At 40.4% G+C, this 102,880-nt stretch overlaps 2 protein-coding genes across 4 annotated transcripts; both read left to right on the forward strand.

The window, feature by feature from the left end:
* The first annotated feature begins 3,139 nt into the window (after positions 1-3,139).
* On the forward strand, positions 3,140-31,372 carry MCOLN3 (mucolipin 3). Of its 2 annotated transcripts, none has more exons than XM_012661063.1 (13): positions 3,140-3,203; positions 5,350-5,579; positions 8,662-8,829; positions 14,935-15,088; positions 16,538-16,622; positions 16,702-16,798; positions 21,306-21,405; positions 23,981-24,093; positions 24,176-24,325; positions 27,450-27,551; positions 27,658-27,780; positions 28,614-28,820; positions 30,583-30,945. In XM_012661063.1, exons 2-13 carry the CDS (start codon positions 5,352-5,354, stop codon positions 30,715-30,717), a joined length of 1,662 nt encoding a protein of 553 aa, XP_012516517.1. In that variant the 5' UTR covers positions 3,140-3,203; positions 5,350-5,351; the 3' UTR covers positions 30,718-30,945. The 2 variants fall into 2 exon arrangements, with proteins under 2 accessions (XP_012516517.1, XP_012516516.1); XM_012661062.1 differs by having other exon boundaries at positions 3,191-3,392; positions 30,583-31,372.
* A 9,848-nt stretch (positions 31,373-41,220) lies between these two features.
* MCOLN2 (mucolipin 2) lies at positions 41,221-90,959 on the forward strand. 2 transcript variants are annotated; one of them, XM_012661073.1, is made up of 14 exons: positions 41,384-41,527; positions 53,915-54,074; positions 59,436-59,609; positions 61,396-61,549; positions 68,162-68,246; positions 68,351-68,447; positions 71,964-72,063; positions 77,610-77,722; positions 78,902-79,051; positions 80,500-80,601; positions 80,701-80,823; positions 86,131-86,337; positions 87,421-87,542; positions 90,389-90,959. In XM_012661073.1, exons 1-14 carry the CDS (start codon positions 41,397-41,399, stop codon positions 90,423-90,425), a joined length of 1,755 nt encoding a protein of 584 aa, XP_012516527.1. In that variant the 5' UTR covers positions 41,384-41,396; the 3' UTR covers positions 90,426-90,959. The 2 variants fall into 2 exon arrangements, with proteins under 2 accessions (XP_012516528.1, XP_012516527.1); XM_012661074.1 differs by lacking the exons at positions 86,131-86,337; positions 87,421-87,542; positions 90,389-90,959 and adding an exon at positions 80,979-81,112 and having other exon boundaries at positions 41,221-41,527.
* The last annotated feature ends 11,921 nt before the right edge of the window (positions 90,960-102,880 follow it).

Here is a 102,880-nt window from a genome sequence, read left to right on the forward strand (position 1 = left end):
TCTTGCTCAGGCTGGTTTCGAACTCCTGAGCTCAAACAATCCGCCCGCCTCGGCCTCCCAAAGAACTAGGATTATAGGCGTGAGCCACCGCACCCGGCCCAAAACTTATTTCTTAAAATACTATTCCTAGGAGCAGCACAATGCTTTCTATGTATATATATGTGTTAATGGTTATTTTCTTTGCAAGAATGACTCACTAGCAAGTCTGGAAGCACGCACTTATAACATGGCAAAAGTTAAAAGCATGACTGACAGATTAGATCTTAACTGCTTCTCTTTTATGCATTCCTCTCCTGCTTTCTAGAAATGTTTACCTAAACCTTTGACTCTGAATGTCAGCATTTTCTTTCTTTTGACTTAATGTCAGTGTATTCCTTTGAGCCAGTAACTTCACTATACTGATAATGTTCTTCTTTACATTATTTTGATGCTTTTGTCAGAAACAATTGACCATGTATATGTGTGTCTATTTCTGGATTCTATTTGTTCCATTGTCTGTATATATATTCTATATGTCTCTTTTCACCAGGACCAAACTGTCTTGTTTATATAGCTTTATAATAAGCCTTGAAATCAGGTAGGATAAATCCTCCAATTTTGTTCTTCTTTTAAAAAACTGCTTTGGTTATTCTAGATTTTTTGAATTTCCATATGAATTTTAGAATCAGCTTGTCAACATCTACAAAACAGTCTGCTGAAATTTTCAGTGAGATTGGGTTGAATCTATACATGAACTTGGTGAAAATTCACATTTTAACAGTATTGAGCCTTGCAATTTATGAATGAGGTTGATCTGTTCATTAATTTAGGTCTTCCAAGTTAAAAAAAAGGCATCAGCATTTATAAGCATATGAAATATGCCCAACACAGTAATGGGTGCTTTATATACATATTAATTTAATTAAAATACACCATTCCTTATATTGAACAGATTATACATAAAAGGAAATGGGGTGGTGGAGAAGGTGAGTAACTCCCTAGTGGCCAGTAAGTAGCATAGGAAAGGAATTTGCGCTCTCATCTGTCTGACTCTAAAACCTAGCTTTTCCTATTCACCGGTTAAGTGAGGGCGATCATTTATGACTGCAAACCTCTCGGAAGTTCAGATTGTTCCTGAAAAATCAAGCATTTCAAACTCTTACCATCATGATAACTTCAATGTTAGAGTATGGAGACAGTGTTAAGTTGTGTGGAGGCATATGGGCACTGAAGATTAAATTACATTTTCCAAATTGCACTTGAGAATTGAGTGTGCCAATTATATCCTTTGAGTTTCTATCTCGTTCAAACAAAGCACTTGGGATTCAGGTTAATGAACAACATAAAATTCTTGTACCTATTGCAAAAAATTTATTTCCATTTACAAATTATCCATGCAGACTGGTTTGAGATTTGAAAAAAAGGTTTTGTAAAAGGTCTGACAGCTGTTGATACAATTTCAGGAATACCTGTTAGGGAAATTCAGTGACCTTTACAAACTTACCCATGGCCAAAAAATAAAAATAGGAAAAAAAATTCAAAAAGTGATTATAATTAAAATTAACCAAAGTTCCTGATCCATTCCTGATAAACAGTAAGCTCAGGTTTAATATTTAAAAATAATTTATGAAGAAAAGGGTTATGTTTCAAAGTCTACCTCAGGTATTTTCTATTAGCATTTCTTCCAAGAGCTTTCCAGGGCTCTTTCTGTCCCTGCACCCAGTCTAGAGAAGAGTCTAGACAACTGTGCACTCATTTCATAGCACTTGTCTGAAACTAGAAGGCCCGGGGAAGGGTACAAGGTTCAGGCTTGAAACGTCTTAAACTTCATGATTTCACCTTGTATGCAAAACTCAGACTGGAAGGCTGCTGAGAGCACTCCCCCACGCTAGGATGCTAGGCGCCATACATCCATCGCCACGTTCAAGCCCCACAACCAACTGAGAGGAATCGGCCAGGAGGGGGTGGCCCCTGGCCGATCTGAAGCCGGGAGCCCACGCACGAGGGGTAGTCCCTGAGCTAAGGGAGAAAACCCCAGCAGGGCTGTGCGGGTTGTTTATGGTGAAAGTGAGGGGCGCCATGGGGTGGGGGTGACAGAAGGGAAACAGCACCGGGATCCTTCAGACTGCCTCCTCCGCTCCACCTGTCCTGAAAGGCCGCCCCACTAGGGGCGTGGAAGGGAACCTGAGCAACGGGGAGGAGGCTCACGAGTTAAAGCGGCCGGGGGAGGGAGGATGCCACTGGCAACTCCGGGTCGTCGGCGTCACGTCGGACTCTGGGTGGAGAGGAGCTTCAAGAGGCTGCTAAAGCTGCGCGCTACCTGCCCCGTTCCCCCACGGCTGAGGAGGCTTGACACCTCCCCGCCGTCCCAGCTGTCGCACGCAGCTCCCGCCGGTCGCCCAGTGTCCCTGCCGGCGCCCCCTCCGCGCGCCGCGGGCCGCAGGTGAGCTGAGCCGGGCGCCTCCCGGAGGCATCAGGTGTCGTGGGAACGGCGCCCGCAATGCTCAGGGAGGGACCGTGATGCCGAGAGCCGTAGGGGACACAAAGCGGGAGGGTCGGGCCCCTGGCCGTCGGTACCATGGAGGGCACACGGGCGGGAGCGGGGTGCGAGCTACAGCTGTTTGGCACAGCCCCGGCACCGCCGCCGGCCGAAGGTCAGTGGAGGCGCGCCGGCAGGGGTTGGGCACCGGCCCCGCGGGTTTGGTCGGCGCGTCCCTGCGGGTCGGTTCTTGTCCAAAGCTGCAGCAGGTGGGGGCTCTGCTCCTCGGCTCCCCCCAGGCCACCGCCCGCCGGGAAGCCTGGGGCAAGGACTCCGAGAACGGGAAGCCACCGCGTCCCACAGCCTCGGGCCCTGGAAGGCCTACGGCGGCGCGGGCTGTCTGGATGCCGGCCAGGGCCCGGGGACGGTCTCGAGGTTGCTCGGCCGGCCTTTCTCAACTCGGACTGTCCCTTTATTGGAGGTGTGGGGGCAGGGGCGCGGATGGACGTGGGGGCGGAAGCCGGGTCCCTGCGCAGGTCCAGCGGGCCCCGGCTGTCTGGAGAGCTCCTGGGCACGCGCGGCCGCTCTGCGCCGTCGCGCCCTTTCCCATGCGGAATACCAGGCCGTCTGAAAGCTTGTTTAAAAAAAGAAGTGAAGGAAAAAGGAAAGAGAGACAGAAGTTTTGTGTCTGGTGAAGTGGGAAAGCGCTTCTGAGGAAACGAACTTGCACACTTTGTCGCCAACTGTGAGGTTTTTACTATTTACGCGTATTCCCGGGCTTTCTCTGATTTTCTGCAGCTTGATCCAATTAAGCCTCTGACCGCTGTGCCTAAATAACCTCTGCATGCCAATTTGTCCCTTCTAAGAGCGTGCCTGGTACCTCGGGTGGACTCTCCGGACGGCCCCTTGCCCTCCTGCCTCCGGCGCCGCTCGGGTAGGTGTGCGGGGCGGTGCAGGCAGCTCGACAGCCGCGGGGCCCACCGTGGGCAGTTTTTAAAGTGCACCTTCTGAAGGGCTTTTGAGATGGGATAAAGCTAACGTTTGCAAGTTCAGCGGTCTGTCCTTGTGAATGTAATGTCTCGCTTCTGGGACAACTCGGTGTGATGTGCTGAATAAATTAACGGCGGTCGGCTCATTTTCTCTTGGTTCCTGTGGTTTACTGTTACACGGTGTGTGGCTAGTTTGTTTAGTTTTCCCAGTAGCAAAGTAGAAAGGGCTTAATGTCAAAGCTGTAATTCACCAACATGCTTTATTATTAACAGCTTCATTATGATGTGGATATTCATATGTGAGCTTCGCTGAACATGAAATCAGCTTCCTTTTAATTCCCATAGGTAAAGTCTCCTTAAATGCTGGTTAAGATATCCTACCTTATTGAAGAAGAAAATAAAACTTTTTGATTGAAGAGTCTAAGGAATTGATAACTTTTTTTCTTTCCTTTATGTCTTTACCTAAGAATTATTGTTATTTATACTTCGACAGGCGTCTTAACACATGCATGTATGAGCCACACTTTAATGAGTTTGGTCATAATTATTTCATTTTGAAGGTAGGGCGTATGCTATGTAGTATATACGTTTTATGCTTTATTCATTCAATGGTTTCTTATTAATCTTTTCATTAATTAAGAGTTTAAAAACTTTCCCCATGGCTAGTCTTTATAGTCAATATCTATTGTTTGGAGATGCTGGGCTTGCTTAGAATGTTTGAATTGAAATCAAAAGTGGGATTCTAGACTTGAAAAGCAGTGTGGTACCTAAACAGTGACTTGTCAGATATTGTATGAATGCAGGTTAAATCCACCCCTCCTTCATCACTGAGGGCAAGTTATTTTAAAAATATCAAACAAAGCCAGCCTTTCTATTCTGTATGGAAGGACTCTACTCTCCTGGTGGTTTGAGATATTTTATTTTGAACAGGTTTCCGTAGTGTCAGTCTTAGTCTGAGGGAAAATTCAAGATAGGTCCCAGTCTCTAGAGTGACTGCTCTATCACTTCAGAAAGGCTGGCTATGAAGACAACAAAACTAGACTGACCCTTTCAAAGGGACAGGGAAAAAAAAAATCCAGACAAAGTGATGCTGCTGATTGGGAATCAGACTTAAATTGAGCACCTACTTTCCCCTTTGTTCCTGAGGCTCATACAGCCCCTTATGAACCTTGTTGGCTACTTAGGAAACTGCTCTGTCTGCTGTGGGTGTTAGGTAAGTGAGCCTGCTTAGTGCTAGGGCTTTGTTTGCATTTTTATTTAATGATTGCTAAAATCATAGAAGGGTGGGTATTGTTATTCCTATTTTTGCAGGAAAGGAAATTGAGGCTCAGAGAGGCTAAGTGACGCGCCTCAGGTCACAAAGTGTCAAGTCATAGAACCAAGATTAGAAACCAAACTGGATCTTGGTTCTCTACACTACACCTTGCTACCTTTAACTCAGTGGTTTTACATTTTTTTTATTTTTTGATAATCTGATGAAAGTTTTCATTTCTCCACAGAAAAGTGCCCATATCCACATATATGAAATTTTGCATATAATTTCAGGGTCCACTTGCTCTCTAACGTCCTTCCCCAGGCTCTCAGGTCTCCAATCCCTGCTCTAATTATATCTATTACTGAATAAGGCAGAAAGTATATATGCACATATCTTTTACTGATAGAAGCAGCCCTTGAATTTGGTAACTTTCAACTAGTTGAAAATTCACTTAGGAATTGAAACAAATAGAAAAATGACATCTTACATTCTAACTGATTCTGCAAACATCAAAAGTGCAGTTTAGAGCAATGGTGCTTACTTGAAACCAGATCTTTTTAGTTTGGGCTTCTACCTGCAATAGCAAAGAATATGGACTTGCGCCTTTAGTCACTAAATAGAAATGTTGGGTTTGTTTTCCTCCCTAGAGATGGAAAATTCCGAGGTGGTTGTAAATAGCTGCAGCTCTCACGAAGAGGAAAATCGCTGCACTTTCAGCCAGCATACATCTCCAAATGAGGAGCTTCTATTAGAAGACCAGATGAGGCGAAAACTCAAATTTTTTTTTATGAATCCCTGTGAGAAGTTCTGGGCTCGAGGTAGAAAACCATGGAAACTTGCCATACAAATTCTTAAAATTGCAATGGTGACTATCCAGGTATGCATCTCAGATCATGAGTTTGGTGAAAGCCTCTTTTAATAACAAAGAGAACTATGGACAGTGGTTTTTATAACTTTAACTGTATGCATAATGGAGAAGAATAAAAAATAAGGAAACACACTATCTTAAACCCTTCTCTCTTTACTATTTATGAGAAAATGGCTTTTGTTCCTTTTTTTCTTCTTGTCTTTCATTAAATTATAATTTTAGTTACATAATCTAATTAGTTTTTAGGAAAAGAAGATTTTAATATTTGGCTTCCAGTCAAGAGGTTTAGCCTAAAGGTTTCTTAATCAACCATGGAAACCAGTGTTGCCTGACATGAAGACTTTCTTTTTCTTCCTACTTAGTTTCCTGGGAATTTCTCTCTCTTCAGAAACTTCAAGGGTTTCTGTTACAGGCAAGTTCTTAGGTTCTCACAGCCTTGTGATCATGAGAATTGTGGAGTGAAAGAATGTGGTGTTAACACAAAGGGAGTGGCATTAGCTAGTAAAATATCAGACTGAGCTTTAGTTCAAAGAGAAATTCTGAATCTCATTTCCTTGGCTTCTTTTAACATTGTTTGAGAAATCATATTTCGTCATTCTTATATGTACTGGTTGTGATTTATTCTTATGAAAATATGTTTTCCTGCTGGTGAGAGTAATTGTCTCTTGTTAAAAGCAAAGAGGCAAAAATAAAATATTTTAATGAGAAAAAATAGATAGATTAGGTTTATTTTTATTATTGCTTTATCTTCTTAACTTGGTAAAAAATACATAAGTAAATAAATAAATTGTATTAACGGAGAGATTTTTTAAAAACCTGTCATTACTATCTTAACTGCTTATTGAGAACAACTGCTTATGATTGTTACACTAAGGCAATTTCTACAATCATTTGAGGTTGGTAGAATTCTTGCTTAAGTTTCTAATACTAGATGTTGTATCGAGGGAAACAAACATTTGAGTGACTACTCTATTCCAGTACCTTATTTCATTTAATTCTAATAACATTCCTATTGAATAAATGCTTGCATCTCTGATTTTACAGAAGAGAAAACTGATGTTTATAGAGGTCTTTAAAAGTCATATGGCTAGTCAGTGTCAAAATTGAGACATTAGAGGCAGGCACCCTCTCTAATATATCACCCTGAAAATGGATGTTCAATTCTCAATATGGTATTTGGCAAGTTGAATTTAAAGTTCTTAACTTCCTTGTGATAATACAGTGTGTCACAATCGTGAAAAGTTTATGTGTCTTATTTCTCATAAGGGGGAAATACCTGTATCAGTTGAACATGAGTATTTTCTACTTAGAATAATAAAAGATACTACTTGAGTATTGCTGGGTACCAGGCTAAACATTTAACAGACATCATCATGTTCAATTTTCAAAACAAATTAGAGGTAGGTAGTGGTATCCTCATTTTACAGATGAGAACACGGAGGCTTAGTAGGGTAATATAACCTGTCATAGTCAGGAAACTAGAAGAGTAGAATTGAGATTCATACTCAGGTCTATTTCCTCTAAGACTTACGTTCTTAATTACTCCTTAATTTTTAGGGAGCTCATCTAACCTTACTGTATTTACTAGGGTGGACAAGAGGAAGACTGGCCAATGGTTAAGATATTAAGCCTGTTAGTAATAATCATGTAAAAGGTGTTTAGGTAAATTTTTAAAAGGAACAGAGGATTTCTTTATTGCGATGTTTCCTTAATCTATATCTCAGCAATCAAACAAATACCACACAAAGGCAACTTTGTAATTGAGAAAATGAGGGTGACTTGGTGACAGATTACCTCTTTTTAGGGAAAAGAAGGTGGGCTTTCTGTTAAGTTGGAGATTTGGTGTCTGCAGCAGCAAAAGAAAGATGTCTACAGTGATAGGCACCCTACTAAAAATTTCCCTTTTCCCACTACCTGGCTCAGTCTCTGAATTATAGCAGTCCCCTCTCAGCCATTGTCACTCCTGTCTGCCACTAAGCCTTTGATGACAGAGACCAATTGTCTTCTAATTGTATATCCTCCCCCTAGCTCAGTGCTGACACATGGAAGGTATTCATGTATTTGAATGATTGGTAAGAATATCTTTGGGAATTCTTTGGAGGCTTTTTGGTCACCACCTTCAATAGATACAAAAATCCCTGGAATATCAAGCTATCATCTTATTGGGATTTAAATGAGAACATTTAGCTTAAAGAGGCTCTTCAGAAATGGGGGTGATGATATGTGTGGAGTGCAGATCATATATCACAAGCAGAGAGGAGAGGGGGAAAAATTAGTCTATTCTCTGTATTTTTCCTGATCAGACCCTGGATTACTTTGTGTAGCCATGATAGGGTGGATAGAGACTGGATTTAGCCTGTCAGATATGGGTTCCAATTTTGACTATATGCACATTGCTAAGTGATATGACTTGAAAAAGTCATTTATCTTCTCTGAGCGTTTATGTATGCATCTATAAAACTGTTGTATTAGGAACTATAATGCAGGATTAGTACGAGGAAAGTTCCTGGAATAGTATATGGCCCGTACGTAGACTATATCCCACCTCCCATATAAAATACACCCTGCCTCAATCTGATATCTAAGTCAGAGTATAGTTAGAGTGTAATTTCTACTTACAACGTGTATGTGTGGGGGTGGGGTGCATTGGAAGGGAAGAGAAGATGAAAGAGAGACTTGGAGTAAAGTAAGCTTTGGGGTTTGATTGAAAGGTCTTCTGTTAACATGATGGCAGTGCAGTGAAACAACTTTTTTGTGTGTGAACAATTGAGTTTCACGCAAAACTCTGAGGTCAATCTTGCATGAATATTAAGGATGCATTATTGTTACTATAATTTAGAGGTACACTGAAAGGATATTTTCTATTTTTGGTCTTATTGTCACAGTTTTGGTAATTATACCTAGGAATATAATTTTGTCATAGAACTTGGACTTCCTTACAGTATGTTATCGACCTGCTGCAAAACCTTCTTAATATCTTAGAGAATTCATTTTAAACTCTTCTACTTGCTGTTCAAGGCCCTGCACCCTCTGCCTCCACCTTTTCTGCTCACATTTTCCACCTTCTTACCTTTTCTTTTTTTCTTTTAAGCTGGTCTTTTTTGGGCTAAGTAACCAGATGGTGGTAGCTTTCAAGGAAGAGAACACTATAGCATTCAAACATCTCTTCCTGAAAGGATACATGGACCGAATGGATGACACGTATGCAGTGTACACACAGAAGGATGTGTACGACCAGGTCATTTTCGCAGTGAACCAGGTAAATCAAGTGCATGCATTCATTGCTTGGGAGAAAAAATAGACCGGAAAAATGGTAGCAATATATATAATAACCAATAATCAAGTGTAGAAGGGTGAACATTTCTGCTTGGAAATGACTTATGTATAAAATCGTTTTTAAATTGCTTTTTAAAAATATTGTCAATGAACATTTACAAAACTAGAAATTGAAAAAGCTTTTGTTTAGTAACAGAGAAACAGAAACTTTAAAAATTTAATTAAAAGAATCAGAGCTAGGGCTTGGCATGGGAGCCTCAAATATTTAAGATTACTAACCATGACCCTGGTTGTAAGTAGTCGTTAAGTCTTCAGAGCTTAATACTTTTACAGGCCCTTAACAAATAATGAAAATATTAACTTTTCAGAGTTTATATAGCAACCAAGACCTTAAAATTCACTTAAAAAATAAGCAAGGCCTTTATGTCATACATGACAATGATTTTATTGTGACATTGACTAACCACTAAACAAAAAGTAAGCTTGTTTTTCATACAGATGAAACTATTTCATTCTGAGTTTCTAATCAATTAGTTTTGCTATAAACAGTACCTTCTAAAGATCCCAAATTTAGTTTTTTGTAGATATCATTGAAAGTGTTCTTGAAGTCAACATTCCCAACCTGGGTTAATTTGCAGACCATATTTCAAAATTATTACAACTCTTCTTCAGAAAGTTATTATAGTATAATTGTGGCTCTTCATTTTCTAGAGATAATCCAGGCACAGTGAGACAGTAAACTGCTAGAATAAAATACATATTTATGGCACCAAGGCTTTCTGTTAGTATTAGGATTGGGAAGCCAGAAATCTATAGTAATAGAAATAAGTTGCATAAATTATTAAGCAGAGTTATATCCTACAATGGCGGTGGAGGGGGGAATAGCATAATATTGGAGATAATTCAGTTTTGAGAATTTTTTTAAGTGTGTTAAGTTTCTCAAACTAGTCTTAACCAAATTAGTAGTTTGGTGGGTTTTTTGTTTTGTTTTTTTTTTGTGGTAGGGGGATTAGAGGCAAGAGGTAAACAATCCATTAAATTCTTTATAAAACGTCTTTATCCTTATTAGTAGGCCTAGACTCAGTCTTGAGAATATAATATTTGATATTCAGGCCATTCTGCTTATCAGATTTCCATATTCTTTACAGAAATTCATGTAGATTCCTCATTATAGTTGTCTTGGTCCATTCTTGCTGATATAACAAAATACCCAGGACCGAGTAATTTATAAACAACAGAAATTTCTTTCTCACAGTCTGGAGCCTGGGAAGTCCAAGATCAAGTTGCTGGCAGGTTCGGTGTCTGGTGAGGGCCTGCACCTTCTTGCTGCGTCATCACATGATGGAAGGTGGAAGGGCAAAAGAGGCTAGATAGTTTCCTTCAGCCTTTTATAAGGTCACTAATCCCATTCATGAGGGCTCTGCATTCAAACGATAGCCCTAGCATATAAATAGATAATACTAATTGCCGAGGTGTACTTTGGGCAGGTGATTTCCTACTGTCTTCCAAGTACCATTGGTACTTTTAGTTGAAGATAAAAAGTGTCTTGATCAAAATTTTCATGAATAAGTAGGGATTTGGGGATTAATGAGGTCAGTTATTCTACATGCTTCCAGAGAACTGAATAGATCAAATATGAGCTGATATTAAAGCAAGACGGATCCTTGTTTTCTGTAAGGAAACAAAGTTTCCTTGCTTGATAGTTGAGGTGATAGTTATGGAGGGAAACTGACAAGAAGAACAGTGGCATCTCAGTCCTTACAGGTATATCCATGACTAATCAGTTATCCGGAAGGGTACCATGGTTCATTGTGATCCAATACTATGATTATAACAGCATTGCTTTTTATTATATATGCTTCTATATTTAAATGTCAAAGACATAATTATTTTGTTCTTATATGATACCCTGGCTGTCCTCTTATTTCCTCAACCCTTTTGGGATCAGCTTTACTGGCTCCTTTTCTTCCATCTGCCCCAGAAATTTTAGCAGTCCTCAAAGGTTTGTCCTCCTCCTGCAGAAGTTTCCTCCACTACACAGCCTTGGCCATCACCAGGATGAGGTGACTCCCAGGCAGGTGCTCACACTGTTACAGGCCAGACACTTCACAAGCACCTCAGGATTACCCTGTGCAGAGTAGCTTCATATTCTCTTCCCGCCTACTCTCTCCAGACTGGTTTCTCTTTCTGGTCAGTTGCTTAGGTTAAAAGGCGTCAGGGTCTTCTTGGAATTGTTTATTCTTGCAGCTCAAACATAGTTTATAAATTTCTTATTTCTGATTGGCGTTCCTTCTTTCCCACCCACCTGCCCTACCACCTCTTGGCTGTTTTCTAAAGAATTCATCTAAAATTACAGATCTTATTGCACAATATTCCTCTTTATATAGATAGATTTATATCTACATATCTCTAACAAACAGCGTTCAGCACCACAGCACCTGATGTATTTATTCCATGAAGGCAGAGGGACATGAAAGGCACTCAGATGTTTCTGAACAAGTGAAAGAGCTCGACAGGCTCATTGTATGTGTCAGGATCCGGAGATCACAGAAGGACCACAAACAGGAATCTATAATTAAGGAGCAGTCAGTTTTAATCTGCTTTACTTTTTGTGCCATATTACTCAGCTAAGGACCTTTAATGTGTTTTTATATTGTCACTCAGAGGATAACATGGGGGGCATGGATCTGAGCAAAAGAGTCCTTTTCTCAAGGCAGAGCAGCAAAGGCCAGAAGGGACAGATGTGCCCAGCCTACCTAAAGCCCACAAAGGCCACAGCCACTTGGGTGCTCTGTGCAGTCTCCTCACTGTTAATCCCACCAGTTAGTTCCAACCATAGTCTCACACCACAGTCCTGTCCCAGAGTTCTCTGACTCGGGCTCCAGAGCAGAACACAGCCCTGCCACTCACCCTAGATTATCCAGTTCTTGCCAGATGCTCAGATCTCCACTAAGAGGCCTTATTAAGACAGCAAGGAAGTCTGACTGTAGCATAGCTTATGATGTCAGCAGGTACCTGCAGCCCTGGGCCTCAGATCTTTTGCCTTTCAAGATCTTAAAAGGTTTAAGATACAAGATTCTGTGGTTAGGAAGTTCTTATCCTTAGGAGATTCCTGTGGGGATTGCCCCACACGTGCATAGTGGGCACTCAGAAGGCCTACAGAGCCCCATCACAGCTATGACTCTGATGTATGGCCCCTGCTTGCCTGTCTAGATTTACTTTGCATCTCATGTCTCACGTTCCAGGCACAATGGTTTGCTTGCTACCTTAGATAGAAAACAAAAATCTCAAAAGTGAATATCGCCAGCATTATACTCTTTTCCCCTACATGTAGAACATAATGCTATTTAACAACTTATAAAACTTGCTTCTCTTATCGTAGATTTCTGGCTCATTTTCTCAATCCCAATGCTAACAGAAAACTTGGTGCCATAATCCTGTACTTTATGCTGACAGTTTACCAACTCACTGTGCACAGATTGGCTCTAGTAATGAAGCGCTACTGTTACATTGTAATCATTTTCACCTCATCATTAATTTGACAAATATTTGAGCACCCACCATGTGCCTAAAGTGCTGATGTTAGAGCAGTGGGCTTGATAAATTCCCTGTCTTGTGGAGCTTGCATTCAAATGGAGGAGATGGATCTTAAACAAGTTTAACCAAAATCATTTGAGTTAAGCAGTGATGAGTGCTACGAAGAAAAATAAACCAGCAATAACCAGTGGCTTCAGGGTGGTCGGAAAAGGCCTTTCTGAAGACTTGAAATCTGGACAAGAATATCCAGGGTGAAGGAGTAGCAACAGCACAGGCCCTGAGGCGGGAAAGCATTTGGTCTGACTGAGGAAATACAAGGGAGGCAAAGTGTGATGGGACAGAGATAGGGCCAGAGAAGTTGGCGGCTGGGTCTCTCGGGAAATTACAGCACATGGACGGTAGTTTTGGATTTTATTCTGAGAGAGACAGGAAGCCATGGAAGGGCTTTCAGTAGGGGAGAGACTCTAATGTACATAAGCAAAAGCTAACATGTGTTCACTCAAATATTTATTAAGCATTTATTATGGATCAGGTACTGTTTTTGGTGCAGGGGTACTGCAGTGAACAAATAGACTAAGTCAAGGAGGTCATATTCTAAGAGGAAGAGACAGGCAGTAAATAAGTAGATAAGGGCATCATCTATCTATTGGTTACAAGTACTGTGAAAAATATAATAAAGCAAGAAGAGTGAACAACTGGAGGTGATTGGAGAAGGCCTCTCTGATTAGGTAACATGAGCAGAGAGCAGACAAAAGTGAGGGCAGGCAGTCTGTGGCTATCTCAATGAAGATGCTTCCAGGGAGGAGGAACAGCAAGAACAAGAGTCTTGAGCAGGATTTTTTTTTTTTATAGGCATGAATTTACTCACCCCTTGTAGCAATCCTGTGAGTTCTAGATGGAGACTAGACTATAGTGAGAGTCAGGATTGGAAGCAGGAAGACCAGTTTAGAGGCTTAATTTGCCCAGGAGAGAGATGATGGTGGTTGGACTAGGGCCATAATAATGAAAGTGATGAGAGGCAGTCAGCTTTGTGGTGAGGAAGCTCAGATCTTTCGGTGATTCCTGTGGGCAGATAATTTGAAAGTAATGCATGACTTTCTGATGGATTGGAAGTGTAATATGAGAAAAGGAGACTAAAGGATCTTTCCTAAGTTTTGGCCTGAATAACTGATTGACTTAGAGAGTCATTTATAGAGAAGGGGATTATTGTGAAAGGAGCAGGTTTTTCTGTTTGCACACTCATGTTCAAGATTCCTCTAGACACCGTAGGCACCATGTAGGCAGATTGCTCTCCAGGTGCAGTATTCAGTGAAGAGGTGGGGGCTGGAGATGCAAATTTGGAAGTTGTCAGCGTATAGGTGGTGTTTTAAACATGGGACTAGTTGAAGTCACCTGTGGAGGGAATGTGGCTAAAGAGGTTGTGGTCTGAATCCAAAGGCACTCCGAAATGTAGAGGTTGGCAATGTGAGGATTGAGCAAAGGAGACCAAGAAAAAGCAGTCAGTGTTCCTCAAATCAAGTGCAGAAAGTATTTAGTGAAGGGGAAACATTCAACGGCACCAAATACCATGGAGATGTCAAGTTAGATGAGGACTAAGAACTAAGCATCAGATTTGGCAACATGCTGCTCATTTGTGACCTTGACAAGGCCCAATTAAGAGTCCAGCCCATAGATCTAGATTATAAGTTATTTCCTTCATTTAGCATAGCATGTTTCACATGCATCTTTTAGTAGAATTCTTTTTCTGTGTCTATTGCACAAAATTGTTAATTTCAAGACAGACAGATGCCATATCCTTACCTTTGTATGACCAGTTGTGCCAAACATATGGCTCACAGAGGGTTCTGAAACACATTGTTTCAGAAACATCCACAGAAATCCATTAAGAGTTTAAGTTGACAATTATTCCAAGGTACCATAAGATTCTCATTTGTAAAAGTAGTATATGTTTTATTGAGGACTCACTAGGATAGGGGACTATTGCTATGAAAGTGATTAAATTATATTCTTGCAAAGATAAAATCTATATATATGTGTGTGTATGTATGTGTGTGTGTGTTTGTGTGTGCATGTATTTTTTTTTTAAGAAAAGGTTTTGCTGGTTAGCCTTGAACAATTATATCCCATTTCTTATACTTGTATTACAGTAGTAAGGTAGAACTCTGACCTTATAGGAAATAGTTCAAAGATAAATAACATTTGTATTAACATTGAATTTAAAAATCAGTCCCTGAACATAGTTCTTAAGGGAGGAAAGAATCTCAAAGATTATGTGGCTTCAGACTTTAATTTTTCCAGATAAGGAACTCGAAGCTCAGAAAGTTTGTGACAGAAATGATACTTGAACCCAGAACTCTAATTCGAGTGCTCCCCGCCACCTGCCTTTGTGGTGCACAGCAGCAGGTCACTTAATGCTGCACGTCAATGTGAATGTCTCCACCCTGAGGGGAGGTGGAGACCTGCCAGGTTCAAAGGTGGGGAGGGGGGGACATCTGGCCTCACTTCTGCCCTGGCTGGCGTTCCCAGTTTCTGTTTCTCCTTTTGGCTGAAGTACTTGCAGCTGCGCAACGTCTCAGTTGGGAATCATGCTTACAAGAACAAGGGCACGGAGCAGTCTGCCATGGCAGTCTGTCAGCACTTCTACAAGCGAGGAAACATCTGTCCTGGAAATGATACCTTTGACATTGATCCAGAAATTGAAACTGGTAATGTTCTTCTGTAAACTAGAATTTCAATTTTTAACTTCTTGGTTTATGCTTAAAATCAGTGATTTCATTTCTGAAAACATTGATGTGTTCTGTGCTACGGGCACAGCAAGAACTATTTAGGAGTTATTATGTGTCAGGTACTGTTCTGAGCTCTTCACTGTAATTCAAGAATCCTCAAAAAAAAACCAACAAAGAAGGCATGAGCGTTATCCCCGTTTTATAGTACGGTTCAGAGAATTAAGTGATCTGTCCAAGATGGAGTAGAAGAGGCAGTGCTGAAATTGGGCCCAAGCTATCTGTGCTCTTAGCCACTATATGCCACCACCTTGTGCTTGATACACCAATTAAATAGGTAGATTTTATGCTTACAGAGCATTATGCTTGCAAACACTTGATGTATATAAAACTCCCTTTCCCCAACAGCACTTCACTATTTAACATCTTTGGGGTAGATTGAGGGATAGGAATGAGAATCAGAACTTGGAATAATGCAGCTTATTCTTATTAGCAACTTGTACCTATTAATAAAATATCAGCTTAGGTCATTGAGTTAAAAAGTAAGTATTCAGCCCGGGCGCGGTGGCTCACGCCTGTAATCCTAGCACTCTGGCAGGCCAAGGCGGGCGGATTGTTTGAGCTCAGGAGTTCAAGACCAGCCTGAGCAAGGGCGAGACCCCGTCTCTACTAAAAATAGAAAGAAATTAGATGGACAACTAAAAATATATAGCAAAAATTAGCCGGGCATGGTGGTGCATGCCTGTAGTCCCAGCTACTCGGAAGGCTGAGGCAGGAGGATCACTTGAGCCCAGGAGTTTGAGGTTGCTGTGAGCTAGGCTGATGCCATGGCACTCTACTCAGGGCAGTAGAGTGAGACTCTGTCTCAAAAAAAAAAAAAAAAAGTAAGTATTCAAATAGTTTAATAGACACAAGGATTTTTTTGGACAGGGATAGTAAAGGATAACAGTACCAACTAGTGAAAACTTTCTAAAATACTATTTTTCTTTATTTTTTAAGTGCTTATTGAGGAAAAGTTATCAGCACATATTAAAAAAAATAGATCCTTAAAATTACTTAGAAAATCTTACGTTAGTCACCACAAGTGCTTCAAATCATATGCTTAAGATACAAAAAAGGGAGGTGGAGGGGCTCAAAGTTTATCTAGGCTTAAAAAGACAGGAAGGAAGATAATATTCTATAGAACACTAATGACATAGAGTTCAGATCTTTCTCTGGCCTCCAACCACTCCAGAAACATTGTAGCCACGAATGTCTTAAAAACAAATGAGTCATTGTAAACAAGTGGTATTGGTGTTTGGCTTTTAAAATCTTAATTCAGAAAAATAATAGAATCTGAATATGGTCTTAAATGTATTATCCTTTCAAAATGCAGTTTTATTTATTTATTTTAGGTACTATATCATGTTTTTTTGTTCTTTTCTATGGCAGAATGTTTCTTTGTAGAGCCAGACGAACCTTTTCACATTGGAACACCAGAAGAAAATAAACTCAACTTAACGCTGGACTTTCACAGGTGAGGGACACAGATGGGAGTGTAACTTCTGTTTGTGTGTGTATGTTTCCACTGAACTAAAGTCTCCTCTATTTTCTAGACTCCTAACAGTGGAGCTTCAGTTTAAACTGAAAGCCATTAATCTGCAGACAGTTCGTCATCAAGAGCTCCCTGACTGTTATGACTTTACCCTGACTGTAAGTGTGGGCCAGGCTAAATCTGGTTCCAGTCTGGAGAAAAGTTGTTTTATCTAGTTACATGTTTCATAAGTTTGTATTAAGGCACGATTAAGAATATAAGATGTTTCCATTTAAATGTGCATAGGGGAAACATTCATACATCTAGTTCTATTTTGTTGTAATAACTTATTTACTTGTTAATTATTTCTTCTGTACCCCAGTGTAAGTTCTACCAGAGCAGGGACCTTGTCTTGTTCACTGCTGTCTCCAGTACCAAGAACGGTGCCTGTCACAGAGTAGATGTTCAGTCACAAAAGGAACAGGGGTTTGCAGGTTCTGTATGGTTGGCTCACGGTAGCCTGTGGCTACCTGCTGAAGGGCACTGCCAAGGGTTCTTGCTACTGTGTTTCTTCACCATGGACATTGGCAGCCTGTGGGTTATTGCTCACACTGCTTGTCCTCATGCTGCCTGAATGCTCTCATTCGTCTCTCCCCCTGCAGCCTACCCTATCACTTCTGCATTCCTTATGTTCCAGTTGCAGATGGAGTATTAAGTTCTCTAGGGAGCACAAGATGTGTCTAATGTGAGTTTATCACCTCACGAGATCAGAGTCCGTAACCCAGTGCAGTTTGTTCATATATAGGAAAACATCTGAAACAACTCACCTTCATACCATCCCGAGTTCTCTCACTTTGCACTGTTTGATACAAATAGTAGTCTGTAGCAAAAGCTGTGTCCATGATACTCACTAATTGGCTGTGGTACTCAAGTTTTCAGAGATGGAGGTTAAAAAAATTTTTAGAATATGGTATAATGTAATAAGTATGCATAGTATTTAATGAGAAAAAGCACTAAAACTATAAGAGTATTTTGAATTAGGCTACAAATTTCAATCATAATATCAATCAGCAAATTATAAATTATCAGTATTATTTGATTTTTAAAAATTGAGCTACAACCCACAGTCTCCTCTCTTTTTTCTTTCTGTCTTGAATTTGAGAAATGACACTTTTCATAATTTTTATAATACTGATACCTCCTTTGTGGACCCTTTTTTAATTCCTTATTTAGAAAGACATTGTATCTTCTGACCTCTGAAGTGTTTTGTGGGGTTTTTTGTTTTCTTTTCTTTCTCTCTCTTTCTTTTAAAAATTTTATATGGGCTTACTACCTTTTCCTTTGTTTTAGGATTTTCTAGGTGTTTATTAACTCTGCTAGATTGAAAGTTCCTTGAAGGTAGGAACTATTTTTATTAATCTTTTCATTCCTCAGAAAACATAGTAGGTGACACAAATATTTGTTGAATGCATAAATGAAACACTTGTGAAATCTAGACCCTTTCTATTGGCTCAATTCAGTGGTAAAAGCAACCTGGCCTATTAGCCACATGCAGATTTGTTGTCTTTTCATCATTATCATAGATCATCCCAAGCTATACCTTTGCATTGTGGATTTAGCAGTGCATCTCGTAGAACTGGGGTAGAGCTTATATCCTATGGGGTGATTTAATAATAAAAGCCATGTGTGCAACTTCATTGTCATGCATCTGATATAAAATGTAGGGACTTTAGAGTCAGATAAGCCTAGATTTCAGTTCCACCTCACCAGTAAGTAGCTGTGTAACTGTAGGCAAATTATTTAATTGGTTTGTGCCTCAGTTTCCTCTGTGAAACAAAATTAACACCTACCTAGCTGGCAAGGTTGTTGTTGAGATATAAAATAATATACATAAAGGACTTACCTAAGTATCTGGTATGTACTAGATAATTGATTGATTCAACAGCTTTTTAAAAACCCTTGCTGTGTGTGCCCAGTTGAATTTAGAATGGAAAAGTAGTGTATTAGCATTCATACATAGTAGTTTAATACATTTTTGTATCATGTATTTTGAAGCTCTTTATTAGGTATATGAACACCTAGGATTCTTGTGTTCACTTGATGAACTAACTCTTAGCATTATGCAATGGTGCTCTTTACCTCTACTAATATTCTTTACTTTAACATGTATATTGTTGCATGTTAATATAGCCACTCCAGCTTTCTTTTGATTAATGTTAGCATGGCATATCTTTTCCCATCCTCTTAATATTAACCTATTTGTGTTTTATATTTAAAGTGGGTTTCTTGTAAGGCAGGGTATTGTTGGGTCTTGCTTTATTATTCAATCTCACAATCTCTACCCTTTAATTAGTGTGCTTAGACCATTTATATTGTTTGCAATTATTAATATCATTTCCTTTTTCTTCTGCCTTCTTTTGGATTGAGTATTTTTTATGACTTCATTTTATTTCATTTGTTAGCTTATTAGCTATAACTCTTTGTTGTATTTTGGGGTTTATAGTACACATCTTTAACTTATTATAGTCACCTTCAAGGAATATTATACCACTGTATATACAGTGTAAGAACCTGACAATATACTTCCATTTCTCCCCTGTTGGCCTTTATGTTATTATCATACAATTTATTTCTACATGTTATAAACCCCACAATACACTGTTATTAATTTTGTTTTAAACAATTATCTTTTAAAGCCATTTAAATAATAAGAAAACATCTTTATATTTGCCCATGTAGTCACCATTTCCAGTGTGCTTCATTCTTGTGTGCAACTCCAGGTTTCCATCTGGTATCATTTTCCTTCTGCCTGAAGGGTTTCCTTTAACATTTCTTATAGTGCAGGTCTGCAAGTGATGAATTCTTTCAGTTTTTGTATGTCTAAAAAATATTTAACTTTCGTCTTTTTAAAGATCATTTCACTGTGTATAGAATGCTATCTTGACTGGTTGCTTGGTTTTTGTTTCGTTTTGTTTTTGCCCCAGTACTTTATTTTTTTTTTCTCTTTCTAAACCCTTGAGACCTCTGGAACCCCAGTACTTTAAATGTGTTGCTCTTCTAGCTTATACTGTTTCTGATAGAAAATCTGCTGTCATCTTTATCTTTATTCTTCTGTATGGGATGTGGTTTTCCCCATCTGGGCACTTTGGAAATTTTCTCTTTATCTTTGATTTTAAGCAATTTGGTTGTGAAATGCCTTATTGTTATTTTCTTCTTCTTTCCTGTGTTTGGGGTTCATTGAGTGTCATGGGTCTGTGGGTTGATAGTTGTCATTATATTTGGTATTTAGTCAGCATGATTTCTTCAAATATTTTTTTCTGTTATTTTCCCCCCACTCCCCATCCTTTTTCAGAGATTCCAATTGTATCAGTATTTGGTCACTTGAAGTTGTCCCATAGCTCACTAATGCTGTTTGTTTGTTTTATGTTTTAGTATTTTTTTTTCTGTGTATTTGATTTTGCATAGTTTCTATGTTTTCAAATCCACTATTTTTTTTTGTGCTATCTAATCTTTTCTAATCCCATTCAGTACTTTTCTTCGTCTGAGGGATTCAGCTTCTTCTGAACATCTTACCAAGATGTGACTGACATTGAGCCACAGTTTATTTACTCAATAGGTATTTCATGAGCACCTACTATTTGTAAAACCGTGAGGCCCTTTGTGTGGGAAAAACATGGTTTCTCCTTGACAAGGATTTCTGACTCAATCAAATAACACTGAGCATCTCCTTGCATGAGGCCGGGGTCTGGATCTGCCAGCCGTTTGGACATGGACAGACAAATTAGTAGACTGTCAGGGAAAGAAGTTTATAGTTCATCAAGAGGAGAAATAGAATGACTAAACCCTTTAAGATCATTTGAAATCTTATATCTAAAGTGATATAAAGTCTTATATCCCCTACATGGAGATGCTTCATTAAAATTCATTTAAGTGACAGACTTTTCAAAGAACTTTTTTTCTTCAGGACTTGAGAGAAAGAGAAGAGACAGAAAAAAACATGGACTGCTTTTTTTGCCTTGCCAGCCCTGTCCTGCCATGGGCACAGGGAAGGGAACTAGAACAGAAGACAGTAGAAGGACTATGGAAGGTGTTCTGGCATAGCTTTGTCCTGCTTGGCACCTGGTGTCCTGAAGTGGCTGTCCTCGAAGCAAGGAGTCTCTGTTGACTCCCTGCCACCAAATGCTTTGTAATACACATTATGCTAAAATGACTAAGAAATCTAGGCCCAGAATAAAAATGGGAAAAGTCTTAAGGCAGAAATAATGAGCCTCTGAAGTAGTAAGAATTGTAGGAGCACTAAAAATCTACCCCTAGCTGAGGTCCTGCTGGGAGTTGGGGGAAAGCACAGTTGTACCAGCTTTTGCTCATATCAAGAGGGCACCTGGAGGTACCACAGAATGGGAAGGAGGGCAAGTACTCTTGTTGTGTACGTTCTTCAGGGCTGGAATGCTATCCTAGAAACAAAGGGTTTTAGAGAATACAAGGTCCCTCTGGAAGATCTAGTTCAACTTTCTTATTTCACAGAGAAATAATGAGAACTTCCCAAGGTTGAACAGAGTTAACAGTTTTGAGATGAGAATATGGGTCTCCTGTCCCCTTGAAAGAATTGTTTCCTAATTAGTGCATAGAGGTATCTTGGCTTTAAAAACTATAGGTATGTTTTTGACCCTTTTCCTGTCTTCACAGATAACATTTGACAACAAGGCCCACAGTGGAAGAATTAAAATAAGTTTAGATAATGACATTTCCATCAGAGAATGTAAAGACTGGCATGTATCTGGATCAAGTAAGTGATGAGCTTTACTGGTTTGCAGAATGATTATTAAATAATGTAAAATGGTTATTACATTACTGCCCCCTGGATAGGTAGAACATCAAATAACAGACTGGATCATTTCCAAGTCCCCAACTCTCTGTAAGTAGATGAACTCATGGTATATATCTGATGTTTCAGGTAATACCTAAGTTACTCATAGCTAAAATGGCTTTTCTTACCTTCTTCAGGTGCCCTTACCTGCCCACTCCTCACCAAGAACGTACTTATGGTCCCCCACCAAGACTCTACATGTGTATAGCCAAACCAGTTCTTATCCAGTGCATGCTGTCTAAGTACTTCCACTTTCATTTTCCTCATTTTAATATTTTAAAATATCCTTGAGATAGGCAGAACCCTTATTTTTACAGATGAAGAAACTAAGACTCAGAAGTGATACTTGGTACCCATGGTCATACAGCCAGGGAGACTCAGGTAGGATTTTACCCTAAAGCATCCCACACATCATAATTGCCTTCTATCCAGGTTAAAAAGTAGACTAGGAGCTGGGCACATTGGCACGCACTTGTAGTTTTAGCTATGTGGGAGGCCGAGGCAGGAGGATCGCTTGCGCCCAGGAGTTTGAGGCTGCAGTGCATCATGGTCATGCCTGTGAATAGCCACTGCATTCTGGCCTGGCCAACACAATGACACCCCACCTCTAAATTAAAAAAAAAAAATGTTTAAAGTACATTAGAGGAAGAAAGGGTCTATTCTTAGAAATATGGACAAGAATTCAGGTATAGAGTGAATACTGTCAAGAATTTTGGAGCTGAACTGGAGAAAATTGCCTGGAAAGAATTTATTAATATCTATCTCATTTTCTAGTCCCTCACAAGTAACATAATGGTATGTTGTGCTGGACTTAATGATTAGGTCAGGGGTTCTCAGATTCTTGTGAGCAAAAGAATCTTACTGGATGCCTGTTAAGATGCAGTTTCCCCAACTCCATGCAAGACAGTCAGCAGGTCTGAGGTGGGGCTTAGGAATGCATAGACAGCCCTTATTCAGATTGTCCTTGGATAATCACTGTTTTAGGGTAGCCTACCAATTGATTGCCAAGTTCAGAAGTAATAACAAGATAGTAAGACTAAATAAAAGTGAAATTTCATCATTGTAGAATTCTTTCCACTAATAGGTAACTTCAAATACATGAGGCTCTTGAATTATAAACTTTCATTTCAATTACAAGCTTGGTTATTTGAAACACAAGTCTCTTTTGTGAAAAATTTATAATACTTCCCCACAACTTTAGAATAAAGAAAATGAGAGGATATAAAAGTGCCTGGCACATAGGCTTGTCTCAAATATTTGTTTCCTGGTTTTTAACTTTTTCTAAAGTAGATTTAGAAATTAGTATAGCAATTAGATGCCCCTTGGCAAACATTAATGGGATGCTTCATCACAGAACTAGTCTTAAGTCCTTCATCTTTTCATCAGTATAGAGCAGTCTAACTTGAGAAATAGAGACAAGCTCTGTAGCAGAGCATGTGATGGCTGACATCTCTGCCCACCTCTCTTCATTGGCTCCACTCATGCTGGCCAGGACTTTGCACTTTCGATTCTCCAGAGTCTCTGTAAGGGTGGCTCTTTCTCATCACTAAGGTTTCAGTTAAAACATACTTCTCCCTTTACCATACAATATAAGCGAATTCTCCTCTCTCACATTCCCCCACACTAACCTCCCTTGGATAGAGCAATGGTTCTCAAAATTTTAGCATCATCTAGAAGGCTTGTGAAAACCCAGAGTTTCTGATTCAGTGGGTCTGGGTAAGACCGGAGAATGTGCATTTCTAACAAGTTCCCAAGGAATGCCAAGAACCACTAATATGGACTGATGGGAGCTGGAAACAGACTGCAAAGGTTTGAATCCTGAGTCTGCCACCTACTGGCGCTGTAACCTTGGGCAAATCATGTGACTCCTTTGCTTCAGTTTTCTCACCTGCAAAGTGGAGATAATCATGCCCACCTCATTGGAGTTGCTGTGAGGATCAAATTAGTTAATACATACAAAGTCCTTAGGCTATGTCTGGAAAGAAATGTGCTCAATACTTGTTAGCTATTATGATTTATTTTCTTTGTATCACTTACCACTATCTGAAAGCATTTTGTTCCTGTGCTTGTTTACTTCTTTGCTTGTCTCAATGCAGCAGAGTAGAAGTTCCACAAGGTCAGAGACCTTGTCTATCTATCTTGTTCACTACTGTATCCCAGCATCTAGAAAAATGCCTGGCACATAGTGGGTGCTTAATAAATATTTGATACCTAGATAAGTATATTTTCCTAGAATATGCAGGGAGGCTAATTGTATTAAGAACAAAAGACCATGAGCTGATAATTAAAGATCTTGGATTGATGGTTGTGGTGTTTTTAAAAGGACTCGTAACTTTGTTTAAATACTAATTGGAAGAATGCTTATCAAGGCTTTTTTTCTTTATTGTCTTACTGGAAAGAATGCTTGCATTATCTAAATTATTCTAAAAAGAAATAGATGCTGCCATATTAGTGTCCCACCACATAAGCACTACATAATCTTTTTTGCTTTCAGTTCAGAAGAACACTCATTACATGATGATCTTTGATGGCTTTGTCATTCTGACTTGCTTAGCTTCATTAATCCTCTGCGTTAGATCTGTGATTAGCGGACTTCAGCTTCAGCAGGTAGGGTTATTGCTTTCTAGGAATGCTACTGATATTTTGATTGACAGAGAAATTCACTGTGCCTCCTCCCTTTTCCCTAAAGGAATTTGTCAATTTTTTCCTCCTCCATTATAAGAAGGAAGTTTCTGTTTCTGATCAAATGGAATTTGTCAATGGATGGTACATTATGATTATTATTAGTGACATATTGACAATCATTGGATCAATTCTAAAAATGGAAATCCAAGCAAAGGTAAACTTTTTTCCTAATCATGCTATTGTTAGTATCAGATTTGGATTAATGGTAATGTATTTTTCCAGAATGTGAGAATTTTCAGAGTAAACGATTTCTTCCAAACCTTACAGCAAGTAAACTTGAAATCAATAATAGTAATTTTCATAAATCTAGTCAGGAAGTCTCTTAGGCAGAGTTTTTCATAGTGAGATCCACAAACCACTGCATCAGGATCATTTGGGTGCCTGGTAAAAATGCCCCATGTTAGACCTACTGAATTCAAACTCTTCAGGTGGGGCTTGTGAATTCTTACACATACCAAAATTCATACACACACCAAGGTAACTAAGGTAAGAGTTTTTAAAAACAATCTTACAAGAAACGCCAAAATCTTCAACAAAAAATGAGTGAGGCTGAAGGGGAAAGTGAGGTGAAGGTACTATTGTGTGAGTGCTGTATTTGTTTCCTCTGTCCATTTGAAGTGAGAATGGGAGCATTTTCTTACTTTTCCTATTGATGTGCTACAGAGTTATCCATTTTAAGTTAAGACTAATCTAGCCAAGAAATCAATTCTCCCACCAAAACAAAAACCAAATTTAAAAAACTAATATTGTTTAGAGGAATCTTGCTCAAACTTATGTTTTCCTAGTCTTCATGTAACTGATTCTGAGTCATCTAGGTGTTGGTTATAAGGCTGGGCGGAGACCCTAAAAGCAATGGCTCAGATAAAATAGGAGCTTCTTTCTTTCTTATGTAATAGTCAGGGTGGGTTTTACAAGGTGGTGAGTAGCTCAGCTCCACACAGTCATTCAGGGACCCAAGCTCCTCCCATTTTGTTTCTGTGCCAGCCCTTGAGGGCTCAGCCAGACTGCATGATTGGCACTGGATCATCTCACAAACAGGTTGCAGCTTATGGGAAGCAAAAACATGGTATAGTGGAAGGTCTCCCACAGACTCATAGCAAGACTGGCAGACTTTGTTTCAGTTCACATCCCACTAGAGAGAATTTAGCCAGTCCTACCTGCAAAAGGAGCCAGGGAATACAGCCCAGGCACGTGCCTAGGAAGGAGAGAGAATGGGTCTAGGTCAATACTTAGCAGCTGCCATTATGTGTGGCTGTAGTATATATTATTGGAATATATGTTTAACTTTAGGGACAAAAAAGAAACAAAAAACAAAATCAACAGAAGAAAAGGAGTAAGGGCAGATTTGCAGCAAATCTTTAGTTTTATTAGATTCAACCATCACTAACCTCAGTGGGGTCCAACAATCTTTCTACATTTTTCTAGGCCTCTCTGCCCATGTTATAAATGATCATTTCATGTTTTCTTCTCTTCTGAAACCTCTCACACCCTTGCCATATTATCATTCTAAGCTAATTACCTTACCTCCTATTTCACAAAAACAATAGGAAAAAAAAAGAATTTCCATGAACTCCTACTTCATTTATCCACCTCCCAAAATCAGTGCCTACATACTCTGCTGTTTCTCTGTTACTGTGGATATATTGTTTCAGCCACTCTCCAGTGCCAGCCCCTCCACCTGCCTACCGGATGCCATCCCCACTTGCTTACTCAAAGGCATGGCCCCCACTAGTCTTCCTTCTCTGGGTCATCAATTTCCCCCTCTCTACCAGGTCATTCCCGTTAGCACGTGTTTGCCCCTTTTTGGAAAGATAACATCTCAAACCCATTTCTCCCACTAGCTACTTACTACCCCAATTTCTCTGCTCCCTTTTATTTAGCAAAAGACCATGAAAAAGTAACCTGTTGACTCTGATTCTGTTCCTACCATTCTTTTTATGTTGGTTCCAATTAGGCTGCCCTGCCATTCCATGGAAAGTGTTCTTTCCAATGTCCTCTCAAGCTGACGAGTACAGTCATCAATTATTTACTCTCATCTTGACCTGTCAGCAGCTTTTAACACTGCATAGCACTCCCTCTTTGTTGTCACATTTTTTCACTGGGCTGTCACTTACCAGGTTTTCCTCCTAAGTCACTGTCTGACTTTGCTTTCCTGGTTCTCTCTCATCTCTCCAAGGTGACAATGCTTCAAGACATAGTGCTTGAACATCTCCTCTTTTCTGCCCCTGTCTTGGTAATCTCATCCTGTTGCATGGCTTTAAATAGTACCTATTTTCCAATGATTCCCAAATCTATATCTCCAGCTTGGAATTCTTCTCTGAACTGCAGACTCAAATATCCAACTGTCTATTCTACATCTCCACTTGGATATCTACTTTTCCTTTCAAATTTAACATACTTAACAGAACTTCTAAAAACCCCACCTCCACAGTCCAAACCCTTCCTAATTTTGGTTAATGGCAACTCTCTTCAGTTGCTCAAGACAAAAATCATGGACTCATCATAGACTCCTCTTTTTCACTAACCCCCTCTCTCCCACATCTAATCCAAGAGCAAATCCTGTTGATCTACCTTCTAAAACCACCACATCATCTCCACTATGTTGGTGGTTCAAGCCGCCATCTCTCAGTTATATTATTGTAATAGCCTCCTCAATCCTCCAACAATCTGCTCTCAATCACAGCAGCCAACATTTGATCATGTCACTCCTGGTAAGGAATCTCAAATCTCCCCAACTAGGTCAGAGTAAAAGACAAAGTTGTTAAGTGCCTGGGGTCCTGCAGGACCTGCTGCCTCATCTCTACTGTATACTCCTTCCATTGCTCACTCCAGCCAGACTAACTTGCCAGACACCCTTCCGCCTCAGGGCCTTTCAGCTTGCTGGTCCCTGTGCCTGGAAGGATCCTCCCTTAGATTTTTGCTTGACTTCCTCCCTCACTCCCTTCAGATCTTTGCTCAAAAGTCACCTTTTCAGTGAGACTTTCCCTGATTACCCTATTTAAAATTACAAACTCATACCATTCCTTATTCCTTCCCCTGAATTTTCTCAGCAATTACCATCAGCTAATGTACCAAAGGTTCTATTAACTTATTTCTATTGTATCTCTCCACAACCCCCCATTAGAATGTAAGCTTCACGAAGCAGAGAATTTTGTTTGTTCACTCCTTTATCCTTAGCACCTAGAACAATGCCTGACTCAGCTACCTAATAAATATATTTTGCCCAAATGAATTTTTACTATATTAATCTGATTACATTTTTTCCCATTCTGTCTTAGAGTCTAACAAGTTATGATGTCTGTAGCATACTTCTTGGGACTTCTACTATGCTTGTGTGGCTTGGAGTCATCCGATATCTCGGATTCTTTGAGAAGTACAATGTAAGGAATTCCACGGATCTCCGTGCTGTTGGTATTTCTCTCAAAGTTGTTGCACTGTGTTGGCTGAAGGACAAAGGGATTCTAATGACATCTCTTACTTTCCCAGCTCCTTATTTTGACCCTTCAGGCAGCACTGCCCAATGTCATCAGGTTCTGTTGCTGTGCAGCTATGATCTACTTGGGCTACTGCTTCTGTGGATGGATTGTGCTGGGGCCCTACCATGACAAGGTACTGAGGAATAACTCTTTCCCTGTTACTATTAAGCTCTTAGCATAGTGCCAGTGGCTTGTTATCCTTTTTAAATGAATTCCTTCTATTTTGTTATTTAACCTTAAAATGTCGAAGGTAGCATATGGATTGCCATATTTATGAACTGGTAAGTTGTGACCAACTTGAGAGAATAATTGATTCACTCAACTGCCTCAAATTCTTTTTTGCAATATGTCAGATAATTAAGTCCCTTTTACCACCAGTGAAGTCAAGTTTAATCAGTTTGATTCATCAATATCTATCTATCTGTATATTAATAGAATAGGCTATTTAGGTAAGCCTTCTTAAAATTTGACTTTATTAAAAAAGTAGTATAGAGAGAAACTTGTATTAATGAAAATATTTGAATATTTTGTTACCAGAGTTACTGTAGTCTTGACTATTATGCTGTTATCTTGAATGGAATGAACCTTAAAATGGGATTATGAGCATGCATGGTTGGGACCTGGGTATTTCTGCAGAAGCATTTCGAGGTTGTCTTTCTGTGGAGGTAAAGGGGAGGGGTAGGGCTTGACTCAGAAAAGCAGAGGCTGCAGACCAGCCCCCTCTGCATTTGATTCAGGTTGCTCCAACTAAGAGGAGCACCAAGAGAGAGATGCTTGTCTCAGGAAAAAAACAGTGGGCTTTATACATGTTATATGCATCATAGAGCAAATGTGTGTGGTTACCTCAGGTTATTTGTTTGAAAGGGTAACTGGGGCTATCTGGTCCCATTATGTTTAATATGATATCATGGTCTCCAATGGGAAGAAATGTGGAATAAAATTAACTTTTCTCTTTTCTTTTTCCAGTTCCGTTCTCTGAACATGGTCTCTGAATGCCTTTTCTCTCTAATAAATGGAGATGATATGTTTGCCACATTTGCAAAAATGCAGCAGAAAAGCTACTTGGTCTGGCTGTTTAGCAGAATTTACCTCTACTCATTTATCAGCCTCTTTATATATATGATTTTAAGTCTTTTCATTGCACTGATCACTGATACATATGAAACAATTAAGGTAGGTTTATCAAGAGCCGTATGTGGCAGTTCTTTTAGAACTTGTATAGTAACAGTAAAATTTAGTACCTAAGGGGGCGGGGGAAGTGATAGGATGTTAATTTCTTCAGGATAGAGAAAAGGACCTCAATTTTAGAGACTGAGAAACAGAAATGGAGGAGAAGATAGAACTTTTAGAATGTTGAAAGTCTTATCTCTAACTAATTGTGCTGTTTCAAGCAAGCTGTCTAGCCTTTTATTAGAATTATAACAGCTAGTAGATATTGGGTAAATAGATGGAATTTCAGAGAGCCAAAATTTTGTGGGGAACTTTAAAAATCCAATTTTCATAAAGAAAGATCACCCCCTTCCTTTGGAGTGTGCTGTCCCTGAAACCGTCACTCTTTGCAAGGCCTGTGCGGCACATGCCCAGAGCCTGGCCTCCTGAATAGCAGAGGGTTTGATGGGCCCTGTACTAGCCATGTGTGCTTTATGTAGTCAGTTCAAACCTGATTTGAAAAGCTACTGTTGTTCATATGAGATATTTTAAAAATCAGTTTAAGGCCCTTGAAATATGGAAAGACAGAATAAACAATCTTATATATTTAAATTTCTAATAACCTTATTCTGTTAGGTATATTATTGACATAGACACTTATACGTGGAGGCTTTTCTTTCTGGGTTTGAGGGGGGTAATGAAACATGCCATGTAATTGCCCCCAGGGATAAAAAGAATGTCCTGGTTTGGAGTTGATAATTATGAATACCTTGCTCATGAAGCCAGGGCTGTGACTTCACTCTTACTGAACAAGATTTCAGGGACTAAATATCTTCCTTGCTCTCTTCAGTAGAAGACAGATGTATGCTTAGGGTCACCAAAGCAACTGGGAAAGAAAGAATGTAGTTTTAACTGTCCAAATCCCTCCCAATAGTGCTCTAAAAGTTCACCACCTTCAACTCTGCATGCAGGGAACTGCATGTGTTATTTGAGGGTGACACTGGAAATCTCTAAGAGTAATTTCAATTCTTGATGATACAACCTGAGACTCATATTTTAGCTTGCTAACCTCTTTTCATGGGCTCAGAGCACTTGCCAAATGGGCAAGCTAAGTTATTTCTGATCCTTTTTGGTCAGGGCATGTCCTAGAGATCTTAGACCCCAAACTGAGATATATATATATCCCTTAAACAAATCCATTTGCCTAGAAGAGTAACTCCAAAAGGGTGTACAGGTTGGAAATCCCTTATAGCATTCAGATCTTTGTCCAGACACCTGAGATCGCTCAGGAGCATCTAAGGCTATGCTGAGGTCTCCCAGGAGGGCCTAGGATGTCCACCCCTCGGCACTGAACAATACCCTGTTAATCCACATGAGGTGGACTTCTTGTGGCCTGAACCAGGTTCCATCCAGATGCCTGCTTCACACTGGCCTGGCAGTCATGGGCCTGCAGGGCAGAGTCGTGACAGAGGTTCTCAGACTTGGGATGGGGCTGACTCACTTCTTCCTGGAAGTAGGACTCACACTCAGGCTCAACATGCCCCTTTTGGGCTAAAGTAGACCCAGAAAAGAGCTAAAGAGGGCAACTGCAGAATCCTAGGCCCACTTTACTTCAGCCAAACCTGAGAGTGACTCTGAAGGCTACATCTTCTTGCAAATATTTGGAAGTGACTAAACTATTCCTCTAGAAAAATCCCCTTTGCCTGTCAAATGATCCATTTTGAATTTGTAATAAATTGTTTTCAAGCGGCTTATTAATGAGAGTTTTAAAAATTCTTTTATGTAGCATTACCAACAAGACGGCTTCCCAGAGACTGAACTTCGTACATTTATATCAGAGTGTAAAGATCTGCCTAACTCTGGAAAATACAGATTAGAAGATGACCCTCCAGTATCTTTATTCTGCTGTTGTAAAAAGTAACTATCAGGTTTATCTGAGCTTTAGAGGAAAATATAATGTATAACTGATTGGAAAACTACATAAATATTTTGAGATCAGGTGTAGTATGCTTGAAGATTATTGTTTTGAGCGAATTGACAGCTAAAATTCACTGAGAACTATGTTCATATTTTTAAAAGCAATATTTAATGTCTTTGCAGCTTTATGCTGGGCTTGTTTTAAAAAAACTAACTAATGAAGGAAGCTGTTGGATTATTATTCTTTCTTGTATTTTGCTATAGCTTTAGAATCTCTTTTCTATGCCTCTCTTTAGCTCTGACACTCTCGTTTCCAGCTATTCTGACTCTGTGGATTGTATCATCAGTGGAAAACAATCCCTGGTCTGACACTGACTTCAGATAACTCAGTGACCCTGGCCTGGACTGCTGTCTGTGGTCCATTCCTGAGAGAGTGGGGGTATTTACTATATTGCCAGGAATCATTGTAACATTTTCTTTTAAAAGGCAGAGTAAGAAACAACCATCACCAGCTAACAGTGCAATACAGTTATGCACTGCTTAATGAGAGAGAGATGTTCTGAGAAATGTGTTGTTAGGTGATTTCATAGTTGTGTGAACGCCACAGAGTATAGTTAACACAAACCTAGATGCTATAGCCCACTGCACACCTAGGCTAATGTGGGATAGTCTATTGTTCCTAGGCTACACACCTGTACAGCATGTTACTGTAATGAATACTGTAGGCAGTTGTAACACAGTAGTATTTGTGTATCTAAACATGGAAAAGGTATAGTAAAAATATGGTATTAGAATCTTATAGGACCGCTGTTGTATATGTGGTCCCTCATTGACTGAAACGTCCCTCTGTGGCACATGACTGTATTTGGCTCTGAAGGACAACTGTTATTTGATTCTGCTTTTAGTTTTGAAGAGGATCAGGTTTTTCAATATTCATTTACAAGTTTTCTCTCCTCCTTCAGTGTTAAAGTACAAAGTTGAAAGAGTATCTTATACATGTATGAAAATTAAAGCACATACCAAGAGCATATTTGATCCAACAATGATTATTTTATGAGTACTTGAACAGCATGTGAAACTTACGATGCACTGTGCCTTTCATAGGCACATTCAGTCTCAGCGAAGTGTTCTGGGGTAAGGAGCTGTGGTTTCATGGAACAAGTTTCTACAACTCACATTAAAAATATTCTGGAAAACAAGTATGCTCAAAATTTAAAAATAAGTGAGAAATGTGTGTCTTAAAAAGATACAAAAATAGTCTCTACTCTTTGTAGACTGCTGATTGATAATTGCAGGGATTTTCACAGCATGAATATTCGTTTTATGTCCTGTTTATTCAAATAGAAATAAATTCAATGAATAATGTTCTTCTCAAAGCACACTTTCTTTTTTTTTCCCAAAGGAAACTGACTTTTAAATTTCTGATTCTGTTTTAAGGGCTAAACGAAGATAGCCTTGAGACACTGAAATTTTATTATTTAATCATAGCGACAATCATAATAATGACTCCAGGTGCTGATATGTGATGCTTTACAATAGGTATAAGCTATTTTTGTAGTACCTATGGCCTTTAAAAAATGAAAAATCTAAATGTTTAGGTGAGTATTTTGGGGGGCTTAGTTTTAGTATTTGTATCACTATCATTTATAGAATTTACTAGAATCCAATGTGAATTTTGAAATTATGTTTATCTGATAAATCTTTTTCTTTACTCTTCATGAAATTTTTAGAATAATAATAATACTTCAGTGGAAACATAAAACCACTGACCCAGTGTTAGGCCTGGAGTTTTGCTTTGCTCTGAAGTCATTATGTTTCTTCAGTGGAATTACAGCCAGTGATTTGGTGCCTTCGTGTCTCCTGATTCTCCAAGCTTTCTTATTGTGACAGGAGTCCTTAATAAATTTCAAGGTCTAATTTTTAGTAATGATGCCCGAGAGAATAGTTCTACTGTTTCCTGAAAGAAACAGCAATGACTAACTTTTTTGAACTGTCCCCAAACCAGTACAATGGCTTGATCTGGGTAGGCAGATAAATTATAGGCCAGTCATTTTAGAGTTCTACTTACATGTATGTATGTATTATAAAGAATGTCAAGGTAGTTGTAAGAAGGAACAGAGAATGGAAGTCATCATTTCCTCCCAGGCTTCTAGTCTCCCTAGCCCAGGAGATCAGGGCTGGACTTTTGTTGGTGATACTCCTTTCCCTGGGGGTCAGGTTCTTTGTTCACCATCTCTTTCCACCACAATGATTTTCAAGCTTGTGGGCATAAGAATCACTGGGGAATCTTGTTAAAATCATGGATATCTAAGTAATCCCAGCAGAGATTCTTCTTCTTTTTTTTTTTTTAGAGTACTTTATCAAAGCCTAAGCAGAAATTCTTATTTGTCAAGTCCTAGATGGAGGCCAGGAATCTGCATTTTTAGCAGGCACACAAGGCGATTCTGATGCAAGTGGTTTGTGCTGGCTGCATGGCCTAGAGCTGGACAGGAACAGATAAATCCCTTTGTTGGGGGCTACGAATAAGAAACTGTCTATGGGGCTTAGGATTCACACTGGCCTTCTGTTAGTCAAGAGAGAAACCACATCAGTCAAGAAAGAAACTCCAAGTAAGTGGGTTTATAGAAGTCAGCTTGGATATTTTAGGATTTGTGTTGTGTGTTAAAAATCATTTGTAGATAGACTTTGATTTTACCAATGCCGTATTTTCTTTAAACAATTCAGATGCCCTTTTCTTCTTTCACTCAATAAAGCTTTAAAATATCTAATACATACTGAGTTTTAATCTCTTTTGTCGCAGAACACCATTTTCAAATTAAATTAATACATACAAATAGAGAAGTGTATGGATTAGAAGAAAAAAAGATAAAACTCTCATTATTTGCAGATATGATGGTCTACATAGAAAGTCTAGTAGAATCAACAAATTCTCAAAACTTAGAAGATTCAACAAGGTTGTTGAATGCTAATATCAATTTTAAAACTCTCTAGGCTTTCTCTCCACCACTGATAATCATCTAGAAAATACAATAGAAATAAAATAACATTCACAGTAGAAAGAAAATTATAAATTATCCAGCAATTATCCTAAGGCAGAAAGCACAAGACCTTCCCAGAGAAAATGTCCCTTATAACATATAAAAAACTATATGAATAATTGCAGAGATGATATATTTATGAATGGGGGTAACTTAACACAGTAGTGATTTAATTCTCTTTATAAATTCAATCTAATAGCTACAAAATTTCTAAGTGCTTTTTTTGAAGTTCAAAAAATTAATTCTAAAATTCATGTCAGGAAAAGGTTCCATGAATAGCTGAATCAAATGTGAAAGGAAAGGACAAAAAGGAGAGATTCACCTTACCCAATATTAAGCCACACTACAAAGTCATAGGAGAACAAAAAATGTAAATGATATTAATATGATGTTAACAGAAGAACACACAAAAAGACCAATGAATAGGATATAGAGCCCAGAAATATACTCAAATATGTGTATTTGGAAACTTATTATGTCACCATAAAACAAGGGGGAAAGAACACTTTTAAAACAGGGATTGGCAAAGTATACTCTATGGGCCAAATCTAGCCTGCCACCTGTTTTTGTATGACCATTGAGTTAAGAATGGTTTTTATATTTTTAAATGGTGGGAAAAACAATAAAATCTAAATAACACGTGAGTCAAAGAAGAAACCTCAAGGGGGATTAAAAATTATTTTTAACTAAAAAAATGAAAATTATAACTGATCAAAAATGTGGGATGCAGTAAAAGCAGTGCCTAGTGGGAACTTTATAGCATTGAATGCATATATTAGAAAAAAAGAAAGATCTAAAAATCAATCCTCTAAGATTCCACCTTAGAAAACTAGAAAAAGGAAAGCAAATTAAATCCAAAGTAAGCAGAAAAAAACAAACGAAAATTACAGCAGAAATCAATGAAATTGAAAACAGGAAATCAATAGAAAAAATCAACAATAGAGAAAATCAACATCTTTGAAAAGATCAATAGAATTAATAAGCCACTACCCAAGCTAAGAAAAAGATACAAATCACTAATATTAAAATGAAAGAGGGAACATCACTACAGATCCCATGGGCAGCAAAGGATCATAAAAGAATATTATGAACAACTCTAGCCCACAAATTTGAAAACCTAGATGAAATGGACCAATTCTTTCAAAGATACTGTTGCTAAAACTGCCATGAGAAAAAATAGATAATATGAATAGGCCTGTATCTATTAAAGAAATGGAATCAATAAAAAATAACCTTCCCAAACTACAAAAGTCAGATGAAAGAAATCAAAGAACTAAATAAGTGGAGAGATATTACATGTTCATGGATAAGAAGGCTCAATATTGTCAAGATTTCAGTTCTTCCCAACTCTATCTATAGATTCAACACAATCCCAACTAAAATCCAAATAAGTTATTTTGTGGATATCGACAAAGTTTATATGGAGAGGCAAAAGACCCAGAACAGCCAGTACAATATTGAAGGAGAAGAACAAAGTCAGAAGACTGATACTACCAAATGTCAAGATTTACTATAGAGCTCCAGTAATCAAGATAGTGTGGTACTCTGAAAGAACAGACAAGTAGATCAATGCAACAGAATAGAGAGCCTAGAAATTTACCTACATAAATATAGTCAGCTGATCTTTGATGAAGGAGCAAAGATAATACAATACAGCAGATAGTCTTTTAAACAAATGGTACTGAATAACTGCACATCCACATGAAAAAACATGAATCTAGACACAGGCCTTATACCCTTCACAAATATTAACTCAAAATGTATCATAGATGTAAATGTAAAATGCAAAAGTATAAAACTTCTAGATAATAACATGGGAAAAAATCTATACGACCTTCAGTTTGGCAATGACTTTTTAAATACAATACTGAAGGCATGATCCATGAAAGAAATAATTGACAAGGTAGACTTTATTAAAATTAAGAACTTCTGCTCTGCAAAAGATATCATCAAGAGGAAGAGAAGAGAAGCCACAGACTGGGAGAAAAATATTTACAAAGGACATAGCTGATGAGGTGCTGTTATACAAAGAACTCTTAAAACTCAACAATAAGAAAACAAAAACCCCATTAAAAAATGAGCAAAAGGCCTGAGGAGATACTTCACTAAAGAAGACATACAGATTGACAAGCAAGCATATGAAAAGATGCTCAACATCATATGTCATTAGGGAATTGCAAATTGAAATAACAATGAGATACCAGTATGCACCTCTTATTAATAGAATGGCCAAAACACTGAAAATTCCAAATGCTTGTGAGGATGTACAGCAACAGGAACTCTCACTCATTGCTGGTGGGAATGCAAAATGATACAGCCACTTTGGAAGATAGTTAAGTAGTTTCTTACAAAGCTATGCTCTTACCATACAATCTAGCAACTGTAGTCTTTGATATTTAACCAGAGGAATTGAAAACTTATGTCTACACACAAACCTGCAATAGATGTTTATTTCTAATTACCAAAACTTGGAAGGAACCAAGATATCCTTCAGTAGGTGAATAGATAAATACACTGTGATATATCCATTCAATGGATGATTATTTCATGCTAAAACAAAATGAGCTATCAAGTCATGTAAAGACAAAGAAGCAGCTTAAATGCATACTGCTAAGTGAAAGAAGCCAATTTGAAAAGGCTATATACTGTATAATTCCAACTATATGACATTCTGGAAAAGGAAAACTAAGGAGACAGTAAAAAGATCAGTTGTTGCCAGAAGTTAGTGGGGAGAGATGAATAGATGGAGCCTGGAGGATTATAAGGGCAATGTTTTTGTCAGTTTGGGCTGCTGTTATAGAATACTATCAACTGGGGGGCTTAAACAACAGAAATATATTTCTCACAGTCTGGAAGCTAGAGAGTCCAAGATCAAGGTAACAGCAATCCAGGGTCTGAGAAGGGTGCTCTTCCTGGTTTGCAGACAGCCATCCTCACATGGTGGAGAGAGATGATTTCTCTCCTGTCTTTTCTTACGTGGGCACTAATGGCACTCCTGAGGGCTCCACTCTCAAGACCTAATTATCTCTCAAATGCCCCACCTCCAAATATCATTACATTGGGGATTTAGGCTTCAACATATGAATTCTGGGGGACACAAACATTCCTTACACAGCAAGCAGTGAAACTATTCTGTATGATACTATAACGGTAGATACATGTCATTATACATTTGTCAAAACTCACAGGCTGCACAACTACAAGAGTGAACCCTAGTATAAAGTATGGAGTTTGGGAATGATCTGTCAATGTGGGTTGATCAATTATAACAAATGTACTATTCTAGTGTGGGATGTTAATAGTGGGCGAGGTTATGCATGTGTTGGGGCAGGAAATATATAGGAACTCTGTACTTTCTGCTCAATTTTGCTGTAAGCCTAAAATTGTTCTAAAAATAAAGTCTATTTTTTAAAAATTAAAGAATAAAAATTTCATGATATATGCAACACAATCACTCTTTTGTTTACTTATTGTCTGTGATGGCATATTACAGAGTTAAGTAGTTGCAAAGGAGATGGTACAATCCACAAAACCTAAAATATTTACTCTCTGACTCTTTACAGAAAAAAATTTGCCAATTTCTGATGTATAAGATAGCTTCCTGAAACCTGGCTTACTTTATGTAGAAAAATTGAGTTGCGTTCCTATCTCCCACCATATGCAAAGTTGAAGTACAATGGAATTTGATGTGAAGGATAAAACTGAAATGTTAAAGAAAATGCAGAAGAATATTGGTGACTTAAGGGTGGAGAAAGACTTATTTTTAAAAGATCATAAAAGCATAAACTATAAGGATTAATTTTGATTTTACAATTCAAAATTCAGGACAGCCATCCAGGAAAAACACTGTGAACAAAGTTAAGAGATAGATGAAGACTGGAGGAAGATATTTATAATGTTTAAAACTAGCAAGGAATTAATATCTATAATATAATAGAAATACTACTTGCACATGCAAAAAAATTGGATAGGATGTGAAAGTAGGTAAATAAAAGGCATTATTTTCTCTATTTTATTCTGTCCTCCCTCCACATACTCTTCACAATAAATATTATTTTTGTCTGCCTATCCTAAAAATTGTTGCATTCCTACTATTAGCCTGTCTCACATTTTCTAGACTACTTAAAAAAACTTCCCTTTTAACATTGTAAATTAGTGAAACTTTCATGTGAAGGCAACCTGCTAGGGAAATTCAAGACCTCTGGTTTGTAAATTTTAAATGCCATATTATAATACACTATTGAGCAAAAGATTCTTGTGTTATTTGGTTACTGGTTATTACAAATTTGAGTCAGGGTGCAACATTTTTTATACTATGACATATAAAACATAGATGTTTGAAGGGAACAACTCATAGCACAAAACAATGTCCATTACCACCCAGTGAGAAATGAGCTAGGATCTTTATCATAAACAAGTGACTTTTTGAAAGTCAAAAACTTAATGTCTACCATGAGCTAAATTTACTAATTGAGAATGGTTAGATTAGGTGTCTAGAAATCATAGTTCATATCTCTTAGTATGCATGGTATTCAAACTCTTTAGCCATCTGACTCCAATTATTTTCCACTTTCACTCTCCTCCCTTTTTCTCTACCCCCATTCCCACATACTCTTAGTTTAATATTTCTTAGACCCTCGCTGCTTAAAGAGTGGTGCATGGACCAGCAGCATCATCATCTTCTTGTTACAAGTGTGGAACCTCATGTCCCACTAAATCGGTCTACTTTAATAAAATCCCCTAGTGATTCATGTGCATATTAAAGTTTGAGATCCTTGGATCTCCCTTTTACATTGTTCTATAAGAATTTGTTTACTGCTTATTTTTAATTTATTTATTTTGAGATGGGGGTCTTGCTATATTGCCCAGGCTGGAGTGCAGTGGCTATTATTGTGCACTCATTGCACCCTACATCCTCCAACTCCAGGCCTAAAGCGATCATCCTGCCTCTGCCTCCCGAGTATTTATTTTTAAAATGATACTTTTATATCTACTGATAATATATGCATTACCAATTACAGCTATCCAGATACATGTACCTCTTCTTCACTTTGTGAAACTGTTTATAGACTGTTACAGATAGGAAACTGTTTACAGAAACTCCTCCAAACAGAGAAAGCTACAAAAGGGCAGCAACTGTTTACTAATCCTGTCTCTGTTAACGTAGCCATGTGGTTAGAATAAAGGTTTGAGGGACCTGAATAGAAATCTTGGACCTGTTCCCTACTCTGTGGGTAACCTCAAGTAAGTAACTTAAGCCTCTCTAAACCCATTTCCTCATTACAAAAGGGAAAGGATAATATGCAGAATGCTGAACATTCTATAACATATTATATAATATTAATACAAATCAACCTAAGTATCTAGTAGGCCCTCAGGGTTACTTCTGGCCCTTTTGAAGTACAGAGCCTTTGTACACAGTAGATGTACTTAAAAATGCAAATCTTAACTATGAATTTTCTCTTAACTATTTACCGGTAAGCTATTCAGTAGAATTGTCTTGGCTTTAGAAAACACTTATAATGAGAATTTTACTGATACAAATGTATCCTAGTTTACAATCCCCTTCTAAAGAGGCTGTTGCCCTTAGTGGAGGACTAGCATTTTGGAGCTAATAGGTTTGTCTCTTTATGGCAGTATTTCTTTGAATTTAAAAGGCTTTGATAAATTCTTTAGCATAAAAAGTACATAACATTTCTTAAAATATACCTCTAACACTCTCCAGTCAAGCCACAGTCTCCCTTCTTCACCAGAGTCCACATCCTCCCCACAAGAACAAAACTGTAACATTTCTTCTCCTTTTCTTATAAAAAGGAACCTAACTACACCACTGTTCCACCCACCTGCAAGGACTGTGACTACACAGATGAACTCGTCCAAGTCTGTCTGTACCCAGTGACCTCTGATGAAAGGGGCTCAAAGATAAGGCCCTTTTGCCTAATAACCCGTTGGAAGTGACTTTTAAAAAAGGGTCAGTTATGTATGCTTTTATATACATCGTTTTGTCCGACAGCTTTTACCTGGAGACGCATATTAAAATAATTACCTCGCAGAAAATTCGTTGCCCTAGCTAAACCCAGAGAGCTTTTAAACAGTTGCTGATCCAAAGAGCCTGGAACTGAGGACTTTTGCTGCTGCTACCTGGTGAGACTCCTTTTGGAAGAAGCTGTCGGCCATATCCAAATTGCCAAGTCAACATGGCTCAGTCGAACACGGAAATGTCCCCGCGACTCTCATCTCTAAGATTCATGAACGGCGACAGATTGTCTTGTCCCGTTTCCTACACGCGGCTTTCGTGCACCAACAGGGAAGAGCAGCAGCGGCCAGCAGGGCGCTTGGGTTTACCAAGCCAGCTGCTCCGGTAGACCTTCGGCTCTGCGCCCTCCCTCTGCGCCCGCCGCCGCCACGTGGCTACTCCCTCCCAACACAGGAGCCCCCAGAGCTCCCAACGCGAGCGCAGGGCGATTCGTTTTTCTTTTCCTCGCGCGCTCGTCGCACTTTTAACATCTCCGAAACATGACCCTTGCCACTGACTTTCGTGATCGCTCACTTCAGAATAAAGAAAGGCCGGCATGAATGAACCTGTCAGTTCGACGTGAAGTCCTAGAGGAAAAAGACCTTGTCGTTCTCCTCCCAGTGCACACAGTACCCAACACTTCGCTTGGCGCTGTTTCCCGAACCCCTCAAACAGAAATGACTAAAGAAATGGACAAATGAAAGGATGTAGAAAGAAAGAATGATGTAGAAAGGAAAGAATGCCTGGAAGAGTGAAGGAAAGGCTGGAGAAATCAGGAGAGGAGTGAAGAACAGCAGGAGCCGCGGAGGGCAGGGAGCGCCAGGTCTGGCCGCCCGGGGGCGCTGTGCAGCGTGCGTGGGCCGCCTGGCCGCAGCGCTCCACCGCCGGCTTCCCTTCTTAAGGCGCTTCTCCCCCAGACCGGCCTCCAGGCGGACAGTCCGGAGCCGGAGCCGGCTGGGCGGCAGCGGGGGGCACCTGCGACAAAAGCGCAGCAGCCGCGGCCCGGCGCCCGGGGCCCAGACAGGTGTGGCAGTCCCATCTTCGGCGTCCTTCTCCTGCCGCTCCAGGCTGCGCCGTGCCTCGCGGCGTGGAGACCCTCGACCTGCTGGTGTGGAACCGCGCCTCAGGCTTGTCCTGGAGGCCCCGCTACAGGTCAGTGCTCCCGGGCGCCCCGTGGCTCGCCCCTTCCCTCCCCTCCATTCCACCGTCCCAGCCCAGGGGCCCCACCGCCCCCCGTCCCGGGACTGCTTCCTCCTCGGCCACCCTCGCGCTCCACCTTGGCTCCATCTGCCGCCACTGCGCCCCCGCTGGTCTCCTGGGGCTGGAGAGGCGGGCTCGCTGACACGTGGGCAAAGTCCCCGGGGCCAGCAAGTTGAGCAGCACCCTCCCAGGTGGGAGGCGGGCCGGGGCGGGGCGGGAACGCCTGGCCACGCGCCGCATCCTGCCCGGCGCGCACAGAGCCGCCTTTCAGCCCCGGGCTGGGCCCGCCGCCGACCCGCCGCGCCTGCTCTCGGCCGGGATCTGCGCGCACCGGGCGGCCGGCAGAAGGGTAAGAGAACGGGACCCCACCTTGAAGGGCTCCAGCTTCAGGGGACGCGTTCCGGCGAGGCTGAAATGAGTGTGCGGTGAATGGTTTTTCCTGCTCCGAATCCCGAGAGCCGTGGACAGTTTGAAGGAGGAGGCATGGCTCGGCAGCCTTACCGTTTTCCTCAGGCAAGGAGCCCAGAGAGAGGATCAGGTGTTTTCAGGTTAACTGTCAGGTGAGGCGTCTGGGCTGCATCTTTCGGGATTCCAGACTCTGGAGAAATCCTCATAAAGTCGATGGCTTTACTGTTCTAGACTAGAGTTTTCTTGCTGTCTTAGGATTTCTTGTATTAACTGCTTGCAGTTAAATAAGTCTGGGCTTTGCCTTCCGGAACAAACAGGCCTTTTACTCAGGTGGGAGGGTTATGGTGTGGTTAACCCCAGTTCCTCTGCCTTTATGAAAGGGCGCATAGTGCAGCCGGGTGGCGCTGCCAAGGGGCCCGTCCTGCGTGGTCAAAGCTCCAGCTACCCAGAGCACAGTTGGGCCGAGGTGGGGAGTACGAACAGGCCATGGCTTCCCCCTTCTCTACTCTCAAAGCAAATATAGTGGTGGGCTGTTAAACTGTCTTAAAATAGTATTAAGACCTTGCTTTCCCTGCATGGTGCTCTCAATAGTATACATGAACTTAAAGCTAGCAAGGAGAGCCAGAATTCAAGAGGAGAATTTACCTAATTTTTGGTGGCTGCCCAGATTAAGTATTTAATTGCCTGCAAGTGGGAATATATTTTTTAGACTTGGAAAATTTTTGAATTAGAAAACGTAACTTTCTTGCAAGCTCCCATTGTCAAAGGACACAGACTTGGGGGTGCACACAAATAGTTTTGAAGGTGTTCAGATTTGAAATACATATATATTTACACATATGTCTGGTTGTACAGTACTGGTGGGAAACTGAAGGTTGTGTGTCATTGTCAACTGAGAATGGAAGAAAGGGTTATTAAGAGAGAGATGGGAAAAGTTGTCCGTGGATGTCAGGAGGCAGATTCTGATATTTTATGGGTAAGGAACCAACTTCATAGTTCTCCCCAGAGGTTGAATGTGGACTTCACACTGAGGAACTGCTCACCGCCTCTGTGATGTGCTAACCAAAACAGCACAAGTTTTGGGAAACTCGATAACTTCTTCCTATTGAGTCAGAGTCTCTTGAGATTTAGCTTATCTTCCTGTTCATACCTGAAGAGGAGTCAAATTCTCCTTGACGGGAACTTTCCACAGACACACCCTGGTCCTTTAGCAAACCTCCCATAAACCAGGTTCTGTGGCCAGGACCCTTTAAAAACAGGCACATTTTCCCTGCTTTCCTTGACTACTCCCATATAGAGACCATAAAAATAATGCCAATTTTATTTAATTGCCTGTCCAAAAAAAACCCAAAAAACGGGAAATGCTGATAAAGTGTTTGAGGTAGTCACATTCTTTTCTCCCAAGGAGGAGCATATCAAAAGTTGTTTTTAGGAATAACATAAAAAATATAAAATACCCTAGTGTAGCAAGTAAGAAGAGTAGGGAGATAAATTTTGATCAGAGTAGCAGAGAACACAGAACTGAAAGTCAGAAATGATCATATTCATAAACTGATCGTTTTGGTTAGGTTTCTGTTGGTGAAGTGAAACCCAGAATAAGACAGTTCTTAAAACTTAGTGGAAAAAGAGGTAGCTTCTTGTGGCTACAGTTTTCAAAGTAAAAATAATGGCTAAAGAAAATTCTTTTGGCTTTAAAAGTGGACTCTCTCCTGAAGATGAGCTGTTCTCTTTAGCCAAGGCCTAAGTATTAAGTTCCATGTGTCAGTTCTAAAGAAATAAACCAGTCTTTAGTGAGCTCTTGCATCACATGTTAAGGGGTTCACAGAAAAATTATAGGTATACCTTGTTTTATTGTACTTCACTCTATTTCACTTCACAGATACTGGTTTTTTACAAACTGAAGGTTTGTGGCAACCCTGCATCAAATAAGCCTATCAGCACCATTTTTCCAACAGCATGTACTCACTTTGTGTCTCTGTGTCACACATTGGTTAATTCTTGTGATAGTCTAAACTTCATTATATCTGTTATGGTGATGTGATCAGTGATCTTTGATGTTAGCTATCGTAATTGTTTTTGGGTGCCATGAACCTCGCCCATATAAGATGGTGAACTTAATAAATGTGATGTGTATTCTGACTACTCCACCCATCAGCCATTCCCCTGTCTCTCTTACTCTCCTTGGGCCTCCCTATTCCCTGAGACCAACAATATTGAAATTAGGCTGGTTAATAACCCTACAGTGGCTTCTGATGGTTCAAGTGAAAGGAAGAGTCACACATCTCTCACTTTAAATCAAAAGCTAGAAATTAAGCTTAGTGAGGAGGGCATGTCAAAAGCTGAGACAGGCCAAAAGGTAGGCCTCTTGTGCCAAACAGTTAGCCAAGATGTGAATGCAAAGGAAGGGGGAAAGTTTGAGTGATCTGGGTAGAAGATCAAACCAGCCATAACATTCCTTCCAGCCAAAGCCTAATCCAGAGCAAGGCCCTAACTCTCTGCAATTTTGTGAAAGCTGAAAGAGGTGAGGAAGCTGCAGAAGAAGAGTTTGAAGCTAGCAAAGGTTGGTTCATGAAATTAAAGAAGTCCTCTCTGTAACATAAAAGTGCAAGGTGAAGCAGCAAGTATTGATGTGAAAGCTGTAGCAGGTGATCCAGAAGATCTACCTGAGATAACTGATGAAGGTGGCTACACTAAACAACAGATCTTCAATGTAGACAAAACAGCCTTTTGTTGGAAGAAAATGCTATCTGGAAGTTTCATAGCCAGAGAGGAGAAATCAATGCCTGGCTTCAGAGGACAGGCTGACTCTCTTGTTAGGGATTAATGCAGCTTGTGATTTAAGTTGCAACCAACGCTTATTCATGGCCCAGATAGTTGATTCCTCACTGTTTTCAAAAGGAGTGTGGTTTGTTCAGAACAAGCACTTAAAAAATTTGCAGCCCTAGTTCTGCTTTCCTGGTGGCGTGAGGTAGCCAAATGGTGATCACAGATGATTTTATAGGAACTTGGTGGCATGGTTGTTTTTAGGGAAATTCCTGCAAGTTTAGCATGTTCATCTTTTAGGGGTGGTATGAAAACAGAAAATGGAAAATGAAAAGCCCCTGTGGCCTTCCTTCAGGGTGCTTCTTAGGATCAAAATGACCACATCATTTATGTTCGGAGAGCTGTGCTGAGAAGGTAACCAAAGTTTTCTTCTTGGCCTCCCCCCGCCCCAACTTCCATTAACTGTGGTCTGACTACCCCAGAGCCTCATCTGACTGGACTTTTTTTTTCTTTCTCTAGTCTCTTGTGAGACTAATTGATAATGAGAAAATTACTTCATAGTAGGAATTGGAGTGAGTGAAAAAATTATGTGGAAGTAGTTAATATTGGTCCAAAGTTTCTATCTGCTGAACTGCCCCCTGACATTCATCCTGGGCCCAACTTGGTTGTTATGGCAGAAACATTGACTGATAGTCTCTGTACTTACCTCCTCCACCCCACCCATCACACACAAACTAAGGGCACTGATTATCTGATACATATTAGACTCTTTCTTTTTGAAATAGCTTATTTAACTCATAATGATGAATCAAGGATGCACACATGTTCATCACCCAAAGTGAAGAAAATGTGGAAAACTTGAAGAAAATTAAGGTTACCTATAGTACTGTGTCACAGAGATTAACAAAATGAAGTGAGTGTCTCTGTGTGGGTATGTGTGTTTTGGCAGGTTTATGCACTTCTATAGTTTTAAAAATATCTACATACATATATAAATGCTGACACTTTTTGAAAAGTAGGATCTCAATACATCTATTTTGTACCTTAAAAAAAATTTACCAGTATGTTATGGACATCTTAAAGTCAGGACAAAGTTACAAATAGAGCTGCAATTAACATTTTTGTAACTATCTTTCTGACTGGCTATTATTTTTAAATTTGTAGTATAAACCTGTAGAAGTTTGATTCTTGGATCACAGATACTCTTATAGGTACTGACCAAGTGTTCTTCAAAGTTTACATTTCCTATAATACTTGCTAAATAAAAATTAAGATAGACTTTTACCAATCTGATTATTGGTGAATTTTTGTTGTTAAATGTTCACTGGCTTGTTCAGATCCTTATTATATTGGATTATCTTTTTCTTATTAGTCGTGTGGAGCTCTCTGCAGGTAACAGTTAACTTTTGCCTGTTTAAATATGTTGCAGATATTTCTTCAAATTTTTTAACTTTTCGAAGTCTTAAATTTTTGTGTTAAGATCTGTCAGTTATTTTCGTGTCTTCTGAATTTCGTTGTACTTAAAAGGCATGTTAAATTATTTAAAAAATTCCGTATCTTATACTGCCATCAATTTTATTCTTTTAATATGTCTAAATTTTATTTTTGCATTTGGTTTGAGGGAGGACTCTAACTTTCTTTCTCCCAAACAGATAGCAAATTATGATAATAACAACCCATTGAATAGTTCATTCTTTGGAAAGACTTTGGGAATAATGAATAAAACAAAATAGGGTTTCTTTCAGCAAACGAGGCAACTAAATTACCTAAAACCTTCTAATGTATTTTGGCTAAGCAAGACTTTTCAATATGTTTTTAATTCAGTTTTTCATATCAATATTTTATACTTTCTATTATCATTATATTATTAATATTGTTGTTATTATTTTCTCTTAAGAGGTACTAACCAAGGCAAAGTTCATGTAGTCAGGGTTGTTGTCTCATTTGTTGACTCCACAGTGCTTAAATAGGTCTACATAAACTAAACCATAAGTGGTGGGAATATACTGAAAGCCAGTGGGGTGCCATCAGCTCCCTACTTTGGGGAACTTGCCCCGTTCCCCCAGGATGCCCCACATACCTAAGAGCATCTGACGCTCTTACCAAGGGAGGGCAGCTTAGGTGTGATGGATAATAATCTGTGTATTAAATTTGGGGAAATCTTAATTTCTCTCTTTTCTAGGTTGATGCATTTAGAAGCCCTAACCCTTTCTTCTCACATACTGGTGAATGGTCTTGCGTACCGGCATGTCAAAGGACTCCACTTTGGTACTGCAGTAGGGGAAAAAGACAAGTTCTGTCCTCTTGTCAAGTAGGGTAAGGACCACGCAAGCCAAAGGCAATAGCAGTCTGGGTTGTTAGTGTATTTGCTGACAAAGTATCCTCACTGAAACTGGTGTGTGCATTTTTCTAGGGCAAAGATCAAGAGCCTTTGTCCTGTTCTCACAGGGATTTATGACCCCAATACGGTTAAGAATCACTGGTAGCTTGTTTTGTTTTTTTTCAAAACTTCAGGCTTCCATAGCCTCTTTTAGTCATTGGTTTGATAAGGCTGAAATTGCCCTTAGTCATATGATAGCCTCAAACTGAGCCAGCATCACGCAGTCCTGGTTATCTGGGAAAAGAGTAGGTTTTCCTAATTACTGACAGTAGCTTTGATGTTCTTCCCTCCTGGTTTCTCACATAGTGCCAGTCTCAGGCTCCTTTTCTGTGTCCTGTGTTCTTTTCCGTTCCACTGTCTCTAGCTTCTGTTTAGCCCACTGTATGGGTAACTTTTCATTCTATTCTAGATCTTGTTTTTATGCCTTCAAAAACTATGCTTTTTTTCCTTTTGATATTTTGGTCTTACTGATGCTATTTATTAAGCTTATAAAAACCAAGATCATGCATTTCCTATAGTTTAGTGAAACATAAACAGTTCATAAGAGTCATGATTGCTCTTATTTATTTCATGCAATTTCAATTGCATGATTGCCCTACAGTTGATGGGTTCGTGTAATTTCGAAGATCTTTGTTTTCTGTTCCTTAACTAGGTTTATGGTGCAGTTAGTTTCACTTCCCCTGATTTGTGTTATCACAAGTCTCTGTGCTTTTCTTAACTGTTGGTGAGCTTCATCATTTGCGATGGAAGTTGTAGTATTTGCTGTTTGTTGACCTAATTCTTGCCTATGAAGTCCTGATTGCAGCTTTCAAGTCTCCTGTACCAAACACCCAGCCTAGTGCTCAGCATCAGAAGGTGTTGACTAAGTGTGTGTCACATGAAGGAATGTTTTAGTCCTATGATAGTGTCCTGTCTCTTTTGTTTTTTTGTTTGTTTTCTGTCTTTTCACTTTGCACCATTTTTTTCGCCATTTTATTTTGTTACAGCAATAAGATGCCTAGTGTTTTGTGTGTGTTTGTGTGTGTGTGTGTGTGTGTGTGTGTGTGTGTGTCTGTTTGATACCCTTTCTCTACCAGGGCAAACCTACAAACTGGGAAGAGGGGGGCAAGAAAGAGCACTTAGAAAAGTAAAATTTAGAAAGCTTATACATTTACCATTTTCCTCAAAATATCAGAATTTTTGAACCAAGATATTATCTTTTCCTCACAAATTTAGATGTTACTTTTAAACTTAAGTTAGACTTATTTAAAAAACACCCCATCATGTACATGTATTATTCATATCCTTTTTTTTTATATTTCTATCATTCTGTCATCAGTCAACCACATTTGACTAGTACTATCCTATATTTCCCCAACTGGCTCATATACTCTCGAGGGAAACATTTATCATGCTAATTGTTTTCCATTTTCCTTATCTTTCATATTGCTAAAAGTATTGCAACTGCTCTGTAAATACCCACGTGAAACAATTCTGGAAAGATACAGTAGCATAAATAATGTAACACAATGAGCAATCCTGGTATTTATTATTTGCTACTTTTGACCTTTTTCTTTTCTTTGCCTGAGACTTCTTAATAAAGTTTCTTAGGGCAACGTTAACAACGGTTATCATTTCTTGACCACTTAGTGGCCATGTCACTAGTCAAAAGAACCAGTAGCCAGAAGAGTTATTTGAAGCCTCTTGAAGCACTTGGGCTGTCTCAGGCACTCTTTCTCTTTCCAGGGCTATAGATGCATACTTCAACGATAGCTTTTTAACACGTTTTGTCATGCTTTTATCTATTCATATCTCTCCCTTCCCCTGGACTAAGCTCTTGGAAAGCAGAAAAATGTCTCCAACGGAGCTTGATTCCCAAGGTGTTCTCTAAGTATTTGCCCGAATGCCCTGTGTTTTGCACACTGTTTTGGAGAAAACAACCTCTTCTTCCTTCAGTTTAGTATTTCTCACACTGAGGCTGTGTGTGTGTGTGTGTGTGTGTGTGTGTGTGTGTGTGTAGGTAGATCAGTCGGTCCCATGACCTTATTCTTAGGGGTCTAAGAATTCAATACATACCTTTTCATATGCTCTTTTCATTTTGTTAAGTGAAAAGCTATTGTGAATCATCAGGAGGAATACTTTAGCAATACCGATCTGCTGAAGTGATGGTGGTTAACTCTAAATTCAGCAGTGCTGAAACATGCCCAGAGGGCTTCTTCTGGGCATGTTCTCAGAGGTCTGAGAGTTCATGTTTGGGGGTATTGCTCTCAGGCATGGTTAAGATGCCATCTTCTTGGAAATGCCTACCTAGCACACCCAGTCAGGTGCCCACGTAGCACTTACCACAGTGTGTATGATATGGGCTTTCCCCCCAGCTCTTTGAACCCCTCTGCCCAGAGTTGGAACTCTGCTTCCATAATAATTTTTACACATAACTTACAAGCATTCACTGAGCTATTTGATAAGAGGTATTGACAAGGCTGTCTTTCCTAATGGACGCTGAGGACGTGAAGTCCAGGGAACCTTGTCAGCTTTGTGTCTTAAGCACCCAGCACAAGGCTTGCTCAGGACAGTAAGTGCTCATTAAGTTGGTCAGATAGAATTAAAAGACTCAGGACAAACGCATTTTTAAAGTCTTCACTTTCTTTTGAAATGAGAGTCATTGTAGTAATTGATTTTTCATTTCTAAAAGTTTTTTTTTGTTTTTTCAGAGTTTTTCATATAGATATTTTTACTGTGTTGTTTTTAAAGGTGGTAAATGTGAGGGGGAAAAAACCCCACAAAGTATGCTTTTCCTCTGGTCTCACACCATGACAACAATTAACACAGAAGACCTCTGTGACCAAATGTGTGGGGATTTCTCCCCACCAACAAACAATCAGTTCTGCGGCGGAGACCACCTGAGTGTCCTCTAATTCAGTTCTATTCTGACACTGTCTACCTGGAGATAGTGTCAGATCCCACAGATTAAGGGCTGAGTCCCCAAGACTGTCCCCCTTCGGATACCAGCCACAAGTCCTGGCCTCTGGAACTTTTGCCTGACTGGTTCTCAAGACCCTCTCCTTGGGTTCAATTAATTTACTAGAGAAGCTCATAAAACTCAGGGAGACATGTTTACCAGTTTATTATAAAGGATATTACAAAGGATATAGATGAAGAGATACATAGGGTGAGGTATGGGGGAAGGGGCACAGAGCTTCCATCCCTTCCCTGGACCAGCTGTCTGGAAGCTCTCTGAACCCTGTCCTCGGGCATTTTATGGAAACTTCACTGGATAGGCATGATTGACAACCATGCAGAAATGAGATTGGACAAAAGGGTATGATCTAATAGCCTGCGGAAACCCAGCGAGGCCTGTCTGTTCAGTTCTTTCTGGCCTATCTGTGCAGCATTCCTTCCTCCAGGGTATGGAGCAGGACTCACAATTGAGGGGTCTTACGACGTACAATCAGACAAGGTAGGTGGGAGAATCCTTCATGGCCGGCTCCAAGACAGAAAGGCAGGGAAGAGTCCTGTCCTAGAGAGAAAAAGGAGCAGGTGAAAGAAGGGCAGGAGAAGGTCAGAGAGAGAAATTCCGTGTTCAGAGGCCTTCTCCTGAAGCCTAAAGTGCCCCAGGGTTATAACAAGGGTTTATGGGAGTTATGAGCCAAGAACCATGGATGAAAACCACTATGTGTATGTAGCATAATATCATAGATGGTGAGCATGGTTATTTTCTGATGTGTCTAATTCCAATATACTTAGTCCTTTTCTGTTGTCTGTGTCTAAATAGTCTGTTTCATGTTACTTGGTTTCCTCATGGGTTTAGTTATATTTAACTCCCCGCTGGTCACTGTGATTTACAAGTTATTTGTTAGAGTGTCCCAAATCCTAGGATGAACCTCTGGAGAGGTCTGTGTGTATTCTGGGATTCGAAGGGCAATTCTAGTCTGGGACCCCATACCCATGCAAGCTGACAGTTTGAAGTTCCCTGGCGCGCCCAGGCGTAAGGCTCAAAGGTTTGAGCCTCGTTTGATAATGGCCTGGTTAATGGCCACTATTTCTGAGGATGGGTCTATTTTTTAATTTCCTTTTTCTTTTCTTTGATTTGGAACCACTCTAGCCTTCTCTGTGGTCCTATAAGTTTGGGGACGGGCAGTTTTGATGCTGTTTATTTTCCTGAGAGGGCAGCCCTCTGTGGCACCCATCTAGATGTGAGGAGGGTCTCCTGTCAGCTCTTGGGTAGACCTTTGGCCTTGAGTCCTGGCTCTCTTATCCTGCTTTTCTGAGGTTACAGAACCAAAGCTTAAATGTGTTGTCAAGGACAATTGGCTCTTTCTTCCCTAAGTATCCCCAAAGATTGGCCCAGGAGAGCCTATTCTCTTTTAACTTTTCAATCTTTTAAAGGTACTTCCCGCCCCCATCCCCCTCAAGAAGTATGTATTGTATCCAGGATTTTCCCTTTCCTTTCCCCTCTCCCCCTTTCCTTCTCTCCCTTCTTTTTTTTTTTTTTTTGAGACAGAGTCTCACTCTGTTGCCCTGGCTAGAGTGAGTGCCGTGGCATCATCCTAGCTCACAGCAACCTCAAACTCCTGGGCTCAAGCGATCCTACTGCCTCAGCCTCCCGAGTAGCTGGGACTATAGGCATGCGCCACCATGCCTGGCTAATTTTTTCTATATATTTCTAGTTGTCCAATTAATTTCTTTCTAATTTTTAGTAGAGATGGGGTCTTGCTCTTGCTCAGGCTGGTTTCGAACTCCTGAGCTCAAACAATCCTTCTGCCTCGGCCTCCCAGAGAGCTAGGATTACAGGCGTGAGCCACCGCGCCCGGCCACCTTCCTCCCTCCTTTATTCCTCCCTTTCTCTTTCCTTTCTTTCCTCCTGCTCTCCTTCCTTTCTTGCAGGATAGTTCTTAATAACCTAGCCCACTACTCCTGGAAATAAGAGATCTACAAATCAATTTGGAAATAGTAAATTATTAACAACTGAGTATAAGCTTTAAAATGTTCATTGCCTTTTGGGCTTTGTGTTAGTCCATTTTGTGTTGTTACAAAGGAACACCTGAGACTGGGTAACGTATCAAGAAAAGAGGTTATTTGGCTCACGGTTCTGCAGACTATACAAGCATGGTGCCAGCATCTGCTCCTGGTGAGGGCTTCAGGGAGCTTCCAATCAAGGTGAAAGGTGAAGGGGGGAAGCAGGCATGTCACATGGTGAGAGAGGGAGCATGAGAGAGCCTGCGCTCTTTAAACAACCAGTTCTTCCATGAACTAGTAAAGTTGACAACTCACTAATTACCACAGGGAGGGAACGAAGCCATTGATGAGGAATCCGCCCTCATGACCCAAACACCTCCCACCAGGCCCCATCTCCAACATTGGGGATCAAATTTCAACATGAGATTTGAAGGGGACATGTATCTAAACTATCTCAGACTTCTTTTAAATTTGTTATCAAGGTAGATAACATAGATCACAAGTCAGTCTAAAAATATGTCACTTAGATGTTTTCAGTAAAAAAAACCCTAAAAGTGACCCCCAATTATAAAAAACTTCCCAAGAAATTGAGTAACTTGAATGATTAACCTAACTTAATACAATTTACTCATTAAACTTACTATCAAGACACTCCCTAAAACAAGAAATCTAACTGAAACTGGCTTAATCCCCAAAGGGTATTTATTGGCTCAGATTGAAAGTCTTGAAATAGATAGCTTCAGCAACAACTAGATCCAGGAACTCAAATATTGTCATTAGGCTTAGTGTCTGTATTTGTCTGATCTTCTGTGTTAGCTCCAGTCTCTGGCAAGCTCTCCTGTGATGGCAAGATGCATCTTAGGAACTCCAGACTCAGTCTACTCGGTCTACATATCAAACTTCGTTGATTATGTATCCAACAGTGAAACTTGAGCATAATATTCCCGATGTGTGTATATTTCTTTATCAATGACATGCTACTATATACTACTCTTGTATGTGTTATATAATGTTACATTGTTATATATGTTCTCATAGTTATATTATCTACTTACATATTATTCTATGTTATATTCATTACTAGAAGAATTCAATTTTTTAGTTTTTTTGTTTTTAAGTTCTTTTTTTTTTTTTTTTGAGACAGGGTCTCACTCTGTTGCCCTGGCCAGAGTGCCGTGGCGTCATCCTAGCTCACAGCAACCTCAAACTCCTGGGCTCAAGCGATCCTACTGCCTCAGCCTCCCGAGTAGCTGGGACTACAGGCATGCACCACCATGCCCGGCTAATTTTTTCTATATATTTTTAGCTGTTCAATTAATTTCTTTCTATTTTTAGTAGAGACGGAGTCTCGCTCTTGCTCAGGCTGGTCTTGAACTCCTGAGCTCAAAGGATCCGCCCGCCTCGGCCTCCCAGAGTGCTAGGATTACAGGCATGAGCCACCGCGCCCGGCCCTAAGTTCTTTTTTTAATTTTAAAATATTAAGAGGGTACAAATGTTTTTGTTACATGGATAGCTTTTTTAATTATTAAGTCAGGGCTATTAGTATACCCATCACCCAACTAGTGTTCATAGTACCTGTTAGATGGGCAGTTTTTTAGTTTTTAAGATAAAGAATAAAATAGAAGTACTAATATATGTTATACTCCCAGTGGATTGTTTTGCACACCCCACTTTGGGACTATTCAGTGGAAAGGCTACATTTCTCCATACAATTAAAATAACAGTCCTGGGACCACATCTTATTGATTCTTTTTGGTCTAGCTTAAGTTGTGTGCCCATTCCTGGGTCCAGAGTCCTTGAAATAGTAAAAGCAAAATTTTACTAACATTAGTGACAAATACCTGATTAGGTGTAAATAGAGTTGCTCTTTGAACTTTTTAAAGCTATTTGTATTCTGGAACCTTATAATCACTCATATTTTTTCCAAAAAAGGGGGACATAATCCTTCTCTCAGTCCAGAGTTACAGAACAAAGATTGTCTACTTCCGTAACAATCTAATTTCATTAGTCTATACTAAATTTCTGTAATTTCATACTTAGAGTATCATGAAAGTATCCAATCTGGTTTTTGTTCATATATACACATGCAACTCACACAGCTTACTTAAGCACAACGTACACATACTCGACACAAACATAAGCATACACACTTTCTTGAAATACTTCAGCTACAGATGAATGCTTTATGTTAAGATGCAGGAATGGATGAGTCTTGCAAGTAAATTGTATTTTTATAATCCTCAATAATGGCCATTTTGAACAAGAATGGTGGCTACATGGAAAGACAAGTGATAGAGGGTACAGAATAATCTTCAGGCTTCTAAAGAGAAAAGGAGTTCACTGATTGGAGAGAGAGTTTTGTTAGTATGAATAGCTAAAGCATGTGAACGGAAGGTATTTTTCAGGAGCTTTCTGAGGAACAGGTTGTTCTGGGTATTTAAAAATTGATCTTCTGTGGCAGAAATGCAATGGCGCATCTTGATTCTGAGGTGAAAGAAGAATGTCTGAGGGAAGACCTGAAGTTTTACTTCATGAACCCTTGTGAAAAATACCGAGCCAGACACCAGATTCCATGGAAACTGGGTTTGCAGATTTTGAAGATAGTCATGGTCACTGCACAGGTAATTTATATTACCATCTCATTCAGTTTTTCCCTTATTCCAAGATGAAACTGTTTTCGTGTATTCTGTTTTTGTCTGTTTTGTTGTTGTTGTTTGAGACAGAGTCTCATTGTGTTGCCCAGTTTAGAGTTCCGTGGCATCAGCCTGCCTCACTGCAACCTCAAACTCCTGAGCTCAAGCGATCCTCCTGCTTCAGTCTCCCAAGTAGCTGGAACTATAGGCACAGGCTACCATGCCTGGCTGATTTTTCTGTTTTTAGTAGAGATGGGATCTTGTTCTTACTCAGGCTGGTCTGGAACTCCTGAACTCAAGCAATCTTCCTACCTCGGCCTCCCAGAGTGCTAGGATTACAGGCCTGAGCCACCGAACCTGGGCTGTTTTCATGTATTCTGTAGTTTTGTTCTGAAAAGTCCACACTCAAGTTGATAAAACTATAAAATTATTTTGACTCTAAAGGGCAGATGATAGGTTGAAGTTCAATTCAGAAGATGACCTTGTTTTATAAGATATGAGGTCATCTCTCTATAGGCTTTGTAAACACTAGATAAATGTAGACCTGTATTGAGGGGAGTTTCTGTACCTGAGTGAGGCACATAGGCTGGCCAAGACTGTAAATCCAAAGTGATTTGTATTCTTGTCATGTCTCATCTTTATTCAAATACACTTTACTCAAATATACTTTTGAAATAACACTTTTTTTTTTTTTTTTGTCTTCAGACTTACAGAGTGCTAAATTTTTCTTTTATCAGTAGCAACATGCTCTAAGTACTAACCCCCCAGGCACTATTGGGAGTGTATTAATACAAAACTACCTTTGGACCTTTTGTTTAAGGTGAGCACTCTCACCAGTATCAAAACAGTCATCAGAGTTGTCATCTAGTTTTTGGGCTCGCAGTATAGAACCAGTTTTCAGGAGTCTCCTCTATAGGTAACTACATTTGAAACTTGTGTCCTTTTAAACTGATTGGGATATTTGGCTCTTTTGGCAAATAATCATTCGGTTATCAATGTAGAAGTGTGTAAAGATCTTATTTATGGAACATAAAAATAAATACTTCTTAAAAAATACCTCCATATAGTTCTAGAAATGAGAGGAGATTCCTGCCCAAACTGAATTTGCTTCTTTATTCTTTAAGGAAGGCTTTTGGTTGCATGATGTGCCGTATTGACCAGCTCATTAAGTTTTAGTGAAAGACTTCAAAAGAAACAACAAGGTTGAGATACAGGAACACTGTTAAATGTATATGATTATTATTAATTTTTTTCATTCTTGGTTTTGAAGTTTTAGATTTGGCAACCAATGAAATAGGTTCATTGTTAGCATTACTTGAAGAGGAAATAATGTCCCCTTTTGTCATTTGGTTAATTTTAATTGTTTCCCAATTTCTTCTCTTGCTAAACCAGCTTCCATTCCAACTTTTTGATTTACTAATGTTACTAAAATTCTAACTTATCTGGGCATAAAATGTCATTGCAATCTTTGACTTATCTTCTTATTCTGACACCTACTAAATCTTGTTGATTCTTCCTTCAAAACTACAGCTATTTATGTTTTTTCCATATTTACCATCTCTCTAGCACAGATTCTTATGTCTTTAGTTAGTTAAAAATGCTTATTTTCTAAATATATTTCTGGGAAACTGTAATTTACTTTTCCTGTGGATATATCCTGTCTTCCCTAATAAAATTGGGAGGGATTAAACCATTGTTCCCCTGTAGGATCATTCTAATAAATTTTGCTATTTGGGTGATACTAATTGGAGCCGATTTCTTGAATACCTTCCTTCCACCAAATCCTACTTTCCCCTTCTCTTCTTTTTCTGTCTTTTAGTGTTATATCCTCAAATCTAATGGGATGGGTGACCTTTTATCAAAGTAGATGGGAAAGAAACTTTTAACATTCTTGCTCTGCATTCTGCAGTAATTTATAAACTCAACGGAGGTGTCTACATTCTTTTGCTAGTTCTACTCTTTCCCTCCCATATTCTTTGTACATGATTAGAGTGGTGTCTTGTTTTTACCTGGTACAGAATATTTTCTGCTACAACGATTTCATAATGAGGTTTTGAATTCACAGTCTTTGCCAGACTACCACTTTATGAGTAATTAGTTTTCTGTTTTGTGTCATATTCTCAGAAAATCTTAAGATCTAGTTAGTGAGACTAAGATACAGTTTTGTCGTCAATTCCTTTTAAAAAATAAAGTCATTTGGCCAATACCATCATCCCTTACTCTTGTTCTGCAGGGAGTGTTTCATTCTATCATAGCAAGAAAGGGACTTCCTACCCAGAGTTTGTCTTCTTTAAGAGATGCTTTGAAAATCCCAACAATTCTCTGATGCTGGGCCATACATGTGGACCTTGGCTTTTCTACGAACAATTGAATGGAGGAAATTTCTCGGTCCTGATGCTGGGTAGGGGTGGGTCCAAGCAGAGATTACAACTCCACATCCTCTCATTCCCAAAGTTCAGTTGATGAGCTTTGAGTTTAAATAACGTGACTTTGAATATCAGCAGACTGTATGCCACTTTCTTGGTAAATTTGTCTGTTACCTATTCACATTTTTTTTTGTGTTTCTTTAGCTTCAGTATGAGTGTGGGAGGAATGATTCTAATGTCTCTGCTTCTAGAGTTAAGTTGGCAGCATTTCAGTTTAACACATTAACTGATATATGAGTTGTCTTTAACTCACGCTAGTTTTGAGCCTGGGGCCTTGTGAAGCACATGTAACTCACACGTCTCTACCTTGGGAGCCACGTAAACTGTTTTTCAACTTGCATATAACTCATGCACAGAAAACAATAAAAAATAACAAATTTTTTATTAAATAGGAAGGATTGTTTTGTTTAGAAGTTTTTATTCTATTTTCGTAATATAACACTGTGGCTTCAAGGAAAAAATTTTTTTTCTAGTGTGGCAGTCGATATGTTAAGAGGTAGTGTGGTCAAGTGGTTGAGAGAACAAATAGGTTCTAGAGTTAAACAGACCTGGGTTCAGATCCTCACTCCAACACTTTCCATGTTCCAACTTGGATAAATTACTTGACTTTAGGTTGCATATGTATGAAGTGAGATTACATTTACCAACTGATTCAGTGTTTGACTCTGACATTGTGATGGGCACTATTTCATTTCCTGAACATATAATAGTAGGGAAAAAATTCCCTGTCCTTGTGGAGCCCACTATAGTAGCTCCTTCATAGGGTTTGGGGGAATTAAATGAAAAATAATAATTATAAATTTTTAGCAAAGTGCCTGGTACTCAATAGATAAGAGTTGTTATTCAACACCATGCAGTTTTGATCTTGCCCACATTACATCAAAGCTTAGCACAGAGTAAGCACTCAGCAACCTTTGGTTGAAGAACTTAATTCATGTGTGTATGTACCAGTTTTTTTTTTTAATATGTGTGTCAGTATGTTTAATAAAACCTTGAAACTGTCGTGTGTGTTTGTCCCCTGGTTTATTTTTTTACCTTTTAAAGAGCAATGTGACCCTTTCTGACTTCTCCTACAAGCACAATTGACAGACATCACGTGCTTAGAAGAGCCTGTAACCTTCTGTTGTTTCATTTTCAGCACAGGTTGGATGATGTGAGACTTCTTATCTGATGTTTTCCTTAGAATATCTGGGTTTTACCAGTTGCTCAATCCTTTGACTTGGTATTCGAGGAATGCGACATGGTGAGAGTCAAATGCTAGAGTGGTATCTATGTAGATTCTCAAACTGTAGTTGCCTTTCATAATTCTAAAAAGCTAGGACTTAGATAGTTTTTTATAAGAAGTGTCCCAGAGACAACTTTTTCAGCAGAAGGACATTGTTTGTGTAGCATAATAAGGATGATTTTGGAATTAGGCCTGGCTTTTGTTCTAGTTAGGTGACTTGGGCAATTTAGTGGGGCTAAAGTTTAGTTTCCACATATGTAAAATGGGGATAAGAGTAGTAGCATTTTCATAGGGTGGTTGTGGGTAAACGAGATAATGTGTGTAGTACAGTTACAGTTAGTACAGTGCTTGGCATTTCATTGCTGAAAAATGGTGGCTGTTATTTTTAATTATTTAGTCTTTAAAAAAAATTCAGACAAAATGTTAAAGCTAAAAATATAAACCACTTAAAAAAAACCCCTTATGCCAGTTTGCATATGCAAATTAACAGTTTTATCAGAATTGCTCATAATTGACATTTTGTATGTTATTGTTCCAAGGTATCATATTGAACCTTAGAATGACAACAAATGATGGAACTGTCTAGGTCATGTAGTTAAACTTGCTAATTTCACACATGAAGAAACAGTCCCAAAATGCTTTGGTGACTTAGTCAAATGAGGACTTGGGCAGACTTTCCAGAGTCTCATTGTTCTGTAAGGCAGCCGAGGAGATCACTTGGGGATCTGGGGAAGGGTGTGTGAGGCTTACAGGGTTTTGACTTCACCACTACCACTGCCTGTGTGTATACGTGAGAGAGACGAGAGAGATGAGAATGAGAGTGTGTGCGTGTGAGAAAGTGGGTGTGTGGAGAGAAAGAGAGAGGGAGAATGAGTGTGTATCTGTAGTTTCCTATATTTTTTGTGAACTTTTGGTGCTGACTAGTTTCCCCATTTATTGAGTTTCAAGAAGAAAACTTTCACTCCTGGTGAAGAGAGCCCTTGGGTACCTAACCTTGTGCCAGAATACAGTGTAAGGGAGAATAAGTAGGTGTTTTATCAGGAACAGATGGGTACTTGGTGACAACATGAGCTTGACATCTTATAGGTAAAGCAAGCCCTGTTGTCTTTCAAGTGCTTTGATACTGTAGATCTTGGTGGGAGAAATTCTTAGATGTAAATCTTATATAAGAATTCTTGCAGAGCTGGATTAATTGAATTCTTTAGAGAATTATTACCTGTTAGCTGGAGTATTTATGGAGGCCACTTTTCGAAAACATTTTTGAAAGCCACATGCAAAACATAGTGTGATTTTAAAAAACATATGTATAATTTCTAAATATTAAATCAATAAAACATGCGTTATTGCTACATTTACTAAGTAATCAATTTTGAAAACAATTTGAAATTCAAGTATAAGAAAAATGGATTCAGATTTAACTGACGTGGATTCTTTCTTTCTTAATTAAAGATCAGTAGGGTCTTTAGTCATTGGGAGTGATAATCCCTTTTAGCTTTATACTACTTTGAATTGCTGATGTAGCTTAATGAGGCTATTCATTTGGGACTTGTATTTTGACATGGATGCTATTAATATAAACCAAAAAATTTATCTTTTTCTTCTGCTGTTTATAGGTGAGGGTTGATGATAATAAGAAGTCATTTGCCTTCCCTGGTAAATGGTAAAGTTTATGTATTCCTATTTGATTTTCTTTTCTAGCTTGTTCGTTTTGGTTTAAGTAACCAGCTGGTGGTTGCTTTCAAAGAAGATAACACAGTTGCTTTTAAGCACTTGTTTTTAAAAGGATATTCTGGTATAGATGAAGATGACTACAGCTGCAGTGTATATACTCAAGAGGACGCCTATGAGAGCATCTTTTTTGCTATTAATCAGGCAAGTGTTCTGTTATTGCAAATGACCTATACTTTAAGTACATATTGATACTGGCCTTACCTTAGGAAATAAACAAAAATTATACATATATTAAAATATTCTAATGTAAATTTTGCATAATCTACCAAAAATGTTTATTGCTATTTCCAAAGCTACATTTCCACACAGTAGAGTTTGCCTATTTTGAATTTTTCTTTAAGATTTATATTATTTATTTATCCCTTTATACCCCTACTTTCGGGAGGTTACCCAAGATCAAGATTTGTCATCTTAGGAAATTTGATGAAGATTTGATACCAAATCTAAGATTCTACAGTCTCAATTTTGATGCCTTAGCATTAATAATCCTAGCTGAATCTTAAGAATATGGAATATGATATAGTTATATCTAAATAGGTATGAGAGAACGGATTGGTAGACCTGAAGAAAGAATTTAGGGGAGAGAAACTGTTCTTATTCTTTTTCATTCATTCAATAAATATTCAAGTACCTAGTAGGTAGCAGGTGCTATTCTAGACATTGGGGATATAGCAGTGAATAAAACAGATAAAAACCCTGCCCTTACAGAGCTTAAGTCTAGAGGGGAGAGATAAACAAATAAAAAGAAGTAAAATGTATCAAATGCTGGCTCCCTGAAAACACCACCCAAAAAAACATGTTGGTGAACAAAGCTGAGCTTATTGCTTACAGTGATAAGGGAGATGCTATCTTGATCAGTCTCAGTAGCACCTTGGGTAGGGAGGGAGTTCTTCAATGTGGGGGGAGCTTGAGTAGAATTAGGTAAGGATCAGGATATAATAGTTAAGGATTGGTTGACACCAAGGTGAGGGTGGCGGGGCAGCTTCAAAAAGTCTTGGAGTTGTTATCAGACTAAATCTTCAAATTGGTTGTCTTTAAATGAGTTTTTTGGATGTTCCTGAAATAAACGGTACAGTTATTTGCAACTTTTATGTTCCAGGGCAAAAGCTTCCTGGGATAGTAAAGCCATATTAATGAAAATGTGGGCTAGTAAAGCCCTGTTAGTGCAGATAGCCAAACAGTAAAGTGGTGTTAATGTCAGCTAATGTAAGGTAATGTAAGTTAATGTTAGTTGTGTTGATGCAAGCTTGGGGTGTGCATGGCTTGGGTCCTTAGTGGTATGTCCGAAAGGGGTAACTGCTGAGGAATAAAGCAGGGAAGGAGATGGGGAGTGCCTGGGCGTGGTGATAGATGTTTGCAATTTTATTTTTTATTTTGAATTGACAAATAGTAATGGTATATATTATACATTTATGGGGTACAATGTACAGCTTCGATATATGTTTGCAATTTTCATTGGTAAGAGAAGGCCCCATTGAAGTGGCAATACCGAGTTGAGACCCAAAGGAGCGAACCAAGCAGGTGGATACCTGGGGTTCCAGGCAAAGGGAGCAGCAAAAGCCAGAGGCTGAAGTATGCCTGGCAAGCTTCCAGGAACTTCCTGGAGGCCAGTGTGGTTTTGTGGGGTAGAGCCAAAGGGACAGCAATCGGGATGAGGTCATAGAGATAAGGCAGAACCTTGGCTTTGGCTCTCAGTGAGATGCAGCCCTCTGTAAGCATGTTTACTTTAGTTTTGAGTTCTGTGAGGCAGTGTGTTCCTGCACAATCTGAGAAAATTTCTTTGTGATAACTTCAGTGGGGAAGTTCTATTGAGGGGCACGACGTAAACAATAAAAAGTAGCTATTATAAAAGTGCATTCCATATGCAGTAACTTCTGATCAAACTTCTAAAAGTTCGTATGTGTTTTTATTTAACTATTTTTAATAGTATCATCGTCTAAAGGACATTACCCTGGGGACCCTTGGTTATGGAGAAAATGAAGACAATAGAGTTGGCTTAAAAGTCTGTAAGCAGCATTACAAGAAAGGGACCACGTTCCCTTCTAACGAGACACTGAATATTGACAGCGACATTGAGATAGGTAATGCAATGATAATTTCATTATATGTCTTTTTTTTGTTTGTTTGTTTGTTTGTTTTTTTTTTGAGACAAAGTCTTGCTCTGTTGCCCGGGCTAGAGTGCCGTGGCATCAGCCTGGCTCACAGCAACCTCAAACTCCTGGGTTCAAGCAATCCTTCTGCCTCAGCCTCCCGAGTAGCTGGGACTACAGGCATGCGCCACCATGCCCGGCTAATTTTTTATATATATTTTTAGCTGTCCAGCTAATTTCTTTCTATTTTTAGTAGAGACGGGGTCTTGCTCTTGCTCAGGCTGGTTTTGAACTCCTGAGCTCAAACAATCCACCCACCTCGGCCTTTCAGAGTGCTAGGATTACAGGCGTGAGCTACCGTGCCCAGCCTCATTATATGTCTTTATCATCATCTGTGGCAAGAGTAAAAATGCTTTCATGTGCTGGCAACCCAAATGGAACAACTTTGCTTTTGTGAGAGCTAACTTTTGCTATTAGAGACTGTCACTTTAACATTTGCCTGCAGAGGGCTTTGGCTCAAGAAACCCCTGTGGCTTTGGTGATGGGACAGGGACAGCATTCGTGGATCTTTTTAGTGCAATTCAGAATTGCTGGTTTTGGGATAATGCACAGCTATTTCCTGTTGTTTAGGTTTTGTCCCTCCATGAGGGGACAATTAGGCTTTTTGAAAAAATGGCCTGTATGTATTAAATGAAATGATATATGTAAAAATGCTTTGTACACTTGTTCTTATTATTTGTATATAAATGCTCTTCAAAGGTAAATTGTGATGAGTAACTCTCATTTTCTCTTTTAGGAGATTGCTTGGCAAAAAGTTAATAGCTAATCAAGTAGAATTGTGCCATTTTGTTAAGAATTTAAAGGCACACCATATGTAAATGCAAACTGTTTGACTTAAGACTTTGGGGGTTTTGTTATTCATTCAATAAACCTGGTATATAGCCACCAGGTCAGGGCACTCAGTTTTATGTACTGGAGTTGCAAAGATTAATCACTTGTGGCTCCTCAAGTACCTAACAGTTTGGGAGTAGAGGTCCTAATAGCAGTTTAAATTTGAAATGGTTTTATTAAAATGAGAGATCACATTTGACCATATTTTACCATATTTCCTATAATCTGATCTTAAGGTACCTTGGTGACACAACAGGAGAACACCTCCATACGACAAGGGTTTTAATTCTGTTTCTGCAGACTTGCTGTTCAGAATCTCTTTATGAGCATTATGTGTTGTGTGCTCTGGACGCTGAAAGAAGGCAGCCCGTCAGCCAGCACCATCGGGGCCCTTGTGGTGTCTGGCTCCCAGGCTGCTTTCAGAGACCATTTAGAGGACGGTTGCTTGGTTTTGTAGCCAACAACATTGAAATGCGGTTTGTCTTACTGCCCTGGAGGCTTCTGCTAACCTGAGATCTGTTTGGTGGTCCACCTACAGAGGCTAATCATGGTTTACTCTTAATCTTTTACCTCAACTGTGTTCCTCCCAGTGGGTCATTTCCTATAGCTGTGATAGGAGGACTTGATAGGTGGGGCTGAAAGCTTGTCCCCTCACCCTGTGTTTCAAGGAAGCCATCTGTCACTTGCCCTTTTGAAAATGTGCAACTCAAACTGTATGCACCATATGGCTGTTTCCCAGGGATTCATATGCTGTTTTTTCTCAATTGATTTTTCTTGGAAAAATTGATTAAAGAAATGTGGCCAAAGTCAGTATCAGTAGTAGATAGGACAGGACTGGAAAGCAGGATTTATTCCCTGACCATTGGACAGTAGTGCCCTGGTTCATTTCTTTTCAATCGGAATGTGGACAGAGGTTGATTATTAATTTGACCTTATTTTAAGATAAATTGCTTGAGCAGGTTAATTATATTCTTTGACTTATTACATATGATTTGTCAAAGAGAATCTTTTGATGTATTTATTCAGAATGTGTAAAGATTTTTAAAATACTTGATACTGGATTTTAGCCCCACTTTTCTTGAATACATTGGAGGAAGCCTGTGGATTATATAAATAGGAATTGAGTTTTACTTCATTAGTTTGGCATTATAATTTAAGTAGGTGAACTAGCAGAAGCTGTTCTAGATTAACTACCCGTGAATTTTGCATTATCTTTACTATTAAGAGAATCATCCCTTCATTGTGCTAAATGCAAAGATCTGCCTCTATGCCCAGCTTTCCCTGTAGGTTTATATTTAGTTGCACAACTGATTGTGTAAATCAAGGCCAGCATTTCCTTTAATTCGAGCTAGTGGTCATATCGCTCCTGGTTCTGCCTCTAGAATGGTAGCTTTCCAGGTCAGCCTCATTGGGGTGACTGTTACGAATCCTGTTAAAAAAATTTTTTTAAATAACATTTGGGTGGCTATTATTCTAATATAGCGTTTCATTTTCTGTAATATAGTTTTTGAGTTTCTTATGTTCTTCTCTCAACATGTTCTTAGCATGAGACATTTTGACCATTTCATCTATTTTTCTTGCTATCTTAAGATCATGTCTAATCCATCCACTAAGAGGGTTGTTATTTCATTAGCTGAAGTATTCTGCTCTGTAAGCAAGATTCATTTGAGTGATAAGGCTGTTAATATAGATATCAATTTGTTCTGCTTTAAGTTTGATGTTTTACTCAGGGTTTTTGCCATCCTTTTACAGAAATCTCAGTTTTGCTGCCACCAGGCGCTAGGCAGCCTCAGTAGCAATGACTATAGTGTAATAAGGTCAGCCGGACATCAGAGAGTTCTGCATGTGCATTTAAATAAAATGTAACTCTAACTCTATAATTATGAAGAAAGTAATACAAAATTTGAATAACAAAACAGACTTTTATAAGGAGAATTTTACAAATGGTATAAGATTAATAAAATTCTGTCATACTTCTCAGAATCTGAGATGCCATCAATTTTTTCTAAAGACTCTTCTGCTTTAGACATGTTTAAAAGTGAAAAGAATTCCATCTCAGAGTGAACGAAATGCAGGAGAAAAAGACCTAGGACAGTGTCTGGCACATAGATCTTGAACATGTTACTTCTTTCAGAATATAGCTGTTTCCTCAGATCAGTTTAATTTAATTTTTCTTTTTATTTCACCTTAGAATAAGAATGTTAGCAGGACTTTAAATATCACCAGTTTGGCCTTCATTTTATAGTTGAAGAAACTAATGCTCAGTCAAGGTAGGCAACTACGCCAAGGCCACGTAATGAGTTAGTGATGGTAGGTAGGTCTTTGCTCTCAAAGACCAACAGCATGGACATTACCTGGGAGCTTGTGAGAAATGCAGAATCTCAGGCCCCACCCTAGAGCTACTGAATCCAAATGTGCATCTTAACAAGATCCCAAAGTGATTTGTGCACATTCAATTTTCGAAGCACTGCGTCAGTGCTCTCCAAAGATCCTTCACTTCACATAGACATCTCTCTCTCTCTCTCTCTCTCTCTCTCTCTCTCTCTCTCTCTCTCTCTCTCTCTCTCTCTCTCTCTCTCTCTTTTTTACTGGCTTCATCACAGTTTCCACTGTCCGTCATCACCTCCTGCCTTCAGTGCCTTCTGTACCCAGCTTAGGTATACCCTTTTCCATCAATATCCCTCCCTCACAAAAGCTGCCAGGGCGCTTGCCACTCCTTTCTTACCTGGACCCTCTTAAGGGCCATTGGTCCCCAGCCTCTTCCATCCCTGTGCCCCAGCAGCTGATGCTTACAGGACAGGTGTGCCAGAGTACAACACCCTCATCTTCTTGCCACCATATCTTCAATGCTGCTTGCATAGCTTCTCTCCACTTCTTTCATCCTTGTGTTACAAAGGAGTGCAGAGGTGAGGCCACAGTTAAAAGCCTCACCTGAGCAGCAGGGCCCACACCCACCCCTTTCAGCTTCGGAGAAGTAATGCATGCTCTTTCTCTCTGGTGCCCAAATTTACACGTCTAACCTAAATTTCTCCCCTGAGCTCCACACTCCTCATATCTTCAACTGGCTACTTGACAACTCCATTGTGTTGCCTAATAGTGATTTCAAACCTGCTGTCTCCCAAACAGATCATTTCAAACCTCCCCCATCTCTCTACCTACCCCTGGCCCAACCAGAGTCTAAGCCACTATGTGCTTAGATGGTCTCCCTGCTTCTGGTCTTGCCTCCACATCCCCTGCCCTGCCCCACCCCGCAGCAACCAGAGTGGTAAATCAGGTCATATCACTTTCTGGTTTAAAAACCATTGGTGGCTTCTCATCCCATTTAGAATAAAATCCACAAGCCCCTATAGGAGCTGGCCACCTGCCTGCCTCCTAAGCTTCTCACACCCTTGTCCTCGTTTCTCTACTGTGGCATCATCGTTTCTGTTTGTTGAACAAACCTGGCTCTTTCTTACCTGGAGGCCTTAGTACTTGTGTTTTTTCTTACCAGGAATAGTAGCCCCCCGGACCTATGCATAGCTGATTCTTTTTCCTTTAGGAAAACAGTTTCAGTTCAAACATCTTAGCACCTTGAGAGTCATTCCCTGACCACCTTTCCTAAGGTGAGGCTATTGTACCTAGTTATTCTCAGTCACTGTTCTGTGTCTTAAGAGTACTTTTCACATGGTGAAATTACCTGGTATATATTTTTTTGCTTATTGTTTATCTCCCCCTCTAGAATGTGAGCTCCATGAAGGCAGTGGCCAGGTCTGCTTGTTCATTGCTTTACCGTCATTGCCTAGCACAGTGCCTGGCTTTCAGCAAATGTTGACTGAATAAATGAATGAGTTGGGTAGGGAGCCCGGGTCTTTGATGTTCTTAGAGGTCAGCCTCCTCAGCGTACTGGTGCTGGTGGAGCTCAGGCTCTGGAACTGAGCAAAGGTGGATTTAAATTTTGGATAACCGGCTAGCTGTGTGACCTTGGAGAAGTTTCTTGACTTCTCTGTGCCTTGGTTTGTTCTTCTGTGGAAGGGCAGCAATAGTTTCTGTCTCACAAGTTGCTCTGAGGATTCAACAGGACGATGCATTCATTGAGAGAACATAGAAAGCCCTAGCATAGTGCCCAGTATGGAGTAAGTACAGTATGTTTTTGCTATTTTTATCATCATCAGTCTTTTCTTGCCTGAAAACAAGTTCTTTTGATTAACTGCCCTCATTGTATTAAGGTCTAGTCAGGAAAACCAACATTAGATTGTTTCTTGACACTAATACTTTATTTGCCAAACACACTCTCTAAAATCTACCTTTCTTAAATATTATGCTTGTTGAGTTCTCTCTTCAGCTCTGTGTCCCTGTGTTTTTGGCTCAGGGTGCCTAATTTTCGTTAAACATAAGTGTTCCTGACATATCAGGACATATTTTGAGTGCCAGCTATGTGGTAGGCAATGAGGTACAACATAGCTGTGTTCTTGCTCTCAAAGACCTTATACTCTAGTTGAAGGGATCAACTAGCAAGTTAAGAGTTACAATTGTGAGATAACACTCTTAAAGAATTAGCCATTAAGTCTACCAGGATTCTTGAGCACCTCCTGGGTGCCAGGCACTGCGCTAGGCCCTGCCTTTTCCATTTCAAAGACAGCCCAGAAGGGGCGGTGGCCACCTGGGGGAGGGGCAGCCATGCGTTTACACCTGTTCTGTCTCTAGGTCTCTGTGACTTTGGAAGGTGCTCCTCATCACACCTCCTGGTTTCCTGCCCTGTAAAGCAAGGATGTTAGACTAACAGTAATGAGGCTGATTTACATGTGAGGTTCTTGGAATTGATGGTTCTTCTATAGTTTATGGCTTGTAATTTGTTTTTACTTGAATACAACCTGAACTCCTTGTCTTTCTCTTTATTTTTTATTTTGAAAAAATGTCAGACTTAACAGAAAAGTTACAAAATAACACAAAGATTTTCTCTATACCCTTCATCCAGATTTCCCAAATACTAACATTTTATCGCATTTGCTTTATCATTTTTTCTATGTATAAATATTTCTCCTAAAGTTACAGACATGCTGTTTATTGACCTCTAAATACTTCAGTGTGCCTTTCCCCCAAATAAGAGCATTCTCCTACATAAGCACTGTACAGTGGTCAAGATGATGAATTAACATCGATGCAATGCTGTGATCTGCAAACCCTATTCGTCAATTGTCTTAATGTTCTTTACAGCAAAATAAACCCCCCCCCCCAGGATCCTATCTAGGATCACATCTGGCATTTAGTTGTCATGTCTCTTCAGTCTCTTTTAATCTGTAGCAAGATAAAATTCCTTGGTTTTGTTTGTTTGTTTAACTTTTATGATCTTAACATTTTAAAAGAGTAGAATGAATGTCCCTGCACTGGGCTTTTCTGATTCTTCATGACTAGATTGAGGTTTTGCATTTTTGTCAGGAATACCACCCAAGTGATGATGTGTCCTTCTCAGTACATTGTATTAGGGGGTGTGTGATGTCTGTTTATCCCCTTACTGGTGATGTCAACTTTGATCATTTGGTTAGTGTGGCCTCTGCGAGGTTCCACTGTAAGTTTACTATTATTCTTCCTGTGTAATTAATAAGTATTTTCCAGGGAGATATTAGTACTTTGAAACTTTTTAAGTATCCTGCTTCTCCTTACACTTTTGCCCACGAGTTTTTAACATCTGATTTTTGCCTGGAACAACCATTTCTTGTTCTTTCATTGCCCTAGATTGTGTTCACTTAGACCTTGAGGCTGTCTCCAGGAACCCTCAGGACTGGAAGAACTCATCATTCTTCAGATTGGAATTTTATCGGTAATTACATTTTTAAGTCTCATTTTCCAGGAAATGGGGGTAGGGGAAGGAGAGTAGTATAATAACCTTATGACAATTTATACCTTTTAATATATTTTATTCAGGCTCTTAAAAGTTGAAATCTCCTTTCAACTCAAAGGCATTGACCTACAAACGATTCATTACCGTGAGTTACCAGACTGTTACGTCTTTCAGAATACGGCAAGTGTTTTTATTTTACTAAGCTGCTTTCTCTCGTTTTTCCCTACACCTTTTGTAGATGCAGAATATAAAACACACCAGCCTGTAGATGAATTAGATGCAGTTGTGTTTCAAACAGATCTAACGATATGTTATGGTATTGTTGATCCAGAGACCATCACTTCTGAAGATGAAGCAAACCCTTTTCAACTTTGAAAAACTAGATTTCTGGGTTAAAAGAAGAATTTTAAAAATTGGCTTTGACCTCCTACTCTCCTCATATGTTAAAAAAAAAAGTTCATGACAAGTATTTTAAGTATCGATAGTGTTATTATCAGCTTCAAAGGAAGGTCTTTGTAAATATCATAGCAAATGTTTTCAAACCTTGAGGCAGAAACTGCTCCCTTGATCTGAAGGCCAGTCTGCAAAGGTGCAGTTGTTTTTCCTTTTATGTTGGGAGGAAGCATGTGTAGTAGAAGAGACTGTTCACTTTTGTGGGGAGAGTAAGCTGCCTTCTTACGTTCATGGACGTTCTCTCTCCTTCCATCTGTCTTTTCTGTTCTTCTTTCTGTCCTTTTTGTGCTTCTTTTCTTCCTTCTGTCCCTTCCTTTCCTGTTTAAAGGGCTAAACTGGGATGCTTAGCTGAAAGTTGTATTTGTATACACTGTCTTTTAGCAATTCAAAAGAGTGCTTTACTTAACAACAATCAATAAATGCTTAATGAGTCCCTCCTGTGCACCAAGCATTTTGCTATGCCCTAGAGGTGCAGTGGCTCTCAGGAAGCTTACAGCCTAGTGCAGGAAACAGACAGGAAAACAACTAAATGAGAAAAAAGTAACTACAGGTTGTGATACATGGTAAGGAAGAATGCCTTCAGCTGAGAACAGTATGGTTAATCTCCCTAGAGTGAGTGAGCCAGAGGAGCACTGAGAGCATCTGGAGGGATGTGGAGAGAGTCAGGAGAAGAGCTGGAGGAGTAGGATCTGCAAGGATGAGGTCATTGATGACTTTGTCATGATATGATCAGCAGCATGGGTCAAAAAATATTGGCTCTTCATTTTTGTTTTGTTCTTTGGACTTATTAATATATCTGCTTAAGGTTCCCAAGGCTTGAGAAAGGCTCTCCTGGGGAAAACAGAGACCTAGAGTGCCAGTGTTAGTGGAGGTTTAGTCAAAGCTTATAGATATAGAAATGAGGGTGATGTGGTTTAATTCTTGAACCTATGGTTTGGTTGTAGTGATGTTCTTAGATTACACAGAACTTGGCTTATGTTCAGCGACACGCAGAGGCATATGGGTTTGATCACCTACACATTCAGCTCTCCAGGCTTTTTGCCTGTGAACTTTTTGGATTTCTTAATGTGTTGACCCTAAGGAATACTTGGCATATATCACTTAAGAACTTTAAACGATTGATTTAAACCCCATAATGTGGAAGATTGAGGGCATTTAGACATCTTAAGTTCAGCTTGCAGCCTTGGAGCAATCTTTGTTGTTTCTGAAATCACTATGTAGCTCTTGAAGCAAACATAAAAATAATTTTCAGCCTAGTAAAAACCCAGAATTTCCTACCTAAAGGACTAAATTGAAAGAAATGCTTTTAAATTCCATTCAGCATAATAAATAAGATCATTGTGTACTCTTGTCAAAGACTGGTGAATTCTGGGTTTTGTTCCCAGAAGTGGTTGGCTGTTTTGCTCTAGGATTTCTCTGAACCAGAGATCTGAAATCCTGGATTTGTTGAGATTCATGTATTCCCCCCCACCCCTTAGATTATATTTTTTCATTAATTTAACAAAAAGTTTAAAGAAATCCTGTGATGAGGACATTTTCATCAGTATAATTTTCCTTGTTGCCCTAATTTATATCTTTATCTATTGTGTGTTCCTTAGCCACTAATTGTAGCTGTTGTCATTTTTGACAATTTTGATTTTAGAGCTTCATAGTAGAGGATTGAAAGATTTATATAGTGCCATTCATCCCATTCTCTCCTGGCCTGCAAGATTTCTGCTGAGAAATCTGATGACAGTCTGATGGAGAGTCCGTTATATGTGACTTGATGCTTTTCTATTGCAGCTTTTAAAATTATGTTTTTGATTTTTGACAATTTGATTATAACATACCTCAGAGAAGATATTTTTGGGATGAATCTAACTGGGGATCTTTGTGCTTCCTGGATCTGGATGCCCATATCTCTCCTAAGACTTGGGAAGTTTTCAGTTATTATTTTGTTAAATAGGGTTTCTGTGCCTTTCTCCATCTCTTGTCCCTCTGGAACTCCTATAATGCAAAAATTTTTTCACTTAATGGTGTCCCATAAGTCTCCCAGGCCTTTTGCATTCTTTTTTATTCTTATTTTCTGTCTTTCTTCTGACTGGGTTATTTCAAAAGACCTGTCTTCAAGTTCAGAAATTCTTTCTTCTGCTTGATCTAGTCTATTATTAAAGCTTTTATTTGTATTTTTTATTTTATTCATTGAATTTTTTAACTCTAAGATTTATGTTTGGTTCTTTTTTATGCTGTTTATCTCTTTGTTGAATTTCTCATTCAGATCATAAATTGTTCTCCTGATTTCACTGAATTGTTTGTATTCTCTTGTATCTTGCTGAGTTTTCTTAAGATCGTTATTTTGAATTTTTTTTCAGCTATTTTGTAAATATCCTTTTCTTTGGGGTCTGTTACTTGAGAATTACTGTGTTCCTGTTGGGGGTATCATATTTACTTGTTTTTTCATGTTTCTTCTGTCCTTTCATTGATATCTATGCATCTGGTGAAACAGTTGCTTTTTCCAATTTTATGGAGTAGCTTTCATAGGAAGGGACTTTTTTCTATAGAGGGGTCCTAGGGTGTCAGTTGGGTGTAGTACATTGGCTTTGGTTCTGGGTGGTCTCTATCCAGTTTCTTCAGTTGTAATCCTTATCAGGAATGTCCATGGTTGCCTTCATGGCCTAAGCTGTGGGAGCTTTTTGTGACAATGGTGGCATGGTTTTGCTGGAGGTGGTTGTGGTAGGCTCTTCGAGGGATGGGGGTTACCACCTGACTGACTGTCTGGCTGAGTGTGCATGGAGCCTGAGGGGGACTTTCCTTTAGCAAAGACTACTGCCTTCTGTGGTGGTAAAGGGGACCACTGGGAATCTCCAGCTTAACTGTTTCCTGTAATAATAAGTTCCTGCCTGCTTCTGAGCTGATCCCAGTGAGGGAGACAGTGTGGCAGAGGCAGGGTGCCTTGCTCCCCTCTCTATGGTGCTCTCTTGGGCTTCTGTGCTCTACCAGGATTTCCCCACTCCCCTGATGGTCTCCAGCATACTTCCCCAGTCATTCCAGTCAAAAATAGTTATTTGTTCATTGTTTTGGCCCCTTTTAGGGGTTGGGGGGTGAATATCAGGCAACTCTAGTTGGCCATTTTGCTGACCAGTATAATTTTCTTTGGATCAGCACACGATTTGGATGCCATTGATTTTTTTTTTAAAACCAAGTTGATCAAACAAGTTATGCTTTCTGCTGGGCTGTAACCTCTCTATACATTTGTGTCTCCAGATTACCTTTGACAATAAAGCTCACAGTGGCAAAATCAAAATCTATTTTGACAGTGATGCCAACATCGAAGAATGTAAAGACTTAAACATATTTGGATCTAGTAAGTATGCTATATATTTGCCCATGATGTACTTTAACACTTTATTTTGGGATTTGGGGTGTTTAAATGATTTATTTGGATGCTAATAGGAAGACAATTTCCAGAAAACCACATTTTGAGCATTAATACATTAACTGCCATGAGAGTTGTATTTAACTCACTCTAGTTTTGACCCTGGGGCCAGGTAAAGCATATATAAAATCTTGTTGATGTCCTTATTATTACAATTAATATTGAAAATTTAATTCTAAAAACGTGGATTAAATAAATAAAAGTCAGTAAATTTCGTTTTTCTATTTATGCTTACCTTTAAATTACACTGAAAGGTTTTATTCTGTTTTAGTAATAAAACACTGTGGCCCCAAGGAAAAGTTTCTGGGTTTTTTTGTGTGGCAATCGGTGTGTTAAACTCTGTAAAGCATATCCCAAAGCTTTGTGTTTTTGTTTAATTCACTCCTTCAGGAAAGGTAGCGTGCATCAGTGGTTAGGAGCTCGGGCTCTGGAGCCGGACCACCTGGGTTGGGGTTCTAGTGCTGCTTACTATGCCTGTGATATTGGACAAATGACTTCACCTGTCTGTCTCAGTATCTTTCTCTGTGGAATTAGAGAAATAATAATAGTGCAGGGTAAGCATCCCAAATGTGAAAATCTGAAATCTGGATTGCTTCAAAATTTGAAACTTTCTGAGCACCACCATGATGCTCAAAGGAAATGGTCATTGGAGTGTTTTGGGTTTCAGATTTTTGGATTTGGGATGTTCAGCCAGCAAGTATACTGCAAGTACTCCAAAATCCAAAAAAAATCTGAAATCTGAAACACTTCTGGCCTGAGCATTTCAGGTAAGGGATACTCAACCTGCACGTATCCTTCCAGGATGCTGAGTATTAAATGAGTTAGTATGTAAAGCCAAGCACTGAGAACAAAAGTTGGCACATATTAATTATGAGGCCTTAGTGAGGGAGACTGACATGCTTATAAAATCTCTAATGTGTTGCAGATAAAAGTAGGTAATGCACAGACAAAAAGTATGGGTAAGAAAGCAAAAGTTAAATTTGACTTGGGCAGAGTGAGAAATAAAATCTAGAAATGACTCTTGGAGAAGGTATGCTTTGATCTGAGCCTCGGACAATGGAAAAGAATCAAGGCCTTGAGAGCCAGAGAGCAACCTGTACAAATGCTGGGTCATTTACTCAGTCATTACTTGGAAAATGCCTCTTAATCCACATGTTTAAAATGGGCTACCTACCTAACCTGATCTGTTTGCTCAGCAAGGAGTCGGGATGATGTTAATGACCGATGGTCAGTATTTTTTAATCTGCAAGTTTTGTTCAAGTGATTTTCCCTTTGACTTGATTATTGGAACAAAATAAAATGTAAAATACCTGTGGTTCCTATTTTAGATTTGTTTTAAAGTATCATTGATTTGTGGCCTGCTGCTTTTCAGTTGTATCATATGTCTTGATGATTTCAGTTTTGATTTCAGTAGTTGCACTGACTTAAGCCTCTGATCTGAATATACTGTTTTGATTTTTGTTAAAAAATAGTTACTATTCCCCAGCAGACATCACTTTCCTCACAGATACACGGAGATTAGGTGCCTGTGTTCCAAGTTCAAGTATAACGTACAATTTTCTGTGAAAAGCAGCTAACCTTTGTTGCATATGTGATTTGGAATGGTCGTTATAAAGATCAAAATGACAGAATGAGTTAGTCAAATGTGTTACCAGAACAGTGTTTCCTTCCTCCCCACAAGGCTACTTAGGATATTAGGGGTTTTTTCCTGGCCTGTGCTCAGAAGAGAGGCTCTCTGGGCCCCTCCTGTGGCCAATGAAGAGAAATACAAACCTCATAGACCGCTGGGTAAAAACACTAACATTTACACATGCTTCTCCTGGAGCTGTGCATTAAGAAACCAGCTATCACTAGGAGAACACGAATTTAACATAAAATGATGTGATGTGAAAGCCTTGAAATGCTTATGTTTGGAAACCAGCCTAGGAAATGGATTTCCTCCCCATATGAAGCTCTCTGGTGGATCAAGATTGTCCTGGCTTTGGGGGAAGTGGGACGAAGGCAAGGGCGACCTCTGGTGGGATTCTTCCCCTATTTCCAAAAAGTTCTCAGGCTCGTTCACATCCATGCACTTACCCCCAGGCTCTCCCTCCCTCTTGTTATCTCAATATTGTCGTATTATCTCAAGGTGGCTATGAAGGCGCATGTCCATTTTCACCTATAAACCTCATGTTGCCTTTTGTGACCTCTGATTCCCAACTGCAAATGTGCCACTGATCTTCATGTAACTTGATTTTATAAATACAGCCATTTGCAGATGAGGGGCTTTGGGAGGAATTAGTGGGCAGGATTCCCCATTGATGGGCGATATAAATGGTATTATGGGGAAGGGGGTTCAGTGATTTCAGGAAGCCCTGGTTAGAGTCCCGAGGGCAGGCTAGTGGTGGTATGTGTAGGACCTTTCGGGCCTTTGGAAGGGCTGAGTGGTCTGTGGGACTTCCCTAACCAGGTTGGCAGGGGCATCTTTCTGGACTAGTGTTTTATAAGCTCAGGTTTGGGAAATGTTCCTGTGGGATGACATTGTTTCAATGGTGTGAGAAAGCAGTTAGGATGTTCATAAAAATATATATTTATATTAGCTCACCAAGCTAGTCTTCTCAATAATTCAAACAGAATGCTATACTGGATTCTGTTGGGAGGGATAGTTTACTTTTCTAGGTCTGTTTGTTTTCTCATCTGTAAATAAGGCCCATTGCAAGTGATCTTAGAGATTTTTGTTCTAGTTATATGAGAGAAAGGAAGGTACCAGATGCTGTCCTTGCATTTTGTAAGATTTTCAGTCTCATCTTCCCAAGAACTGCCTCTATTTCTTCTGCCCCATTCTATGGGACCAAGAAAAAAAAAATAAAGGTCCTCTGATAGAGCTAAGTTGTTTTCTTACCTACACATTGGATGATATCCCAAGATAGCTTAAATTTCTTGAGTACGAAAAGGCTAAAGGTAAACGTAAGCGCTAGGTGATGGGCGCTGTTCTAACAAGCACTTTACATAGATTGTGCCACCTGATTCTCATGACAGCCCTGTGAAGCAGGTGCCCTTGCCCTCCCTATTTCGTAGGGGCATCTGAAGCTTAGTAAGGTAAGTCATTTGCTCAGGGGCTTACATTTACTAGCTGGCTGTCTCTGCTTGTCACCCACTGGATGAGCTGCTTTGCCCTCAGACACTCGTGCCAGTATCACCCACACCTGTGCGTTATTAAATCCGAGGACACGCTGGTGTTTCCCTTCAGTGCCCTCTCTGCGGAGGTGTCACTGTGGAGTGCCCCGGCTGTAGTCTCTCCCCTGATGGTTGTCTGTCCCCAGTCCTGTTTCCTTCTCCCCTGGCCTTCTCCATCTCGTTACTGAGCTCATCTCTTTTCTAATTCTCAAACATTGTCCCCCGCCCCCTCCCAACCCACCATCTTGCCTACTCTGCCTGTCTCTCTGTGGGCTCTCTGAGTAGCTGTCCTCTCCTGTGGCCTCAGCTGCCACTGAATCTCCCTCTCTTTTCGTGAATGTCCAGGCTGAACTGAGTTTACCCAAGACAGAAAACCAGGAATCATTCTTGGTTGTCCTTCCTTATTCCCCAGGTCCGACTGGAGACCAGATGACTCTCCTTCGTCTCTTGCAGCCCTGTGCCTTCTCCTTTCCCTCCTCCCCCGCTCAGCTTAGATCTTCATAAGTTCTAACTTAGACTATTCAGTGGTCTCGTGTTCTCAGTTCTTTTCATTTATTTGTGAGTATACTGAAGCATTATGCTAAGCACAGGTGCTGTATTTTGTTCAACGCTACTGTCTTTGTCCTGTCCTTTTTCTGTTGCTTATAACAGAACACCTGAAACCAGCTAATTTATTTTAAAAAATGTATTTCTTACATTTCTGGAGACCGCAAGAAGCCCAGAGTTGAGGAACCACATCTGGTGAGGGCCTCCTTCCTGGTGGGGACTTTCTTCAGAGTCCCGAGGCAGCACAGGACATCACATGGTGAGGGCGCTGAGTGTGCTAGCTCAGCTCTCTCTTCCTCTTCTTCTAAAGCCACCAGCGCCATTCCCATGGTAACCCATTAATCCGTGAATGGATTGATCCCTCTGCGAGGGCAGAGACCTTATAACCCAATCACCTCTTGAAGGCTCCCCCTCTCAATACTGCCACATTGCAGATTAAATTACAGCATGAGTTTTGAGGAGACAAATATTCAAACTAGAGCAACTACTCATGGTTACTGCCTCACAGAGCCAATCTTTTGGTGGGGAAGATGGACATTGAGTGATAAAATTGTAACCACTAAGTGTTCATTCTTATTATCTCCTTAGGGCTGTTCCAAGGGCTTTTCATATATGAACTTGTATAATCCTCACAACAGCCTCATGATGTGGGTGTTTTTTATTCTACCCATTTTTCAGGTGAGGAAACTGAGACACAGGGGTTCAGCAACTTCCCCAAGGCTCTACAGCTTCTGAGGGCAGAGCTGAGATTCAGAGCCAGGTCATCGGGTTCCTTCCCCACTTTACACTATGTCTGCTCCATGCTGTGGTCTTTAAAGATGTAATTATAAATTCAGTGACTGTCGTGCAAAGGGCAGTAAATGGAGCTGCAGATGTGTATAGTCACAGAGAGTGCTGTGAAAGGATGTAAGAGGGGGCTGAGAGATGAGAATTTAGGGAATTCTGTTCTGAGGTAGGGGATTTTTAATCTGAAAGCTGAGGCTGCATCCTAATTATCTGAGCATGTGTGGAGGTTGGGGAGATGTGCCATTCCAGGCAGAGGGACCAGCATGCGCAAAGCCCTGTGGGGAGAGCACGGTAGAGAAGGTGGGGGCCAGGCAGGAGAGAGCCAGAGTGGAATTTGGGATGCTATTGTGAAGTCTGAGAGAAGCTAAGGTTACAGTTTCATCTCTCTCCAGTACATTCTCCCTGCTACTGTGTATTCCAAACCAAAAATCTGATTACGAGGCTCCTCCTTGCTTCCATTCCAAGAAGTTATTTCTCTCCGTGCAAAGAAACCTTCTCGAGTTGGCACTCTGCTGGGAAGGTGCACACTGAGGTTGAGAAGCGGAAATGGGGCTTCTGAGTGATGGTGTTTTAGTTTGTCTATTCCCTCATTGATAGTGAACTTGGTGTCTGTGCTTTTAGGTGAAAGAACTCAGAGTTATGTCAGCAGTTTTGCCTTCTTTGAATGGAGCCCAAATGGGTCACCTTCTGTTGAATTCTATCTATAATAGAATTCAGTAAATATTTATAAATAAATTTAAATGCACTGATTAGCAGCTCATGTTTTTAAATGTATAAATCTTCACATCAGGGAATGTTTTACTTTTTGGACCTCTGAATGTAGTGTGATTTGTTTCTGAAGTTTACCATTTTAACAGCAGATAAAAACGTTTTGTTTTAACAATAGATAAAACATCATTTGAACTTCTTTTCACACTGCCATTTTCTTTGGAAATCTTTCTCAGGTAAGGTGTGTTTAACATTTGAATTCTGTTTTTGTTCCTCAGCTCAGAAAAATACAGAGTATGTCCTGGCGTTTGATGCATTTGTCATTGTGATTTGCTTGGCATCTCTTATCCTGTGCACCAGATCCATTGTTCTTGCTCTGAGATTACGAAAGGTAAGTGTGTGTCCCTGTTTTCTCCCTGCCCTCCGGGCCTGCTTGCTGTCTGACCAAGTAGTGGACCACTGATGTCGTACCATCTGCCCTTTCTGGAGCCCTTTGACTAAATCCGATTCCTTTGAGTGATTGCCTGCCCCCGTGAGGCATAATCAGCCTGGGGTGTAGGAAGTGGGTAAAGGCTCTGAGTATGTCAGGTGGGATCGGATCATTATCCTGTTGACAACTGAGATAGTAAGTACAGGTGCTCGGTGGTGAACTCTCAAGCTTTTGAATGTTTACAGAATAAACGAAGCCCTTTTAGTGCAGGAGTGATCTTAAGAACAAAGTAATAGCATGTGTGGGTTTCATCTTTTGTCTTCACATCAGAGTTCATTTTGATAGGGAAGCATGGTAAATGGGTTATAATGAAGCATAAAATACTTTATTCTATGTTTTAAGTAGTTTAAACACTCTCCTCTGAGTTTCATTTTACCTTTCAACCCTTAGGGCTCTTATGAGTATATAGTCCAGCTCCCCCTAAGTCTTACTCTGGTCTGTGGCGTGTGTAGAAATGCCCTATTGGAGTCAGCAGAGATAGGAAGTCAGCGGAATACTGTCAGTGGAGCAAGGAAATAGTCTACAAGCCATTTTACTTAACCTTGACCCTTGTCAGTTTACCTTGTAAACCTCCCCCTCTCCTCTCTGCTCTCCAGTCCCCTTGATCCAAGGTTAATGTTCTGTCTCTGCCAAAGTGAGAGGGCAACAGGAGCACACACTGTGGAACCGGCCTGTCTGGACGCAGGTCCTGATTTAGCCTCTCTGGGCCTCACTGCCCTCACCTGGGTGGTGGGGCTGATGGTGCCTGGTTCATCGGGTTGTCATCGGAATGAACGCATTGATGATATGGAAAATATTTGGAATGTGCTGTATGTTGGCTATAATGACGGGAGCCCATTGGCGTTAGAGCATACGTATTTGACGTTTGAGTTCATTTAGCAGGCAATGGAATGCTTACTTCTCACTGGGGTAGATTATGGGGAAAGTGTGAGCCATAATCTCCACCCCTGAAGTGGCTCTGTCAGGTTGGAAAGGCAATGCCCTGTCATTTCACAGATGAGGGCGCTGTTTCGCACTTGTCTTCTCCTTCCAGAGGGTAGTGTGGTTTGTAAGAAATGCTTTTTAAAATGTTTGCCATAGAGATTTCTAAATTTCTTCCTGGAGAAGTACAAACGGCGGGTGTGCGATGCTGACCGGTGGGAGTTCATCAACGGCTGGTACGTCCTGGTGATTATCAGCGACCTAATGACAATCATTGGATCCATATTAAAAATGGAAATCAAAGCAAAGGTAATATCTTAGTATCTTTTGTTCTTTATATTCTTCTACATGACCTTGGGCATTTTAAAGTATAAAATCTTATGGAGACTAGCTTGATTCCCGAGTTTTCTCTTTTCTCACACCCGTACAAGTGAGGCCTCCTCTGGCTCCATGACTCGTGAAGGGAAAATAAGGAAGCTGATGTACTTTGGGAGGTGATATTCCTGTGAATGCCTCCAAGAAACTCGGCAACACCTTCAGAATAGTGATTAAAGTTTGAGAAGGTTGGTTATTTGGGCTTCATTTTTTTTTCTTGTTAAGTTGCACAAGGAGCAGCTTACTCATAAACCAGTTGCTTCCCCTGAACACGCACGTCATGAGCCTGTGGTGAGGACCTGTGACTGTCGGGAGCTGGACAGATGGGGGTGAGGGCAGGAACACTGGAGTGCCTGCTAATGCCCACGCGTAGCATAGATGAGCTGATTAATCTCATAACTCGGCCTTGACTCCTCCTTCCCCCAGCTCTTCTCCTCTCCACGCTGTGCCCGTATCAGCAGGTCTCACCGACCTTACCTCCTAACCACAGTGGCTCCCTCTTCTCCATCCAGATCATGCTGTCTCTCTTCAGGCCACCTTCTTCTCTGGCCTGGACGTTCCAGTGGCTTCCTCACTGGTTTTCCCACCTTCTGTCCTATTCCCTCAGATCCAACTACACCGCTGTCAGAATACTTTTTCTGGTAGTGTCTATCTTGCTGTTGCAACCCTTTCTGCCTCCTGGGGCCTGCTTGGGATGGAGTGGAGTGGGCTCTGCTCAGTATGGCCTCCAGGGTCCCGTCATCCAGCTCTGCCTCTGCTCCCACCCTGGTTCTGACACTGGCCCTGGAGGACATCTCGCTGGTTCTCAGCATCGCGCCTGTGCTCAGCCTTTGTCCACTTATCTGCGGTGCTTTCTCCCAGCCTGTCCTGCAGGCCCAGCTCCGCTCTGGCGTCACGCCTGTGGGGATCCCTCTGTGACAAGCTAGGCCTTGTGTGCGTCATTGCACTTAGCATATCATATTAGAATCGTGTTTGTGTGTTTGTCTCCTCAGCTAGACCTGGAATTTCTTGAGAGCAGGAATTGTGTTAGCAAATCATGGTGGAGCTTTCTTTCAAAAGTAGTCGAATTGTATTGTTTGATATTTAACACACACCATTAGTTTATATTCTTTAATGCCTAGGTCAGTGATAATGCAATTTCTATTTCTGGATATTATTTGCAGAAAAAAATCAGTTCAACCAATTGACATACTAAAAGGAAGTGAGAAACACATTTGGAACTGTGTTCTCTATTTTTCTTCATTTTTTTTCCTTTAAAAAACTCTTAATACCACCTATAGTGGGGCAGATAATTCATTCTTTTCCAGTCAATTTAAAGTGAGGTTAATAAGGTGAGTGGAGTGGAATATTTTACTCATTTGTCTTTTTTTTCCATTTCTTAGAATCTCACAAATTATGACCTGTGCAGCATTCTGCTTGGGACATCTACACTGTTTGTTTGGGTTGGAGTCATCAGATACCTGGGTTATTTCCAAGCATACAACGTAAGCATTGGGCAATGCTGCTACAGTTGGGGCTCATTTCTTCTTTGGGTTCTAGTGTCTACTTTTTCATTTCCCTTATTCTGCTGATTTTTTTTTCAGGTGCTCATTCTAACGATGCAAGCCTCACTGCCAAAAGTTCTTCGGTTTTGTGCTTGTGCTGGTATGATTTATCTGGGTTACACATTCTGTGGCTGGATTGTCTTAGGACCATATCACGACAAGGTGTGTAGCACTAATTCTTCCTTCTGCACATTAGGCATGTGGGACCCTTAAAATGGGGTTTAGACTTACCTTCCTCCTACTCTTCTCCAGCACATACCCTTGACACCAGTAAGCACATATCTTTGCATCCGTTTTCTTTTTCTTGTCCTTCTCAGGATATTGAAGGGACTACAGGATATTGAAACAAGAACTGCACGAGACTAAAAAGCAGATATTATAGTTGTCTGGGACTGGCTTAAGGGGTCACGTATTCACCCAGTGATCATCAAATGAGAAATATTTGGATATGAAATCACTGTAGTAAAAATGAAAATTAAGCGAGGAAAATTTTATAAAATCTTTCTAATTTAAAGCATTAGGGTTTTCATCCAAGGTAATTTAGAAGAATGCAGGTGGGCGAAGACTCTAGACTCTAACATGCCTAGAATTACCATGTTAAGTTTATGGTTTAAATGATTAATGCATCTTGTCTCTGCAGGTGGTTTTGATTATAGCATCATCGTGCCTTATTAAGATCAGTATCTGAGTTCTAAATTATTATGAACTTCAGTTACCATCGTAATCTCAGGGACATCCAAGTTATGCTAAGATGTTTTTGTTTTAAAATGATATATTTGATTGGTAGATACATCAGGAAATGAAACAAGGTAGGCCTTGCTTTTAACCCCCCAAAAATAAAAGGAGTTATTACATCTTACAGTTTTTCTTCCATGAGCCTGTGGCAGTTGGAATCATAGCTGCTAATATTGCTTGTGTGTCAGGCACTCGGCGGTGCATTTCCGTGTTCTCTCTCGGTTAATCACCCCGAAGAGGAGAAAGAGGACTTTCTCCTCTTTAAGTATCACACTTAATACGTCTAGAGAGAATTACTACTGTTTTTCTTATTTGAGATACTGTGTAATTAACTAAGAGAAAACCTCTGGGTTAATAGTAAATCTTGATAATCTTATTGCTCTTCAAATTCCATGTCACTCCTTTAAAAGTGACTCATGAGAAAGAGATTGTTCTTTGATATGATCTCTTTGATCTGGAGAACTTAACTGTCTTCGTGCCCAAGAAAATTTACATTTTTCTTTCTTACTTGCCTTATGCTCTGAAAGCTTTCCCACCTCTTTGTCACTAGAGGGCAGTGTTGTACCACATGGAATAAATACTGAGCCTGAGGATTTGGCTTTATTTCACTGGCCCCAAGACTTCAGGAGAGCGGTACTGTCTCCTTTGCACCCCCCACCCCCACCCCAATCTCCTCTACACATCAGTATTCCGGAAGGTGCTCAGATAATGTTGCTTTAATTTTACTAGACGCCTACCATTCTCAAGTGCTATTTCTTAGGCGTGGTGCCCAAGATCTTCACCTCCCTTGCTATATTAACCCTCTCTTTCCCTTCTCTATAGGGAAATAGTATTGCCTTTTTACAGAAAATGGGCAGCTTGATATAGGAAATAATTTTCCTGAGGTTACCCAGTTAGTAAATGCAGACATGGAATTCAAACCCAGGTCTGCCTGACCCCAGTACACATGCTTTAACTGATACCCTGGAGAGCTTTTCTTGGTATTGTCTAAAATACATCATTGCAAAAGAACATTGGGTCTGACCCAAGAAGCGGGGTTGTACTTATAGATCAACTGTGAGAGGAAAGCCACATAATCAGTCTCATTTTCTCGATGTGTCAAGGTTACCTCGTGGAAAATGAGGTTATTGGTTTTGTGAGCCTGACTGCATTTCCACGTGTTCAATTCTGTCCTTTCGCAGGATCCAGGTGACATTGGGATGCTCTGGACCAGCACCGTCCAATAAAAATACAATGCAGGCTACAAATGAGAGTCATGTGTATACTTTAAAATTTTCTAGTAGCCACATTACAAAATAAAAATAAGCAGATGAAATTAATTTTAATTATGTATTTTATTACCTAATATATATCTAAAATATTATTTCAGCATGGAATTAGTATAAAATAGTGAGGTGTTTTACATTCCTTTTATTGTAGTAGGACTTTGAAATCTGGTGTATATTTTATCCTCCTAGCATGTCTCAATTTGGACTGGCCACATACCAGGTGTTCAACAGTCACATGTGGCTAGTGGCTACCATTATGGATGTTGTACCTCTGACTTATGCTTCTCACTTAATGTCAGCCTTCTCTTTATCCTCCAGAAGAGTAGAGGGATAAGGGATGTCTCTAAGGTTGCCTAGCAAGTCTGTTTATAGCATCTGTAGCCAGGCTAATATATTGGGGAAACGCATCGTTGAGTTAATTCAGTGAGTGCATGAGTTAGTGGAGAGAGAGAACTTGAGTCTGGTTCTGGAATTTTCAGCTTTTCTTCTCTATATTGTTTCTTTTTTGAATCTGCAGTTAGAACATTTTACTGCCTTCTGCCCCATTTCCCACAGATTAATCCAAACTGTCAAAAACTTTCCGCTTCTGCCAGTGTCTGTTGGATCAGAGGACCTTCAGTGTTACCCGGAGCCTTGAAAAGATGAGCCTTACAGCAAGTGTTTCCTAGAATTTTTAGAATCACAGCAACCTTGAATGTGCAAGCCAATTCTTTCTTTAAAATAAACAAACAAATAGAAAAAAACTCTAAAGAGGAAAACTATAATTTGACACTGTTGTTTGATTGGTAGCTGGAGTCCTCCAGTGCTTTGGCTTCCTCTCTTCCTATTAGACACCTAATTTCAGTGGTTCAATTGAAGGGGGGTAAAGATGCAGAAAGTGTCCTGCTGGTGTTTGTTCCCAGCACTGATGGACCTTGGCACGGTGCCCTTTCAAAACGCCTGGGCACCGGGGGCTAGAGATGTTGATGTTCTTCCAAACCTCATCTTGCATTATTAAATGTTACTGTAATGTGGCTTTTACATTTCCAGAGGACTTTTTTTTTACTGTGAGGAATAAATTATAGTCCTACATTGTCCCCATTTTACAAATGAGAAGACAAAGGCATTGAAAAATTGTTGGACTTTGCCGACGCCATGGGTAATAGTTTGGCAGACCAAATGTTACATCTTCATGCTTCCAAGGCCTCTGGTTTTAGCCAAGCACCTCTCTTATTCAAAAGACCTGTTAGCCAATTATAACATTCTACCTAAAAGTTGTATGAGGTTCTTAGCACCAGCTTTTGAAGCAAATTGTTATGTCATTCTCTGACATTAGTCATTGCAGGTTATGTTTTCATTCACATGAAAGTTTTTTTGGATCAATCACAAAATTATCATTTGTGAAATGAGTGTGTGAGTTCTCACTGTGGTTCCAGAGAACCTACGGGGACACATTGTGGAAATACCCCTTTAATATTTATTAAATGTGGCGCGCCAAATATTGTCAGCTTCTTCTAGACCAAGTTCTTGGAGGGCAGGGATGATGGCTCTTACCTCTTTATGTTCCCAGTGTCCAGCATGGTGCATAGGACATGGTAGGTGCTCAGCAAGTCTGTTGAATGAACAAGAAACAGGGAGAGTTGCCAGTGCCTGCTTTCCAGGGCCTTATGATCTCTTCAGAACCGAAGCAATGCCTTATAAATGTGGTCCTTTTAGACTGGAAGCACATTAGGACCTCACCTTAGATGTTTTTAAGGTCACTTCTATTATGGAATTTGGTCACTGAAACTGACTTTGGTTAACAGCCACTTCTTGTGGTACAAAATGACAGGGTGTGTACCAATCACCTAATTTATTGGGTCACTATTTTAACTTTTTGGTGTGTTAAAATAATTCTCATGTGCACAGAGGAGGGGGAAGTAAAATGTTTATGAATAACATTAATGTTGAGGCAGATATTGTATCTACTGGGAAGTAAGGAATGAATTTGATATGTGCTAATCTAGCTATTCGCAGTTCTGAAACCTGAAGCACAGGCCGTTAGGGGTTCTTGAAACTAAAGAAAAGAATTGACTGGATTCCAAAAGAAACTACTGGAAATATGAATAGTGCTGTCAGAGTTGTAATTGACATCCATAGAAACCAGATTTAACTTCACTGTCTTAAGGCTAGTGAAGGGGATAGAAAATATTTACTTTGGGAACCGCCTATTTTATTGTTAAATAATCTGCATATTGTTAAGTGATTTTCTCAACTGGATGTTGCCTTCAGGTCTCTATGGGATTAGTTTAGTTCATCAGAGTTGTTGCTGATGCAGAACTCTGATGACCTTTGTGTGGGGTGCATTTGTATACCCTCTCCCTTGGCCACCAATTTTGCCTTGCCTGGTTCATCCTTGGGGAGCGTTAAGACGTGGTGTTTGCTGTCTAGCTGGGGTATAGAGAAGTGTGTCTGATAAACAAGGAGAAGACCATTTGTAGTTTATTCTGTGGTTCTTACAATACCGAGTACAGAGAAGGGACTAGAGCTGCTGGGGCAGTCTGTCTTGAAGTAGACTTTGAAATAGCTCTTGAACAGTGGCTTGACTGGACACAGAGAAGAGGAAGAAGAATATGCCAGGTGAGAATAAATCTCATGAGGAAAAAACATAGAAATGGGCCTGATGTTGTAGGAAGAGACGAGCACAGGGTGTTAACATTGACAGGGGGAGATGCAACGAGACCACCCGAAGGAAGAACTTATCCCAACCTTCTTGGTTCAGATTTTTATTTTGCATCCAGACTTTGTATAGTCTTGTGTGAGAGGAATGACCTAAAAGCCATCTTCTATGAAGTTTAGTTTTATTGCAGCTTGGACTGGAGGGCGAAGAGGTTGGAGTAAAAAAGACTTCCTTGGAGGTTTCTGTAATAATCCAGATATCAGTATTGACAAGTGTTGACACTGGAATAGAGTAGAAAGGGCGGATCAGAGAACCAAGTCATAGGAACAGACAGGCCTTAGGAGATTGAAGGGAGAGAAAGGTTAATCCATTCAACACATAGTTTTAAGTACTTGATTATTTTGGAGTAAATGTTTCTTTGGTAGGAGATTAGAATTACTGACAGAAATAGGGGAAATTTGGAAGGAAAGCCCATTTTCCTTAGTTTGTTGGCATTTTCAAGGAATGGTCTGTTATATAATAAACATACTCTAAGCGTGAATAACATAAGAAGATGCTTGTTAAGCAGGAAAAAATCAGAATCCAAAATTATTAGATGGATACAACTACAAATATATAAAATAGGGAAAAACTGAGAGAAATGTCAAGAGATGATCTTTGAGACTGTGGAGGGGGGTTTTGAATAATGTTTTCTTGCATTTTGTGGTTTTCTAGCTGTCTTAAAATGAATAAGTTACTCCTACCACAAATGACAACAACAACAACTTTAACAAAACAAGCTAACTAGGTACTATAGCTCAGAAACTAACTTTTGTTTTCCCCCTACAGTTTCAAAATCTGAACACAGTTGCTGAGTGTCTGTTTTCTCTGGTCAATGGTGATGACATGTTTGCAACCTTTGCTCAAATCCAGCAGAAGAGCGTCTTGGTGTGGCTGTTCAGTCGCCTGTATTTATATTCCTTTATCAGCCTTTTTATATACATGATTCTCAGCCTTTTTATTGCACTTATTACAGATTCTTATGACACCATTAAGGTAAGTAATTCTCAATATTTGCTGCCAAAAAATTACTGTAAATTCTGTATAGATTAGAACATAGGAAAATATCACATATTTTACTTAAAATATTATAATTCTATTTAGATTTTGAGATCGCGTAGACAAGAAACTTTCTAGATACTGGAGGTTAATTTTAAATATGCATTTGGGACACGTCCCTGTTCCTTGGATCAGGGTGGGTTGGTGTGGAGGTGTGGGGGGAAGAGAAGGGAAAGGGTGAGGATGGCTGGGTGTGGGGAATCGGGGAGTCCAGGCTGTGGACTCAGTCCTGACAGATGCACCTGCCTGTGTGCCTGCCTGGAGCTTAGGTTTTGAGTCACTTTCAGTAATAAGAGGTGGCTGCCACCCTGACAACTCTCTGAATATTGGTACAACTGACACTGGACGATAATGGCTACTTGTGTGGTGCAGCTTCCCTTTAAATTATGAAAACTAAAGGTCTTATGACTGTTTAGCTTCCTCCTTTTTTAAGTTACCTGGTGAGTTCTGTATCATTTCCGACTGGGCCCATTTAACTAATTTGTAGCTTCAAGGAAATTCACTTCCTTAGTCCTGGTACCTTCACAGCAGATGGTGGTGCTTGGAAAATGCTGTTTCAGGGTCAGCCTCTGAGCAACCGGGGTGCCATGTGGGTGCCTTGGGGTGCTGTCCTCTGCTTAACACCTTCTCAGAATAACTCAGAAGAAAGCCAGTCCTTTGGAAAAACTCCTGAGCACGTCTTTAGTGTGTGAGGAGGTTGGTGTTCAGGTGGGAATGGTAGTTGGCTCTAGCAGTAGGGATTGGCATGGAGAGAGAAGAGTTGCCTTTTAGCACACCCTTCGCTAGCTGTGCCCGGCTTTCTTTCTGGAGTTTTCCTTTGGATTGTTCTCTGTTCCCATGGTTGCCCTGGCTTGGCGTTCTGGACTGACAGATTGATTCATCATCTTTAATATCAGTTCTTGGATCTGGACTAGCAATGTGAGAGAGTTTTATTTTAGCAAAGGTGGAGTTGGTTTGTTGACAAAGAGAACAATTCTCGTGCTCTATAAATAAGGTAGCACCATTATGTACTTTTTAAAGAAATTCCAACAGAATGGATTTCCTGAAACGGATCTGCAGGAATTCCTGAAGGAGTGTAGCAGCAAGGAGCAGTATCAGAACGAGTCCTCAAGCTTCCTGTCCTGCATCTGCTGTCTGAGGAGGTCAGTGTTGTGGCCAGTCTCCGTGCTGCTGAGATGGCCTGCTCTGTTGCCTTGAGAAAGAACCACTCTGAGATTAGCACTACACGCAGAAATCAGCTTATTGTGAGAAATAATTCATCCTTCTTTTCTTTCCTCCCACTGAATTGGGTTTAAAAGTGAATTGTTTCTTATGAGACAGAGGTGGAAGAAAGCTACTTGACGCAATTGCAATCTCTTAGGACTATATGAGACTATTAAAAAAAAGACATGAATTATGTCCCTAAAGTCAAGAGACTGAATTCTTACTTGGCCAAAGTAAGAGGTCAGAGCTCTTGTTCTTAGAGGCGGAACTCTGGGACGGTCAGAAGTGTTTTCCTCTTTCACAGTATGTGGTATGGATAACCTTTCTTTTTTTTTTTTTTTTATTTCAGCATATTATGGGGTACAGATGTTTAGGTTACGTGTGTTGACCTTGGTTCCCCCCACCCAAGTCCGTGTTTCAAATATGTCCATCCTTCGGGTAGTGCGCATTGCACTCCTTGTGTATACAAATACCCGTCCCCTCCTCCCTCCTCCCCCCTCCTCCCGCTGCCCTCCCCCTTCCCCATCATCCAATAGATGTTGTTCTGATATGTGCATTTATGTGTTGATTAGTTAATACCAATTTGATGGAGAGTACAAATGGATCCCGTTCTTCTGCTCTTGTGGTGCCCCACTTTGGATAATGGGCTTAAGTTTAATCCAGGAAAGTGTAAGAGGTGCTAGATCACTGTCATTTCTTATGATTGAGTAATATTCCATTGTAAACATATACCAAATTTTGATAATCCACTCATGGATTGACGGGCACTTGGGTTGTTTCCACATTCTTGCAATAGTGAATTGTGCTGCCATAAACATTCTGCTTGAGAGGAGGCCGTCCGTGTGCGGTCAGACACGTGCGTCAGCAGCTCTGCTTTGGCCAGTGTGCCTGCCTTGCTGCTCCTCAGCGCACTTAGGAAAATGGTCTGGACCTCATGGACCAAGCATCTCACAAAGGGGTTTGGGGGTCAGATGAGGACAGTTTCTTAAATGTGCCCATATTTGTTTTCATCTGAAGTTGTTAGGGGCAGAGGTTTTTAACTGAAAGTATACCCTACCCATTTTTTTTTTCAAAGAAGAAAATGTGAGAACATAATTACTATTTAAAATCACAGGATGTATTTTTCTGTTAATCAATTCATACCTCATCTTGGGATTTGAAATTATATGATTAAGCATATCCACAGAATGTCTGGTAAATATGAAATGAGGTCTTCTGAGAAGAGCTGTTTTCAAAATCACATTTTATCCTCTCAGAGCATTAAATTGTTGCTGTGGAAGCTGGGATAGAGGGAAATTAATTTTCTTAATAGATGCAGCTCCCCTCCTTAGAGGCACCCTGTATAAAGAAAGTCTCTCAAAGTTGCTTTTCTATTATAGTTAACTGTAGGGGGGGCGGTGGGGAGATTCACTGGAGAATGTAGTGGTGAATTCTGAAAAGTAACCAAGAAGTCTTTGGTGTTTGGACTTGGCTTGCACCCCTCGAACAAGGTTGTTAAATGTTTTCTTGTGCTGCCACATGGAATGAATGAAAGATTTAAAGGGTGGACTAGAAGACTTTTTGATAAGATTGGGTCTGGGTGGTGAGAAGAAGGGAGCAACATCGGCAGACAGTTTGCCCTGAGGTGTGCTAAGGGCTGCTGAGGACAAATGCCTGGTGTGAAGGAGGGCCTGCCCGCCCATCCTGGGGAGTGAAAGAATGAAACAGAACAAGAGAGTCCACCAAGGAAATCAACTGAGGAACTAGGATGATGACAGTCTTAAAAAAACATAAAAAACAAATAAAGACAGAGGTGGCTGTAGCCATGTTTGTTTGACCAACACATGGTCACAGGTGAAGTCAGCTAGAGAAGTTTCAGCGGAACCATCCGCCCGGAGCCTAGACCCCAAGGAGTTTGGTGGGTGCCGCAGAGGGAATGGGGTCGCAGGGCCTGATGGAAGGAAATGGATTGCAGTGGGGCCTTGAAAACAAGTGATGACTTTGACTCCATCAAGAACTCAGTATACCTTGATGTGTTTAAAAGCTAGGAACAGAAGGATAGAATAAAATTGAGAAAGGCTGTGAATGGAGAGTAAATGTTGCAGAAGGACCTCACTGAGGCAATGTGAGGAACACCAATGTTCAGCACTGCAGAGATTGTTGTCTGTGTTCCCTATCTGGTGACCATGACAGACGACACCGACACCGTCTGCCCCAGCTCTGCCTCCTGCAGAGCATGGGTGTGGTCACTCTTTTTCAACAAAGCAGTCCAGCAAGCACCACACATGGATCCCCCTTTGGATTGTTGACAGAGCCGCTAGCCTGAGCAGCAGAACACCTGGGTTTTCATTTTGAACCCTGCCGTTAATCAAGTGTGTCCCATGACCTCTTCTAAACCTCTTGGATCCCCCAGTGTCATCAGGGCAGACCAGATGACCTCTGAAACCTCCTCCAGTTCTAAACCAATGCGGTTCTTTGGAGAGAGATGCTTGGTGGAAGAAACGCAGAATGAACCTTTGCTCTTCTTTACTGCAGTGAAGGAGAATTGGCTGTTCTAGCCATTATAAGGCTGTGTTAGCAGAAGGGCATGGAAGGTCTTAAGAGATGGACAGTTCCTCATAATTTGTTTCCAAAAGTGTCTACTCACACCTCAAATAGTAAATCACCCTTCCTAATTTCTCTTCCTCTTGTATGTTTCACTCAACATGTCTATAACCTATTGAATGTAGAGTATTCCTATTTCTCCTCAAAGATTTTAAAAATCATTGCTCTATTTTCTCTTTCCTCCTTCCCCTTTCTGTTACAGGAAAGGAAGCACTGATCACTTGATGCTTATTAACTAAAGACCTTCTGCTAAAGACAATTACGATTCAGGCCTCCTTATCCAGTGGCAATATAGAGGGATGCCAAACAGCTTGGACCGGCAGTTCCAAAAGGACTGTCTTATTTAATTGTGGTGTGGAAGAGAGGACCGACTGTCAGCTGGCTGACCACGACTGAAGTTCCAAATTTAACTTTTTATAAACTTAGATGAAGAAGAATAGACCATGGGCTACTACTGGGCATTAGTGCAATTGCGCAGTGATAATGAAATTTGCTATTAGGCTGTTAATTTATGACATGATAATGTTGGGGCAGAAAAAAATCCCATTTCAGAGTGTGCAAGACAATGGTGTTTAAAGCCATGTATTTAAAGATGTGTGTTTATTGTCAAATAAGGATTTATTTTTAAATGTGATTCTCGGGTCCAGAGACATTTGTTGATTCCTGGTCTGCACAGAAATGAAGTTGGTTGCAATACCAACTTGTAGACTCCAAGCTAGAGAAATTATTAAGCCATTTAAAGATCACATTTAAATGAACAAAAGACCTCATGCAGTGGACATCTTTTGGACTATTCCCCGTGAGTTTTCTTCAGCATGATATGAAGCAACTGTTGGCACAGTCAGTGGGATGCATAAGAAATAGTCATTTGGATGCCCCATTACTTGTACTAATTGTTGATTGCACACACATGACATGTGGCAGTGACCTGTAGCCTGGTCAGTCATTTTGACAACTGACCTCCACTGAGTTGGGGATTTACCTTTGTCAAGCAAGGAAATGTGGTATATTTTTCTCCAAATAAACTTATTTTTATCATATCATATGACGCTACTACTATTTTTTAAAATGCAGCGTCTCTTAACATCTCCCCAGTGAAAAATTCAGATCACATCTCTGTTAACTCCAAAAGGGATTTCCCACTTTCTTAAAAGCAGTGAAGAAGATATAGGGGCTAGTATGTAGGAATGACTCAATAAATATTTACGATAATGACTTCAGAGATGAGCATCACTTCATGCATAGACTTATTTCATACTTGAGCTATCTCAGGGGTCAATTATTTTAAAGTTATTGGTGAAGAGTAGAATGTGAATTAAGCGGACCCTCTTTCCAGAGCTCTCCCTCTCTTCCCCTGGCCTCAGCCATGCCCCTCGCCCGAAGCCACTACCCAGTTTTCTTTCCCGTGTCCCTCTCTCATCTCCTTGCCCTCACTGTATCTTCATGTGCCCACACTAATCTAGGCAGGGAAAATCATCCAGTTAATACCATTAAAGTTTGTGATAGAGTAAATGACCCGTGCCTACACACAGAATACTCTGCTAAAATTACCATTTTAAACTTCTTTTTTTTTACCAAAAATGTCAAGAGTTATGTTTGAATTTTTTAAACTAAGGACCATTAACTGGTGGCTCTGGGATAATTTACATGACTCTGGAATCAGGTATGTAATTAGACCACTTATTAACTTCTGAGTATATTCTTACATACTTCGTTTTATCTCTGATCAGAATTACTATTAAAGCCTCTCGCTTATTCTGCAGCTGTGACTGCCATTTGAATAGAAGATTAATGACGGTCTTCCATATTCATATTATTCTTTTATTGGCTTTCATGTTTCCTTTCATTTCTTTTCCTTCCAGCTGGCCAAAACACTTTCAGGAGGAAAAATCTTTTTCAAGGTTACCCCACATGTGTGGAAACATTGTTTTCTCTCTCTTTGGTAATTTTAAACAATTATCACTTTACCAACTGTGTTATCTGTTTGGATTTTGTTCAACAACGTTGTGTCATGACTCTGCTAATAGACACATCTAGGACCAACCATTTTCTCTCAGAATTTACCTCCTTGACTTGCAGTGACACAGTCAAAGCCATATGCCATAAAGCCTGTCCACTGGGGTGATAGGAAAGGGTGTGGGCAAGGGAGCCATCTAGACGGACCTGAGTTAAAAGCTGCAGCTTAACCCGTAGCTTTGAGGCCCTGAGAAGTCACTTTCTTCCTCTAAGTGATGATGAGAAACCCCAACAAACAGATTGGCATTTAAGTCACCCAGCTCATGCAAAGCCTGGCACTGAATTGATACCTGAGCCATCTTTTCCATTCGATTCTCCACCATGGGCATTAAGTGGGTTCCTTGGGGCCATGGAATAGTGCAGACATTAAGAGTATTACTTCTACAACCCATCTTCTCAGCTCTCCTCTTCTTCCTCCTATCTCAGTCTCCATGGGCAGGTCACACCATGCCTCAATTTCTTCATCTGTAAAATGGGATTGTGCGGATTAAATGAGTCAAACATAAAGTGCATAGAACAGGGCATGACTTCTAAGTGCTCAATGAATATCGGCTCTATAGAAAAATGCTTTTTCCACATGGTCTACAAATGTGCAAATGTATTCACCTGGGCCAGCCAGGGAGATCTTTATTTTGTAGAGCTCAACACACAACTTCTGGTGGACTTTGTTCTCGTTAGGAATTAAGTGTACAAAAGTCCCCCATGCAGCCCTGCCCTAAAGACAAGTATCAGCTCAACCCTAAGATGTTCGAACTTAGCCATGGAGAAGCAGCCTGAATGCCCTGACGCTAGGGCACAGCTGTCAGTCCCGATGGAAGGGAAAAGGTCCCACAGGTCCACAAGCTGTCAAAAAGCTCCAGTCCCTCACCCTGGGTGAGACCCTCAGTCTTCTTCTAGGAGCTGACTGCCTTAACCAAACTTGTCAGAATGTGCCAAGTACAGACCAGCCCACTCTTCAGCTCATCGCTGATCTAAGGTGGTGATTGCGGAAGGGTGGGAGAGGGAGAGGGTATTCAGGAAAAGCTCTTGGTGAGGTTCCAGTCACTGCCCCTCAACTCCTGACAGCCTATACTATAACGATGGCAAGAGGGGTGCACTGACTGGCTGGAACCCCAGGCTCAGAATCTCAGGTTTGTGAAAAGCACAGTAGCACAGCTTTTTGATCTAGGGGCAAGCAGCCAGTTACACTCTCGTGCCTGAGAACCTTCGTGTAAAAATAGCCCAGCACTGTCATTGCTGTTCAGGGGCCCTAAAGTCATTGGGAAAGTATGTTCAATAAACCCCTACCGTGGTCATGGCCACAGAGTGTTTCCTGACAATACAAAGAGCTGTGATGCCTACAGATGCCATTCCAGATATCTGAACAATTCACTTGTGACAGCCACATATTGCGGTAACACTGAACTAATAGACCTCATTTTACTGCTAATCAGTTCCATTTTTATGTTTATGTAACTTGGGCAAATTTTATTTTGCTTCACTTAAAGTTTGAATGTCTCAACTGTGTAGTTGTACTGTCCCCACTTGTCCACAGAGGATACATTTCAAGGTCCCAGTGGATGCCTGAAACCACGGTACTGAATCCTATCAGCTGGCTGCTGTCCCCAACCCCCAGGCTACAGAGCTCTGCACCCCCATCCATGGAAAAATTGTCTTGCATGAAACTTAGGAACTGGGGGTGCCACACAGTAGGAGGTGGGCGGCAGGCGAGTGAAGAAGCTTCATCTGTATTCACAGCTGCTCCCCATCGCTTGCATCACCGCCTGAGCTCTGCCCCCGTTCCCCCATCACGCATGGAAAAATTGTCTTACATGGAACCAGTCCCTGGTGCTACAAATATTGGGGACTGCTGCCATACAGGTTGAGCATCCCTAATTTGAAAATCCAAAATCTAAAATGTTTCAAAATCTGAACCTTTTTGTGTGCCAACATAACTTCAGAAGTGGAGTCATGTGATGGGTCACAGTCAAAACGCAGTCAAAAATGTTTCATGCCCAAAATTATTAAAAATATTGTATAAAGTTACCTTTAGGCTATATTTATAAGATGTATATGAAACATAAATGAATTTTGTGTTTAGACTTGGGTCCCATCCCTAAGATATCTCATATATATGCAAATATTCCAAGATCCGAAAATAAAATCCAAAATCTGAAACACTTCGTGTCCCAAGCATTTTAGATAACAGATACTCAACCTGTGTATACTATGTTTTTTCCTATATATACATTCCTATGATGAAGTTTAACTTATCAATTAGGCACAGTAAGGGATTAACTATAATTATAAATAGAACAATTATAGCAATATACTGTAATAAAAATTGCTTTTCCTCAAGATATTGTGCTGTACTGATGTGAGATGACAAATTGCCTACGTGATGAGATGAGGTGAATGATGTAGGCATGTGATGTCGCGTTAGGCTGCTGTTGACCTTCTGATGCTGCGTCGGCAGGATCATCTGCTTCACATGATCCTGGATCGTCAAGCCATGACAATGTCAATGGTTAGATGTTGGGAGCAGACGGTGTCGCTGACTGATGGACAGGAGCCTATGCAGTATGGATACCCTGGACAAAGGGATGATTCACATTCCAGGCTAGATGGAGTGGCACAGTGTGAGAGTTCATCGTGTTACTCAGAGCAGCACGCAATTTAAAACTTACAAATTGTTTATTTCTGGAATGTTCCATGTTATTTTTTTCAGTTCTCAGTTGATCTCAAGTGACCAAAACTGCAGAAAGCCAAACCTTGGATAAGGAGGGATGTACTGTATTCCAATGACGCTGAGTCTTTCTCTACCAAATATCTAGAGTTTTGCACTATTTGTAAAAGTACCGTGGAGCAGCTCCCATGGGACTGCTGAGGAGGACCTCACAGACTAAACCCCAAGCACAGCACTCTGCTGTCAGGCACTCCAGGTAGGACAGTGAACAGTAGGCACGGGAACAGGAAGCCGGCGATTCCGTGTGTGGGAGCCCGTGCGGAGTGCCTCTGCCTTCCCTCCTTCCCACTTGAGATGTCCCAGGCTCTGGACATTGACGATACTCAGGGCCTGCTTCCTGCGCCCCGCACTTGGCCTGTTGATCTATCATCACAGTCCTGACATTCTTAATAATGCTTCTTCGTTTTTCACTGGGCCCCACAAGTCATGTAGCTAATCCTGATAACTATAGAACTTGGTCATTAAAGCATGGCCTTTTAAGAAAAGGCTAGGAATCCAGTATTGTACTTTTTAATTTAATGAAAGGGGCCAGGTGCGGTGGTGCACACCTATAATCCCAGCGCTTTGGGAGGCTGAGGCAGGAGGATTGCTTGGGGCCAGGAGTTTGAGACTAGCCTGAGCAACATAGCAAAACCCCATCTCTATAAAAAAGAATTTAAAAATTAGGCAGGCATGGTGGTGCCTGCCTGCAGTGTCAGCTACTCAGGAGGCTGAGGCAGGAGGATCGCTTGAGCCCAGGAGTTCAAGGTTGCAGTGAGATGTGATCGTGCCTGGGTGACAGAGTGAGCCCTTGTCTCAAAATAAACAGATAAATAAATAAAAGGAAAGCATGAACTTGAGTTGGAATTGCTTTTTTAAAAAGTAGACTTTATTTTCTAGAGCAATTTTAGGTTTATAGTAAAATTGAGAGGAAGGTACAGGGAGCTCTCCTATCCCCTCTGCCCGCACCTGTGCACAGCCTCCCGCATTACAGAGCTCCCCCACCAGAGTGGTGCATTTGTGACCCTCCAGCCAATGAACCTACGTCGACAGCACCGTCACCCAAGGTCCTCGGTTTATGTTAGGGTTCACTCTTGGTGCTGGACACTATGGGTTTGGACACATGTACAAGGCGTATCGACCACTGTAGTATCATGCAGAGCAGTTCACTGCCCCGAAAGCCCATTTGTCTGCCTAGTTATCGCTCCCTCTCCACCACTCTCCGCCGGAACTCCCTGCAGCCACTCGTCTTCTTACTGTCTCCATAACTTTTTTTCCAACCTGTCATGTAGTTGGAAGCCTGCAGTATGTAGCCTTTTCAGACTGGCTTCTTTCATTTAATAATGTGCATTTACGTTTCCTCCATGCCTTTTCATGGAATTGCTAGCAGGCATGTAGGCACACCTTTTTGTTCTGTCCTCACAGATCAGTGGCTGTGGGCTGCTTCTGACCTCACAAAGACGGAGATTAAACTTCCATGGTTGTGACCTGGGTCCCTGCAGGCTGGGGCTGAGCTGCTCTCCTTTGTCCCATCCCCACCTTCCTCAGCGAATGGCTTCATTTTCTGGCTCTCCGTTGAAAGTTTTTCCCTTGACAGAGACTCAGTTCAGGGAGGTTCAACTTCTCAACTCAAGCACGTCTGCCCTGTTGCCATGTGACCTCCGACCTTGTTAGGAAAAACAATACAACTCAAGACTGTTTTCCTCTGTGCTCATTTACAGCAAATGCTGCCTCAGACCAGTGTGTGAAAATGATGGCAAATGTTTCTCTTGCCATCTGTCTCTGCCAGAGAACCAGGGAGTGAATGAGAAACTAAAGGAGTTACATACGAACATTTCCACACCACCAAGGACAGCAAAACTCTGACTCCTTAAAGACCACTGGGAGCTATGGGCTCTGGTGAATGGGGGAGACAATTTATTAGGGTGATGTATGCTTTTTAGTTTCTAATGATACATAAATTATCCCATGAGCCATGATACATATGGTTTAAAGAGAATTTTAAATGAAAGCAATTTTTTTTCTAGCAACACTAATTGCCTAGCAGCAGTAAATTACTCATCCCCTGCTGCCTGTGGGCTGTGGTCATTACTCTCTCCTCGAGGTTGAGCGGATGTCCCCCAAGAGGAATGTTTGCTCTGACAAAGTGAATTTACATCCTCACTGTGAGCCTGCCATGCTAGGTCTCCGGAAGGAGACGGTGTTAATAATGCCTTTCGGACCCAGCACCGTGTTTGCGCCATCCTGCACGCGTTATCTGTGCTGACAGGACAGTGAGTTGAGTCTCAGCTCTTGGTTTGCCTTTGGGGGGAAATCAGAGCTCTGCTATCAAATTTAATCTTCTCCAGCTAGGGGGATGCAGTTTGAAAGGTAGATTTAGCTATTAAGTTTCCTAGGTGACAAGCAAGGGAAGTGATAAGCACCATTAATTTTGGGAAACCAGATAGCCATATGATGTGTAGAAGGAAAATGATGGTGCTATTAAAGACTGTTAATTCAACACACAGTTGTTGATTTCCAGTACTGGGCTGAGTATTAAGGACGCAAGGAATGAATGACAAGATCCCTATGTTTAACAAGTTTGAAGTATCTAGCGGGAGAGACAATCACGTAAAAAGCAAGGTGATACGAGGTCAGCCCAAGGTACTATATGAGAATAGAATGCTGGTAGCTCCTGCCTGCCTCTTGAAGAGACTAGACAATGCTAGAACTTAGACTTGGAGAATATGTTGTATTTGACCAGATGGCCATGGTGTGGGGTGGAAGAAGGGCTTTCTGGATAAAGGTAGCAGAATGGCAATGGCTGGGACATCTGAGAGAGAACCTGGTCAGGTAGGAAAAGTATGCTTTGGAGCAATGAGAGTTGTATATTGGGGAAAATGATAGAAGACAAGACTAGAGAAGCGACAAGGCAAGGCCACAGAACTGTGTATGCCATGGGAGGGCTGTAGACCTGGGAGCTAGAGGACCAGAAAAGGCAGAACTGTGGAGGATGGGTTGGAGCAGACTGAGACAGGCAGACTGAAATCAGTCACAAAGCTGCTGCAGTCATCCTGGTTAAAGAGAGACAGGGAAAGAGATGAGAGAGAGAGAGATGCCATTACCTTGTAAATAAACACAATCACAAACACAGAAATTCACCTGAAAACTGTCTCTAATATACCAGATCGCATATATGTGTTTTGTCTATCTGCATAGACAGTCGTCTCTTGGCGTCTCTGAGGCATTGCTTCCAGGACCTCCCTGGAATGCCAAAATCCGTGGATGCTCAAGTCCCTGATATAAAATGGTATAGTATTGCACATAACCTGCACACATCCTCCCGTATACCGTAAATCATCTCTAGATTACTTATAACACCTAATACAATCTCAATACTATGTAAATAGTTGTTATACTGTAACAGGGAATAATGACGAGGAAAAACAAAGTCTGTCCATGTTCAGTACAGAAGCAACCACCCTTTTTCTTTCTTTTTGATCTGCAGTTGGTTGAACCTATAACGTTAAGACCTATGGACGTGGAGGGCCGACTGTATCTTTTTCTTTCTTAAAAGACGTTTCTGCTAACTGTCCTGTCATTTTCTTAAGGGTTCATGCTTTTGAACTATGCTTTTGGAGGGGAGAATCTCTTTTCATAACTTCTATTATCGAGAAATATATTCGTTAGGATGAATGGGTTGAATGCATACTTCTATCACATGGAGATTTCTCCTTCCCTTCTTTTAAGAAAAGAAGCTTATGCTACACTTTCTGTTTCTTCATCATCCCTCCCCACCCACCCCTACACCCACACACTCTGAAGTGCTCTAAATTGACCAATAGCAATTTTCTGTCTATAAAGGTGGCAAGACTTATAGGTGTAACCACTAACAACGTCAGCCTGACATCTGTAGTCTGAAGCTTACAGACTGCACAGAGACTTTACAAAGACCCCAACCCACCCAAGACCCCTACCTGTGACCACCATCAGGATTTTGGAGTGGGATCACAAAGCTTTAGAATTGGGTGTGGCTGCCTGGGGAAGGAGGGTGTCACAGTCACTGCTAGGAGGCACTTTTCCTTTGCCTCCCTTAGGCTAGGGCAGCATATGGGTGGGGCAGTATGGGGAGACTGCAGGGGGAGGAAGACATGAGCTGATGGAGGAGCTCTGAGGAGGGATTGCTTTGTGCCCACCCACAACTGCCTGAATTTGCAAGGTGGTTGTAAATACAGTCATGTTAGAGGAATGTTCTGGGCCAAGGTAGCCAGAGATGGGGGGTCAGGTCAGGGAGAGTGACATGGCCCCCACCTCACAAATGAAGACAAGATGGAGTTGTGCAAATGCCTGAGTGTGCGTGGTACTAATCTGCCTCTTTCCATACAGACTCCTGCAGAGGTGACCAGCAGTTTGTGTGTTGACATTAACCCCAGTGATGCTCCTTCTGACTCTTCCAGCCCCAATGAATGTGCCCCACAGGGATTAGAGGTGGTAAACTCCTAACACTTCCTTAATGTGTGGAATGTATTGGCGGACAGGGACAGAAAAACACCCATCAGGGGTTTCCTCGCCTCTTCAAGCCAGGAGGTCCAGGGAGCTGGGCTGGGTGTTGGTGGTGAGAGAACTCTTGCAGCCCTGCAGGCGGACCATGGAGCAGGGAACCCATCTCCAGCCCTGAGGGGCACAGTGGACAGCCCGGCATAGACGGCTAGAGATTCAGCTCTTGGAGGCATGCTGGCAGGGCCAAGCCATGGCTTTAAGGAGATCCACACCAGCACGGTGACCCTGGATGACCAATGAGACACTAGGAGGGGAAACAATCATTGTCCAAAATCATTCCTGAACAATAAGACCGCCCAGTTCTGGTTGGATCTCTGGGCAAATGCACTTCAGCCTCAAACCAGACTAACACCGAGACTGCTTCTCCTGTCTTTTCTCTTGAAGGTCAAGTTCCTGGAATAGCTGTTAAGGTTGGAGGAAGGGATGGTTGGATCAGTGATGATCCTGCTGCTAGATTTTTATCTCCCTTGCATAAATGGTTCCACAGTCCACCTGGAAAAGACAAGCATCAGGGAAAAGACAGGTAGATAAGGGAAGTTTGTGGTGGGGAGGCGGATAGAATGATGACATGACCTCACCCCCTCACGCTTTTCTCTAGGCTTAGGGAGGCCCGGATATTAGCCCTTGTGCAAAATACTCTGTCAGAGTTCCCACGTCTATGTGATTGAGACAAAAGAGTTGACATTTATTGTTCTGCATTAAAAATGAAGCAACTAAATGGGATAAAACCCACAGATATATATTCCTTTCCCGTTGGCCTTTTCAAAGACTGCCAATCCATTTTTGCAGCAGGCAGATTAGAAGGTGCGTTACTGAGACAGGAACGTACAAGTCAAATGAGCCAGCAGCATCAACCAGTACTATCAGGAATATGTCTTAAAAAGATAACTATTCAGCACCTTAGGACTATGTAGCCAAATAAATTCCACATGGATTACAGATTTAAATGTGAAAAATTAAGCCTATAAAAGAAATAGAAAAAAATAGATAAATATTGATCTGATTTCAGAAGTCAAGAAGGGCTTTCTGAGTTCAAAGTTGCAAAAAACCATTTAAAAAATCAAATAGATTTTACTATATAAAACCCAAATATTTCAGAAAAGGAAGAATGTAAACAATTTTAAAAGAACACTGGGGAAAAAAATAATTACAGCCTATATGACTGGCTTAGTATCCTTACTATATGAAGAACCATTACTAATTCCTGGAGCCCCCATGGCACGAATGGTGTTTTCTTTCTCTGTGTTTCATGTGCCTCGCAAGGTTCCTGGTGAGGAGCAAGCACTCAACAAATAATGTATTTTTTTAAGAGCTATATTTGGTTGAATGCCTACTATGTACAGATATTGTCGCCACTCATCCCAACAAACATACAGGTTACGTACCAGGATCTCCATTTTTACCAAAGAGAACAGTGAGCACAGAGTAGGTGGCAGAGCCTGGCTTCAAATCCAAAGCTTCTGACTCCACAGCCTTCCCCCTTCTGCTGTCTACCTTCTGAATAAATGCTTATTGAATGGAGTTGAATGGCAGAAAAAAATGTTTAGCTTACTTAATGAGAAATATGACTTCTATTTTCAAACAGCACCTTGTTAAGCAGCATTCCTTGAACTCAAACAATGCTGGTGCTAATGGAAAATAATTTTTACCTTTATTGGGGAGTTGAAAGCCCTATAGAGGCTCCCAGCTCTAACACTAAATTACTCAGCAATTTAGACACATTATTAAGCTGCTCCAAGTCTCAGAATACTTATCTGTAATTCAAGGATAATAAAACTGAGAGCACAGAGAGGTTATGTAACTTGCCCAAGGTGACACAGTAGTAACTGCCTGAGTGGGGACTCAGACTTAGGCAGTCCATCTTTAGAGCCGGATAGTTCACAAGGTTGATGTGATGTCTAGGAGAAAATGAATGTAAGGAAGTTTTGAAAATGATAAACTAGACACATTGGATGAATAAAGTAATAAACGTGTTGTGCAAGAATTGTGAAAATTGCAGTTCGAGATGGACATCTCAGATGTCTGGGTGTGTTCTTGACCTAGTCTCTATTTTTAAATTTCTGTAGCTTAAAATGCATGCTGGTAGACTTATCATCCCCTCCCTTTCACCCCCTTTCACCCTCTTTACAGTAAACCAGATCAAAGCGTGCCCACTATTATAATCTTATCCAACTAGCTCCTTTAAAAAAAAAAAGATAATTGCATCCACTGGGTGGAGTTTCTGGCATGTGCAATAATGAATCACCAAATAGCTGTGCCTGGAAAAAGATAGTCCCTCCAGAAAGCCTGGACTCAGCACCTCTTTCATCTATCTCACTGGCTAGAAGCCAGGAGAGTTGGTGTTAATACATGTTTTAATACCACTCATGTACTTTTCATGCCTCAATGCAGTATTTGATCATCGATGAAGTCAGCAGTTGTACGTGCATCTCAGTTAGTGTACCTTTCAGAAGATGCCCTTCCTATTCTCTCTCTCTCTCCCTAGTTTATATAATTTAGTTTTCTGAACCATTTGAGAGAAGGTTGCACATACTGTTATGAAAGGGTCATGATCTAAGTATTATAAGGTATAAAGGGGAAGCCTTAATACTTCAGTGTGTATTTCCTAAGATCAAGAATAATCTCTTATATAATCACAGTACAATGGTCAAATTCAAGAATTTTGATATTGATACAATGCTGGTTATGTTCAGTTTTATAATCCAGTTTTATCAATTGTCCCAATAATTCTCTTTGTGGCATTCTTTGCCCTTCTAGCACAGGATCCAATCCATGATCACTATTGAATTTGTCATATCTCTTTAGTTTCCGTTAATCTGGAACAGTTCTTCAGCCTTTCTTTGTCTTTCATGACACTGAGATTTTTGAAGAATACTAGTCATTATTTCACATACGGCCCCTTAATCTGTATTTGTTAGATTTCCTTATGATTAGATTCGGGTTATGCATTTGTGCAAGAATACCACAGAAGCACTGTGGTGTCATATTAGCATATCCAGAGGCACCTGATACTAATCTACCCCTCACTGGTGATATTTATTTTCATCCCAGTTAAGATGTCGTCTGGTTTCTCCATTGCTGCGGTGGGCATACAAATGCATCACTCAGATCTCCTGTCATGAGGAGCGTAACTGATGAAATACCCTGGCTGCTGCACTCAGAATCCATCTGCTTGGGGACTTTGCTAATCACTGACTTCCGCTGGCCAATGACTCTATCAGTATGGCAATTAGTATCTTTTGTTTTGTTGTTGTTTTTCAAGCTCATGTTATCCACCTCAAAATTCAAGTTATCTAAATAAGAATAATGGAGCAAACTGTAGCAAGGCAAAGCAAGACATCCCAGTGTCATGCTTACAAGAGCTACAAAACCCATTTCTAAGAAAAAACATATCTTTACGCTAAACATTGAAACTAGTTTTCCTTCCCTTTGGAT

The sequence above is a fragment of the Propithecus coquereli genome, unplaced genomic scaffold (genome assembly GCF_000956105.1).
Source record: "Propithecus coquereli isolate 6110/MARCELLA unplaced genomic scaffold, Pcoq_1.0 Scaffold7, whole genome shotgun sequence".
Classification (NCBI taxonomy): Eukaryota; Metazoa; Chordata; class Mammalia; order Primates; family Indriidae; genus Propithecus; species Propithecus coquereli.

Coding starts and splice junctions, on each gene's coding strand:
- MCOLN2 (XM_012661073.1), top strand. CDS start 41,397: ATGGTTTTTCCTGCTCCGAATCCCGAGAGCCGTGGACAGTTTGAAGGA. Junction 54,075..59,435: donor TAGTCATGGTCACTGCACAG/GTAATTTATATT, acceptor TTTCTTTTCTAG/CTTGTTCGTTTTGGTTTAAG. Junction 80,824..86,130: donor TAGGACCATATCACGACAAG/GTGTGTAGCACT, acceptor TTCCCCCTACAG/TTTCAAAATCTGAACACAGT.
- MCOLN3 (XM_012661063.1), top strand. CDS start 5,352: ATGGAAAATTCCGAGGTGGTTGTAAATAGCTGCAGCTCTCACGAAGAG. Junction 15,089..16,537: donor TGATCCAGAAATTGAAACTG/GTAATGTTCTTC, acceptor TTTCTATGGCAG/AATGTTTCTTTGTAGAGCCA. Junction 27,781..28,613: donor TGGGGCCCTACCATGACAAG/GTACTGAGGAAT, acceptor TTCTTTTTCCAG/TTCCGTTCTCTGAACATGGT.